General features: G+C 39.2%; 2 protein-coding genes across 2 annotated transcripts; both read right to left on the bottom strand.

The window, feature by feature from the left end:
- Window positions 1-3,213: 3,213 nt before the first annotated feature.
- GCSAM (germinal center associated signaling and motility) lies at window positions 3,214-11,556 on the bottom strand (the record flags this gene model as incomplete). Its single annotated transcript, XM_081088191.1, has 6 exons — window positions 3,214-3,459; window positions 4,327-4,355; window positions 6,018-6,064; window positions 7,060-7,104; window positions 9,544-9,612; window positions 11,528-11,556. 6 exons carry the CDS (start codon window positions 11,554-11,556, stop codon window positions 3,214-3,216), a joined length of 465 nt encoding a protein of 154 aa, XP_080944317.1.
- Window positions 11,557-22,638: 11,082 nt separating this feature from the next.
- On the bottom strand, window positions 22,639-109,561 carry SLC9C1 (solute carrier family 9 member C1; the record flags this gene model as incomplete). Its single annotated transcript, XM_081085990.1, has 27 exons — window positions 109,513-109,561; window positions 108,306-108,406; window positions 102,080-102,208; window positions 96,846-97,011; window positions 93,039-93,164; window positions 91,618-91,779; window positions 87,574-87,673; window positions 81,695-81,838; window positions 80,082-80,256; window positions 78,888-78,969; window positions 76,877-77,043; window positions 76,107-76,232; window positions 71,687-71,781; window positions 67,741-67,860; window positions 61,164-61,359; window positions 57,546-57,731; window positions 53,872-54,021; window positions 52,463-52,514; window positions 51,124-51,272; window positions 49,649-49,774; window positions 41,695-41,793; window positions 40,990-41,163; window positions 33,423-33,554; window positions 33,101-33,286; window positions 31,173-31,299; window positions 25,730-25,782; window positions 22,639-22,701 (listed from the first exon to the last, which is right to left on the bottom strand). Exons 3-27 carry the CDS (start codon window positions 102,176-102,178, stop codon window positions 22,639-22,641), a joined length of 3,255 nt encoding a protein of 1,084 aa, XP_080942116.1. The 5' UTR covers window positions 102,179-102,208; window positions 108,306-108,406; window positions 109,513-109,561.
- Between the last annotated feature and the right edge of the window lie 7,225 nt (window positions 109,562-116,786).

Genomic DNA, 116,786 nt, shown 5'->3' with positions numbered 1-116,786 from the left:
AAAAATGGGAGCTATCTCTCTAAATCTTCCTCCTCTGCTCCCATTACTGTAAAATAAGGTAATTCACACTATTACTGCATTGCTGGCAGCTGCATGCAGACACAGCCTTTAATATTTTTCTTTATGATTAGAAAAATATCCTCTTCGTGTTAGAAGGCAGTCCCCTCTTTTTATGGTTAAGAAACTAAGGCCTGGACAGGTGGGAGGACAAGCCCAGAGCTCCCCAGTTTCGGGGAGCACAGCTCAGCCCACTAGGCAACCACACAGCATCAAGGAGCATGAGTAGAGAGAGGACAGGGATGAGTTGAGGACTGTGATCATCAGGCTGTAGAAGACTCTGGGATTATGATGATGCTCAATCCTTCCCCAAGTGCCTTGCAAAAGACCTCCTTGTGGGAAATGGGAAGGGACTGAGAGCTGGGGCATGCTCAGATCCAATGACTTTCAAGTTGCTTTTTGAACGCAAGACACTGACTTGGAAGAGAACAGAGTCACAGAAATTTAAACAGAATCTTCTATTTTCTGAAGACTTCTGTGGAGTCCTGGGGCATACCTTTTTCATTCTGCCTATGCCCTTCCACCCCTGAGAATAGCTGTAGCCCTCGTTACCCAAGGTTGTCCTAATAATGTCCACATTTGAATTTATTTGTTGTCAACGGTCGATTTTCCTCACCTATCTTTGCCCTTTTCTTGTACCGCTCTTATGTTCTAAATAAGAATTTGTTCACTGACTCAGGGATTATTTATAGGTACTAGTATGAACGTAAAACAGAAACCACAGAGCCCACAGTAGCTGCATTAAATGTGCCTCTGTGAACTTAGGCTGTGTACAGTTGAGACCAACATGGGGGAGGGGAATTTTCAGATATATTTGTGACTTGAGGATAAAATTTAAATCCTCAGCCTCACTTTTTAAAAAAAAATCAAGAACAGGAATTTTTTAACTAAGGAGTTGCATCCTCAACCCTTTACAACTGTATACAAATATTGTGTGTATGTGTGCATGTTCTGTGATGAGGATATACAACTTTCATCAGAAATTCTGAAATCCATAAAAAGGATCAGCAATATAAACAGACATTGTAGGTATTTCAAAGGACTCTTCTACTCAAAAATAATTTCCTCTCATAATCCCTCAAATTTTATTATAAGAACAACTTTCTTTGGTTAAGCACTTATAATTAGTATGTTCCTGATAAAAGGCATATACTGTTTCAGACAGGTAATACTTTCACAGGATAAGACTCAAACAAATATAACTTATCATGTTAAGTTGAGAAAATTTGAACCCATCAGCTTCCACAACAGTTCAATATCCAAGTGAAAGTTTCCGGCATAAAACGCAGAATTCTGGGTTTCTGCTGCTAGAGGACTGATGGGTACCCTGGATTGGGTACATCAACCAGTGGTTTCTCTGTACATCATGAAGTTTTTTGTTTCCCTTTGCTCCATGTATTCAGGATCTGTGTTAAATGGTTTACATACATTAGATGTAATCTTCCTGTGTCTGGGTGAAAAGTTAAGCCTCCAAGTTCCATGCTCAAGGTCATGGAGAGAGGAAGAGATAGAACCAGGATTTAAATAATTGATTATTTGACTCTGGATTCCACACACTGTCCCCTACATCATGTTAATTTTCTTGTAGAGTGTTGCCTGCCACCACCCATGCCTCCTTTCGAACTTGAGTCAATCTTGGCCGAGTGTCAAAGTTATGGTTCCATGTGAAAGAGTTCTGCTAAAAACAAGAAGTTAACGGAGGATAAGGTACTAGGATGTGATTGGCTTCACAAATCTCTTACTATTTTAAAATCCCTAAAATTAAGACAATGCATGGGTTAAACAGGAAGTTGAAAACACAGGTGCGAATATAGAAATAGTCTAATTTGTTAATTGTTGTTGGGCTCACTCATCTAATTTGTGGTTTAATATTTCCATACCATTGTATTGGTACCTGCTCTTATGAGTTATATCAATACCCAAACACATTTCTGTTTAGTTCATCTCAATTCTGATTGTTTAGGGCAAGGGTCTACAAACTAATCTCCTGTGGTACCTCAGACATTACATAAACAAATGACTATGGCTATATTATTCCAATAAGATTTTATTTACACAAAAAAAGGCAGTTGGCCAGATTTGGCCCATGGGCCACAGGTTGATGACCTCTGTTTTAGGGGCATACATAATTCTAGGAACCCTGAAGAAAAGATGAGGGAAAATAAATAGTCAGAGCATATGAAGAAGTACTCATTTGAGAAGGGATGTGTGTATATGTTATTTTCCCCACATAGACATTTTATGCATATTTTATACAGGACATATTACTTAATACTCATACATACCATAGAGTGTATTGGAAGTACATTGGAAGAACACTAAATTAGAAGCCAGGAAATCAGATTCCAGATAAGGTTACACCTCTAACTTGCAACATTACTTTGGGCTAATAAGCCAAAAAAAGATAGTGGGAGTAGGATCTCCAAAGATCTTTCTATTCTATCATTGTTTGATGCTATGATTTCTTTTACTAAGATTTAAATGCCAAGTTAAAAAAAATATATGGGCTCAAATCATATAAAAATTACATAAAATTTTGGCCTGAGACGTACTGATTCAACACATGTATCCAACTAAGCCACCAGAGCCAGAAAGTGAAAGGACACTATGCAAAGGACCCATTTAGAGTCATGGAGTGAGCAGAACATACAGGCGCCCACCTGGAAGGCTAGGAGTGAGGAGGTGGGCCCACAGACAAGTGTGGAATGAATGAATGAATTCCTTGAGACTTCAAAGGACAACCGTGTGGACATTTTATAAGAACCTGGACAGAGGAGCAAAAATCATTGTGACCAGGGAGCCCCACCTGCCTCTGAGCACAGCAGCCATTCCCAAAGCCATTTGGAGCCAAATATGGTCCTTCCCTTCTCAAAGAGCAGTTTTCAGGATCATTGGTCGGTTTTTGGATGTTGAATACTGAGCAGGATCTAAGAAGCCCTGTGGTTTACAAACCATGCTCTGCAGAAATCCCTGTAGAAAAGGCTTTTGTGTGCAGGTGGCGGTGAGGGTGGAGAGTTAAGCAGAGCTCCCCACCCGCCAGCTGTTACGTGCTGGTATGGAACACATGTTGGTGTACTGCTTCATTATGGATGGGAAAACTCAGCCTCAGAGGGGCGTGTATGTGGACGTGGCTTTTGCAGGGCACGAGAGGAGATTCTACTGGACACTGAGAAGCTCATATTCACCTTCCGGGGCAGGTGGATGCCTAGGGGTGGGAGGCACATGGAGAAGTGAGTACTCAGTCTCGGTTCCTCTCAGCGACTCTCTGGGCCTCCGGACCTGGTGGGGAACGTTCTCATAGTACTCCTCGGCAGAGTTCCCTGATGGCCTCCTGCCAAGGACCCTGTGATCGATGAGGGTGTAGCACAGCTCCTCTGCAGAGTTCTGGTCAGCGTTGTCCTGCTGGTCAGAGAGCCATCATCAAGACTTGGCCTCTTGTCATTTTCTTTGCGCTTCAGTCTCAACATATGCTCGACCCTGGGCAAAGCCTGGCTTCCACAAACCACGTCCCCTCCATCTCTTGGCCTTTTTGCCTGAATGGCTGCCCCTCCCCTCACACCTAGCCCAGGCAGCCAGAATGCTCATAGTGCCTGGAGTATTCAGCCTTCCCGGGCCCATCCTCTCTGTCCCGTTCTGGTGGGACTCCTGGCCATTCCATGTAATTCCCAGTCTCAGGACCCTGAGAACAGTCCCTTCTTACAAAAGAAAACACTCTCATGACACCTAAATATGACTGGGTTATGATATTTAGACACCCAGGCCAGATAACATAAAGGGAGATGATGGAAGAGAAGGTCTCATTCAATGAAGCCTTAGGAGATTAAAAGCAAAATATAAAGGAAAGAGCAGGAATTTGGGGGTGAGGCTTGGTTCTGAATCAGGCCCCTGCCATCTCGAAAGCTGTCTTTTTTGGGGAATTTCACTTAATCTCTCAGTTTTCTCATCTGTAAAAAGGGGAGGGGGGCGTACCAATCTTACAGGGTTGTGGCGACAGTTATGTGAGATGATGCACGCAAAGTGCTCAGCACACTGCCTGGCATGAACTAAGTGCTCAGTAAATGTTAGTTTCTTTCAATAAATAGTACAACAGAGGTGCTGCTGCTTCTGCCATCAGGCCTGCAGACATCCCTGGGCTTAGAAGCATGAGCACCTAATGGTTTTCTTTCATGTCTAGGTCAGAAGGGGTCCTGCAGGCCAACTACTCCTGCCATTTGGAGTGTCTACATTTTTACCATCAACTCAGAAAAGGCTTAGAGATGCTCATATTACCTGCTGGGTAGCAGTGGATGTTCCTCCACCTGAGAAAGAAAATACACTCAATGAATTTCAGGTCATGGGGAGGTTTGAGGAGGGGACTGGGATACAAGCAACCAGAGAGCCAAGGAACAGCTGGGACAGCCCTTATCAGGGCTACAGCTCATCCCTGGGGAATGGCAAGGCCATTGAAACAAGATACGTCCAGAGCTGTGCTCAGGCTGAGATGAGTGGAAGGAGACTTATTCGGTGGGTTTTCAGTTAAGAAATCACACTTCCCTACCGCCTGCCCTCTCATCTCTTCTTTTTTACACAAAATTCATTGAATGCCTGCTCTGCACCAGGCCTTGAGGAGACAAATAACCAGACACTGTCCCTGTACTTAAGGGGCTCACAGGCTAGCACAGGCAAGGGCCTATGAGAGATCTACAACACAGGGGAGGGCTGTAGTTTTTACTGTAGGTGATGGGGGAGGGTGGTAGCATGGAGGCTGGTGCTCAAGGAAAGCTTTGAAGCAGAGAAAACTCTTAAGCTGAACATTCCCACTCTGGAACCTGCTGCAGATAAAAACACAAGCAGGCCAATTTTTCAAAAGCAGTTGGCCCTGGCCATTCAGCCAAGAGGCAAATGGACACACTTGCTACCCCTTGCAAACACACCAGCGCAATAGACAAATCCGAGCTTTCACATAGAAGCCTCATGATACCACCCTGCCAGGGAGGTGGGTGTGCCCATGTTAGCCACCTGATCGTATGTGTTTGGATTTATTCTTCCTCCCTACCGACACTCAGGAGGCTCATCGCTCCATGAGGTCCCATAGCCCTGCTGGGCTCCCCTGGTTATCCCACAGGAAAAGGGTGTGTGAGTTTCAGCAGAACTGGCCCAGTTTCTACCATGTTTTGCTCTGATGCAGATTAGGGTTTCCGAGGAACCACAATTCCCCTGGGTAAAAGGGCCAGGGGTGGGAGGGCTGTATTATTCACTCACACACCTTACAGGGTTCGTTTCTAAGATTCAGAATGAATAAGCTAGGCTCTCCTCTTTAAGCCCAGAAGGCAAAGGCAAACTTTGTGTTTCTTCTTTAGAAATGCAGTGGCCTGTCCTCAGGCCTATACTTTTTTATTTTCTTTCTTACTTGTGATAACCATTCACCACTCTCTCCTTCTCAAATCCTTTTTTCTCCTTAACTTCAGCCATGTTCTGTCGCCAGAGACCATTGCATAAACTCCTAGGTGGTCTTCCAGCACCTGCTTTTGCCATTCCTGACCACAATTTGTGCTCCGCACAGCAACCTGGGTGATGTCTTAAATGCCCCTTGCTCAAAGCCCTGCAGTTCTCAAGACAGGAGCCCCATTCCTAAATGTGAGCACCAGGCCCTGCCCCTCCTCTGTGTCCTCTGTGCCCAAGCTGGCCTCCTTGCTGCTCCTTCTGAGTGCCTCAGACCTCCACCTTTTGCATTTACTGTTCCCAGTTAACTCCTTCAAACCTAGGAACTAACCGAAGCATATGGAGATCAACAAACCAATCCCTGCTTCAATGATCTCACAGTCTAGTGGAGAAACAGAGCCATACAGGTGGACAAATTGCAGCAAAATGTGTAAGTTTTGTACAGAAATATGCCCACAGAGCTCTGGAAACACAGAGAAGGGGCAGTTTGAAAGTGAAAGTCTATCAAAAGTGAAAACGATGTGAAAGCAATAACTTACCTTCCTTTGGGAAATCTTGCCTGGCTTTAAAAATGTGCATCTTTTTCCTGCAAAAGAGAAGGAAAGTAAATTGCTTGTTTCAAAATTCAGAAACTCTCAAAGGAAATTATACCTTCTATAAAAGTTTATTTTTAACTTTTTCATTTGTTAAAGTCATAGGCCTTTTTTATTACCTTCTTCAGCATAGAGAAATAAGAGGACAGAAAAAAAGGGAAAAAGCAAGGAGACCAAGTAGAATCTAATATTTTTGTATAAAATTTCTCTCCTCCTCCCTTTTCTAAGGCTGATATGAAATGGATTTAGAGGTGAAGAATTATGGTGATGTTATAGTAGTAGTTTTGGAGATTTTTTGACAAAATATTAATTTCTTTCATATCATATGAGTTAAGAAGCCATTGATATTTCAAATCCCAGCCTTAATCCCAATCTATGATCTCTAAACAAACAACTGAACAAAACAGATACGTCCAATCTGAGCACAGAGGTAACCACACTATATAGATGACCCCCTGGAAAACACACAATATAAATATAATAGAAGCCCTATTATCTCAGGAATCAAGGATGGCATCTGCTCTAAGGAGAATGGCCATATGTCCTGGTTTGCTATGACAGTCTAGTTAAATGTTGTTACCAATTATTTTTGGCATCCCTGTCACTCTCAAAAGTTTCCCAGTTTGGATAATGAATTATATGATCACTCTGGTTATAAATTTTCTGTGCAAGGGACAGAAATGTGTGCTGTCCACAGAGATGCTGGGATTTGCAGTGTGGGAAAGGGGTCTTTCTCTGCACTGGCAGCCAGTTTCATCCTTGCTTCCGAGGCTTTCCCATTTGAGGAGCACGTACCACCCATGAGACTCTTGTTCCTGTTTTTTAAGCAAACTTGAAACATCACTTTCCTAAGTCAGATGATCGTCAGGGCTAGTGACAGGCTTCCGCTGTGGCCACAGACAGCAGGGAGTTCACAGGTAACTTACAGCAAATACCACACTCAAACCACACATAGGGAAATAACTCCTGAAAACAATACTCCACTCACCATGGGAGGCAGAAACACCCTTCAGCCATGTGGCGGCCCCAGCACCTAAAATACCGGAGAGATGACACAGATCACAAGGTTGGTTTCTACAGCTTTGTCAGGGTCACTCTCTTCCCTGTGACATTTCTGTGAAAATCTTTTTTCTCTCTCCAAGAGAGCATTCATTCTTGGTGACTTGGACACATCTATCATACTAGGATGCCTTGGTCCTTTCAGGACATCAACTGCCCTTTGGAAATATGAAGATGACACTATCCACTCCTAATTAGGGAAGAAGCCTTCTTCTGTGTTCTCAGAAAAGGAAAAAGGCTCTCATTCTCACTTCCAGTGAGTTACTTGGTCTCTGGTGATGATGGACACACAGAGTTAACTCCAGAAAATCAAGGCATAAGTGTGCGTAGATTTTAGAAATTGCTTCCAGGTACGGGCTAGTTAATACTTACACAGGATTCCACTACACTCTGAATTTCCTCTGGACACACTATATTATAATTGCCTGCTCACTTGTCTTTATCCCACACTAGACTGTGAGCTTCATACATGTGGGGACCATGCTTAACATCATGGTATATATCACCAACATATGCCACAGTACCTGGCACACAGAAAATATATTTTCAATAAATATTTGATAAATGAATAAGGAGCTAAGAACAGAGCAACGCTAACTGGCTCAGGAGATCATCAAATCTGCCTCGTTATATTCTTTACAGTAGAAAGGCCAGATCTCCCTGCAGGCAGACATCTAGGCTGAAGTCTAAAGTGTCCTCTGGGCATCTTTCTGAAGATGAGGTGCAGTCAAAGCCCACATTAACATTGTGTATTCCAGGAACACTATGAAAAGACTTTTGGAAAACACCACCCACCAGTATCTTCCCAGTGAGCTTTCCCAGGAAGTTCACCAGAAAGGGAAGTGGAGGTGAGGCTGCTGCATGTGACCTTGGCTGTGGGCACTAAGGTGGCTGAGTATTCGAGGGTCAGTGTACCATCAGAGCCTTTGGGACTGAGAATCATGGCTATAGTGTTTCCTTCTCTTTAGGCTATATTCAGAGTACTGTAAGACATTTGTTTATATCTCCTGTTTCTGTGGCTAAAGACACACCAGAAGAAAACCATCAAATCATACCAAAGCTAAGAAATCAGATCCACGGGAATGGGATGAAAGGAGTCTATTGATTTTGAGTTACTGGCTCAATATCTCTGGCCTTCTTGAACCACAGTTTCTTAATCTATAACAATGATGGCGAACTTTTTGTGCTTGGCATGTCAGCATTTTGAAAAACCCTAACTTAACTCTGGTGCCGTGTCACATATAGAAATTTTTTGATATTTGAAACCATAGTAAAACAAAGACTTATATTTTTGATATTTATTTTATATATTTAAATGCCATTTAACAAAGAAAAATCAACCAAAAAAATGAGTTCACGTGTCACCTCTGACATGCGTGTCATAGGTTCGCCAGCACTGATATATAACATGAGGATACTTACACTGCTTACCTCATGGAGGTCAAGTAAAGTTAAATATAAGCTAAAGCTACTTTTAAACCAGCTATTTCCCCCACTCAATGTTTCGGCAATATGTTCCTGCATTTTAATTCAGATGTTTTGGTTTGGGGTGGGTTCAGATAACCCCTGTGAAGGAGGCCAGACAAATGTCTATGACACAAGGCTATGGGCCAGCAGTTCCAGGTTCCCATCTCTTGCACAAAACTTGCCTGGCTCGCCAGTCTACCTGATATCTCCCTTGTTATAATGTCCATGGCCCTCTGTCCTGTTACATCATTTGGAGTGCATGAATTAACATATGTCCTTAGCTTACAGTGAAGAAATGCATACTATTGGGGGGAATCTCTGGGACCCTAATTCTTAACCCAAGATTTGGCTTAGTGGTTGTTTTTTAATTGATATTCTTTTAAAACCTTGTCTTGAAATCATGGGGAAAGTGCAGAACACTACAGGCCACAGAACAACTGGCGTTGGCACCTTTTGGAATTCTTGGGTTCAGGGACACTATTTCCATTCATTAGTGATTCCTGGCATTCAGAGGACCTGGTTAGAGACGACTGATGAGGACGTCTTGGTTTAACAGCATCCACGTAATCACACACATTTTGCTCCACAAACCTTCCAACAATTGTAGTGATGAGGGGGATATGGCCATTTCAGAAATAGAACCTTAGAGCTTAAAAATGAAATGTCTGGGATGGAACTTGAACACAAAGGTACTTGAGGTAGACAAGCAAAGAGACGATAGAAAATAGTTGTTAGCAGTTACACTAAGCTTCTAGCAAAATGGCACATCTCTTGTCCAAAGGTTCACAATGATGTTGTCTTATCTTGTCTCCTCATTTACTATCATTACAACTGTGGTTGGGTCTAAGCAGGGTCCTCTATGGTGGGGTAAGTGATGTCCAGGATCTGACCGACTTCACTCTTCATGGGCAAAGGTTGGGAGAGGTTCTGCTGGGTTTGCTCTGACCTGGATGTTCTCTGCTTGAGGTTTTGGTTTCTCAGATCCCAGGGTATCTCTTGAGTGTTCTGTTGCCACCTAAAATTCAACATACCAGGACTGAGTTAAGTATTTCCAAGCTTCCCACATCTCTTCATAATTTTTCCAACTTTCCTTATTTCTGCTATTTGTGTTGTAACCCCAGACCACCTCAGCTTCCCCTTTTTGCCTTCACTTATGCCTTCCTAAAGCATACACCATGATCTTTGATCTGACCTTCTCTGCATTACCATAACAAGAGCCTGTCAATGTTTTCTATGCACAACCAAGCCCAAATAATTTGTTCCCAAATGTCTGGAATTCTCATGATAACCCTGAGACTACAGTATTTAGAAAAGCTTATTTGCTTGATGTAGTTTTACATCAAGTTTGATTATACACAGGAATGGGGGAGGACACTGGTTTTGTTTCATGTAAATTGCCTTCTTTCACAGAAAGCACCAAGACAGAGAGAATGGGATAAAATGGGGGGGGAAAGGTAAATTAAGAAAGCAAAAACAAAACAATAAAAAACCCCACACACTAGCCAATTTGGCTCAGTAGATAGAGTGCTGGCCTGCAGACTGAAGGGTCATGGGTTTGATTCTGGTCAAGGGCATGCATTTCGGTTGCAGGCTCAATCCTTGGCCCAAGTTGGGGTCCCTGTCCCTTCCACTCTCTTTATAAATTAATGGAGAAATAGCCTCAGATGAGGGTTAACAAAAACAACAAGAAAAAAACCCCACCAATAAATTGTTTTATTGTTTGGATTGGGTTTTTGTACAACCATCTTTTCATTTGCTGGAGATATAGATAAAAAGAAACTAATAATTAGACATTACTTACTATATGTTAGCTACTTACTATATGCTTTATACATATATACCTATACACATTATAAATACTAGTTATTATACTATACATACTTGCTAGATATACTATACATACTATGTATACTACTAATAAAGGTATATAATGTATATGACATATACACTTTCTATTTAATCCCAGAATAAATTTATGATATATACATATATTATGATTATTTTTTTACTAATGAGGAAACTGAGGCCAAAAGTTTGGCAACCTGTCTGAAGACCCCCCAACCAGTAAGTGGAAAGGATGAATTTGCTTTTGGCTAATTCCTGTTTTGATTTTAATGAAGATGATGGTCAAGAAAACTACCTTCTAATTATTGAACCCTCCTATGTATCAGGAACTATGCCAGCATCACCCACATTAGAACCCTCCATGGTAGATATTGTATTACTTTTGCCATTTGAAATGAGGAAACTGAGGCCCAGAAAAGTTAAGGTAAGTTCTCTACCAATGCCAATGACCCCTGTTTACCTGTTGCAGGAAGTGTGGCAGACATGACCTCATAACGGCAGGAAGCTTGCTATTTATTTTGAATTTAAATAGTGATTAAAATGGTGACAGTGTTGCCTGACAGTAGTTGATTGTGGACCTATGAACCAGAAGGTCATGGGTCAAACTCCAGTCGGGCACATGCCCAGGTTGTGGGCTCAACCTTCAGTGTGAGGTGTGCAGGAGGCAGCTGATGGATGATTCTCTCTCATCATTGTTGTTTCTATCTCTCTCACCCTCTCTCTTCCTCTCTGAAGTCAAAAATATATTAAAAAAAGAAAAAGGTGGTAGTGTCTTAAGCTTCTTGTGGTGCATTAAGGGCTCAGGAGAGCATCCCTGCCCGGGCCTTGGAAAGTTGTTCTCCTGCAGAGACCTCCCTTGATAAAGTCCTCTCCTTTCAGCGGTTTTTGCCAGTTGCTTCTCCTTCAGGAGAAGGCCAAATCTATAAGGAATTGAAATTGGTGTCTGGTGCATAGCAGGCACTTCACGCTTCTCAGTTCTTATTCAGTTCCCTTCCTCCCTCTTCTAAGAACAGACCTCTTTTTCTATTTCTGACTACATTGCCCTGACCATCTCCTCTGGTCTTTCGTAGGGAGTCTGCACTCACCTGTTTTCCCTCAGCAGAGAGTTGCCCATTCTCTCAGTCCTCCGGTGCCTTCCCCTCAGCCTGCCTTGCTCTCTGAGAGGGCAGCTCCTGAAAGAGATAGGCTGCGTTGTTCTGGCCACCAGTGCAGAGTGAGCTAAAAGGAGAAGACTATCTCTCTGCAGAGGGGAGGAGCCCCAAGAGAAAGTCAGAGGTGCACACGTGCACAACTTCCTAAAATGTCAGAGCCTGAAAGAACCAGCCTATTGTTCTTAACAGAAGTGTTGGTCAATGAGAGCTCGGAGCCCCTGGGGAAGCCCCATTTGCAATTACAGACCAGCCATGCAGTTTTCCCATCAGACACCTAAATTTATTAAACCGTTTTGTAGCCTTCAAAAAATGAGAAGGGGGGATTTGATTTTAAGACAAGAGAAGTTTAAAGCAAATTAAAGTGAAGCTACAGACCAGTAGAAAATAATAGCAAGACATACATCAGATAAAAAAAATATTTTTATTCAGAATATATAAAGGCTTTCAAAACAAAGAAGAAAACAGACACCCAATAAGAAAATGGGAAAAAAATATTTGAACAGACTCTTCATCAAAGGAAATATACTGATAGCAAATAAATACATGAAAAGACGCTTAACACTATGGTCATTAGGAGAGGTAAATCAAAACCACAGTGCAGTACATTACATGCCAATAGAATGGCTAACAGTGAAAACAAAAACAAAAGCCGATAATACCAAGTGTTAGCAAGGAATGTAGGGCATCTGGAAGTCTCATGCATTGCCCATGGCAAAACAATGTGGCAGTTTCTTAAGAAGTTAAGCATAGCCTTGCCATACAATTTAGCAATCCCACTCCTAGATGTCTATCCAAGTGAAATCTACACTAATAAGAGACAAAGATGCTAATTGACTATACCTTTGCTATGCCCTAAGCCACGCCCACCAGCCAATCAGAGCGACTATATTCAAATTAACCTAACGAAGATGGCGGCAGCAGCCAAGGAGCTGGAGCAAGCAGGAGGCTTGGTTGCCCCGGCGATGGAGGAAGCCAAGCTTCCTGCCTGTCCTGAGCTGGCTGTGACCTCCCCTCATGGCAACAAAGTTTCAATTATAGAAGACAAATAAATCCCAGATACCTGTTTCTAGCCAGCCTCCACTGGGAGCTTGGGTGGCTGGGGGTTGTGGCCAGCCTGCAAACAGCCATCATCCCCTACCCAGGCTGGTCACACCCTCATGGGGTGAGGGTCCCCGCTGGGGGGCTTAGCCAGCCTGAAAACAGCCCTCAGCCCCTCACCCAGACAGGCCAGGCACCCCAGCAGGACCCCCAACCCTGAAGGGGCTGTGGCCAGCCTGCAAACAGCCATCAGCCACTCATCCAGGCTGGCCACACCCTCATGGGGTGAGGGTCCCTGATGGGGGGTTTGGCCAGCCTACAAACAACCATCAGCCCCTCACCCAGGCTGGCCAGGCACCCCAGGGAGGACCCCCACCCAAAAGGGACTGTGTCCAGCCTACAAACAGCCATCAGCCCCTCACCTAGGCTGGCCAGGCACTCCTATATAATAAAAGGGCAATATGCAAATTAACCATAACAGCAGAATGACTGGGAATGACTGGTTACTATGACACACTCTGACCACCAGGGGGCAGAAGCTCAATGCATGAGCTGCCCCCTGGTGGTCAGTTTTCTCCAACAGGGGGAACTCTGCTCAACCACAAGCCAGGCTTATGGCTGCCAGTACAGTGGTGGTGGTGGGAGCATCTCCTACCTCCTTAGCAGCGCTAAGGCTGTCTGACTGCAGCTTAGGCCTGCTTCCCGCTAGCAAGTGGACATCCCCCAAGGGCTCCCAGGCTGCCAGAGGGATGTCTGACTGCCAGTTTAGGCCCAATCACCCAGGGAGCGGGCCTAAGCCAGCAGGTGGTCATCCCCGGAGGGGTCTCAGACTGCGAGAGGGCACAGGCGGGGCTGAGGGACCCCCCAAGTGCACAAATTTTTGTGCACCAGGCCTCTAATAAAATATAAAGACCTCCAGGGAACCTGCATGCAATGTTAATAGCTGCGTTACTTTAATTCAATGGTTCTCAACCTGTGGGTCATGACCCCTTTGGGGGTCGAGTGATCCTTTCACAGGGGTCACCTAAGACCATCGGAAAACAATAATTACATATTGTTTTTGTGATTAATCACTATGCTTTAATTATGTTCAATTTGTAACAATGAATATACATCCTGCATATCAGATATTTACATTATGATTCATAACAGTAGTAAAATTACAGTTATGAAGTAGCAAGGAAAATAATTTTATGCTTGGGGGTCACCACAACAGGAGGAAATGTATTAAAGGGTCTCGGCATTAGGAAGGTTGAGAACCACTGCTTTAATTACTTCACAAAAAGTGATGGCTCAAGTGTTGCACCCACACAAAGGAATACTGCCCAGCAATAAAAAGGATTGGACTACTGATGTATGAAGCAACATGGCTGAATCTCAAATTATGCTAAGTGATGCTAAGTGAAGGAAGCCAGACTTAAAGTCTACTTTTTGTGATATTCAGGTCAGGACAAGGCCAAACTGTAGGGACAGAAAACATATCAGTGGTGGCCAGGAGAAGGGGTGGGGGAGGGGTAGACTGTCAAGAGGCAGGAAGAAATTTGTTTTTGTTGTTCTTCTGTAATTTGTGGTAGTAGTTACATGACTTCATGCATTTCTTATAATTCAGAGAGCTGTATACCAAAAAGGTTGCATTTTTACTGTATATGTCTCAATAGAAAAATGAGGTTAAAAAAAGAAATAAACTAGGAGACAAGAATCATATACTTTTTTATTATCTTTACTAGAAGCCCTGTGCACAAAAATTTGTGCACTGGCAGGGGAGGGGGGTCCCTCAGCCCAACCTGTTCCCTCTCACAGTCTGGGACCCCTCGGGAGATAACCACCTGCTGGCTTAGGCCCGCTCCCCGGGTGGCAGATGGCACGCTCAATCCTGCAGTGTCTGCCCCTTCACCCCCGGTCGCAGATGGCAGGCCCAGATCCCACGCAGGGGTGGGCGGCAGCTGGGGATCTCGCTGCTGCCTGCCCCGCCGACCCTGCTCACCCTGCCCAAGACCCTGGATCCCACGCTGGGTCAGGTGGCAGCTCAGATCATGCTGCCACCCGCCCCGCCCACCTCACCCTCCCCTCCCTGCACATAGCAGGCCAGGATCTAGTGCTGGGGAGGCACAGCAGGATATGCCTGCAGTATGCAAATTAGCCATCATCTTTGTTGGCTGTTAATTTGCATATTGCACTGATTAGCCAATGGGAGGCATAGCAAAGGTACGGTCAATTACCATGTTTGTCTGTTATTAGATTAGATATTTGATAGCTGGTTCCAGTTTGGTCACTCACTTGTTTTTCTATTCCTTCAACAAATCAATTTTGAGCACGTACTGTATTCTGGGCATCGTGGGTTCAATGGTGAACAGAGCAGATACCAGCCTGCCCTCATGGAACTCCTTGAAATAAAATACAAGGAAACACAAAATGCTTTATTGCTTGTCCTGGAGTAATGTAGAGGGCATACCTATAACAGTCAGGAGCAGCATGGGGAGGGAGCTTATCAAAAATACTGTTGGAGAAACTGGGGTACTAGTTGTGCCATACCAGACTCATCATGCATCACTCTTGCCCCCATAGCTGCTGTCTTTGTGGGGGATTTCCTCAGTTTCCTTCTGCACTACCTGGAGGTCAGCAGCAGGGAACAGACTTTCTCAGCATCATGGAGGAAAGATAAAATGGACATGGAAGCTTAGCCAGTGAGTAGGACTGTTGTCAACTCCTCACCAGTGAGAATTAGTCTGTCCCAATCCCTGGGTATGGCAGCTTGAGCAAACAGCATATACCCTGCCCCATAAGTAGTTCAATTAGTTCCAGGATTGAGCAAAGGTTTTTTGTTTTTGTTGTGTGTGTGTGTGTGTGTGTGTGTGTTTTGAAGGTTTCAAATGTACTTTATTTCTCCAATCATGCCATATTTTTTTAAAATACATTTTATTGATTTTTTACAGAGAGGAAGGGAGAGAGATAGTTAGAAACATCGATGAGAGAGAAACATCGATCAGCTGTCTCCTGCACATCTCCTACTGGGGATGTGCCCGCAACCAAGGTACATGACCTTGACCGGAATCGAACCTGGGACCTTTCAGTCCGCAGGCTGACGCTCTATCCACTGAGCCAAACCGGTTTCGGCAGTCATGCCATATTTTAATGGGTACACAGTGCTTTCACTTGCCATCACTTTTGAGTTGGTTTTGAAACAATTCACTATCACACCAACTGGGGTGATTACTAGTCTCTCTCTATTCCTTTGGGTTGACTCTGCCAACAGGGGACAGGTCCCATTCTGTTCCAATTTGTGTTGCTGTCGGGTGCAGCTTGATCCCAGGCCCTGGTTGGGGCGCATGCAGGAAGCAACCAATCAATGTCTCTCTCACATCGTTGCTTCTCTCTGTGTCTCTCCCCCTCCTTTCCAGTCTCTATATGTCCATGTAGCAACACAGACAGTGGCTCCACTAGCTAAAATAGCATTGCTATACTTGTCATGGAAATCAGGTGTCCTTTTCTGGTGGATCCGCCTTGCCTTTGTTTGTTGAATGCTAGGAGAGGAACTAGGAGAAGACTTAGTGCGTTTTTGGCCAACGGAAACATCGGAAACATCGAGAAGCTGAAGACAACACTGCGGCAATTGCAGCTGCTGGTTGTTGGAACTTGGAATAAAATACCCTTGTGGAGACACCTCTAAGCAAAGGTTTTTGTTTGTTTGTTTGTTTGTTTTGGGGGGTCCAGAGAGTCAAGCCATAGGGGTAAGTTGTCTGAAATTAATCTGCTTTACAATGTAAGGATAGGCTAGGAATTGCTCTCTAATTTTCAAACTTCAGTTCTACTCAGGCCACTAGGTGGAGAAGCTGAGCTATGGAAGTATTAGCTACTAATCATGAAAATTTCCTATGATTGTGTAAGTTGGCAGGAAAGAGCAGGACATTTATATTATACATATTGATCACTGAGAAACTGACTCTGGACTAGATAACCTACCTCCTCTCCACAAATAAAAGTATAGTAACACATACATCCCACACAAAGAAGCCAAAATAACAAATCTTTGAATATTACAGTCTCTCTTTATTCTCCTCAGTGCATAAGTATACCCCAGTGCCTAACACTTAGGAGAAACTATATAAATTGAATTAGAAATAAAAGCCCGGATATTTTCAAGCAGATGATGGTGAAATTAGAGGAAGGTTGAGCTGGAATTTGTAAATTTACTTAAATTTAAAAATGTTAAATTTCCTTCCCTCCAGAAAGTACATTGAGACTGGAAGCCTGCGGGGTGGATAATGTTGAGAGATCTCCTGAGTGTATTTTTCTGTTTATTCCTGGTGCAGAGTATGAGCTGATGAGGAGTCTTGGCTCATTTCAGAGAGTCCTGCGTCTGAAAACAGTGACTATTAATTGCTGATATTCCTCATTCAGGAACATTTGGTTGTAAAGAGGAGGAAACAGCAGAGTTCCAGTATCTCTCTGTCAGCGGTTCTCAACCTGTGGGTCGCGACCCCTTTGGGGGTCCAACGACCATTTCACAGGGGTTGCCTAATGCCATCGGAAAACACATATATAATTACATATTGTTTTTGTGATTAATCACTATGCTTTAATTATGTTCAATTTGTAACAATGAAATTGGGGGTCACCACAACATGAGGAACTGTATTAAAGGGTCGCGGTATTAGGAAGGTTGAGAACCACTGCCCTAAGTGAACTCTTGGGCTGGGATTTTGTTTCCTGATGGGGAAATGTTAGCATATAGCTCCACTGACTTGCCAGGAGCAGGAATGACATTGAGGGCTACTTTATGGCAAGGGAACTTTTTGGAAACAAAATGGGACTTTGTTTAGCTCACTGACAGGGCTACTCCAGATGGAACTGGCAGATGGATGCTCCAGCACTTCCCTGTCATTGTTTGGGCCATGAGCAACCTTTGGAAAGAATGTCTCTTCCTTTGTAAAGTTTCCTGTTTCTTATCAGTAAGATTAACAGGATATAGAAGATTAAATATCTGGAGGAAAATGAAAACCAGGTTTAATCACTGTAAAAGTTAAAAGCTAAATTATATTTAAAAAATCTCAAGGACTAAAGGACTAAGGAAAATCTTTTATCTAAAAATTTAAAGGCAGATAGTGCTCTGGGCTTTGTGATGGAGTAAGTTTCCTCAGAAGAGTCAATGGAAGTGATATCAGTGCCCTCCTCAGGCCAAAGTCTGTGCATCACATTCTTTCAGATGAAGGAGAACCCAGGGCACAAAGGTATCCTCTGACAAGAGCGGGTACACACCAGGTCTGCTGCTGATTACCTTGCATCTCTGCCTTGTTCAGGGGTCTTTCCCCACATGAAAATGTTTACATTCTAGGACCTGAACCTAGTCAGGCACTGACTGGGTGATGATCATTTGTAGTGTGCAGCCTGCTCCTCTCCAGTGGCTTACATTACCAAAATAAAATCCGGAGAACTTAAAAAGCATTGCAAATTGCATGGAATGTGCTTAGAGGATTTGAGTCCCAGTGTCATCACATCTGAACTCCCTAAGCTCCATGGCTTTCTCTGGGGAATGGGGCAATGACAGCACTCACCTCCTGAAAGGTCATGGGGTGACTGGCCCAGTTAAGGAAAGCCAAACCCTCAGGAGAGAGTCGGTGCATGCTGAGCTCTGTGAGTGGCAGCTCCCACAGTGGAAAGGACTGCTCCCTCCTGGTGTCTTGCTCCGGATTCAGGGCTCCACTCTCCATGGCCCTAACCCTCCTGGCCTGACACCACCTCCTCCTCCATTCTGCTGAGTGGAGTGGCTGACCAGGTTGATGAATTTGGAAGCAGAATTCTTTGTCCAACCTTTCTTCCCAGTTTCTTTTTGAAGAGAAACTGCCCTTGGAAGTTTTGTATTTTCTGCTTTTCTCAGCTATGTAGTAAGTTTAATGATAAATGCCTACTGTGGTCAACGTGTCTGATTCTGGAGGTCAGAAGGCAACCACATTCTCTCTGTCAGCTCAGCCACTAATAAAGGTGTCTCTGTGTGTGTGTCTTTGTATGTGTGTGTGTGTGTGTGTGTGTGTGTGTGTGTGTGTGTGTGGTGAGAGGGAGGGTTGGGTGCACGGGTGTGTGTTTTAGTCTCCAGCTGTCTTCATCCTGTGTCTTAATTTTCAGTTGGTTCAGAATTCAGGAGAGGAAGAGTGCTCATCGAGGGGATCCCTCACACCGAAAGAACTGCTAGCTGCTGTGTAATTATCTCTGGGGAAAAAATGGTTGAGGTTAGTTTTGGAGAGAAGTGATAGCAGTTTGATTTGGCTTTCCCAAAAGAACAAACCAAATTATCTACTCCACAAGGACATCTCATGAATGGAGTCTCCACACTGGGCTCCGAAAATGTGCCTCCCACTTGTTGCAGCAAGAACAAAGTTTGGAATAACATTCAGATTTCCCAAACTGCATGCAGGGATGATCCTGAAGATATCTATTAATTCTTTAGTTACTTATGTAGTACTTACCACATTGGGAGGATATATGATATAACAGCTAATCACAAGCTTGTTGACAAATCCATGCTCTGCCTCTGTGTTTGTGGCAAATTTCACTCCTTGCTCTTTCAGTTTGCTCTTTTGTCAGTTGGGAATAATATACCTACTATATGTGGTTGCTATGAAGATTATTTAAGCTCATAACTGTATAGTATTTGTCCTATATCTAACATATGGGAAGCACATAATAATTCTTAACTATTAAGAGTTTTTGTTATTGTTGTTTATCTTCACTCAAGGATATTTTTTGCCATTGATTTTTTTAGAGAGGTGGGGGAAGGGAGAAAGAGAGAGAGAGAAATAATGATTGGTTCTGCTCACACGCACCACAGCTGGGAATCAAACTTGCAATGCAGGTCTGTACCCTTATGGGAAATCAAACCCGGGACCCTTTGGTTTGAGGGCCAATGCTTTAACCACTGAGTAAAATGGTCCGGGGTTGTTAAGACTATTCTAAAAATTATGTACCAGTTATTGTGCTCATTGTTGTAACTATAATGATGAACACTGGAAGTTTCATTAAGGTCTGAGTCCTATGGTTTGGTCTAAATAAGTTTACATTCTTTGTTATTTCATCTCACTGAACACTCCCAAGATAGGTGAAGTACAATGAATGACAAAGCTCAAAACTTGGTTCATGAGCAACATTTCAACTACATTTTAATAAATAATATTTTATTTTTCATAAAGTGAGTTAATACATTTTTGCTCTAAGAGCAATGGCCAAACTAAGTGGCATAAACTTGTTTCCTGGCTCTAAAATTAAAGCTAACTCTAAATTTTCTGAGGTGTTTTAGATATTTAAAGTAACAGACATTTTAAATTGAGGAGATTTTGCAAAAAATATATGTATATTTAAAGGAATGGTTGCAAGGTCCAAAGTTCCTTCCACGTGGCACCAAAAACATCCACACAGGGTCCAACTTGAAGCTGCTCACTCCTGATGTAGGGACTTGTGTTTCAGAAACAGGAAGCATCTCTTGACAGCAGTGAAAGCTAGCATCAGTCTTCAAAACATTCTTGTCAACCATTCCTAACAGAAGTGGGAAAAAATCAAATAAACCCCAAAGACATTGGAATCTACCAACATTGACCTACAACCCAGAACAGGATGTAACAGAGGTTCAGTTTCATTCCCACATAAACATCTCCTAGTCATTATGCTGACACCAAGAAAAGAAGTTGAGCAAATCATTCACAAACCAGAAGTAGGGCAGGATGATTTAAACTGGGAGTCAGGGTCAGAGAAGCCATTGGGGCCTGTGGAACTAGACAGGGAGGAGGGTTTTCCATGTGGGAGACACTGGCCAAAGTCATTCTCACTCATTGAGCTTTACTCTGGCTAATTCCATTCATAGCACTGTGATTGCTAAGCGTAAAGGGTGGTAGAATGGAAGAGACCATAGCACTGTGATTGCTGAGTGTAAACAGGCAGGATGGAAGACAACTTTCAAGTAATTTATATTTGAACTAGAGGCCTGGTGCATAAAAATTTGTGCACTCGGGCGGGGGGGGGGGGGGGGGGGGCGAAGGTCCTCAGCCCGGCCTATGCCTTCTTGCAGTCTGGGATCCCTCAGAGGATGTTCACCTGCTGGCTTAGGCCCACTCCCTGGGGGATCGGGCCCAAGCTGGCAGTCAGACATCCCTCTGGCAGCCTGGCAGCACTCGGGGGGATGTCCACTTGCCAGCGGGGAGCAGACCTAAGCTGCAGTCAGACATCCTTAGCTCTGCTGAGGAGGCAGGAGAGGCTCCCGCCACCACCGCTGTGCTGGCAGCCATCAACCTGGCTTGTGGCTGAGCAGAGCTCCCCCTGTGGGAGCACACTGACCACCAGGGGACAGCTCCTGCATTGAGCATTTGCCCCCTGGTGGTCAGTGTGTGTCATAGTGACCAGTCATTCCCAGTCTTTCTGCTGTTATGGTCAATTTGCATATTACCCTTTTATTATATAGGATAATGCTTAATCATTTTAAAATCATTTTTTTTTACTAAAAGGGTAATATAACGACATAAAATAAGAGAAGTGAACAAAACCATGTGTACTCTCACCTTTCTAAACACCTAATTAAATCATTGAGTCATTTAGATTTATCTTTTCTGGTCTTTTTTATGTTAAAAATACATATCTGTTTTGTCTTCTCTTTTTATATTTTACATTGGACGGCACAACCAATCTTTGTAATGGTTGTATGATATTTCCTTATATAGATGATATTCTGTAGTGAAATTCTATACTTTCTTATTGTTGGACACTGAGCTCTTTTTATTTTATTTTTTTTTTGCCATTAAAAATAGTGGTGCACTGGACATTTCGTACAGATGTCTAATGTAGTACTTTGGATTATCCCTTTGGATTGATTCCTAGATGCAAAATCACTGAGTCAATTGTGTGAGCATTTTTATGATTTTTGTTACAAATTTCTTTTACTCAGAAAATGTGAGAAAACAGCATCACTCTATTTTCATTGATTTCAAATAAAATGATGTTAGCATTGAATGAAAATTGTTAATTAAAAAAGCAAATGTTAATATGCTATTGTTATTTAATTTTGCATTTCTAATTTTCTCCATATTTTGGGTATTGTCTCTTCCCTGATTGGCTGTCATAACTTTGCCTACCAGAATCATAGTGTTTTCCTTATCATTTTTTTTACAGTTTTTCCATGTAAAAGATATTGACCATATTACAAATAACTCTTGCAAATACCTTTTCATAGTGCATTGCTAGTCTTTAAATCTATTTTTAAGTATGGTCTTTGTCATAGAAAGTGGCATTCAAGAGTTAACCTTTTTTTAAAATGAAGATAAAACTATTTATCTGAAGGTTATTTTTTAACCCAGTGATATGTTCTTTGTAACATAAGTCATAGAAAGCACTCATATATGCAAATATTTCCCCAACAGATGCCACATTTGAACAATCAGCAGCCAGACTGGTCTATTCATTGTTCCCCCGAAGTCCTGTGTCCTCTATTCTGAACATCCTTTTCCTTTCTCCACAAAGACTTTGCTCATACTCAATAGGCAGCTATTTCTTTTTTGAATTCCTATAACTTCAGTTGGCACTATCTATAGTGTATCTTGTATTGTTTTGTAATTGTCTTCTAATATGTTTTGTCTCCTCAAAGTCATAATTATTGCCTGTTTATATCTTCCACAGTACATGACAGCTTGGAAAATGAGCTGCTGAATTGGTAGCAGCCAATGTGAGATTTAGTAGAATATAGAGAGGAAACTGTGAGTCTATAAAGTTTTCAGAAATCTAGATTAAGAAATCTTATTTAAGAGTTAATTTTCCAAATGGGGATTTAGAAATTGTGTCATTAGAAGAAGCAACTGGCTAGTGGAATGGATATATTGCAAATAATGACTAGTGGAAAGTGGTATACAATTCACACTACCACACAAAGCACAAAGGAACTTCTAGCTTCAATCGGTATCTGTCTCCAGGAACAGGGGTGCTCCTGATCATGCCGAGGAAACTGGCAGCTTACCAGATTTTCATCCAGGCTTATTCTACGTGTTCTTAATGGTTTCCTCCTCCTTGGATTCATCAGGTATTTCTGTAGGCTGCTGAGTCTAGAAATTAAGACAGGAGATAACAGTCACATTAAGAGTCAGATCTATAAAGCAGTGCTGGTTGATGTTGTGACAGGCCTTTTTATTATGTAAAGGTAAAGACACAATGGGGGGGGGGGTAGGGTAAGGGTTTAAGGAAGTGGTTCTCAACCTTCCTAATACCGCGACCCTTTAATACAGTTCCTCATGTTGTGGTGACCCCCAATTTCATTGTTACAAATTGAACATAATTAAAGCATAGTGATTAATCACAAAAACAATATGTAATTATATATGTGTTTTCCGATGGTCTTAGGTGACCCCTGTGAAAGGGCCATTTGACCCCCAAAGGGGTCGCAACCCACAGGTTGAGAACCGCTGGTTTAAGGGGAAGTGGGAAGGGAGCTGTCCCAGAAACATAGCCAGGATCCAACATCAGGGAGAAAAAGCATCCTATAAAATAAAGGCTAATATGCAGATTGTCCCCTCCAAAGTTTGACTATTTGCTATGACATGTGCTGCCACCAGGGGGTGGCGCAGAATGAAGGAAGTCTCTGGCCAGCAGCCAGCAGCTGGGGAAGGAAAGTCCTAATTGGCCCTGATTGTGGGCCAGGCCTAGGGACCCTACCCATGCACGAATTTCATGCACCAGGCCTTTAGTCTACTAAATCACCCAATTTGATGATTTCTATATGTCTCACTAACTGATGCTTCTAATATTTAATGGACTGTCTCTCTCTTTCACACTACTTCCTCTGTATCAATAACCATTGTGCAATCAATTTTTTTAATTATGAAAAAGCAGCACAATAGGGGCATATGTACAGGAAGATCATTAGCATCCCTGATTCTCTCTTCCATTCCACAAAATATGCTGTTAAGCTAATCCTACAAACCTGGCAACTGGCCAGAACTAAGGAGAAAGAAGGCCTAATCAGTGGGCTCTAGAAGCCATAATATTTTATTTTAATTCTCCTCCTCCTCACTTTAAAAAAAAATGTAATTTCCCTTTGTTATATTCTTGTCTTCAGCAGCAACTGTGTTGGAAAAATTAGAGGAGGTTACTGTACCCATATTTTTAAGAAACATAATATGAGGAGAACAAAAGAAGTTTGAAGAAGTAGTTTACAAAGTTAAGAAGGGATTTACAGAGAATAGTGGAAATGTTTGGATTGTTTGCTATGCATCAGACACTTTCCATTTACTCTCCACAGCAGCACTATGAGATAGGTATTGCTATTATCTTATTCTTATAGATGGGGAAAGTGATGCTTAGGCAGGTTAAGAAATTTGTCCAAGGTCACATGTCTAATAAGTGATGGAACCAGGAGACAAACTCAGGAATTTCATGCCAGTATCCACATTCTTAGTCCCTAGGCTACTGGGTTAGGAGATCCAGGTAATAAGCAACATCCAGGAGGAGTTTTGAGGAAAAGCTTCCCCAGGAAGACTACAAAATACTTCAGGAGTGAACCTCCTTCTATTTTGCAGGATGGGAACTTGGTATTAAAGAAGAGCATTGGACTCTTGAAGGCCAGGGAACTTGGATACATTTGAATCAAAGACACCTTCACTGTCCCCATAGAACTATTAGGATAGTATAACCACCTTTCATTCAACACACACTTGTGAGGATGTTGGAAGCCATCCACCTTGGCTGCTTGAGGCAGTCCCTGCAGGGATGTTTCAAGGGACCTGGCATATATGGCATATTGTTCTTAATATGTTTGCTCCCCTCTTAACAGCTATGTGTTTTAAACAGGACCACCTCCCTGAGAAAGGTTGTTTCCCCAGAGGGGTGGTTGGTCGCTTTGATCTTTGCTTGGAGTGACCTCCTTCAGTTACTTCCTCGTAGCTTAGTGGAACAATAGAGTAAGTAACCTTTGAATGGAGATGGGATGCCCCCTGGCCTTTTGTATAGAATGGATAGGATTGGGACCAAATAGTATAAATACAGATGCTAGATGACAATAAAAAAAGAAGAACCTGGCTATAATGATCACCTAAACACTGACTTCGTGTCCCTCATTCTTTGCCGACTCCGTCCACACCTTGGGGAACCCCTGGACCCGCTGGGGCTGGACCGCAGCATGAGGAGAGATTGGGGCGAGGGGGAGATGAGCATGCATTTTCAGAATTTTATGCCTAGTACTAATCAAGCAAGTGGACTTCATTGATGTACAATGTATTTTTAAACAACCAAATACATAATTTTTTGGCTTGTGTATTTGTAGCAAACACTCCTCAGACTCTGGGTATTATAATTTGCATCTCCTGGAGTAATACAACTAGCTTGACAGAGACTGGAATTGAAAGTAAGCTACCTAAGATCCAGCCTACTTGTAGGAGGTTACTGTACCCATATTTTTAAGAAACATAATATGAGGAGAACAAATAGATATTGTGAGGGACTTCCACTCTACTTCTTTTTGCCCCAATTTCATTTCCGGGGCCTATAGTGTTTATTAAGTTGGGATCTTTGTACAAAGTAGTGGAGAGTTTTGAAAATCCCAAGATCTCCAAGTAACCTATTCAATTTCATCATGGACCTTGAAATTAACCAGTCTTTGTCAGCCTTTCTGAATAACTTAGGTTAACCTAGTTATAGTACAGCATTTATTATTGAGCTTCTGCTTTGTGACAGGCACTGTGAAAACAGGGGCAAGCTGCCTTCAGGTTGGAAGATCCCCAGTGCACAGCTGAGGGGAATTTAAGCCTTCAGTCAGAGTTTCAGCGCAAGGTGGAGGAGTGGGAGGGCCATGCACACTACAACTGCTGCCATTCGGTAGTGCCTGGTTGCTTATGTGATTCAAGAGGAATATATTGGCATCTCCTGAACTTTGTTTTTCATTTCTGTAGTATTTACTTCAAAATAGAAATACAATTTCCATTGTACCTTGTGCTAAGAGGAAGTGCTCATCTCAAAGTCTACAAAACTATTAGCAGGTGAAATCATTCAGAATAAAAGAAACACATTGGTAGTTTCAATAAATGCAAAATTCTTTTTTATCCAAAATACAACTTTAAAAAAATAATACTTTAAATTTACCTTGGTAGGTTTTTCAAACTGAAGGTCTTCTTCATATAGTGTGACTGAAGCTGCTTCAAAAAAAAACACAACACTATGTTAGTTCAAGCACTGAAACAAAGGATTGTTGAATCTCTTACAGTGAGGGCCTGTGATCTGAAATTGGTGGTAATTCCAATTGGTGGGAAGAAGAGTCACTTTTTAAAAATAGGATTAGCAGTGTTTTATTATAAAGATTATGTAACAAGTATGCAGAAAGTTTAGAAAATAGAGAAACAGAATCATCTATTGTCCCACCATCATCAAACACACACACACACACACACACACACACACACACACACACACACACACATATATATATATATATATATATATATATATATATATATATATATGAAAGTATTACATATGTCCCCCAGGTATTCACCACACTATTGTCTGTGACCATGGGTTTTGCATGTATGCATACAAGTCCTTTGGTTGATCTCTTCCCAATCACCCGCACCTTCCCTTTGAAATTCAACAGTCTGTTCTATGTATTGAAAACACCAGGTCCATTGGTAAGCAGCAGGATACATAAGAAAGTAAATAAGTTACATTCCATGCTTTCTTGTGGTTTATATTCTAATGGAGTAGACAGACTATCAAATGTACAAATAAAAAATACAATATGAAAAAATAGTACTGCATGCAATAATGGGCTATAGGAGCACATGGGAGAATGCAATTTTGTGAATTTGAGATGTTATCAGTGATGGCTCCATGAAGAAGCTGAAATTTAAAGGCTAAGAAGAGATTAGCTTCAGGGAATGGGGAGATGTGAGGAGGGGTCCAAACAGAAGTATGCTAAGGTATAGGAATGAGAGACTACCAGCTCTCATTACCATGTTTATGTGGCTCAGTTTTAGAATGAGAAGGGGAGATGCCTGATAAATGGGCAGATGGTGAAGGTTCTAATATCACGTCCTGCTTATACTTAATCTAAAACCCTTCAAATGATAACAGTATTGTGTGTCCATATGGATTCGGTTTTATAACTGTAACATAAAAAAATAAAATGTATTTAAAATAAGCAACATAATATTACATACATCATTGCTATTTTTACTTGGCATATGTCATTGGCCTTTTTCAAATTACAATGTGGGAAATCAATTGTTGATTGATATGATAATTTAATCAATCGTATTTATCATTAGACATTTGATTACTTCTAATATTTGTTTTTATAAATAATGCTCAAATTACCATTTTTTACTGGTTTTGCTTTATTTTTTCAGAGTAAATGTCTAGGAATTACATTATTATTAATTTAGCTTTTTATTGAAGTATAATGACATAAATAGAAATTATATTACTTAAACAAAAGATGTAAATGCATTTCATAGCTTTGGGAATCTTGTGATAAGTTTATCAATTTAACTGATGTCAAGAAAGTAACAATATATATTAGATTCACTACATTTTTTTTGGTCAATAGGCTTTATAATTATTTTTTTAAATCTCACTAATTAAATAAATGAAACAAATTCTATTTCTTTAAATATTAGCAGTTTTAAAAACACTCAAAACATTTAAACACATGAAGGCTAAATAAAATGTTATTAAACAATGAATGGATTACCAATGATATCAAGAAAGAAATAAAAAAAAAACTTTCTGGAAACAAATGAAAATGAACACACAACAATCTAAAATCTATGGGTTACAGCAAAAGCTGTCCTGAGAGAGAAGTTCTGCATAACAGGCCTACCTCAAAAAACAAGAAAAACTTTTCATAAGTTATCTAACCCTACAACTTAAAGAATTAGAAAGAGAACAACAAGAAAAGCCTTGAGTAAGTAGAAGGAAGGGAATAATAAAGATTAGAGGAGCAATAAATGACATGGAGGCTAAAAAACAAACAAACAAACAAAAAACAGTACAAAAAATCAATGAAACCAGGAGCTGGTTCTTTGAAAAGATAAACAAGATCGATGAACCATTAGCCAGACTCATCAAGAAACAGAGAGAACACAAATAAATAAAATCAGAAACAAAAGTAGTGAAGTAACAGCTGACCCTACAGAAATACAAAGGATTGTAAGAAAAGACTTTAAACAACTACATGCCAACAAGCTGGACAACCTGGGTGAAATGGACAAATTCCTAAAAAAATATAATCTTCCAAAACTGATTCAGGAGGAATCAGAAAACCTGAGTAGGCCAATAGCAATGATGAAATTGAAGCAGTAATAATAATAAAATAAATTCTCAGCAAACAAAAGCCCTGGTCCAGATGGTTTCAGAGGGCAGTTTCACCAAACCTTCAAAGAAGAGCTAACACCTATCCTCCTCAAACTATTCAAAAAAATCCAAGAGGAAAGAATACTTCCAAGCTCTATTTATGAGGTTAGCATTAGCATAATTCCAAAACCAGATAAAGACACTACAAAGAAAGAGAATTACAGGCCAATATTCCTGAAGAATATAGATGCTAAAATCCTCAATAAAATGTTAGCAAATCAGATCCAGCAATTTATTAAAAAGATCATACATCATGACTAAGTGGGATTTATTCTAGGGATGCAAGGCTGGTACAATATTTGCAAATTAATAAATGTATTACGTCACCTAAACAAATTGGAAGACAAAAATCCCATGATCATATCAATTGACACAAAAAACATTTGATAAAATCCAACACACTTTTTTGATAAAAACTCTCAATAAAGTGGGAATAGAGGATTCATATCTCAAAATAATCTGATAAACCTACAGCAAACATCATACTCAATGGGCAAAAAACTAAAACCATTTCCCCTAAGAACAGGAACCAGATAGGGATTTAACTTTCACCACTATTATTCAACATAGTAATGGAAGCTCTAGCTTCAGTGATCAGACAAGAAGTAAAAATAAAAGGCATCGAAATTGGATAGAAGGAAGTTAAACTCTCATTATTTGCAGATGACATGATATTGTACATAGAAAACCAGAAAGACTCCATCAACAAAACTACTAGATTTAATAAATGAATTTGACAACGTTGCAGGATACAAAATTAACACCCAGAAATCGATAGCATTTTTATACCATCTACCATTGCAACAACAAAAAAAATTAACATACTTAGGAGTAAACTTAACTAAAGAGGTAACAGACTTACACTCTGAAAACTACAGGATGTTGAAAAAAAGAGAGGGAGAAAGATATAAACAAGTGTAAGAATATAGAGTGTTCGTGGCTTGGTAAAATTAAAAATGTCCACTTTGCCCAAAGCAACTACAGATTCAATGCAATCCTTGTTAAAATATAAATGGCATATTTCACAGATATAGAACAAATACTCCAAAAATTTATACGGAATTAAAAATGACCTCGAATAACTGCAGCAATCTTGAAAAAGAAGAACACAGTAGGAGGAATCACAATACCAGATATCAAGTTATACTATAAAGCCACTCTAATCAAAGCAGCCTGGCACTAGCACAAGAACAGTCATATAGATCAATGGAACAAAATAAACAGCCCAGAAACCAACCCAAGCCATTACATTCAAATAATCTTTGTCAAAGGAGACAAAAACATACAATAGTGTCAAGACAGCCTTTTCAATAAATAGCGTTGGAAAATTGAATAGGTACATGCAGAAAAACAAAAATAGACCACTAACTTAGAGCATACACAAGAATAAACTCAAAATGGATAAGGCTTAAATGTAAGTCATGAAACCATAAATATCCTAGAAGAAACCATAGGCAGCAAAATGTCAGACATCTCTCCTAGCAGTACCTTTGCGGATATATCTCCTAGGGTACAGGAAACTAAGGAGGCATAAAGAAATAGGACGGCATCAAAATGAAAAAGCTTCTGCACAGCAAAAGAAACCGTCAACCAAACAAAAAGGGAGATGACTGTAGGGGGGAACATATTTGGCAATGATACATCTGATAAAGATTTAGTATCCCAAACATATAAGGAACTGATACAACTTAACAAAAGAAAAACAAACAATCCAATTAAAAAATGAGCAAAGACCCAAATAGGCACTTCTCCAACGTGGACACACAGAAGGTCAAGAGATATATGAACAAATGCTCAAAGTCGCTGATCATCGGAGAGATGCAAATTAAAACGACAGTGAGGTATCACTTCACACCTGTCAGGTTGGCTCCCGTCAACAAATCAACAAATGACAAGTGCTGGCGAGGATGTGGAGAAAAGGGAATCCTAGTACATTACTGGTGGGAATGCAGGTTGGTGCAGTCATTATGGAAAACAGTATGGAGTTTCCTCAAAAAATTAAATACGGAACTGCCATTTGACCCAGTGATCCCACTTCTATGAATATATCCTAAGAGATCCGAAACACCAATCAGAAAGAAGGTCTGCATCCCTATGTTCACAGCAGCACAATTTACAATAACTAATATCTGGAAACCGCCCAAGTGCCCATCAGTAAATGAGTGGATAAAAAAGCTGTGGTACTTTTACACCATGAAATATTATGCAGTAGCAAAAAAATATTTTGAGACAGCATGGAGGGACCTGGAGAGTATTATGCTAAACAAAATAAGCCAGTCAGAGAAAGACAAGTATCACATAATCTCACTCATATGTAGAATCTAATGAACAAAATAAACGGATGAACAAAATAGATCCAGAGACATAGAAGCATGGAACAGACTGTGGAATCTCAGAGGAAAGACAGAGGTGGGTTGGTAGGAGGGAAGAGATTAAGCAAATAACTTGTATGCATATATATGACCCATAGACATAGATAATAGGGTGGTGAAGGCCTGGGGCAGGTTGTGTAGGCAGGTTACAAAAGATCAATGGCGGGGGGGGGGGGGGGGGGAGGGGGACGCATGTAATACTTTCAACAATAAAGTTTTAAATATATATATATATATATATATATATATATATATATATATTAGCAGTGTTAAATATTTTTCACATTTTATTTTCAATGTAAATTTCCTCTGAGTTATCTTTTACTGATCTACCTAAAACTTATTTTCACAGTTTTAATCAATGGCATAATAGCAGATATTAAATAATAATTTAATGTTTATCATGAGAAATTTGTATGAAGTTTATTAAATAGGTACCCATTCAGTTCCAGTGATTTATATCTCTGTTGCTCAGACAGTATAACACTATTATTAGTATTATTATTATATAATATATTCTAATTTTTGGGAAGAGCTACAAGTTTCCTCACTGATAATTTTTTCATATTATATTTATAATTGTACATGTTTAATTCTTATAGATGAAATATAGAATAATTTATACCTATAACATAGACATTTTTAGTGCCACAAATATTTTAATGTATCCATTAAAAATGTAATATGGCAGTTCAAAGGATTCCTCAGTACTCTAGACAGGATGAATACAATTTCCAAATATGTATATAGCTATTTTATAAATGGAAAGTAAGTTCTCAATTGCTCAAGGAAACCTAACTCACATTCTCGTGCTCCTGAAACAGATGATTTAAGTGAAGGTTCAAACTTTTTAGTGTTCCATCTGAATTTTTTCGTATCAATCGAAGTCTGAACAATCATCACCTTTGTGAAATTTTCAGTGCCTTGTATCTGAAAGTTGACAGACTATAAGTTAATTTCTGAATAAATATCATACCATTAAATGTTCCTCTTGTAAGCTCCTATCCCAAGCCCTCTCTAAATATCTGTGCCTGAAAATTGAAAACATCATTAGATATTAGAAGATATCTTAAAATCTCTGGACATGCTGATTTTATGAAAGTCAGTATTCCATATACTTTCACTGATTTTTAAATATTTTGCTCATTTCTCTTAAAGTAAGAAAAATGATCAAGAGTTAATTATCAATGGTCCCTTAAAATATCACCCAAAGAGTTTTTTGGGAGGATTGTTTTTTATTTTTCACATGGCAGAAACCAAGTTTAAAATACCATGGCATTTCAGGCATGTAATTCAGCATAGAGAATATAGTCAATAATATTGTAATAACTATGTGCCAGTGGGTACTTGAATTATCAGGGTGGAGGGGATCACTTCATAAATTACATAATTGTCTAAACACTATGCTATACACCTGAAACTAATAGTGAATGTCAACAGTAATTAAAAAATTACGGAAGTTCCAGAAATCCAACTGTGTGTTGTGGCTGTTTTCAGTGTGCTCTGAATAACATCGGTCCCCAGATCCACAGTGAGCAGGGCTTTATCCCTAGGGGAGTAGACAGAGTTGGGCAGGCTTTGGGCTGCCATGAGATTCTCCTGTTAGGCCTTCTACATTCCCAGCTAGCACCCACACCAATGTTCTGTTATTATGTGTTCAAGACTAGAGGTTGAGAGCACCATAGTGAAGAATAACATTTAGCTTCCTGTCAGTGGACATCACATTGGTGTTGGTGGGGCTCTACTTAGAAAATTTTCTTGTAACCATTTCTCACCTCAGGATTTCTCTTAGCCCCACCTCGTGTTTCTTTTGGGTTCCAGATTTAGCCTGTAAGTACTTTTTATCAAAGCTGTAAATGTTTTATTTAGTGTATTTTATGTTTCTTTCCACTTGGCTGAAAGCTTTTTTGAGGGAAAGTTGCAAGTTTCATTTGTCTTCATCACTTTAGCATCTAGCACTATTTCTGAACACACAATGGAGTATACACATGATGTGTTGTGGAATTGTACATCTGAACCTGTATAATTTTGTTAACCAGTGTCACTCCAAAAATTCAATAAAATGAATAAAAATTTAAAAATTTAAATATATACCTAATTTAATTGGCTCTAGGCTCCCTTTCCATTTACTTTCTGTAGCTGTATTTTATATGTCCACTGATTTCTCCTGACACATGCCCACTTATTCTACCCCAACATACATACACGCACATATGATGCGTGTGTGTGTGCACACAGTCTTCTTTCTTTCCTTCTTCACATGGCATAGCTTCTCGTTTTTATTGGAAGAAAACTTGGCAGCTTGAAAATGAGATGTTATTCACTTTTACATCCATTGCAGTGTAGCTGGGGAAGTACCACTGGTACTCAGTTCAGCATGGGCCCAGAAGAACGTTTTTAGGGTAGTATTGATACAGCCCAGAGAGTGTGGTCCTTTTGCAATGTCTAAATGAGCTTAATAGGCCTTCTTTTGCTATTTACCATTGAAAAATTTAACTGTGGCCAAAATGTACAGCTTTGCCTGCTTCATTGACATTGAGCAGGCATTGCTTGGTGTTTGGGCCACTCAGTGCCAAAGCAATCAATGAACTTGGGATAGGTGTGTGTGTTTATGAAATGAGATGGGAAAGGAAGAGAATAGGAAAGGGGAAAGGTGACAATTTTTCTAACATTAATACATTGTTGGACATATAGCATACAAACCTTGAAACATGAATCAATATTTCTTTACCTGATGGCATGTTAAAGGAATTAAGGAAGGTGCTTTATAAGCTTTTCGTAAATGACAATCTTCTACAGCTCCATGTATAAGGATGACATAAATAACATGTTCATCATAGATGTCACATTTGGTGCTCTTTGGTATATCTTTTACATAAACATTACAGAGCTTTAATTGCATCTTGTAGGTCCAATCCTGGAGGGAAAAATTTTTTTGTAGTCCACTTTTTGTTTATAAAGTTTAATATAAATTCCTTAATAGTTAATTTCTAACAGTACTTGAATGCAATTTCACTCAGAGAAAAGGATATATTTACATAAACACCTCTTACCTCATAGGATAAATGTTCCCTGATTTTTTGGGCAGTAATAGAAAGTCCAAGTTTTAGCCACATTTTATATTCAATGTCAGGAGACAAGTATTCAAAAGCATCATACAAGTGACTTTTGGGAATAAAACATGTCTGGAAAAAGTGAGATATAAATTTAATATTTTATTCTGTTCACTTATAGTTTAAGGAAATGAGCTTTACTCATTTATCTATAATATTAAACCTAAAAAAGCTAATCTAATAAAGGAGAAACATGCAAATTGACCACACCTCTGCTATGCTCCAAGCCATGCACACCAGCCAATCAGAGCTACTATATGAAAATTAACCCAGCCACGGAGCTGGAGCAAGCAGGAAGCTTGGTTGCCCCAGCAATGGAGGAAACCAAGCTTCCCGCCTGCCCTGGCCGGCTGTGGCCTCCACTCAAGGCAACAAAGTTTCAATTATAGAAGACAAATAAATCCCAGATACTTGCTTCCAGCCAGCCTCCACTGGGAGCTTGGGTGGCTGGGGGTTGTGGCCAGCCTGCAAACAGCCATCAGCCCCTCACCCAGGCTGGCCAGGCACCCCAGGGGGGACCCCCACCCTGAAGGGGCTGTGGCCAGCCTACAAACAGCCATTCAGCCCCTCACCTAGGCTGGCCAGGCATCCCAGGGTGAAAATTTTTGTGCACCGGGCCTCTAGGTAAATTATATAAGATTCATGTTACTGCCTGGAAACCTAATAAAATGTTTGTATTAGTAAATATTCGTGTGATCTTGTTATGCTCTAAGTAGTAAAAGACTACATGATCCAATGAAAGGTTCTTTATTAGTTTTACAGATTCTGAAAAAATAAAGAAAACAAGGTGTCCAGAATCATTTAACTTTTTAAACTAAAGATGTAAATATTTCCATAAATACATTATTTGAGGGGAACAGCATTTTATGCAACAATAAAATGCTGATGCTAATAACAAAATAAAACTATTCTTAAAAAAAAGACTATTCTTGCCGAAACCGGTTTGGCTCAGTGGACAGAGCGTCGGTTTGCGAACTGAAAGGTCCCAAGTTCGATTCCGGTCAAGGGCATGTTCCTGGGTTGCGGGCACATCCCCAGGAGGAGATGTGCAGGAGGCAGCTGATCGATGTTTCTCTCTCATCGATGTTTCTAGCTATCTATCTCTCTCCCTTCCTCTCTGTAAAAAATCAATAAAATATATATATATATATATATATATATATATATATATATATATATATAAGACTATTCTTATTCCATTAGGAATAAGATATTATGAATGTACAAGACATTGTGTATATTGGTTTTTATTTCTCTTATGTATCTGTAAGTGAGATTATTGGTTTTTATTTCTCTTATGTATCTATAAGTGAGATTGCTGGATAAGATGAAGTGAGATTTCTAACTTCATAAGAAACTGCCAAACTATTTTCATAAGGAGTTGTAACATTTTACACTCTTTTCAGCCATGTCTGCGAATTTCAGTGTCTTCGTATCCTCGCCAGTACTTGGTATTCAGTCTTTTAAAAATTTTTAATCATTATAGTTGGTATAACCTCATCATACTTTTAATTTGAATTTCTCTGAGAGCTAATGATATTGAGCATCTTCTTCATGTGTTTATTGGCCACTTGTACATTCCTTTGTGAAGTGTCTGTTCAAATCCTTTGTCCAATTTTTAATTTGGTAACTTGTCTTATTTCTGAGTTATAAGAATTCTTTAAAGGTTCCTTTGTCCTTTGTCAAGGCCTTTTTTAGATAAAGGTGTTGTGAAAAGCAGCCACTCCCCCTCAGTCCATTGCCCTTTTCATATTTTTTATGGTGTCTTTTTAAAGAGCAGAAGATTTTTAATTTTAGTGACATCAAGTTTATCAATATTTCCTTATGTGGTTGGTGCTGTTTGTGTCCTGGCTAAGAAATTGTTGCCTATTTCAAGATCTCCTGTGTTTTCTTCTGGATTGTTTTATGGTTTTAGTTTTTATTTGTAGGCCCATGGTCATTCCCAATTAATTTCTGTGCATAGTCTACCATTGCTTCCACAGAGACATCTAGTTTGTCAGGATCATTTGTTGAAAATGTTGAAAATCAATTGACTATGCGTATGTGGACTTATTTCTTAATTCTCTCTTCTGTTTCATTCATCTATATTGCCTTAACCTTAGGCCAATACCATACCATCAATCAATACCATCTTGGTTATTATATATTTACAATGTCACCTTATATGATTCTTTATCAAATTTGTTTTATCTATTCTAGGTCCTTTGAATTTTCATATGCATTTTACAAGTAGCTTGTACATTTCTATAAGATTTCACTGAGCTTGCATTAAATCTATAAATCAATTTTGGAAGAATGAATATCTATATCCTAATATATATAAAGAGCAAGGTGCCCATCACAACTGAACGGGCGACCAGTCACCATGAAGTGCACGGAGCACCTCTCGGTCCTCCCCTCCCCTGGCCCCGGAGCAGCTCACTATGAGGGGGGTTTGATGTTGGGGTGGGACTGGGGACTGTTGAGCGGTGGTGGCGGGCTGCTTCGCGGGGTGGCTGTGAGTTTAGCTGAGCAGTCACCCAGGCAACAGTGAGTTTCGTAAAGCAGTCCGGGGCGGGGGAGTTTTGCGGAGCAGTCACAGGGTAGGGGGAGGGGGAGTTTCACAGAGCGTCCAGTGGCGAGCTTCGTGGGGTGGCAGCAAGCTCTGTGGAGCAGTCGAGGGACAGGGGGAGCCTTGGGGAGAGTCCTGGGCGGGGAGCTTCACATAGTGTTGCAGGGCAGCAGAGGCCATGCGACAGAGGCCATGCTAGGCCTAGGGACCCTAACCACATACTGGGCCTCTAGTCTATATATATAAAGAGCCAAGCGCCATCACATCTGAAACAACAGAGTGGATGACCAAACAGGCTGAGTGGGGTGACAAGGCCAGAATGGGAGTTAGTGAGGGACAACCAAGCGACTGAGCAGCAGGCTGTGTGGGGCTACCAGGCTAGCAGGGGGGGCAGTGAGGGGCAATTGGGCCAGCAGAGGGGGCCAGTGAGAGGCAACCAGGGTGGTGGGGGGGCAGTTGGGGGCAACCAGGCTGGCAGGGGAGCAGTTAGGGGCAACCACGCTGGCAGAGGGAGGGATGTTGGGGGCCACCAGGCCAGTAGGGGGGTAGTAAGGGGTGACCATGCTGGTGGGGGATGCAGTTAGGAGTGATCAGGTCAGCAAGCAGAGGTGATTAGGGGTGATCAGGCTGGCAGGCAGGTGAGCAGTTGGAAGCCAGTGGTCCTGGATTGTGAGAGGGATGTCTGACTGCCGGTTTAGGCCCGATCCTGTCCAGTCAGACATCCCCTGAGGGATCCCGGATTGGAGAGGGTGCAGGTTGGGCTAGGGGACCTGCCCCCCGGGCACAAATTTCATGCACTGGGCCTCTGGTGTATATATAAAAGCCTAAGCAACCAAACAACTGAATGACCACATGACTAGTCGCTAGGACGCGCACTGACTACTAGGGGGCAGAGGCTAAACACAGGAGCTACCCTCTGGTGGTCAGTGTGCTCCCACAATGGGAACCTCTTCTGCCTTCACAGCAGCGCTAACGAGCAGCAGCAGTGGCAGGTGCAGTGGGGCCAGAATGAGCAGGAGCAGTGAAGCACCTAGCCCGGGCTCGGGCTACTTCCTGGCCACCTGCCACTTTTCACACTACTCCATCCCTCAGGAGATGTCAGACTGTTGGTTTTGGTACACAGGATTGGGCCGAAACCGGCAGTCCAACATCCCCTGAGGGGTCCCAGATTGTGAGACAGCACAGGCCACGCTGAAGGACCCCACCGGTACAGGAATCCGTGCACCGGGCCTCTAGTCTTAAATGAAATTATGGCTTTCAATCTATGAAGATGCTCTACCTCTTTATTTACTTAGAGCTTCTATAAATTCTCAAGAAAATATTTTTTATTTTTCATTGTACAAAAGGGCTTGCACATCTTATGTTAACTTATTCTTATCCACTTATCTAGTACAATAGGGTTAGAAAAAGAAATAACTGACATAAGAATTATAAAGAAAACATTAAAATTGTCTCTGTAGATGACATGATATCTACATTTCAAAAATCCTAAAGAATCTACCAAAACTAACTACGATTTATAGCAAATTTAGCAATGTAGCAAGATACAACTTCAAATTCCAAACAACTGGAAAAAAATTTAGTTTTGTCTCATCTTGTGCATGTGCAGCTCACCCCTCAACTAGTGACTTACAGAGAACCATCACACATACTCCTCAGCCCCTTCCAGGTAACTCCTTGTAGGCCTGGCTCTGCAGATTCCTGCCAGGTTAGCTGCCCCAACTTCGAATCTTCTCCTTCTTAGATCACCTTCCATTTTGGTTATTGTTGCTTGTGGTTGGAAACGGTCCTATGCAGATGGTCAAGACGGATGTGGAGCTTATATTGTGAGTGTCTCTTCTCTCAAGGTTTCTAGACAGACACTGCCTATTTTCCAATGGCTGAAAACATTTGCCTCATATATTTTGTTAAGTTCTATGGTTGTTTCTGATGTGCACTAATATGCTACCAATAGCTTCATTATAGCCAGAAGTTGAAGGATAGGGTATTTTTATGCAATCCCAAGTGTATAATTCTACTTGTATATATTTTAATATGTACTGCTGAATGATAGAGACATTTTAAAGTTTTCCTTTGCCTTCTTCCTCTTCCCCACCCACTTTTAAGGCAATTAGGTCATTTGGCCTGAAGGGCCTCCCACATTCTAGATTTATCTAACTATTTTCTCCTGGTGTTAATTAATTTGTTTCTGTCCTTCCTGCATTTTCTGTAAACCCAGTAGATCTAGAGGCTTCAGGTTTTGTCTTTCATTGTATAAGAAGACTTTCTGGATGGTACCAGTACTTCTACTACATCGTATCATGAGGTACATGATATTAAGTTGTCCCACTTTTAATGATGTTAAGATTGTCCTTAAGGTGGTGTCAACCTGGTACTTGCATCATAAACTTTTCCATTAAAATATTCCATATCAATTGATGGTTGAAGCTTAGATCCATTATTTCATAGAGATGGCAAGATGGAGATATTCTAATTCTCTCATTCTATATTTGTTAGCTGGAATTCTTTACAGAAAAAATTTTCCTCATCATTTTTTGTTGTTGTTGTTGTTACCTTGGAAGAATTCATAGTGAATAGGCAGGATAAATGTTTAGTTCTTTTTATTGATATCTCAGAAACCTTATCCTATCTAATAAAAGAGTAATATTCAAATTAACCATCACTCCCTAACTCTGTCACTCCCTCACTCCATCACAAAGATGGCGGCAGCCATGGAGCTGGAACAAGCAGGAGGCTTGGGTTGCCCTAGCGATGGAGGAAGCCAAGCTTCCTGCCTTCCCTGGCCAGCCCTGAGCTCCACTCAAGGCTAAAAAGTTTCAATTATAGAAGATAAATACATCCCAGATACCTGCTTCCAGCTGGCGTGGCCTCCGCTCAAGGAGGGGCTGGGAACATGGGTTGCCAGGGGCAACCAAGGCTTTGAGCTGGACCAAGGCAACAAAGTTTCAATTATAGAAGTTAAATAAATCCAAGATATCTGCTTCCAGCCAGCCTCCACTGGGAGCTTGGGTGGCTGGGGGTTGTGGCCAGCCTGCAAACAGCCATCAGCCCCTCACCCAGACTAGCCAGGAACCCCAGTGGGGACCCCTACCCTCAAGGGGGTGTGTCCAGCCTGAAAACAGCCCTCAGCCCCTCACCCAGGATGGCCAGGCACCCCAGTAGGGACCCCCACCCTTAAGGGAGTGTGACCAGCCTGAAAACAGCCTCAGCCCCTCAACCAGGCCGACCTCATCCCCATGGGGTGAGGGTCCACACTGGGGGGCTTGACCAGCCTGAAAACAGTCATCAGCTTCTCACCCAGGCTGGCCAGGCACCCCAGTGAGGACCCCTGCCCTGAAGAGGGTGTGGCCAGCTTGAAAACTGCCCTCAGCCCCTCACCCAGGCTGGCCAAGCACCCCAGCAGGACACCCACCCTGATCTGGGACACCTTCAGGGCAAACCAGCCAGCCCCCACCAGTGCACCAGGCCTCTATCCTATATAATAAAAGGCTAATATGCAAATTGACCCTAACAGCACAAAGACTGGGAATGACTGGTCACTATGATACACACTGACCACCAGGGGGCAGACGCTCAATGCAGGAGATGCCCCCTAGTGGTCAGTGCGCTCCCACAGGGGGAGCTGTGATCAGCCACAAGCCCGTTGAAGGCTGCCAGCACAGCAGTGGTGGCAGGAGTCTCTCCTGCCTCCTCAGCAGCACTAAGGATGTCTGACTGCAGCTTAGGCCTGCTCCCTGCTGGCAAGTTGACATCCTCTAATGGTTCCCAGGCTGCCAGAGGGATGTCTGACTGCCAGCTTAGGCCCGTTCCCCCAGGGAGCGGGCCTAAGCCAGCAGGTGGACATCCCCCAAGGGTTCCCAAACTGCGAGAGGGCACAGGCTGGGCTGAGGACCCCCCCACCCCGAGTGCACAAATTTTTGTGCACCGGGCCTCTAGTTGAAAATAAAAAATTAGTGTCATTATGACTTATATTCTTTTATGTATTTGTGGGGTTCAATTTTTGCTGCTATTGTTCTTTGTGTGTTCAAATTAGGCCAGTGGGAGCCTCTGTTGCTTTGAGGATTTTGTCTTCAATCTTGTCTAGGGAAACTCCCATCCACTTTACTCAATTTTTCTATTAGCAGATATTAGCTGTCTCAGTTTTCCCCCTTTTTACCCTCCGGATTTTGTATTCATAGTTAACACATCCCGCCTAATTTCCTCATGGGAGATCTCATATGATTGGTTTTTCTGATTAAATGCTTCTTTCAATAGTGTAGCTTTACTTTTATTTATTTATTTTTAGCCCTCACCTGAGGATATTTTTCCAATTGCTTTTCAGAAAGGAGGGAGAGAGAGAGACAAAGAAAGAGACAGAGACAGAGACATCTGACTGGTTGCCTCCCGCATGCACCCGGACTAGGGGCCAGGAGCAAACACGCAACCCAGGTACCTGCTCTTGACCAAGAATTGAAAGCGCAATCCTTCTGTGCCCAGGTGGACACTCGAATCACAGAGCAACACTGGCCAGGGCATTGTAGGTTAACTTTTGCAAGGTATTTTGTCAGGATGTTATACTGGATAAGTACAATTATGTTAACAAGTTCTGTTCCTTTGCCACTTCTTTTTTTTTTTTTTTTTTTTTAATTCCCACTATCAGGGGTGGGCGAACTTTTTGACTCGAGGGCCACAATGGGTTCTTAAACTGGACCCGAGGGCCAGAACAAAAGCATGGATGGAGTATTTGTGTGAACTAATATAAATTCAAAGTAAACATCATTACATAAAAGGGTATGGTCTTTTTTTTTCAATAGTTTTATTCATTTCAAACAGGCCGGATCCGGCCCGTGGGCCGTAGTTTGCCCACGGCTGCACTAGTTGGTAAGCATATACAGTACTAAGTACAAAGATAATTTTAAATTTGATACTAGATATTTAACAAGATACAACAGTAAGACATAGGTGATGTTTTCTGACCTCCACTACAGTTTTGCAGACGGCAGAATATTTCATGGGTTCATTAGTTAAACAGTTCAGCTCTCCTATTGTTTCCCCACTGATCACATAGTCTGTGAAAATTATCTGATGATCTTTTCCCTCTGATTCAGAGAGTAATTGGTCAGCTATCAAACCTGATTTTGATCTTTGAAGCTGTTCAGGAACAAAAAAAGAGAAAAATATATATGCCAGATAATATACCAAAACTATCTAATTTATGGTTTTCTTTACTGTTGGTTTTAATAATTTTAATATGTGCATATTATTTTGAAAATATTTATTACTTGTATTTTTAAGCATATTTATTAAATTAGTAATGACTTAGAAACAAAGCAATCTTAAATACTTCAATCTTTCTGATTCCTCCTACTCAGTCAACCTATACCTGCCTTAAATGGCTTAATGCCCAACTCAGACAAATGCAAGATGAATAACAATTTATATTATAATTTTTTAATCTTAAATATGATTCTTTTATTTTTTTTGTTATCTATGGGAAAGTACAGCTTCAAAGGTGGTGGGTGGTGTTATCCATTGTGTTTGAACAAGAATTGCTGTTCAGATGGTAGCTGCTAACTTAAAAAAGAAACAGTGTAGTCCTTAACAGAGAAAACTACTAATTCTCAATTTTATAAAGTTTTTAACTAATGCTCACAAGTGAATTTATAAATAACTCTTCCTTACCTTTATCATACCTGAAATAATTACATAAATTCCTAAGGTCTCATCACCTTCTTCAAATATAGTATTTCCACAATCAAAAGTTATAAGTTTGGCTTTTTCCTAGAATATAATCACCAAATACATGCTATAAACAATATTTTAGCAGTGGTTGGGGATGTTGAAGTTTACACTTTAACACTGTTTTTACAAGTTTAAAGTAAATATCACTCAGTAAGATTTGAGGCATTGCATTAGAAATAAATTTGTAAGAGAAAATAGAAATTATGAATAGCAATGAGGAAAAGGTGAACATTCATACATATATCTGATGGGGAATTTATACATGGGTTAAGAAGAAATAATCTAATCTAGGAATAAGAATGTAATGGAAGAATGAAAATATTTTGTCTGGATGAAAAATAATAACAGATGCAGGCTAATGGCAAATATATGTTTCATATATACTTATGCTCTTAAACATCAGATGAATAAAAATGTATTTATTCTAAATATTTTAATCAGGTGGACAAATATAACTGGTCTTTTGGCACCATGTAGATGTAGAGAAAGAAGCTATATATATAAAAGCCTAAGTGATCGGCTGACTGGCTGACCAGCCAACCAACCAGTAGGTAGCTATGATGGACACTGACGACCAGGGGGCAGAAGCTCAACACAGGAGCTGCTGAGCTACATTCACTGGCAGCTGTGGTTCTTGGGTGACACACTGGAACCAGAGAGGAGGGAGTCCGATTCCCAGGGTGTGTCACCGAGAACTGCCTTCTCACAATCTGAGACCCCTCAGGGGATGTCAGAGAGCCAGTTTCAGCCTGATTCCCGTAGGCTAGGCCGAGGGACCTCACCGGTGCATGAATCTGTGCATCAGGCCTCTAGTGTTATTAGAACAAGATAGGCCCATTTATTTGTTTATTCCATAAACACTTACTGAGCAACCCTATTCAATAAGCAAAAGTGTCAGGGGATGAATAGTCAGAAAACAAATGAGTTAAAAAATATAGTTCACGGAGAAAAAATGGTGACTGGCAGGAAGGTAGGGAGGGAGAGAGTGTGAGAGCTCAAGGAAGTGATAGAGGAGTGTGTGGACATGTGTGGTGTGTGTGTGTATGAACTAGGGACAGTTAGATTCTGCAGGTCGTCTAAGGGGCTGCTAAACCGGGCAGTCTTAGGAGGCAGAGCCCCGCTGCTTGCGCAGACACTCTTGGGTGGCCAGCACGGGCACAGAGACCACGCCATCTTGGGAAACAGAGCTGCTTGAGACTAGGATCCTAGCCTCAGCACCACCCAGTCTGATCTCAGACCCATACCAGGACCCTGCAGCCACTGGGAACAGAGACCTGTGACCACAGCTACAGACCTGCGGACACCAAAAGTTCAGAAATCCCCTCAGCAGATCCCTGAGTAACAGAGCCCATCCCCCTCCCTGCAGGCGCGTGGGCGGTGCCACAGTAACTGATAGGCCCACCCCTTGCCCGGCCTCAATGCTGCCACAGGAACTTTAGCCTGGAAGTGCCCGAGCACCTTGGAACTGGTCCCGCGTAGTGCCTGCTTCAGGAGTCCTGGGCTGGGAGCAATCGCGCAAACACCGAAAACGTAGCGCGGGGTCCAGGGACCCCAATTCTCTGGGCAAGAGGCAGCACCAAGCACCAGTGACTTGACTGTGTTTCTTATCACCTGCGCCTGAGATCCCTGACTCCCTGTTCATTCATACTAAGAGTCAGTGACTCCAATTCTTGGTGCAAGGGCACACAGGGACCCTGATTCTCAACGCAAGGTCGAGCGAAGCAACAGAGACTCTGAGACTGGATTCTTGGGGAACTCTGACTCTTGGCACATGCTAGGGGGGGCTGACTTTCAACACGCTCCAGAGGGGTCTCTGTTTCAGCATGGTGCAGGCAGGGTCCCTGATTCTAAGGGCATGCACGAGGCCACATTGAGTGCTGGCAACACTGACTCTGAGCGAGCCTGGTTCCCACCAACCCACAACAACAACACATCTTAGTGTCAGAGCTCTTCAGTGACACTAGGGTGGTGTAAGGATCCCACTGCAAACGGCCCAGGCCCACACAACTCGACGTTTGAACCATCTGGAGATAATCAGAATAAAGAGACGACACAACACCCAGAGGAAAGACAGTGAGGAGTCGCCAAGCAAGGAAATTAATGAAGTTGAAGCATGCAACATGACAGAAAAAGAATTCAGAATAATGGTTGTACAATTCATTCACCAGATGGATGAGAAAATCAACAACCTATGCAAGAATCAGGAAGAAATGAAAAGTGATATAGCTACAATCAAAAACACCATGGAAAGTTTCAACAGCAGACTAGAAGAAGCAGAAGACCGAATTAGTGAGTTAGACGATAAGGCAGGGAAACAAGCTCAATCTGAACAGCAACTGGAGAAAAAAATTAAAAAGCAGGAGGAGAGCTTACAGGAGCTTTGGGACAACATGAAACGAAGTAACACATGCATAATAGGGCTGCAAGAGGGACAAGAAGAGCAGCAAGGATTAGAAAATCTATTTGAAGAAATAATGACAGAAAACTTCCCAGATATGGGGAAGAAAAAAGTTACACAAGTACAGAGAGTCCCAAACAAGATGAACCCCAAAAGATCCACTCCAAGACACGTCATAATAACGATGGCAAATGTACAAGACAAAGAGAGAATCTTAAAGGCTGCAAGAGAGAAACAGAGAGTTACCTACAAAGAATCCCCCATCAGATTATCAAATGATTTCTCAACAGAAACACATCAAGCTAGAAGGGAATGGAAGGAGTTATACAAAGTGTTGCAAAGCAAAGGTCTGAATCCAAGAATACTATATCCAGCAAGACTATCAATCAGAATTGAAGGGGAAATCAGGAGCTTTGCAGACAAAAAAAGGCTAAGGGAGTTTATCACTACCAAGCCAGCACTGCAAGAAATGCTAAAAGGAATGCTGTAAAAAGAAGAAATATAAAGGTAAGAAAGAACACAGGCACGAAAATAGAAATGAATCCAAGCACGTACCTTTCAATAATAACTTTAAATGTAAACGGACTAAACGCTCCAATCAAAAGACATCGAGTGGCTGAATAGATAAAAAGACATGACCCATATATATACTGTCTACAGGAGACCCACCTCAGAAAAAGGGACTCACACAGACTGAAAGTGAAGGGATAGAAAAATATCTTTCAGGCAAATGGAAATGAAAAAAAAAAAGCTGGGGTAGCAATACTTATATCAGACAAAATAGACCTCAAAGTGAAGGCCATAACAAGAGATAAGTAAGGCCACTTCATAATATTAAAGGGATCGCTACAACAAGAGGATATAACGCTTATAAACATATATGCACCCAATGCAGGAGAACCCAAATACATAAAAAACCTCCTGGAAAATAACAAGGGAGAGATCAACAACAACACAATCATAGTAGGGGACTTAAACACACCACTGACATCACTGTATAAATCCTTTAGACAAAAAATCAGCAAAGAAACAGCAATCCTAAATGACTCACTAGATCAGATGGACTTAATTGACATCTTCAGAACATTTCACCCCAAAGCCACAGAATATGCGTTCTTCTCAGGTGCACATGGAACATCTTCAAAAATAGACCACATATTGGGTCACAAGCAAAGTCTCCCCAAATACAACAAGACTGAAATCATACCAAGCATCTTCTCAGATCACAAGGGCATAATATTAGAAATAAACCACAATAAAAACAATCCAAAAAACTCAAACACTTGGAAGCTGAATAGCATGTTAGTAAATAATGATTGGGTTACCAGTGATATCAAAGTAGAAATTAAAAACACCCTGGAAACTAATGACAATAACAGTACAACAACCTAAAATCTATGGGACACAATGAAAGCAGTCCTGGGAGGGAAGTTTAATGCACTACAGGCCTACCTCAAAAAACAAGAAAAAATGATAGTAAATCATTTAACTCTACAACTCAAAGAATTAGAAAGAGAACAACAAAAAAATCCCAGAGTGAGCAGAAGAAAGGAGATAATAAAGAACAGAGCAGAAATAAATGATATAGAGACCAAAAAATAAATACAAAAGATCAATGAAACCAAGAGCTGGTTGTTTGAAAGGATAAACAAGATTGATGAGCCTCTAGCCAGGCTCACCAAGAAGCAAAGAGAGAGGACTCAAATAAACAAAATCAGAAATGAAAGAGGCGAAATAACAACAGATCCCTCAGAAATTCAAAGAATTGTTAAAAAATACTATGAACAACTCTACTCTAACAAACTAGACAACCTGGAGGAAATGGACATATCCCTAAAAAATACAATCTTCCAAAACTCAACCCATAGGATTCTAAAAATCTCAACAGGCCAATAACTATGGAAGAAATTGAAGCAGTCATCAAAAAACTCCCAGCAAACAAAAGCCCGGGGCCAGACGGCTTCACAGGGGAGTTTTACCAAACATTCAAGGAAGAAATAAAACATATCCTCCTCAGACTATTCCAAAAAATTCAAGAAGAAGGAATACTTCCCAGCTCATTCTATGAAGCCAGCATCACCCTAATACCAAAACCCGATAGAGACAACACAATGAAAGAGAATTATAGGCCAATATCCCTCATGAACATAGACGCCAAAATACTCAACAAAATTCTAGCAAATCGGATCCAGCAATACATCAGAAAGATCATACACCATGACCAAGTAGGATTCATCCCAGGGATGCAAGGATGGTACAATATCCACAAATCAATAAACGTGATTCATCACATAAACAAATTGAGAGATAAAAACCACATAGTCATATCAATTGATGCAGAAAAAGCTTTCAACAAAATTCAACACCCTTTCTTGATAAAAACTCTCAGCAAGGTAGGAATAGAAGGATCATACCTCAACATAATAAAATCCATATATGACAAACCCACAGCCAACATCATAATCAATAGGCAAAAACTAAAACCATTTCCCCTGAGAACAGGAACAAGACAGGGATGCCCCCTCTCACTACTCCTGTTCAACATAGTACTGGAAGTACTAGCCATTGCGATCAGACAAGAAGAATAAATAAAAGGCATCCAAGTTGGAAAACAAGAAGTAAAACTGTCCTTATTTGCAGATGACATGATACTGTACATAGAAAACGCTAAAGACTCCATCCAAAAATTATTAGAGTTAATAAATGAACTCGGCAATGTAGCAGGATACAAAATTAATGCTAAGAAATCCATGGCATTTCTTTACACCAATAGTGAACTTACAGAAAGGGAGACTAAAAAAGCAATCCCATTTACCATAGCACCAAAAAAATTAAGATACCTAAGAATAAACTTAACTAAGGAGGTAAAAAAACTTATATGCGAAAAACTACAGGACACTGAAAAAAGAGATAGAGGAAGACATAAACAGATGGAAGAACATACCGTGTTCATGGATTGGAAAAATCAACATCATCAAAATGTCCATACTACCCAAAGCAACCTATAGATACAATGCAATCCCCATTAAATTACCAACGGCACATTTCACAAATCTAGAACGAACGTTCCAAAAATTCATCTGGAATAAAAAAAGACCTTCAATAGCTGCAGCAATCCTGAGAAAGAAGAACAAAGTACGTGGGATCTCAATACCAGATATCAAACTGTATTACAAAGCCACTGTTCTTAAAACAGCTTGGTACTGGCACAAGAACAGACATATAGATCAATGGAATAGAATAGAGAACCCAGAAATTGACCCAAAGCACTATGCCCAATTAATATTCAACAAAGGAGGCAAGAGCATACAATGGAGTCAAGACAGTCTCTTCAATAAATGGTGTTGGGAAAATTGGACAGATACATGCAAAAAGATGAAACTAGACCACAAACTCACACCATACACAAAAATAAACTCAAAATGGATAAAAGACTTAAACGTAAGATGGGAAACCATAAAAATACTAGAGGAATCCGTAGGCAGTGAAATAGCAAACATATGCCGAAGGAATTTCTTCCCTGATAATGCTCCTAGGGCAATGAAAACTAAAGAGAAAATAAACAAATGGGACTACATTAAAATAAAAAGCTTTTGCACAGCAAAGGAAACCATCAACAAAACAACAAGAAGACCCAACGCATGGGAGAACATATTTGCCAATGATATCACCGATAAGGGTTTAATCTCCAACATTTACAAAGAACTCATGAAACTTAATAATAGGAAGATAAACAATCCAATCAACAAATGGGCAATGGACCTAGATAGACACTTTTTGAAAGAGGACATACAGAGGGCCGAAAGACATATGAAAACATGCTCAAAGTCACTAATTATATGAGAGATGCAAATCAAAACGACTATGCGGTATCACCTTACACCTGTCAGAATGGCTATCATCAACAAATCAACAAACTACAAGTGTTGGACAGGATGTGGAGAAAAAGGAACCCGTCTGCACTGCTGGTGGGAATGCAGAGTGGTGCCGCCACTGTGGAGAACAGTACGGAGCTACCTCAAAAACCTAAAAATGGAACTCCCATTTGACCCAGTGATCCCACTTCTAGGAATATATCCCAAGAAGCTAGAAACACCAATCAGAAAGGACATATGCACCCCTATGTTCATAGCAGCACAATTCACCATAGCTAAGATTTGGAAACAGCCTAAGTGCCCATCAGCAGATGAGTGGATTAGAAAACTGTGGTACATCTACACAATGGAATACTACGCTCTGGTAAAAAAGAAGGAACTCTTTCCTTTTGCAACAGCTTGGATGGAACTGGAGAGCATTATGCTAAGTGAAATAAGCCAGTCAGTGAAAGAAAAATACCACATGATCTCACTCATTTGTGGACTATAGAGAACAACATAGACTGATGAACAGGGACAGATCCAAAGACAGAGAAACAGTGATCAGACTATCAATCCCCAGAGGGAAAGTAGGGGAGTGTGGGGGTTAGGGGAAGAGATCAACCAAAGACTTGTATGCATGCATATAAGCCAAACCAATGGACACGGACAACAGGGGGATGAGAGCATGAGTGGGGGCGGGGGGAAGATGGGGGTTAATAGGGGGGAATGAGGACACATTTGTAATTCCTTAACTAATAAGAATTTAAAGATAAAAAATATGTAGTTCACGAGGGAGCTATAAAGATGATTGTAATGTATATACTTAATGGTATAATAAAGATATATAATGAGTACAGTGGCGACCCCTTTGGTCTTTCAAACTGGGGATGGACCACAGGATGATCTATTGGTAGGGTGTTTGACCCCAAAGCCTACTTTTTTGTGTACCCTCTGCAGGAATGTTTTCAAAGAATCAATAATCAGGGAAAGTTTGGGAAAAAAAGGTGAGTAAAAGGGCATTTCAAGAAAAGTAAATAATACCCACAGAGGAATAGAATTAGAAAACAGTATAAAATGTTTGAAGCACCATGAATGGTTCAGTATAGAATATAGAGTATAAGTTGAATGAGCAACAGAAGATGAAGATGGAAAGATAGGCAGGAAGCAGTCTGTAGAAGACTTTGCATGCCATTCAAAGGGATTTTGATTTTATCCTATAGGCAATAAAGGACATTTAAGGAATTTTAACCTGGCCCTAGTTGATTTGGCTCAGTGGATAGAGCATCAGCTTTCAGACTAAAGGGTCCTGGGTTTGATTCCAGTCAAGGACACATACCTTGGTTGCAGTCTCCTCCTTAACCCCGGCCCTGGTTGGGTTCTTGCAGGAGGCAACCAATTGACGTGTTTCTCTCACATTGATTCTCTCTTCCACTCTCCCTTAAAATCAAGGAAAAATATCCTCAGGTGAGGATTAACAACAACAACAAAACAAAAACAAAAAACAAAAAAAAAGAAAGAAAAAGAATTTTAACCTGGAGAATATCATGGTTAAATCATTATTTTTTTAAAAGATCATTTGTTGGTACATTAAAGATGATATTTCATTAAAGAAGACATTAGTAGGAAATAAAAATATTACCTGAATAAAGTTTATATGGTCACTGTTTTTATCTAACCATGGAATATGGTATAGTGCTTCAGTAAGAGTAAGTGACTTGACAATGGGTTCAAAATCAAGCAATTCTCTTTTTTTGTCCATTATTAACTAAAATAAAAAGATTTAAGAAAGAAGATGAACAAAACTAGTGTTCACAGAATGTTTACAACAATTATGGGTTTGCACCATTTCTTTTTTTCTCTTTTCTTTTCTTTTTTTCTTTTCTTTTTTTTTTTTTTTTTTTTTTGCTTTTCTGAGACTTTGGTTTTTCCATGGAAACTTCAAACCTTTCTCTTCTTTCAGCATTTTTCTGCTATCATATTCTAAAGTCATAGATTAAGCTTTTCAAAGTAAACCTTTTTACTAAAGTGCAGCAGATAGGCCAAAAAAGCACAGACCATACAAGTTCATTCAAAGAACATCTACAATGTGAAAACATCTGGGTAGCTAGAATCCAGATTAAGAAATAAAACATTTTCTGTATCCTACAATCCTTCCTTATGTTATCTACTTGTCATTGCTCCTATACAAAGATAATCATTCTTCTATCACCCAAATCTAGCTTTGTCTGGGTTTCAGCTTTATTTGCATAAAATCAGAGATTGTGTACTTGTTTTTGTCTGCTTTCATTTGCTCAACATTATGTTTCTGAGATTCATCTACAATGTGCAGGGAGCAAAAATGCACTCATGTTATTTTCATTGTTGTATATGCTTATGTTGTATAATAATACCACAGCTTTGTCTACTATTGATCAATACTTTAGGTGCTCCAGTTTGGGGCTTTGTAATGCTTCTATGAGTGTTTTCTATACATATGTACATATTTCTGTTGAATATATAGTTATATCATCTTATTGTTGTGTCATAAGATATATGGTTAAATTTACTAGATTTTGCCAAATGATTTTCTAAAGTGATTATATCAAGTTACACTCCCACTCTAATGTTCCAGTTGTTCCATTATTTGCCTACACTATGTATTGTCAGTTTAAAAAAAATTAAGAATTCTGGTAGTTGTGTATTGGTCATTAATTTTAGTTTTCATTTGTATTAAGCTTATGAAATGGTATTTGGCACCTTTTGTTATCTTTATTGGCTGTTTGAATACCTTCTGTTGTGGAATGCCTATTCAAATCTTTTGCCCATTTTTTGAAAAATGGGTTTTCTGTCTTATTCTTATTGATTTGTAAGAGATTTTTACATATGGTGTTAGGGAAGGGTCCAATCCTAGAAAGAAGTGATCCCTCACTATGGCAAGAGAGGAAAGAGAAATTGAACACCGGAGCTGCAGGAAGAAAATGCTCTGTGGTGTGTGCTTTGTTCTAGAGAACTATTTTAAGTTAGACATTCATATGTCAGGGATGACCTATATTGGAAAGAGCCAAAAGTAGGTTTGAAGATCATAAATGACTATATAACAAATAAGTATAATTGCTTGAAGATATTCTAGCTTACCTTGTTAATCTCATTAGCTTCAATTTTATGAAGAATTCCTTTTAACCTGAAAACCCTAACAATTTCTCTAGCCAAACTGAGCATGACATTAATCTCCTCCTTTGTTTTCATTGTGACAGCAATTTCTGGGTGATCATACTCTAAGTAACCTGAAAAATAACAAAAACTAAATGTTTAAATATTTCATTTGGACAAGAAACTAATATTTCTGCTCTAAATACATGGAATACAACCCTCAAAACAGGAAGATGTCTCTCTTCCTAAGGAGGCCTCTGCAATCAACCACTATTGGCCAGTACTTGCAGAGCTCTGCCTGCCATTTTTTTTTTTTTTTTTTTGTCTTCAGCTCATTCTTGTGCTGTGAAGGACGACAGATAGCCTCAGTCTCAGGACTAATGATTCTATTAATACAACTGGACACTTGAACGGCTCTTCTAAGCTCTAAGTCTGAGGTTCATAACTTAACTTTCTTATTCTGTTGACTACAGACTGGAGGCTTAGATATGGCTTTTGATTAAGTCTTTCCACTCACCCTGTCTGTGCATGGACATGCTGCATCCATCTACACTCTCTGCCTGTCTAGTCTGGCAGAGACTAGACAGAGATCCATGAGAATTTCATCCCCCCTAGACTGTACATTTGGGCTTTTCCTCGGTCATGACTTTTTGTGTGGCTTGACAAGTATCTGCCATGTAAGTTCTCTCAAGCATGGCCTCATTCCCAGGCTTGCTGTGTCCTTTTGCTACCCACCATCTGGTACCCAAATCCCTTCTCCTCACACAGGAATGTTATGCTATAGGAGTGTGTCTGTCTTACTCCTGGGATTTGTTCAGCAGCAGGAGTATGACCGGGCATGATTCAGAGAATAGGCCGTTGCCACGTTTGGGCACTGAGCCACAACAGAGGTCTGTGAGGCTCTGTTCTGATTTTAATTCTTTCTGAAGCCTAAGTCCTCATATGGCAGCTCTGTGGCAAGTGGGAGAAAAATATAACTTCTTCCTTTGATTGTTCAGGAAGGCATGCACATGTCTGGTTTGAGAAAAAAAGGAATTTATAAGGTGATACTAACGTGTAATCATGCCATGCAGATGCGTTTTCTTTAAACAGAAGTTAAAAGGCCTGCATTGTGGCATAAGGCAGAGAGAAAAAGTTTGGAGAGCTAATACACAATTTGCTCCAGCCCAAAATGTGATCATATAGATTGTTGAGGTTATCCACTTTATTAGTAGTAGTCAGTAGTAATTTATTATCAAAGATCAAGTTACTTATCAAAACCATTGCCTCTCTGCAGTAGTGATGATAAGAGATGATCATGAATCCTTAGGTGAGAGGTACCTACCTAGCTCTTTCAGAGCATGCACCGTGTTCCTCGTTATTCTCTTTAATAACACCTACGAAACAAACGAAACGTCCCCATTGGAAAACAAACTATAACAACATGTCTTAATATTTGCAACTGATAGATTTTTAACCTAAATTAATAACTAGAGGAAAATATGAAAAGCTTTTTCAGGGATTGGACTTGAATTTTGTGCACTGGACTCTATTTTGTTCCAGCAAGCGTGATGGAGAGGATAGGAAGTGGCATCATCAAGGTTGGTTTTGAGAAGTCTGAAGGTGAGTCATACATTTTTCTTTCAAGCAACTCGTTTTAGGATCCTACTGATCCAGAAAAGTGTGGGCATGGTGATACTTTCCATTCAACTTTATGACAGCCTGCAAATGTGGGACATAGAGGCGGCTTTCAACCTTAAGTGAGTTAGAAAGTTTGGCCAAGATGTGTGAGAGCAAAAATGAGGCTTAAAAGTGGACAGCACCCTAGAGAGGCAAGTCCTTTTCTATTTTCTATTGTCTATCATCAAATCGCAGTGCTAAATATGAGTGGTTAGGAAACAAAACAAAATTGAGGGAAATAGTTTTAAAGTGATAGGTGTTGAAGGGAGGAAAGACACCGCTTTTTGTGTTCTACTAACAGTATTTAATATTTAATTTTCTCAAGTACAAAGTTTTGGCATATAACACATAGCATTCAAATGTTCTAAATTGCCTCAGGAAGTAAATATTTAATTTCTGATGTAGCTGATAAACTTCGGTGCCCTTGTCAGTGTGAATCTGCCTCAATTGAGAAAATAAAATATAAAAGCTAAAATTTAGGCCCTAGAATTCTCTTTGCTGCTTATGTGTTTGGGGGGGCATAAACTCTCTTGGCTTCATTTTTCTCCTCTGCATAAGGAGGGAACTAGACAAGGTTTCCCTTTAGATGAGTTATTTTTACTTCTTTCCATTTGCCAGATCCCCATCCTTTAATTCTTTTACTATTTACTGTGGGAAAATAGGGGATAGAGAGAAACAGAAGGAACCTTTGTGAATGACGAAGAAGCTTTATTTGCCCCACACTGCCACCACTTCCCATCCTCCAGTGTTTCCTGTTTAATGAATCTGTAGCCTGATCTATCCTGGAACTTGCATTGGGAGGAAATGGACCACTGCGCATGGGGGTCATGATTGCGTCTGCAAGGACTGCGAGGTATGTTCCAAGAGCTTTGTGACTTGATAATATGGCACAGACATTTTAGTAAGATTGCTTTTCAGTAATAAAATGTACACTAGTTTAAGTTTTTACAAAAATTACCTAGCAAACCAGGGATCTAAGAACACATTTACATATATAGATAGAGAACATGATGGGTGAGGGCAACTGAACGGTAGGGAAAATAAACCCTTCTCTTAGTCTTTAGTTTTTCTCACCTGTTTAACCTTCTTAGAACTTGCAATCTGATCAATTATAGTCATTATGTCTGCTTCACCTTGGACATATCCTTTTAGGATAGCATATTTATAGGACAGCTGATGACTCATCCTCTTATCTATAAATTGCAGCAACTTTGGTGTTATGAGCTGAAAAAGGAGGACTACTATTTAATATACATTGTAAAAATTTTAGTTGATTATACATTGATTTGTTTAACTAAAATAGATCATATTAAGAAATGACATGTTCTTAACAGTAATGATAGTAACTTGTCAAGGCTCTTATTATTGTACTCATGATACCTTTATAACTTCATGGGTAGAGCTATTTCCCTGTAACTAATAATGTTGGCCACCTGTGTAAAATGATGGCTTTATTTTTTCCTTATTTTCCTTATAGAGAATTGTATGCTATTTTCAACTGGTTTAAGTTCTTGGAAAACAATGCAATCAATCTTTTCTGGGCTTAGTAGAAAATGACTGTCTATAAAATACTGCCACTTTTACCTGCTAAATCTTCTGCTAAACCAGTGGTTCTCAACCTTGGCTGCACATTAGAATCACCTGGGAATATTTTTAAAATCCTGATTTCTGGGCCTCATCCTCCGGAAATTCTGTTTCTTTGTTACCAATGTTGTGGCCCCACCCCATACAAAAGAAACAGAATTTCTGGGGGAAGAGGCCCAGAAATCAGGATTTTAAAAAGATTCCCAGGTGATTCTAATGTGCAGCCAAGGTTGAGAACCACTGTGCTAAACTTTTTGTTAGTTGGTCCATTTGGGTTAGAACAGACCACAACTACACTGAGTGGCCAGATTATTATGACATTTGTAGGCAAATTAGCCGTACACTGCATCGTATGGGATATAGAAGCCAAAGGCCTGTTTGAACACCTTTGCTGTCTGCAGTTACCAAGATAAAACCTCTCCAATTCGCACAGGAACACAAGCTGAGCGTTGGAAAAAAGTCATGTGGTCCGATGAAACACGTTTCCAGTTGCATCATGCAGATGGCAGAGTGAGAATTTGGCAGAAACAGCGTGAAAGCATGCACCCCACATGCATGAGTACAACCCTTCAAGCTGGTGGGGGCAGTATTATGGTTTGGGGCATGTTTTCCTGGCATGATTTTGGCCCTTTAATTCGTGTGGAACAACGTCTGAATAGCACAACATACCTAAGTATCGTTGCTGATCAGGTTCATCCTATCATGTTGATGGCGTATCCCAATGGAGGTGGCTTCTTCCAACAAGACAATGCGCCATGCCACGGTGCTCGTATTGTGCGGGAGTGGTTTCAAGAACATGAGGGAGACTTTACCTTGCTTATGTGGCCTCCACAATCACCAGATCTCAATCCAAAAGAGCCATCAGGCAGTTGGTTCTACAACCATCAAATCTCACAGAACTGCAACAGTGCTATTCATCAGGCATGGTGTCAGAGTCCTCTCATCACCTTTCAACATCTCGTGGAGTCAATGCCAAGAAGAATTGCCACAGTATTGAAGGCAAAAGGTGGCCCAAGGAAGTACTGATGGGGTGGTCATAATAATCTGGCCACTCACTTTCAAATATATCCCATGTTCAAAGGCTGTTAAATTGTGTTGTTTACCATATCTTCAGAAAAAAATCATTTCTACTGTCGTCGTAAACAAACTGCTTCCCTATTTATAATGGTCTGGCCCTCTAGCAACTTCAGCGTGAAATTATAGCTAATTTGCCTACAAACGTCAGGTGGTCATAATAATCTGGCCACTCAGTGTATACTCGCTCTTGGACCCCACAATTAACTTTTCACTGTCTTGTTGCTGAGGGTGTAAATCTCCAGGTTATCTGTCACCATTGTGCAGTCCTCTAACTTCAGTGGAGTTGGCTGCTCCCTGTTTTCCTGCCTGTGCTCCATTATCTTCATACTCTGCCTTCCAGTCACCTGCCATTAATCCTCAAGGAGCTCATATGCATGCATCCTTCAAGATTCAGTTCAAGTGTCAACTAGTAAAGAAAGTCTTTTATGTCTCACTAGTATTCTGTGCATACTACTGTTTTGTACTTACCCAACTCTTCTTCAATAAGCTGTCTGGGGGCAGAGACTATATCTAATTTGTCTTCATATTTCAAGGGCCCACTATTTGACATAAGATAATGGTTAATAATTTTCTGGATAAATAAAAAAGCTTTTCTTATGTGGCTTATCAATTTCTTCACTTAAAGTATTTGGTTAACTTTGTATATCTTCTATCAAAAAGAATTAACTAGTCACTGGAATGCACAAGCCCTGCCTTCCTCATGTCAAAATGCAAATTAGTGTAACTTATGGTCTCATATAATACTAAAAAGGAAAAGGCTACTAGTTGCATACTTTTATACCTGGATGGCTTATGCCTCTCAATAGCAAAAGTATTTTTAAACGTGTATGAAAGCTTTAAATATAAAGATTCTAATCTGTTAGCTTTATATCTAGATGAAATATATCTTATTTAGCTTTGTATCTCCCACAGTGCTTATATGTGTATGTGTCTTGTTTGTGTATGAATAGAGAAAAAGGCAGAAAGAGAGAGAGAGAAGAGAATATCTGTGTATATATATTTATTTATATATCTGTGTATATAAAAATGTATATATTTCTAGAGCTTTGTGATAGAGGGAGTGTTATATAAGTGAAATAATCATACAGAAAATAACTACCCATCATACTTGTTACAGAGAGATATATTTGACAATCAAAAGTAATTTTTGATGCTGTGATTCTATAATACTATACATTTATATAACACAAAATGTATATTTTTTGGTGTCTTGATTTTTATTTGTTTTGTCACCATAAATGATTTGCATGGTTATATTTTGTTGTTGTTGTCATAAAATATGGGAATCTTTTATTCCAGCCATCTATAATAATAAACATTACTTGGGAGTTAATTTGTACTTATATTAATACTAGTGACCCAGTGCATGGATTTGTGCACATTGAAAGGAAATTAAGTAGAAGGTGGCCAGTGGGGCAGGACTGGGCAAGACGAGCTGGACAGGCTCTGGAGTCAACCACTTACAGTCCCTTCCTGGCTGGCCACACCTGGGGCGGCACCACAGCTCAAAGGTCGTCTGTGGAGTGAGTGGGGTCCCTCTGGCAGGTGGGATCCCTTGGCCTGGCCTGCGGGGATCGGGCTGAAACCAGCTCTCCAACATCCCCTGAGGGGGTCCCGGATTGTGAGAGGGTGGTTCTTGGGTGATGCACCCCAGAATCAGGCTCCCTCCTCTTTGGTTCTGGGTGCATCACTCTAGAACCTCCACTGCCACGTTTCTGCAGCTTGACAGCTCCTTCATTGAGCATCTGCCCCCTGGTGGTCAGTACACATCATAGCTACCTGTTGGACAGTTGAACAGTCAGATGGTCACTTAGGCTTTTATATATAGAGATGGAATTTTTCATGTACTCTCTATTCAAAGAAAAAGCTATGTTGAGTATTTCTATACTTCCATGCACTAATGAATTTCTAATATAATTTGAATATTTATGTTATAAAACTTAATTTGTCAAAGGAATCTAAAATTTGAAACATAGACATCAGCCCAACAGAAGTGGAAGCCATACAACTCATCAACTTGTTTTAGTTTACATTATATAAGACCTATGAGAAGAAATTTGAAATTGCATAATTTAATAATTCTTTACCTTCAAAATGCGTAGTACGCGAAGAAGTCGAATAGCTTTAAAAAACACCACTATTTCATCCAAATCAAAAATGTCATAAATGGTCTCTGCCTCAACAATCATTACATCTATGATGCCAACTAATGCAATTACTAATTCAAATAGGTTCCAGGCATGCAAAAAATATTCTTTCCTCATTGCTGCTATCTGTTGATTTTAAAAGGAATTATATTATTTATTTGTGATTTCACTATATCATTTCTCTACAATAGCTGAAACATCACTAGTTATGTTTTTCTCTGATCTACCTTAAGACTCTACTTTTCTAAAATACTAATACACTATCATATTTTAAAATAACAATTTGAAATTAAATGTTTCAAATGTCAAAGTCTATTCCAAAGGAGTAAATATTCAAAATAACTACTATTTTATGATAGCTTATCAATTCATTTCTTCTTTATTAAAAAAAACCCTTTTATTGAAAATTACTATATCTAAGAGACTGGGAGGTGTCAAAAATATTGTGTACTTCAGCCGGGGAAATTAGATTTCATGTGGAATTTTAAAGAAAGAGTAAGTTTGCAGAAAATATATCTGTTTTGAATATGCTGTTTGCAATGTCTACGCAGTATTTTGCTGGAGAGATCCAGTCAGCTATTGTCTGTATCATATGAGGCTCTAGATAAACCTGAGCTGAAGGCATAAATATAGGAGTAATTAGACTATGGATGGTAGTAAATGCCAGGGAAGTGAAGAGATAGCATGGCCTATGAGGCCCTTTACTGTTAATTCATGGCTGTGTCTCCTGTCTCAATTTCTATATCCTCTACACAAAGTTAGCATCTCTCCAATGTCCACCTTGACCATCCCACCCCTAAGCTCCAGTCATGGGGAATGATGCCTCTTGTTGTGTCACAATGTTGCCTCTAAGTTCTACCTTGTTCTTGTCCATTATGCTGTGTGCTCATGGTACTCGTTTCCTACTTTGGCTCTTATTCATTATTCAAACTCCAGCTCAAGTATCTACTACCCTTGAAGGTCTTTCTTTTCTGACCCTTTTATTCTGAATAAGAAAATCCTGTTGTTGTTTTCCCCCCATAGCTCCTGTGTAGTCCTTTATTATAATACTTAAGATACTGATTTGTAATTTGGATGAATTTGTTTTCTTTTAGCAGCCTTATGCCCCTACTCACCATGATTCAAAGGAAGTGTAAGAGGCAGACATATCATGTCTCAGGGAAAGCATATGCTTTATTACCAATTAAGAAATTGCTATGCTATTTACAAACAGATTCCTGTGTGTTTGGTGGTAGAGTCATTTCCCTTGATTCTGCTCACATTCAGCCAGGCTGAGGAAATTCAGTGTCTGAATCTATAAAGCAGAAGACCAGATTCTGGTCTTATGAGGTCCTGCCCACATCACCATGTAGCCTCCATAGATGTCTCATTTCCTTCTTATTGAGACAGGTATAAGTTGGATCATTCTCTCAGGAACTTGAAAAAATTAGTATAAAGACTGTATCCAAATTCCAAGTATTCCGAAATGTGAAGAAGTTATCTCCAGGTCACTGGAACACAGCCACAGGAGAGGAAGAGCCTGGTGTGGAAGGTAGGTATGGACTTCAAAGGAATAGGGGTTTGTTGAATGTAAGTCTGTCAAAGAATGTTTAGAAGTTCAGGTGATGTTCGCAGATGAAGAAAAGAGATTACTACCCTTCCTTTAAGAAAGATTCTAGAGGTCATTCCTCTAACAGGTTGAAGAGTGTTTGGGAAAATGTTGAAAATATAGGAAGGAAAAATTTTAAGGCAGCATTGTTTATTAAAAAGAACAATACCTATGAAGGGTTGGATCCCAATTCTACTATTAATTAGCTATATGATTCCAGATTAGTAACACAAGTTATCAGACACTCAGGTCCCTCATCTGTAAAATTCACATGGTATATATACGAGTACAGGGTGTCCCCATAAATGTAAACACACTTTAACAGCTGATAGCTCAATTGATGTTTCTTTCTTTTCAGATTTAACCCGTTGGAATTAATAATTATTCAGTGTTTATACATTTTTTGGGACTGTGTGTGTGTGTGTGTGTGTGTGTGTGTGTGTTAAAATGTTAATTTAAGGATTTGAAATGTTATAATAAAAAATGACTGGTACTTTATAGGTGATCATTTGTTATTATTGTTAATAGAATAATGGATATTTTAAAAAGGCATAGTATAAAGGAGGATAACTGAATTAAACAGAAAAGGGGGTAGAGGAAATGTTAGATGAAGGCAAGTTTGAAAACTGGGCAGTGAGGACACATTTTGTGTGAAGTAGATGGGAGACAAGAACAGGGTTGCACAGGGTTGGGAGTATCATCTCAGCTATGATGGCTGACCATATAGTCCAGTGCTGCTGTCGTAAGTGCAGCGGTTCTCAACCTGTGGGTAGCGACCCCTTTGGCGGTCAAATGACCCTTTCACAGGTGTTGCCTAAGACCATCCTGCATATCAGACGTTTACATTACGATTCATAACAGTAGCAACATTACAGTTATGAAGTAGCAATGAAAATAATCATGGTTGGGTCACAACATGAGGAACTGTATTTAAAGGGCCAGAAGGTTGAGAGCCACTGCCTAAGTGGACCTGATTGGATGAAGCTATGGCTATTCATGGCTCTGACAGCAGATTCAATGTGGCAGAGTACAAAGAATAACAGAGTTAGAGGAATCTTCATCGATTATTTAGACCAACCCTGACTTTTACAGAAAAAAAGAAATTGAAATTGGGAGAAATTCAGTGACCTTGTGAACAGTTTGTCATAGAAAACCAAAATCAGAGCCATTTTACTAAATTCCAGCTCTGGGCCCTTTCCACTATAGTACATGTTACCGTAAAAGATATTACATATTTTAGGAAACTCTTCATTCTCACCCTCACCCTGTAACTAACCCTAACATTAATTGCTTTATTTTTTAAAAAATATATGAACTGTCCTACGGTCATTCCAACTAGCTTGGAATTTATCACATGTAATGTGATGGGTTGTGAGTCTATCCCCTCTCCAATAGCATCACTCTGCAGTAGCATTTTAATTTCTCATTAAAAATTTGAGACTCATTAATTTTGTCCAAAATAAGTATCAGATATACTTATTTTATTTAAACTTTCTAGCTAAAATATATTACAACTTGTTGATCCATATGGCACAATATTGTTATCAATTTGTGGGTGTATATTTCCATTATTTGACAACTATCTTTATATTGGATTTAAAAATCAAATTATGATATCATTTTGTATAAATGAGTATCTATCCATCTATTTATCCATTTATTTATCTAGTTAGTGTAAAAATAGTAAAACCAACATCCATGTGTTTACTACCTTGCTAAGTTTAAGAACATTTCTAATACCTGTGAAACTCATTCTGGGTCCCTTTGACACACACTAATCCTTAAATATGGATATGTTATATTGAGTCACCCTAAAATTATCTTTAAGAACTAAAGTTTATTTGTTTGAGAAGTGGAAGAGAATTTTATACACTCTTAGAAAACTGTAGCTAGTGTTGAAAAATGAAGTTAGGAAATCTCCCTCTTGAATATTACACACACACACACACACACACACACACTTTGATTACCTTAACTAGGCACTCCAGGATGTAAAATCCCATAAATACGTAGTTAGATTGTCTTAATTCATCCTCATAGATGTCATCTATTGTGGGTATCCAAGAAATTATAATAGGGAACGTATTCATTAATATCACAAGGTATCCGACATATTCAAATTCATCAGTAAATACTATCTTATGGAATACATTAAGAAAGCAATATCTGTAAAAAAAAAAAAAAAAGGAGGAAGTTTTATCTGATAAAAGAATCGCATGGAATTATTTTCATTATATGTCCAGCTCTATTCTAATCATCAATAACTATGGCGTCCAGCTTAGTTCTGGGAGGTGGCCATCAGGACTAACAGCTTCTGGCATCCTACTTCCGATAGTGTCCTTTTAATTTCCTCTTCTGGAAATGACTGATGCTGGTTTTCCCTCTTTTTTTCTCACCTTCCTCACCTCTCACTCATTTTTACTGTACTTTTTAAAAATCCTCATCTGATTTTATGTTGTTTTTTAGGTTATTTTTAGAGAGAGAAGGAAGAGGAAGAGAAATATCGATGTGGGAGAGAAATATTGATAGGTTGCTTCCCGTATAGGCCCTGACCAGGACCTAACTCGAAACCTAGGTATGTGCCTCAACTGGAATCTAACTGCATTTTTTTTTTCTTTTTGGTGAATGGAATTACGCTCCAACCAACTGAGCCACCCCTCCAGACTTCACTGTACTTTTAATAGAAATACTTTTGTTTATAAGACAGGGACAATTTTTTAAAAATATATTTTATTGATTTTTTTTTACAGAGAGGAAATGAGGGGGATAGAGAATTAGAAACATTGATGAGAGAGAAACATAGATCAGCTGCCTCCTTCACACCTCCCACTGGGGATGTGCCTGCAACCACGGTACATGCACCTGACTGGAATTGAACCTGAGACCTTCCAGTCTGCAGGCCAACGCTCTATCCATTGAGCAAAACTGGTTAGAGCAAGTCAGGGACAATTTAAACTGGAAATATTTTTTTAAAAAAAACAAAGGAAATCCTTTCCACCTTCCAATAATTCCACTTCTCAGAGATAACTACTATTAACAATTTAAATATTTTTCTGATCCTTTTGTTTATATAATCACTGTCTATAAACACAAAAGGAATATCACACATACTGTCCTGTAACCTGATTTTTTTCTCTCTTAATAATAAATTATGAGCATCTTCTTTCTTTGTCAAAGCATAAACTCAAGACCAAATCCCAGGATGTGTGTGGTGGAACAGTTTGGGTCCACATTTTAATAAAAAAAAAAATTTAAAGTTATGTGTATGCTGTGGAAAATATTTTCCATACTAAGTATGCTAGAAGGTGGAATTAGGGATGAGGATTTACTTTATGTATTTTTAATTTTATTTTTTAATTATTCAAATGGTATAATAATGCATTTTTATTGTTTAAACTCTTATTGATTAATTAATTACTGATTGAAAAGTGGTTAAAGTACTGGATCACTTCCCTATTTGCAGAGGTCAATCTGTGTTACACAGGACTTGAAACTTTTACAATTTGAGGTTCTATTTAAGAAAAGAACATAAAACATGAACACAAATATAATCCTGGCATTAAATTGGTAGGGCCCTCCAGGCCTTCAGGCAGTGATTCTGATTTAATTTTTTTTAATTTCTTCCAGCAATAAAATAATATCTGGTAAAGTATTGCACTTGAGGTTACCTTTTGCCTGTTTATAATGACTTGTTTATGCCACAAAGATGAATTGAAAAAATATGATGCTAATTCATAGTACCTTTAAATCTTTCATGTTCATGTTAACTTCTTAATACTGAAATGCTATATTGCTTCTTATTACTATTTTGGCCATGGGTTCCACTTGATTACCTGGTCCTTCCTGCCATAATGAGCCTTGATCGGTGTGTCAGTTAGATAATATGAGTGTTGGGCTAGATACTAAGTCTGTTTGTCTCAATTATACACTCAAAGCCTTGGGGAAATAACCACATAGTGGACCTGCTGGACTTCTATGAGACAGACTCAGCCAGAAACTTCATTAGCCTAAAAGCTCCCAGTTTAACTTGAGGACTATGATAGGATTTTAAGCTTTTTGTATCAGTATTATTTTAAACTAGAGGCTCGGTACACAAAAATGTGTGCACTCGGTGTGTGTGTGGGGGGGGGTCCCTCAGCCCAGCCTGTGCCCTCTTGCAGTCTGGGACCCCTCAGGGGATGACCACTTGCTGGCTTAGGCCTGCTCCCCAGGGGATTGGGCCTAAGATGGCAATCAGACCTCCCTCTGGCAGCCTGGCAGCCCTCCGGGGATGTCCACTTGCCAGCGGGGAGCAGGCCTAAACTGCAGTCGGACATCCTTAGCGCTGCTGAGAAGGCAGGAGAGGCTCCCGCCACCACGGCTGTACTGGCAGCCATCAGCCTGGCTTGTGGCTGAGCAGAGCTCCTCCATGTGGGAGCCCACTGACCACCAGAGGGCAGCTCCTGCATTGAGCATCTGCCCCCTGGTGGTCAGTGTGTGTCATAGTGACCAGTCATTCCCAGTCTTTCTGCTGTTAGGGTCAGTTTGCATATTACCCTTTTACTATATAGGATAGAGGCCTGGTGCACGGGCGGGGACCAGCTGGTTTGCCCTGAAGGGTGATCTGGATCAGGGTGGGGGTCCCGCTGGGGTGCCTGGCCAGCCTGGGTGAGGGGCTGAGGGCCGTTTTCAGGCTGGCGGGTGACTGAAGCTCCCAGCCTCTCTCTTTTTTCTTTTTCTTTTTATTCTGGGATTTATTTACCTTCTATAGCTGTCACTGGAGCTGAGAGCTGGCTCCAGTTCTGAGGCCGTGGCTGCTGAAAGCAGGTATCTGGAGTTTGTTTGGCTTCTATAATTGAAACATTGTTGCTTTCCTGCTCACTCAAGCTCTGAGGCTGCGGCTGGCTGAAAGCAGGTATCTGGGGTTTGTTTAACTTCTATAATTGAAACATTGTTGCTTTTGGAGCTGTTGCTTCAGGAGCTCAGAGCCAGGCTGCGGCAGGCGGGGAACCTTGGCTTCCTCCATCACTGGAGCAAGCAAGCCTCATGTTCGCTTCAGTTGAGTGGCTGCCAGCCGCCATCTTGGTTGGCAGTTAATTTGCATATCTCCCTGATTAGCCAATGGGAAGCATAGCAGAGGTATGGTTAATTACCCTATTTGTCTATTATTAGATAGGATGCCATATCCTCAAAGTACAAAAATCCAGGTATTTTCCTTTTCCCAATGCATAGTAACTCTGGTAAAGTGCCTAAAGGTCCATTTGGAAAAAATGTATATTGAGAGAATATTTCTCCTGTATACTTGTGGTATTGTTGCCATCCTTTCTCAAGAGCTCTGGATCTGAGAACTGACTTATGTCTGGAAGAAAGGTGAGGGATCATGATTTTCCATTGCAGTATGTGATCTCATCCCTTTGCCCACCAGCTCTCTATCTTTTGAAATCAAGTAATAGTGAGTTAACTGTCAATATTTCCCTTTGACTTATGTTATTTGTTAGCCATTCTCTGATTTGCTGCTCACAAAATAAAGTATGCTCATCCTTTCTCTGACATTTAAGTGCTGACATTTGTCTTCTGCCATTCATTCTGCCAAGGAATGGCAGGAGACAAAGAATTGAAGCACCAATTCTATTGTTTCAACTATTGTTAACCATGTCCTGCAGAAGACATCTATCATTGAGTTTATCACTGTTGCCTTGGTGAAGGGAAATGTTCTGCAGTCTTCCCAGAGGTCATGTGGTTGGTTCTTCATTCCCATATAATTAATATAGTTAAATATTATAATTTTTTATCATCTGCACCTCATTTACTGTAGATTTTTGGCCTTGTCAAACTTCAAAACCCATTTCAGGCATGTAATAATACCAATTCCAAGTCTTGTTGACTACATGTTGAACCTTGGCTCATCATGGATAAGACCATCATGCCAAGAAATTCTTCATAATCTGGCCTCATATTGCAATCTTCTCAAGATCCATTCTCTCGTATGTTCTACTAGTGTTCTCTGATATTGATTAGGTCTTGTAAGTCCCTCAGTTGATAAGTTGTAGAATCCTCTAGCTGTGTTAAGATCTGACCTCGGTAATTACCTTGGAAGTAATAAAAGGTGGTAGAGACTAACCCTGAAACAATGACAAGCTTTATCTTGTGATGTGTCTGTAACCTGTGAAGGTGCTGGGAGGCTATCATCCTCCAGCAAGGCAGAGGCAGCTGCTTCTGTCAGGCCAGAGTGTTCATGAGGATATGGGGGTTTAGCCTCTTCAAATTTGTCCGCCCAAGTGTTAGCACTTCAAATCTCAGGGTCCTGACATTTTTCTATTTATTCTTATTTGCTCAACTCTAGTTGTATCTCTCCAAATTAGATATATCATGTTGATTTTGTATTCAATTCTGAATAATTCAAGTTGAATTTTTAATTTTAAGAATTATAGGTATTTTTCCATTTTTCTGTTCAGTTTCTTTTGGTGATTGACTTGTTTATGTTTGTGAGTCCATCACTTATTAATTTTAACATTTCAGTTATGAAGTCATAGGGATATAAGTCTGCTGGTTCTTTTCCATGGTTATTTGTTTCCTTTCATGTTTTTTGCTCTTTTTTAAATGCCATATCCCCATATTTATGACTTTATCCATTAGCTAAAGAACTCAATTTTCAATGAAATGTTACTGAGCACTTAGTAATAAACATTAATATTTGTTAAATGACTACCCAGTGCTAATCCCTGGACTTCTACACACACTATATAATCTTTACAATGATCCCATCAAGCAGAGGAGAACCCAACTATTATATTTTAGCATCTGCTATTTGCCAGATGCTTTACATAAATCAGTTAGCTTCTAGAATATAACAAAAATATTATTATACCTATTTTTCAAATAAGGAAACTGAGACCTGAAAAACTCATTTAGCTAATAAATGATGGAGAAGGGGATTCTAAATATAGCATGTAACTCCAGAATCTGTATTACCTACTGAGATGAATGGCATTTTGGAGATAGTTTAACAGATAAATTGACTATCAATTATAGTTTTCAAATTTCTCTTTCTTTCTTACAGCAACAAAAATAATTACTCAGAAGGTTGTAGCTTAATTTAGTATTAAAGGCTTTAAAATAACTATAGCACAGATATGTCCTTTTGTTGTTTATTGAGTGTGGTGGATTAGACACTCAATCTTTGATACTCCTATTGAGTTGAAGAAAAGACATAAGAGCCATCCAAGTTGAAAAGGAAGAAGTAAAATTACCTCTATTCATAGATGACAGGATCTTATATGCAGAAAATCCTAGAGAATTCCCCCAAACTGAGAGCTAATAAGTGAATTCAGCAAAGCTTCAGGATATAGAATCAATAAATAAAAACAAGCTGACCTGCCTTAACTGGTTTGGCTCAGTGGATAGAGCATCAGCCTGCAGACTCAAGGGTGCCAGGTTCAATTTGGGTCAAGGGCATATACCTTGGTTGCGGGCACATCCCCAGTGGGGAGTGTGCAGGAGGCAGCTGATCGATGTTTCTCTCTCATCGATGTTTCTAACTCTCTATCCCTCTCCCTTCCTCTCTGTAAAAAAATCAATAAAATATGCTAAAAAAAAAAATCAGCTGACCAGTGTGGTTCACTGTTTGAGCATTGACCCATGAACCAGGAAGTCACAGGGCAAATGCTGGATTTTGGGATCCATCCCAGTGTGTGTGTGCAGGAGGCAGCCGATCAATGATTCTCTCTGATCACTGATGTTTCTACCTCATTATCCTTCTCCCTTCCTGTCTGAAATCAATTAAAAAAACATATTAAAGGAAACCTTTAAAATATATATTAAAAATCAGTTGTATTTCTATATACTAGGAATAAATAATACAAAAATTAAATTAAGAAAAAATTAATTATGAAGGCATTAAAAAAGGAAAAAAATACTTAAGATTATATTTAACTGAAGAAAAGGTGAAAAAATAAATTTGATGAAAACTTGTACAATGAAAATGGTAAGACATATCTGAGAGAAATTAGAAATCTTAGTAAATGAAAAGTCATTCCATATTCACAAATTGGAAAGCTTAATGTTGCTAAGAGGGCAATTCTACCCAAAGCTGTCAACATATTCTTTGCAATTCCTATGAATATCTTAATGGGCATTTTTTCCCCAGATATAAACAAGCTAATTAAAAATATTTGTATATGTCCCTGGCCGGTGTGGATATATACAAATATTTTATATTTGTTGATGGGAGCATCGTCCCATACACCAAAAGGTTGAGGATTCGATTCCTTATCAGGGCACATACCCAGGTTTCAGGGAGATTGGAGCACATATGGGAAGCAACCAATTGATGTTTTTTTCTCTCCTTCTCCCTCTGTCAAAAATTAGTAGAAATATCCTCAGGTGAGGATTTTAAAAATTCATATACAATTGCAAGTAACCCTAAATAGCTGCACCAATCTTGAAAAAGAAAAGTTGATGGACTCATACTTCCTGATTTCAAAATTGTCTACAAGCTGTGAAAAACAATTTTTTATGTTAAAGAAATTAAACATAAAATTATCATTATGATTCAGAAATTTCACTTACCTTGATGGGACCCCTTTTTCCTTTTTAGTATTATATACCCAATTGAGCAATACTTTTCTAACAAAGGTAAGAATTGTTTTGCTTTCAGAATAATTCTTTATTGTTTCAAGACTCATATACCTAAAAAAAGAGAAATCTTTAAATATGCTTTTAAATTTTGGGATAAGTTGAATGCAGTATTGACAGAAAGAAAAAATACTATTTTGCCCAGTGATGACTGGAAATGAGACATTTTCAGGGGCATAGTTTCAAGTCTCAAAGTTATAGATACAACAGACATACAATTATGAATTTTAATATGTGGGGCTCACTTATTAAACAGAGAGTATAAAAATCTGGAGATACATGGTTTAAAATGGTAGAGAGGTCAAGGTTCAGGAATAGAAAGCATACCTTAGTTCAAATATTTGGGATTCAACTACATATGGGTTTTCATGTTGTGAACCCCATTATCTGGTTTGGCAATGAACAAATTACCTCATTAACCTGTTTGCTCTGTAAAATGGAGGTAAAAATACCTATGTTAGCCTGGGATAATTAAATGAGAAAGTATTATGAAACATCCAGCCAATCTTACATATCCTCTCATCTCCTTTCTTTCACCTTTTGGGCAAGTAGCCAAGGAATTTATGGGGAAAATACAAGTGGTAGATTAAGAGTTAAAATGGTTTCTTGGAGAATTCAGTGGTAATAACCCCCCAAAAGACACTTTGGTGGCACTTGTCTGTAGTTTTCTTCTGACTTTTCTATTGAGACAGCTTAGATCTGTGTGCTATGATTTGGTCTTGTTTGGTTTTATGAGGAACTTACCTGTTGCTGTCCAGATACTTTTATTGTCTTCCATAGAAGGAGGATAGAGTTTTGTCCTTGGGTCTGAGGTCCTACATTAAAAAATGGCTTAATGGAAGGTCATTGGTGACTTAAGTTCAAAGGCGGACCTTGTCCTTCCTATCTATATATATAAAAGCCTAAGCGATCGGTCAACGACTTGACCAGCCAGCCGGTCGGCTGGTAGCTATGATGTGCACTGACTACTAGGGGGAAGATGCTCAATGTAGGAGCTGCCCCCTGGTGGTCAGTGCACTCCAACAGCGGAGCACCGTTCAGCCAGAAGCTGGGCTCATGGCTGGTGAGCGTAGCTGTGTTGGCCTGAGCCTCTCCTGCCTCCGTGGCAGTGCTACCAGGCAGCAGTAGCAGGTGCAGTGGGGCCAGAATGACCAGGAATGGCATGGTGCCCGGCCCCTGCTCAGGCTCCTCCCTGGCCATCTGCCGCTTTGCGCACTACTACATCCTTCGGGGGATGTCAGCCTGGCCTGTGGGGATCTGGCCGAAACCAGCAGTTCAACATCCCCTGAGGGGTCCTGGATTGCAAGAGGATGCAGGCCAGCCTGAGGGACCCCACAAGTGCATGAATCCATGCACCAGGCCTCTAGTTGATTATAATGTTCACACTCTGAAAATTGGGCAATTTATCTGCTATAGGAAAACTGATGTAATTGAGAAAAAAATAAAATCACTCAATTCTCTATGATTCAATATAATAACATGGGAATTACATTTAAAAAATCACTAATGTGTATATGACTTGATTCATTCCTAATTTTTAAATTATTTATTGGACACCTATTATGGTTGCTACATTCTGGGGAATAAACCATAAGCCACACACAAATACTGGTTTCTGTCCTCAAGGATTTAGCAGAGTAGTGAAGTAAAACATGCAAAAACAATTGCAGTAAAGTGTAGTAAATGTTGATATGGAGATAATCTATAAGAGGACAAGCCAGACCCACAAAGGGGGCACATTTATTTTCTTTTGTGGGGAGGCACATTGAATAAAGTCATGGGGAATCAGGAAACCTTCCTGAAGGAATTAATATCTAAGGTATGATAATTTTAAAAGTTCTAATGAATCCTAAAATTCTGTAATATCAGTAAGTACATGACATTTTACAGCCCAAATTAAGTAATTCAGGCTCCTGCAGTCCTATTTTTATATCAACTGTTCACTGTTTGACCCATATTAGGAAAAGAGTATGATCTTTTTAACTGCATAGTAAGACAATTTAGCTTCAAATCTAAGCTCTGTAATTTCTTAGACAAATAACATTGGGTAATTTATTTAATCTCACTGGGGCTCACTTTCCTCATCTGCAAAATGAAGATTATAACAATGGCATTCACCTCATAGGATTTTAGACATAAAATTGGTAATACATGTTAAATGTTTAAGACTGTATCTGAAACAAAACTTAATAAAAGCTCTTTATTCAATATATTATTTCTTAGGTAATTACACAGGCACTTAGCACAGGTCTTGGTACTCCTTTTTAAACCTGATACTCTTTCTCTCCTTAGATTTTTTTTTCTTGCCACAAGACACCCCAAAACATGGGGTTACTGGTAAGAATCATCAGCAAATGGCAAAATCAACTCCAAGACAGCCAAGCAAATGAGCAAGTACTCAATTACAAGTGTAATTAATAGAAAGTCTCTGGAGATTGGAACGCCATTTCACTAATCTTGATATATCCCACAGTGCCTGGCATATAATTCTGTGTATATTAGTATTCAATATTTACTAGTATCTCTTACATGTGTGAATAAAAATGTAATATATTCCAAAATTTGCCTTAATTGTCTACTATGAATTTTTGCACCTCTTTAACCCCCTTCTCCCACTGTTGACATCTTCTTTGTGTCCATTTATTCATAGACTTATGCTGCTTCTACCTTCTTGGAGGATTTTAAAGAGGAAAAATCAAGGCAGTGGGCTGAACTGCTCTGTATTGTTTGTTTTGTTTTGTTTTGTTTTGTTTTAATTAACCTTTCATAGACAATGAAGTGATAATGCTTTCAGCATGTCATTTATTCACTCTTTGAAAAGTATACATCATACTGTTTTAAATTGACTACGTTTGCCCAGCCCTCTTCCTGAACTACCCTACCACCACTCAGGTCTCCTAAGCATTTGAAGGGCTTGGAGCAATAGGGCAAATGGAGAGCCTTGCACTATATGTGAAATATTTAAACATTATTAACCAAGAAACCAAAATTTTAAATAAGATATTTTATCTTTCTATCTTGACATATGATTTGCATGGCTAGGCTTGAATTAAAACTCATAGACTCTGAAAATTTGTACTTGAACTCTAGCAAGAACATGCTCCAGTGTCTGGCTGCTTCTCATCCCACATTGTCTTTCTCTCTCATGGTACCACAAACCAGTGGTACTGTGAGTGGACACCAGGCTACCACACCTCTTAGGTTTATACACTAAAGGCCCAGTTTGCTTTTAAGGTGATGGCTCATGGGAAAAGGTCCAAGAATACAACCCCATAAATAAACGTAGATTCATTTGAGCAGGGAATTTTGGTGTCCTTAGTACCAGGAGTATAGACCAAAACAAAGGTGTATCTAGGCTTTGTTGCCTTCATCCTCCCACAGGGGGTAACCTTAGGGTAATCCCTAAGACCCTGACTTTGAGGAACTCACTGCTTACTGTGGAGACTTAATCTAAAGAAATCATTACAGGTGTATGCTGAAAATTCAGAGAGGGTGTGTTGTGGGAAGATGTGCCTATAGGGATCAAGAAAGTTTTTGACTTAGTGAGACATTTGATTAGTGAGAGAAAAAGAGAGAGAGAGAGAGGGAGAGAGAGAGAGAGCAGTTTATTGTAGTTTAGCTTTTTAGGAAGCAAAGGAGAAAGGGCAGAGCATCTTAGTAAGAAGGAGTAGCTTGTTCATATGTGCAGAGGTCTGAACGAGTAGAGCAAGTCAAGAAAACCCAGTGTAGGCTGTCTGGCCTGGTTGTGGGGCATAGAGCAGACACGGGCTTCCACACATAATACTGGATGATCCCAACTTATCAGACAAAAGCAAGAAAAAAATCTTGCACAATTTCTAACATTAGGAGTATGGAAATTTTCTCCTGACAATGTACTTACTCTCCCTTCTCACCAAAGCTTCCTGCTGCGCCCACCAGCATCTGGACCGCACTCTGGGACAGAATTTCATTCCTGTATTGTCTCTGGTAGCTTGCCTGAAAGTCGAGTCACATCATGATACAGCGTGAATAACAATGGCAACTTTTTATTCACTTTAATGGAAAAATAATCTGTGAGAAAGAAGTAAAAATCCCCAAAGAATCTATATCTTTATAAAAAGAAGCTCTCTTACAGAGTACAGACCATGAGATAGGTCTGGATAGCTCATGAGTGTAAAAGTTAGGTCTGAGCAGTGGGTAGAACCCAACTGGTTCTGTAGGAAACGGGGGTCCTTCTAGATGTTAATTACACTTGCCAAAATAAATGGAGTTCTGTGGCCAGATAATTATGGGAACTACTGAAAGCCGCATTCCTATCTTAAAAGTTTGTAATGGACGTTAGATTATTAAAAGCTCTGAGGAATTGTACAGTGAAGGATCCTGATACACATATTTTGACAACAGAACTCTGTGGTGTCCAGTCTATTATTCGCATTAAATGAACTGCTACTGTCTTGCAGGACACATTCATTCATCCTTTCAGTCCATGTATTGAGAGTCCACTCTGCTTCAGGCTTGTGCGGGGGAAACCCCTGTATGACATTGCTGCTGGCCTCAGTGCGTTGAAAATAATTGTGTAGACCAACTTCCAAAATTGGAATCTTTGCTATAACTAAAGATTCCTGGGTTCCATTGAATACATTCTATCTGCCCAATCATTTATGGATATTAAAACATGGTTTTGATTCTAGTGCATGCTAGGAAGAAATAGAACTGGATTTGAAGGTGAGGGAATTCAATAGCATAGCATTTTTCTCCTCAAATTTAATTAAAATACTTACAAAGTAATGTGAGATTTAAATACATTCTGTATTCTCAAAGATTAACACTGTAGCTTATGGAAAAATAAGGAAGATGAAAATGATATGAACTCATGAAAGCAACACAAATGATAAAGCAGTTACTAGAAAAATATTAATTCTTAAAATATAATTCACACCGAAATGTAAGAAGAATTTAGAGAATGGTTGATTCTAAAAGTAACTGCCATTTATTGACCTGTCTACTATACTATTGAATTAACGGATCTCTCTCTCTCTCTCTCTCTCTCTCTCTCTCTCTCTCTCTCTCTCTTTTCAAATTTATCTTTATTGTTAAAAGTATTACAGATGTCCCCTTTGTTTTTTGTTGTTGTTTATCTGTTTTCCCCATTGACCCACCTCCTTCCTGTACCTGCCCCTCCCAAGCCTTTGCCACACTATTGTTTGTGTCCATGGGCTATGCACATGCCCATATAAATTCCCGAGGTAATCTCTCCTCCCCAACCCCCTACCTCCACCTTTCCTCTGAAATTCATCGTCTGTTCATGGTTCTATCTCTCTGGATCTATTTTGTTCATCAGTTTATGTTGTTCATTAGATTCCACATATGAGTGAGTTCATGTGATACCTTTCTCTGACTGGCTTATTTTGTTTAGCATAATAATAAAAAGCTTCTGCAAAGCAAAAGAAACCATCAGCAAAGTGAAAAGAGAGCCCACTGCCTGAAAGGACACATTTGCAAATGATACATCCAGTAAGAAGTTAATATCCAAAATATATAAGGAACTCATACAACTTAACAAAAGAAAGACAAACTATCCAATTAGTAAATGGGCAAAGGACCTAAATAGCCACTTCTCCAAAGGGGACATACAGAAGCTCAAGTGATATGAAAAAAACGCTCAGTCACTAAGCATCAGAAAGATGCAAATGAAAACGAAATGAGGTACCACCTCACACTTGTCTGTCAGAATGGCTACCATCAACAAATCAACAAACCATAAATGTTGGCAAGGATGTAGAGAAAAGGGAATTCTAGTACACTGCTGGTGGTAATGCAGACGAGTGCAGCCACTGTGGAAAACAGTATGGAGTTTCCTCAAAAAATTAAATATGGAATTCCCATTTGACCCAGTGACCCCACTTCTTGCAATATATCCTAAAAACCTTAAAGCATCAATCAGAAAGAATATATGCACCCTTATGTTCATAGCAGTGTGAGTTATAATAGCTAAGGTTTGGAAACAGCCCAAGTGCCCATCAGCAGATGAATGGATAAAAGAAACTGTGGTATATTTACGCAATGGATTACTATGCAGCTGTAAAAGAGAAGGGACTCTTACCATTTGCAACAGCATGGATGGACCTGGAGAGTATTGTGCTACTGATATATGTGTTTTAAACAAACATTTAATTCTTGCAACGGGCTTGTGAGGAAGGTATTCTAATATGTATTTTATAGATGAGAATGCTGAGGCTCAGGGAGTTAAGTAGATTTCCCAAAATCACATTAGCACATCAGTTTTCTCTGAATATAAGCCTGTCTCCTGTTGAGCCCATATGGCATATTGCTCCTCCTATACCAGGCTTTGTCATGCTGTGCTGCTTCTTCTAATGAACAATAGTGGAGAAGATATTGCCTCAGTTAAAAAGGGCTGGCTGAGATTTAAATAGACATTCCCAAAGCTTTGAAAACTTTAATAGACTAATAAATATTATGGTTAAGAGCAGTGAACATTAGAATTGATATTGCAGGAACCAAGTTGACAAACTGAGATAAACATGAAAATATATCTAGAAGGAAGAAGAACTAAAAATATGTGAAGTGAGATGAAAATCTAGAGCAGAGAGATCCAACCTACTTTGGAAAAATAGTATTTCCTGGTTAAAAACCATACATAGCACTAAATCAACAAGATATAATAGTAGAAAACAAGTGTTTAAGGCAAAAAATCAAGAGGGTACATGGAGTGTATCTTGCAAAAACAAAGGATTTCACAAGCAGAAAGAATCCAAGGTTATTTAGTTAGCTTAAGTTTTCTGTTTTACAGATAGGAAGGATAAAGACTGACGTGAGGAAGTCCTGAGTCACACAGCAAATTAACAATGAAAGTGAGATTCAAAATGGAATCTCCTGCATTGCTTTAAGGGTTCCTGAATCCTATATTTTCCTGAAATAAATTAAAAATCTGGAAGAGATTCAAAGACATGATCTCCTAAAACCTGCTGGTGAAACATGGCACCATCCGGGCATAAGTTCACCCTTCATGGTGCCCCCTCACTTCCTTAAAGAAAGTATTTAGGTCCTCGGAAAAGCTGCCTTTCAGACTCAGCTTGTCTCCCGGGGTCACTGCCGGAGAAAGTAGAATGCGTGGAACCCTGTATGACTGGCAGAGCTGAGAGATGCCTGACAGCCCCATGTGCAATGTGGAAGGCCCACCAGGAACATGTCTAGAGGAGGAGGCATGGCAACTGGTCAGTGTTCTGCCCTGAATAGAAAATGGTAACTAGGCTGCTGGCAGTTTCCCACAGAATCCTGCATGCTGCTGTGTTACACAATTTCTCTAAATTTTACTCAAGATTTTATACAAAAACACTAGAGGCCCGGTGCACAAATTCTTGCATGGGTGGGGTCCAGCAGGCCCACTCCAATGGGGGCCAATCGGGCTGGGCTGGCCAGGGGGAGAGGATGCAGGAGGTTGGCTGGCTGGCCCTGCCCCCCATCAGGGGATGGGGAGCTAATTGGAGGCCAGGCCAGCTGGGGGGAGGGACCACAGGAGGTCTGGGGGTGGGGGGTGATCGGGGCCTCGATTGGGCCATTTGGCCACCGCAGTGTGCGTCATAGTGACTGGTCATTCCAGTCGTACCGGTCACTTGGCTTTTATATAAATAGATAGTACCTTATACTTGCAGTTGTTAGTGAATTTGGTGGTATCCTCTCATGAAAAACTGGTTTGGACCCAGAGATAGCTAGTGATTGGAACTGACTGCATAACACATCTGAAGGTTGAGCTCAGCTATGTTTCCTGCCGTTGGGACCTGTGAAACTGCCAGTTTCTCATAATAAAACACCTTTTACTTAAGCCAGTGGTTCTCAACCTTCTGGTCCTTTAAATACAGTTCCTCATGTTGTGACCCAATTATTTTCATTGCTACTTCATAACTGTAATGTTGCTACTGTTATGAATTGTAATGTAAACATCTGATATGCAGGATGGTCTTAGGCAACCCCTGTGAAAGGGTCGTTTGACCGCCAAAGGGTTCATGACCCACAGGTTGAGAACCACTGACTTAAGCTAATTTAAGTGATTATTCTCTCTCTCTCTCTCTCTCTCTCTCTCTCTCTCTCTCTCTCTCTCTCCCTCCCTCCCTCCCTCCCTCCCTCTTATTTTTTTTGCAGTCAAGCAGATTCCTAAGACAATGTCAAATTTCCCTTTGCCTTTGTAAACAATATATTAAGCTATGCAGGTGAGTATAATCAAGATTATCTTCAGCAAGGGAGAAGTTCTCAGTATAATGTTAGGTCTAAAGTACTTGCAGAAGTGTTTAATGAGTACTAACTATTTGTGCTGACAGAATACGCCTGTTGGCCAGCTCCATTGCTTCAATGTTAAGGGTCTCATCTATTTCTGTGTTACAGTTTGGACAGTTCACCTTTTGATGTTCTGTTGTTTCTCCTTGGCTTAACTAAGTAAAACACAAATCAAAACCAAATAAATAATACATGAATATTAACATAGTTTAGCATAAACCTTGAGCAAGTCACACCCCAGTTTGGTTTGAAAAATTATAGAAAATTTTCTAGATACAGAAAAATGTTCAAGATTACTTGCACAGTTATCTAGACATAAAATGATTGCCAGTTTGGGGAGGAAAGAGTTATAGCATATCTTTATCTTTACTTGGCATTGTTGACAGTTTATAAAAGCTACTGCATATATAATCACACTTTAAGCCAGTGGTTCTGAAATTATGTTTCCCCAGTAGCATCTGCATCACTTGGGAATTGTTAGAAATGAACATTTTTAGATTCCTCCACAGACCTACTGAATCTGAACCTCTGGGGAATGCGGCAACACTGCTCCTTGTTTTGAATTTACAACATATATTTGTGTGTAATTAAAGAGGTTGTCACTTCTACTTTGCCCCACAGTGATCACAAAATTCCCTAAGATCCTCTCCTAACTATTATGGTGAATAAGGAGTTACCAATACAACATTTCTGTCAATTGTAAGTATTAAAATTGTGAATTAATATTTGCAACATTTTTTCTACTTAAGGACAATCATACCTACTCTGAAGGGATAAGTTAAAGATATTACTTGCTTACTGCATATGGGTTTTGAAATATAATCGCTTTCTCAACCATGTTCCAATCTGCATTAGCAAGATCTTTATCAAATTTGAGTGCGGAGGCTGCAGATTTGGTTATCTCTTGAAAATGTTGAAATGTATAATAAAGTGACTTATATTTTGTTGATGTGACATCACGCAGACCTTTGATACAAAGAGCACATTTATAAATAGAAGGAACATCACCCTTTTAATCTGAATTATAAAGCTTCCTTTTGTTCTGACTGTATGTACTAAATAGTTTTTTTTAATTAAACACTCAACATAAATTGTTTAATAATAGGAACAATAACAATTTCAAAATTTTCTACTTTCATACTCCCCCTAATAACTAATTTATTGAGTCCTTATCATATGCTCTTTGCACGTATTAAGTTTTGTTTTTATCATCTTGATCACCTTTTGAGGTGAGTCTCTTTTCCCAGTTTAATAGATGAGGAGACAGGGGATTAAATTGGCAGACTGAGTAAAGCAGATTGCCGTTCTCAATGTGGTCCGACCTCTCCAGTTTGTTGGAGGCCTAAATAGAACAAAAGGCTGAACAAAATAAAATTCACTCTCTCTGACTGATGGTCTTTAAGGTGGGAAATTGATCCTCCCCTGCCTTCGGATTTGGACTGCAATTTATATCATTGCCTTTCCTGGTTCTCAGGCCCTTGAACTGCATATTCATCATCTATATCTGTACATGTCATATAGGTATATACATAAATATATGTAAATAATGTACACAGATACATACACATATACAGAGTATGTGTACATATATATCCTACCTATATGTAAAATCATATATATGATATGTATGATATATATTTATCCCCATATATATCTCCAGACCTCATTAAGGTTTGAAGTACTCTTGCTATCAGATATAAATTCCTTTTTTGAGCCATAGAAGCTTGTTTGGAAAGCAATAATGTTTCATGAGCAAATGTTCACTGCTCTCAGTGCAAATAAACAGATGCTCCACACTAAGAATTTTAGGTTTATCTAGCTACTAAGTAGAACATCTAATACTTTTTGAAAAATGTTTACTCTTTAATCTGTTCTTCCCATTTTACTATGCTAAGGTTCACATAATTTAGGGGGGAGGGGAAGAAAGGGAAAACGATTTTGTTCCAAATATGAGGAAGGAAGGGAGATTGGGTAGTATTATCCATAAAGATGAAATTTCATATTGAAAAAAAATATGTCATTAAAGTGAAAACTCCATGTATCATAAAAAGGGTAATAGAACAGTTAAGAATATAATGGATTAAAAGCATCAAGGAAATATGTTTCTAGTTCTTAACTGCCATTACCTAGTAGTATGACCTTGGGCAAGGACTTTCAACTCTCTAAGTCTCATTTTCTCAATTGTTAAAAAAGTAGGGACTTAAAACAGGCACATTATATTATGCAGACATCCTCCTAAAGTTGTTATTTCTACTTCCATTCTCCTTACCACCCACCTCTTCCCAATCAGTTATCCACAGAACTAGAGTGGCCTTTTTAAGACCTTAATCATATATTAATTAAACATATGGCTTCCTCAGTAATTTACTTACCTGTTGTGTTTTTAAATGTATTTACATGTGGTTTGTTTACTTTGATATTACCTTATTTGACTTCTTTACTGACTGTTTACTTATCTCCAATGTAAGCTCTATCAACTCAGAAATCCGGTCAGTCTTCATAATGCATCACTGTCAGTTAAATTGTTCCTGGCATATAGAAGGCTCTCAATATAAGTTTGTCAGATAACTGAATAAACTTACTGTATTATGTTACTTAAACTGGACTAATGTAAGTAAGTAATTTTAAAAAAATAAATAAAAAGGTTGTTGGCCTAAACCTTTCATATGACTTTACATAGAGGACCAATTTCCGCTTCAATAAGACATTGTTGATTTGCATTTATATAGCTTCTTTCTTCATTTTTACCAATTCTTTAGCATATTTAGAATACTTCTCTCTTCATTCAGAATACTAATTAGTAAACTTACCTAGTTTACTAACTACCATTGGCAAAATAATTCTATTGACAATCAGGGTGATTAAGCATACTGACACTCCATGAAATAATACCTAGAATTGAAAAATACAAAGTATTGATGACAATTTCATATAATATCTTTTGTATTTACCAGTGTAAATTAAGCTAGGTTATACTGTGATAATAGATGCTCATGGAGGCGAGAATTTGGCTATCAGATGTGATGAAAGTACTCTGGGGATTCTCTATCTTACCCCATATATTTCATCCATGCTTTTGGAACCAAACTAAAAATCAGGACACATGGTTTGACATAAGTGTATACTTACTTATACAGGCATTAGGAGTAAGTAAAAATAAAAACATTTATTGAGTACATACTTTATATCATATATTATTATTTTTAATATATTCGTATTGATTTCAGAGAGGAAGGGGGAAAGAGAGAGAGATAGAAATATTAATTATGAGAGGGAATCATTGATTGACTGCCTCCTGCACACTCCCTATTGGGGTTCTAGCCTGCAACCTAGTAATGTGCCCTTGACTGGAACTGAACCCGGGACTCTTCAGTCCACAGGCCGATGCTCTATCCACTGAGCCAAACTGACTAGGGCATCCTATATTATTTTTTAGAGAGGAAGGGAGAAGGAAAAAGAGATAGAGACATCAATGATGAGAGAGAATCATTGATTGGCTGCCTCCTGCAAGCCCCCTACTGGGTACCAAGCTCACCACCTGAACATGTGCCCTGACCGGGAATTGAATCATGATCTCCTGATTCATAGATTGATGCTCAACCTCTGATCTACACCAGCCAGGCTCAGATACTATTTTAAATGATTTATATGTTTTTATTCCTTCAACCTTCATAATAAACTATTTTTTAGGAGTGTGAAGAAGGGACTTAGGGATCCCCAAGCTAGAATGGGGAAGAGGGAAGTTTCCAGTTGTTCCTCCTCTGTCCATTCTTGCCATCATAGTTAAATCACTCCCACAGTCCAAGTGGGGTTAAGCTACCTCACTACAAAAGCATAGTTTAGCCTTGGGTGGGGGACAGGGGCAGGCTAGGAGGTGTCAATGGGGAAAATAAAGGGGCATATGTGATACTTTCCACAATACAGTTTTTTTTAAAAGCACATTTTAGTATACAACAACAGTTTTAATTAAGTTTTCAAATAAATAAGGACATATGTTCTTTTACTTGCGATTTTTCCCTCTCAGTTCCAACAGAAAGGTCAGAGTAGGCAAGCAGAAGGGCCATCGTTACATTAGGCAAACCTCTCATTTCACTCCAGACCATTATGAATGCCCAGCGCCAGCTGAACCCATCACCAAGTCTAGACAGAAGAGGGCTCAATAATAGAAAGACCAGAAGTCTAAAAGACAAAACAAATTTTTAAAAGTTATCCTTATAATAGAAAGTTCTTTTCATTTCACCCTACTCTATTCCTTCCCATCTATTCCCTGTGGAATTGCCAACTCTAAGACAAATGGGACATCTTCTATGTACATAGTGTCAAAGGAAGGCCAAAGGACATTCCATAAAATGCCCTTGGGCATGCCAAGAAAATGCCATTCATCTTTGTTTCTTCCTGTAGGGTGAGCAGTAGGAAAATTTCACATCACTTTTAGTGGTGCTTTTTCAAGCAGAAAAGAAAAAGTTTGAGATGTTTTGTAAATTATTTATATACTAGAGACCTGGTGTACAAAATTCATGCACTCGGTGGGTTGTATCCCTTAGCCCAGCCTGTGCCCCTCTTGTAGTCCTGGAGCCCTCGGGAGTGGGCCTAAGTCATCAGTCCCACATCCCCCCTGTGGGAGTGCATTGCCCACCAGGGGGCAGCTCCTGCATTGAGCGTCTGCCCCCTGGTGGTCAGTGCATGTCATAACGACAGGCCGTTCTGCCATTTGGTCAATTTGCATATTAGCCTTTTATTATATAGGATATTCTGTTCTGGGATCCCAAAAGAAATTAAAAGTAAATTAAATGAATAAGAAGTAGGGCCAAAAGTTCTTTTTTTTTTCTTTGTAAACTTAAATCTTACTGAATCTGTACAATATTGGTCAACTCATTTATATTTCTTCTTTCACTTATATATCATTCCTATATTTTATACTAATTGTATCTGATAATTTGGGACTAATTTTCATTTACTTGGCACTAGCCAACTTGATATCAACTCCCAACTGATTTTCCTAAATGGAAGTAGAATGTTAACAGTTTAATGATGGGGCTCTAGTTATACTGGTTTTTTTCTCTCTCTGTCATCTCCTTTTCACCTACATAGGCAGACTTTTTTCCTGCCTCTTCATACTGTAAAAGGGCCAACAAAAATTATTTGAGCAAAAAAGACATTTACAAAGAGAACTTCCTTATGATTTTAAAAACCTCTTTCCAACTATGATTACTAGGAAATTATTTGTTATGAAATATTAAGCAAATAAAGAACATCTTTTTAAAAAAAATTATGATAGGTGTTTAACTTCATGAACCCTCAAAGAAAAAGAAAAACTAGTGGATGAAATGAAACAAATGTTAATAGGGTTGCCTCTAGGTAGCAAAATTATAATTTTTTTTCTTTTTTCTAATCTTAAGAAATCTTACAGAGGTCTTGCATTGCTTTAAAATGAAGTTAAAAACTAAAAACAAAACAAACAGAAAAACACAGCTAAGCACTAATTTGCTGATAATTCTTTGGAAAGTTTATGAATCAAATTTTCATTCTAAGGAATGAAACATTTTTGTTATTTAAAAGAATATCTTCAGGTTTATTCAGTGTTTTATAAACAGAAAACTTTAAATGATGTTCTTACCTTAAAACAATAAGTGTGAAGTAGATATTTAATGAATAGTATATATCAGAAAATGATACATATAAATACGTATGTGCAGGAATTAGAAGTCCAATAAAAGTAAACACCATAAGAAAAGCAACAAATGCTAGACAATTCCAGAATCTGCATTTTCAGAAAAAATTAAATACAGTTAATTATGGTGAAATAACATATTTCTTTCAAGGCTCATATGTGAGTGAGACATTGTGTTAGGCATTATCAAGAAAGTAAAGATAAAGTATTTATAAACACTTAAGGAGCTTATAATTTAACTGGGGAGAAAGTTGCACTAAGGCAAGTAAACAAACAATTCTCAAACAATTTTGATCAGCTTACACTGAATGTAAATAGTGTGTGTGGGTTTTTTTTGGTGTTTTTTGTTTGGGATTGACTTGGGAAGACATGTTTAGGTTGTAATTATGCTCAAAGATACTGTGAAGTCCTTGTATCAAACAGGAAGTACTAAAATCATTGATCTTGAAAGGGAATCCTGACCTGTTAGTCTGATTTACATAGTGAGAGAATGAAACCTTTGCCTAAAATCTAGAAAGCACTTAGAAGATGTGAATGAATCTTTTATAGCCATGAATGCCCTTTGTAGATTTTCCTTTTGAGGTTTGTGAGCATGCGTTTATTCAGCTGCTCCTGAGCCCAGGAGAACTCTGTCATTCCCAAAGCTCCTGTTCTCATCAGCGGCATGCAGAGCAGCTTGGGAAAGCAAACTCAAATCCAGTATGGGTGCTGGGTCCATAGGAAGCTATCTAAACCTGATTTCTTGTTGCCTTTTGACATATTTCATGTCTTTAATGTCAACTATTATAAAAAATGAATGGAAAAGATTAAGAAGGCTCAAGAATGCAATTTTATGAGAAGATTGTAGCTTGATTTTACCCATATGTTGTCAGACTCTGCTCCTGAAACCCTTTAAAGATCATTTTTGCCTCTTCTCCAGGAATACTGTTTTTGCTTAAAAATAAATTCAACACTAAAAGTAAATCTTCTTCTGTTACATTAATAAGAAATCTCTGTTTCTAAGAGGTAAAAGTACCTAGGCATTATCAGAGAAAATTTTAATATAAAACCTTCCAGCCTGGGAAATTTTAAGGCAAATTATTCAAAATACTAGAGGCCTGGTTCCCTCAGCCTGGCCTGTGCCCTTTTGCAGCCTAGAAGCCCTTGGGGAATGTCCAACTGATGGCTTAGGCCCACTGCCTGTGGGCCTAAGCTGGCAGTTGGACATCCTTAGTGCTGCTGCGGAGGAGGGAGAGGCTCCCGCCACCACCGCTGCTCTTGCCAGCTGTGAGCCCGGCTCAGGGCTTCTGGCTGAGTGGAACTCCCCTTGTGGGAGTGCGCTGACCACCAGGGGACAGCTCCTGCATTGAGTGTCTTCCCCTTGGTGGTCAGTGCGCATCATAGTGACCTGTCGTTCCATCATTCGGTTAATTTGCATGTTAGCCTTTTATTACATAGCACTAGTGGCCCAGTGCTCGAAATTCATGTGGGGGGGTGGGCGTCCCTGAGCCCAGACTGCACCCTCTCCAATCTGGGATCCTCGGGGAGTGTCCGACTGCCGGTTTAGGCCCGATCCTACAGGTAGTCGGACATCCCTCTCACAATCCGGGACTGCTGGCTCCTAACCGTTCACCTGCCTGCCTGCCTGATCATCCCTAACCACTTTGCCTGTCAGCCTTATCTTCCCAACTGCCCCCCCTCCAGCCTGCTCACCCCAATAGACCCCTTGCCAGCCTGCTTGCCCCCAACTGCCCCCCTGCTGGCCTGATCGCCCCCAACTGCCTGCCCCACTGGCCTGCTTGCCCTCAACTGCCCCCCCACTGGCCTGATCACCCCCAACTGGCCCCCCACCAGCCTACTCACTCCCAACAGTCACCCCTTCCAGCCTGATTGCCCCCAACTGACCCCACCTGCCGGCCTGCTTGCCCCCAACTCCTCCAACTGCCCCCTCCCTACCTGCCTGCTTTCCCCCAACTTCCCCCTCCCTGCCAGCCTGATCACTCCCAACTACCCCACCCCCCCGGCCTTATTGACCCCAACTGCCCCTCCCTGCTGGCCTGCTCACCCCAACTGCTCCCCGTGCTCCCCCACACTGGCCTGCTCACCCCAACTGCCTTCTTCTCCTGGCCTGATCACCCCTAACCACCTCTGCCTCGGCCTTGCCACCATGGCTTTGTCTGAAAGGCCTCCCAGAAGGTTTCCTGGTCTAATTAGCATATTACCCTTTTATTAGTATAGATTTTTCTATGATGAATTTAGGCTTATTATTCTACTAGAAGCCCGTTGCACGAAGATTTGCTCAATAGGCCTTCCTTCCCCTGGCTGCTCGCACCGGTTTTCCTCCGGCACCCGGGACCCAGGCCTTTGGTCCGGCAGCAGCAGAGAAGCCAGCCTCTTTAGTCTTCAGTCTTCAGTCTTCACTCCGGCCAGAGCCTTCAGTCTTCACTCCACACCTGTGTATGCAAATTAACCGCCATATTTGTTGGGTTAATTTGCATAGTTGCTCTGATCAACTGGTGGGTGTAGTGGAGTGATACCAATTTGCATGTTTCTCTTTTATTAGTGTAGATACAGCGAGTTATCATCTCTTTCTTGTATATGTGTGGCAATATTTTAAATTCCATTACCTTCTGGATTTAAATATTGCATCCACATTAACTTGGAGGAAAACACACTAAGATATATTTTATGACAATTGTGTTTTGACTTCCCTATCAAAAACAAATCCAATTGTTGCACCATAAACATAGTCACTCCCCAAAAGAGTTTCTCAAAGCATTACATCCACCTACCCATACATTTAAGGCAATCATTTGTAAACATTGAGTAGGATAATTCAGTCAAGGAAGTGGTAGATATGAATCAGTCATACTTTACTACTCATTTAATGATTACATAATTTAAAAATTAACCTTAATATTGTATAAAAATGTCATCAAATACCAAAGATTAGTCTTGTTAATTAACATAAAATGTAATAAAATCAATGAAGCTATAAATATTGAGAAGCTGTCAAGACCTTTTATATGTGGTAGAAGTTAATGAAAGAAACCTGACGTGTGTGTGTGTGTGTGTGTGTTTGTGTGTGCGCACGTGTGCAGCGAGTCAGACACATACAAAAAAAGAGCTTCTAAATATTTTTTTCAAGTCCCTTTCTTTCATTTGAGGATCGTGCGTTATGCTAATAAATCTAGATCTTTTATGGTAGCAAAGGGTCACATTTTTATCTGTATGTAACTTTTATCTGGAGAAAGATTTGCTTATTTAAAAATATTTTTATTGATTTCAGAGAGGAAGGGAGAGGGAGAGATATATAGAAACATCAATGATGAGAAACTTTGATCAGCTGCCTCCTGCACACCTCCCCTGGGGATCAAACTCACAACCTGGGCATGTGCCTTGACTGGGAATCAAATCATAACCTCCTGGCTCATAGGTCAATGCTCAAGCACTGAGCCACACTGGTCGGGCTGGAGAGAGGTTTTAAAAATTAGAAGTGCTATGCTCTCACCCTTATATGTTTTGACTCTATAAATCTAGGCATCTGTATTATTTTTATTGCCCAACATTGTACAGCCACTAGCTTAGAAGAATGATAAGAACTTATGGACTGGATATTTTAGGGACATCAATTTGCTTAGAATAAAAGATTATACATGATGGTAAGGAAGTAGCTCTTACTTGGAGAACTTCTTTCTAACAAAGTGATGTATTAACAGAAGCATGAACGAAATGAGGCAGCTACTTCTGCCCCTCTGTAGGGTGAGTATGCAATATGCACATTCCAAGAGCAGACACACAAGGACACAAGCCTGGATAGTAACATATTTGGCATGTCTGAGAAACAGCAAAGTGATCGGTGTGGCTAGAGCAGGGTGGGTGAGGGTGAGAGTGGTAAAAGAATCATAGAGTTAATGAAGGGACATATCATAGGACTTTGTTTGCCATTAAAATAACTTTGACTTATAGCCAAATGAGATGAGAAATTAGATTATTTTAAACAAAAGAAATGATCTGAGAAAGGGGTGAGGTGGGTAAGAATCAGTAAAAGATGATAAAATTAATGCATTATAGTCACAGCATGTTTGCAGAAGTGTTAGAATTGTGGTACTGGGGGCGAACACTGAAAAGATAGGAGATGGTGTGCCTCTGCTCTAAAAGAGTAGTATGCACGTGCTGTAGATTATTATAGGATGTAATAGGATTTAACATTATTATCTTAGGTTTCAACTCTTTTGGAGAGTAGAAATTAGTACATATCATATTTTAGATACTAAGATTCTTGAAATTGAGATTATGAAGTGGTTATTTGTATGACCATATAAGTGGGTGGCTGAAGCAGGATGTGGTGGACATGTTCTTAGGTGGAGAGAGGTTCAAGAACTGAAAGGTGAGGAGGAAAGGATCCATTGTGTGTATACTGACTGACATCACTAGGAATGGTGATGAGCAATGGAGAGAAGTCACAGTGAGTGCGGAGGAGGGAGAATCTTCTCCGGGCTCCAGGGATAACTACAACCAAGAAGGTGGCAGATGGTATAATCTGATGTCATGTGCTTCAAAATTAAGTTGCACTCGGGAAGAAAGAGAAACCATTATACAGAAATGACTGAGGTACAGAGTCTACCTCAACGCTAGGCTCAATAGTACCAGGGAAGCAGGTGAGAAAGATACCATGACTTTTAAGGAATGCAAAGGAACTAATGCCTTCAGGGAAGATCCAGCTTTCTCTTTCATTTAGAGCAAGAAGGTGAAGGGAGCCTTCATAATCACTTCCCATAGATACAGTTGAATATTAGTGTAACATTTTGAATTATTCCTACAACTGTGGCCTAATTAGTTCTGCCTAGCTGCTAGTACAACCAGCTTTCATTGTAATTGATAAAAAAATTTTAGTGAAGTGCTCCAAAATCTTATAAGATCCTATACTTTTCAGCTTCTGACTTCTAAATTTATTCTATCTTCTATAATATTCTTCCAAACTCTAAAACTCATCATGTTCACGGCTTCCTTTAACACATATGTTGCCATTGTGTTTTGTGGGTCCTCTGTACTGGAGCCTTGCAGAATGCACCCGTATTTGAGGCTGACACAAATTCCATACATCCTCAGGTGGGTGCCCTTGAGCACATTGGTATATTTCTACTAAAGTTAAGTCTTGCTTTTAGTTTGGCCATACTTTCTTTTTTTTATAACAAGACTTACGTTTAGTTTGGTCATACTTTCTTTTATGAAACCGTTAACTCTCTTCAAATGCCCTAGCTTGACCTTCTAATTTGCTTTGTGTGGCATCTCTTTATGGTCTTTAAAAATTATGGTCTTTAAAATATTGGTCTTCCACTCTAGTGTCAGTGCCATGCTGAGCCCAACTGGAGCCTGAGGCAAAAGGAACTATCAGTAATATTGATCTTATCTTTATTTAACATTTTAATATTTTCATCATTGATTTTTTTGCATTAGTTTGCCCCAAAATATTGCATTAAACACATTATTTATGTTGATTATTGAGGTTTTTTGGCACCCTCTAAAATTGTGTGCCTGAAATGAGTGTCTCCCTTGCCTTCCCTTATTCCTAACCTTGTCTAGTGGTTTAGATTGGAAATTACTGAGTATATGGTAAAGGAAACATGGGGGAATAGAGCCAATATGAACTTAAGGTGAACTTAAAAGTTTTGCCTAAAGTTAAAAGAGTAGAAGACACAGGCAACAGATTCTATAGGAAGCGTTTTCCATTGGGTAGTTCCAATCAGTATCTTACTTTGACCATGTAGTTGCAGGTGCAGTTATTATTACAATATTATGACTTCTAATGTATGAAACAAAATGAAAATATGCTGGCCACTCACTCAAGTAGTAGTGACTCAACTCCTGGTTTAAGACTTGTAGAATTTAAGAAAAGTCCCATAATGGCCAGTGTAAAGACTCCAGACATTCCAACTAGCTCACCTATTTTTGAAAATAAATAAAAATAAAGTATTAATTTTATCACGGATGAAAATATCTTGATAGTACAGTGACTGTACAGAGAGGCTATCAGACATAGTTTCAATTGCATAATACTAAAAATTGCTACCACCACCCATCATCCTTCTTCCTCCTCAGATGCACACTCACTTGTGTGGTAAAGTCTATACTAGATGTCCTTACACTGTTTTGGCTTCATATCATAGGCAACAATGTGGAGCTCACAAATTCTTCTTGGGCTTTGGTGACGTTAGAGCATCAGCTACAGGTCTAATTTTTTCAGAGGGGCTCTGATAAAGGAAAGGGAAGTGAGCTGATAATTTCTTTATATACTAGCCTACTTCATATGCTTTCTTTTTGGGAGACAGTAGGAAATAGAAATGGTTTGATTTGGTGACAGGTCTAAGGGAGTTGGGTCAGTAGAAACCCAATATGAATCTACTTCCCCAGTTTAATTTTGTTTTGGTGCATTTATGATGGGAGACTAAAAAGCCTAAAGTACTGTAGCATATTCTAAAAATAGCTCTATTAGAGTTATATCCCTCTCCAGCTTATGAGAGTAGTATATTATCACTGTAAAGAATTCAAATAATATGGCACAGTATAAGTTATATTTTTAAAAAACAGAATACCTGAATTCTACTGCCACAACCCTAGTTATAATTCTAAAGTATTTTAAACTGGGATTTCTATTAGTGACAACCCTATATTTGCCTAGAAGAAATAATTTGATAACTAATTGAAAATAGAGGATGAGACCCAAAGGGCAGCTTCAAAAATTAAAGGATGCTTAATGAATTTTTATGCTGGAGACAAGTGGTAAAAATTAAGCAGGAAACATGGAAAAGTTAGAAAATAAAGGTAGCTATTAGATTTCATTGAACTGCGAACTACATAATGTAACTTACCCTGTGAACTTTCCTTGTCCTCATCTTCAGTAAAGTTTACTATAAACCAGAAACTGTGGCATATTTAAGAAGAGGTAGCGGAGATCATAAGAAAGATAACTCCAGAAATTTTTAGAAACCATAAGATCATCTCTGGATTTTTTTTACAAGCTATAGAATTAAGTATTTCATGTAATTGGATCAAGATCTTGGAGAAGAATGGAGTACCCAGTGAACATTCATGGTGACATACATTCTCTCTCTCTCTCTCTCTCTCTATATATATATATATATATATATATATATATATATGACCCCCTGCACCCGGCTTCTGCGGTCACGGTTGCTGTCTGTGTCTGCTTCCTTGCCCCACCCCCCATGCTTCTCCAATCACCTGCTGGTGGCAGGGCAAAGGTGGCCTCCAGGGCCGACCTTTGCCCTGCTCCCTGGCTCTTGTTTGCGCCCAGGTTTCTGATCACTGTCTTCTATCCTTCCCCTTTTGCCTCCCATCATTGTGAGTACACAAATTAACCGCCATCTTTGTTGGCGATTAACTGCCATCTTAGTTGGCAGTTAATTCGCACATCGCCTTGATTAGCCAATGGGAAGCTTGTCGGAGCTATGGTTAATTACCATGTTTGTCTATTATTAGATAGGAGTATATATATATATATATATATATATATATATATATATATATATATTCACATAAAAACTACAATGGGATTTTAAGGTAATGTGGTTCTGTATTTGGGCTTCTTTTTTTAACTTAATGTTTAGCAGACACTGTTCTGGTTAATAAAAAAGAATGATTTTTGTTTTAATATTGAAGAACATTGTGGATATGTCACTTTTATCTTATTGCCATATTTATCCAATTGCTATATGTGTACCTTCTGTTTTTTTTGGTTTACTTTGTATTCCTTTGTTACAACAGTAGTATTTTAATAACTGTAGGCTTATAAAGTGTTTAATCCCTACCTATTAGGGAAAGATCTCCACTTATAATTACGTTTTTCCAACTCTCACTGTTAATATTTCCTGATAGCCTCTTCAAATTGTTTTGTATAATTTCAAAACCAAAAAAGTGAAAATATGCTAGCCACCACATATTTCTGTCATTGTTTGATTCCAATAATTTTAATTCATGAAATCAGTATTAGTCTTACTTTAGAGGTAGAAACTTATAAGTTTTATAATTCTTTATTTTAGTTCTGGCTAGAAATGGTACCTAAGCCATAAAATAACACATCAGTCATTTTTGAATCCTGACAAAAGAGGGATCTGTGGACATAGGTGCTTTACGGCTCTCAAGTCTTGAACTAGTCATTGTAACTTATTATGCAATAGCAAAATTTGGAAAATATTTATGATGGCTACCTTGAAGATACTAAAAATATAAACATTACACCAGGACAGAGTGAAAGTCCTTTTACATTAGATTTATATTCACTCTATCTTGTTTTCATACATTTTTTTCCTAGAATTGCTCTTTCTAAAATGTTTAGTGAGAGACATTTTGACTCAATGTTTATTATTTCCTGGGGGTATAACCCTTAATATTGAGGTTATGCTTGCTTACTAAATGGTGTTAGAGGAAATTATATTTGCTGGGATATATTTTTGCAAGAAATTAGGTATGTAAAATTTAAGTAGTATATGATAAAGGACTTGTACAGATTGATCATATTCTCATAATTAATTTATTAATTTGATCCTGTAACATCAATAGATTATAATTGGCTTTAATTCACTGAGCAATTAGGAAAACTCAAAATCCTACATTCTGCCTTTCTTTCCTCAGACATGAAGATAATAAATCCTGTTACATTAGCACTTCTAAAGTTTTTTCCTGTCTCAATTAATTCAAATTTTATACTCTCAGTAAACTTTTATAGTTTTCTGTTTAGGTCTAAATTTCTTGTAAGTTTATTCCTTGATATTCTATAAATATTTTTCCAATGTAGAGAGAATCAAATTTTCATTATATTTTCTAACTAGTTACTGCTGACTTATAAGGACAGTACTGATTTTTTATATTAGCTTCATACTACCTATTAAAAAGCATCATCGGCTTATTTTCTTTAAATTTCTATATAATATAAAATGTTGCAACTACTATAACCATTTTTCTTTCAAAATATGTATAAATTGTATTCTTTTTTATTTTATTTTATTAGCTAGAGCTTCCAGAATAACTTTTAATCTTGGATATGAGAATAGGCAACACTGTCTTATTCTTAAATGCAATAGAAGTACATAGTATATTAAGTTGTTGTCTAGGTATTGTCACATATGCCAACTTCAAATCATTTGTAGGGCCATCTGAAGAACTGGGTTGAATATGATTCTGAGGCTGTATCGGCAAATAGTGATATAGCTAATTACCAATACCTGCCATACTTCTATGAGAAGAAAGTGGTGATAAATGGATTAATAATTAATTTTATAATATGTAGCCTTACTTGATCTTTTTGATCTTTGAGGTACCAAGAAAAGTATATTTAATGTCAGGCAGTTAGAATGATTAAGATCTTCCTTTTGTAGTTAGTATTTAATTGCATTGTGGATTTAGAATTTTATTGAAATGTTCTGTAGTCTAGTTTATTTCTGTAAATGGTCTACAGGTATATGTAAAGGATATGCATTATGTTTTAGAAAGGAAAACTCTACTTATCTTATGAACCCCACATTTAAGTTTTTATTTAAAATTTTTTATAGCATACTAATTTTTTTCCAATTGGCTATGAAATTATCTGGGAAAGTCATGTTAGAATATCTCATCGTAATTAGGAGTTTTGTCAAATTCTCCTGCTTAATAATGGTATTGCCTTTACATATTTTGGCATATTGTTTTCTGTTGTATAGATACTAACATTTTTATCTCTTTCAATAGATTATTTTAACAAAAAGATTCCTTTTAGATAAGTTAAATTGTTTTAAACTAACTTTTACTTGGCATGCCTATTATGAATTTTTGATATCTTTATTTTTAATTTTTCTATGTGATTTAATTTTAGGGATAGGGTTCTCACTTACAAATAAAAAATATGAGGTACAGATTTGAAAAGTTGAGACTTATATGGTTGATATCATCACCAAAAACAGTAGACATCCACAACTGAACCAGTTTTGCACTTAGAATTCCAAACAAGAAACTTGATAGATAATATGACAATATTGGACTCACGATGCTACGTGCTGCAAGAAAGGGGAGAAAATTAAAAAAATAGTTAATAGAACTTACTTAATTTTGTGTGATGATATGACTGAATTAGCTTTTCTTTTTGTCATTATCTTTAAAATAGCTCATTCATATCATGTAGGGTGTTTTCATATTTCTGCTCTCAAATTCTGAAAGTCACACAAGTTTACAAAAGTCAGTCAGTTTAGTGTAAGAACTTCTTTCAGTCTCCTTTAAGCAATAAACATTTATTCAGTGCCAAACAGTACAATAAATTTTGGAGATGTGGTAATGTACAAGAGGTAGAAAGTCACTAAATTCATGTCATTTATATTCTAGATCCAACATAAGACACTGAGGAAATGCAGAATGAATTTCCTCCATTGTTCTCACCTGCCAACTTATTGGTTCCTTACTGTTGGACATTTAATGTTTTCCAGTTTTCCCCCTCATACATAATGCCGCAGTGTATATTTCTGTACATAATTTAGTTTTACTTTTCTGATTACTTCCTTAGGCCCCAGAAGTGCAGTTATGCACTAAAGGATAGTTACATCTTTAATATTGCTATGTTTTGCCAAAGGGCTTTGTATGGTCATTATGATGCCCTCCCCTGAAAATTAGGAAGCCTAAGACTTTGACCTGCCTATCCCCTGGAGGAGGGGGGAGTGTTTATTTCTATTTTGACTCATCATGCTTTATGTATTCATAATCAATGCCTAAAACTCAGAATTGAAGCTATTTTTCCCCAAGAAGGCCCATTTAGGGGACCATCATCCTCTCATGTCTTCTTCAAGGGGTCGGGTCCACATGGTGGACAATTATCCTACTTGGTCAAATGAAGCACTCACCTTTAGTTTTTCTCTGTATCCAATTAGTTTACCCAGGCCATGGCAGCTTGGAATATCTGTGGTGAACCTAAAACTCCAATTTAGCACAAGAAGGTACACACCCTCTAAGATGCTAAGTGAAATAAGCCAGTCAGATAAAGACAAGTATCACATAATATCACTTATATGTGGAATCTAATGAACAAAATAAACTGACAGAGACATGGAAGCATGCAACAGACTGACAATTCTCAGAAGAAAGGGGTGAGGGGCAGGAAGAGATTAACCAAAGAATTTATATGCATAATCCATGGACACAGACAATAGTGCAGTGAAGGCCTGGGGGTGGGGGGTAGAGAGAAGGGATGAGGGGGTCAATGAGAGAACAAAAAGATACATCTGTAATACTTACAACAATAAAGATAAATTAAAAAATAGGTCTTTACCTAAGGAATGGTTCATACTTTTCTGGTCGGTGTTAAAATCCATGATACTAGTAAACATATTATAAGACATTATAGAGGTTATCAGACTTTCTCCATTAATTAAATTGATGAGGCCTCTAGAAAGACCTATGGAAGGAAAAAATATTTTAGATGAAAAAAACAAAATTTTAGCAAGTAGAAAAATATTCTTAGCTATGGATATATATCAAATACTTTTTCTGCATACTTAAACTTTAGTCATGTTTGAAAACTCTCTTCAAGAAAATGCAATGATATGTTAACTGTAAGTTAAGTCTAGACCATCACAAGTACCAAATTAACTGTGATTATGGTTGATGTAATTGAGATAATCAACCAGAGCTCTCATTCCTTCTTTCAAAGTAGATGGAAATATGAAATTCATTATTTTTTTTAATTCAGTGATTTGGCCTATATAAATACTTATATCAGGTATTTATGGCAACATAAAAATCAATGACAAGATAAAGTAAATTCATAAACCAAGACTTTATAACACTGCACCTAGTGAAGAGTTAAGGCAATTGCCCAGATACTCTCACTTTAACACAAATTGTCTGATTTTCCTATATATCCTTTTTAGTGGTTTTAGAAATCAAACTCCATGAATGGAGAGCACCTTGATATTATCTATTTTGATCCAAATTTTCCTTCATTTATTATTATATTCTAAGTTTAGATAGCCAGTAATTATCATTTTGCTGTGCTATTAAATGTGTCTATGGTGACAAAACTATTACTTGGGGCAACTTTGATGATTTTCCAAATTCCCACAGGAAGGAAACATTACACGGTAAAAGCCCTTCCTGTAGACCAACCACTCTATAGCTGTGATCACAACCTAATACAGTAAGTATGTTGTTGGAAGAGAATAAAAGCAAGGTAGTCTGTTCTTGTGGAAGCTCAATTGCTTTGATGGTTCACTTCTTCACCTATCCCTGCATTGACACCCTTTGCTGTAAGATTTTGCAGTTTCTCTCTTATAATAGACTGAAGAGATCCAGTCTGTTCGGTCATGTAATGATACAAGCAGAGGCTTGAGAAATATTTCTGCTTCCTCTCTTTTGGACTCCGTCACCTTCATGGCCGCGTTTCCTGGCTACACTACTAGGGGGATGTGAGAAATACTTGGAGGAAATGCAGATCACTTAGTGTGCAGATGACCCTCCAGCTGACGGCAGATTTATTATGAGCCTAGCTAAGATCAGCAGAGCCCAGCCCATATCATCAGAACTGCCAGACTCATGAGAAATAATACATAATTATTGTTTTAAGCCATGCTGTTTTGGAGTTGTTTATTACTCAGAAAAACCTGATAGTCTTGTATAATTATTTTATTTTATAGTTTTGAGCCTCTGTGGATCCCATAGGGCTATATTGCTTCTGCTGCAACATGGATGGACCTTGAGAACATTATGCAAAGTGAAATAAGTCAGACAGAAAAAGCTAAGAACTGTATGATTTCACTCATATCCTATAAAATAAAAGCCTAATGTGCTAATCTGGTTGTCTGGTCGTCTGTTTAACCAATCAAAGTGTGATATGCTAATGATATGCTAAGGCCACTCAACTGCTCACCATGACGTGCACTGACCACCAGGGGCCAGATAGTCGACTGATCAACCAGTCGCTATGACATGCACTGACCACCAGGAGGCAGACAGTTGACCAGTCAACCACTTGCTATGACATGCACTGACCACCAAGGGGCAGACACTCTGACTGGTAGGTTAGCTTGCTGCTGGGGTCCAGCCGATTGGGATCGGGACTGAGCAAGATGGGCCAAACATGCCCTAGAACCCTCCCACAGTTCTCCCCTGGCTGGCCAACCTTCTGTGTCCCTCCCTGGCCCTGATCATGCACTGGTAGGGTCCCTTGACCTGGCCTGCACCCTCTCGCAATCTGGGACCGCTCAGAGAATGTCCGAGAGCTGTTTTCTGCCTGATCCACTCAACACAGGAGCTGCCCCTCTGGTGGTCAGTGTGCTCCCACAGGGGGAGTGCCGCTCAGCCACAAGCCAGGTCTAAGCCAGCAGTCCACAAGCCAGGTCTAAGCCAGCAGTCGGACATCCCCTGAGGGCTCCCAGACTGCGAGAGGGAGAAGGCCTGGCTGAGGGACCATGCCAGCCACCCTCCCCCCCTCCCCTGAGTGCACGAATGTCATGCAGGTTACTAGTGTGGAATATAAAACTGAAACTTATGAATACAAATAGCAGAGTTATGGTTGGCAGAGGGAGGAGGGTTGGGGGAGAAAGGGGTCCTAATATGAGGAAACAGGTGATTTGACTTTGAGTGGTGGGCACATGGCCCTATACTATACAGATTTGTAAATTAGTAATCCATACATGAAACCTATATGTCCATGATGACTAATGTCACCCCAATAAAATTTAATTTAAAAAAGAAAATAGAACTATAACAAAATGTGAATATTTGGAAATAAATAAAAGACTTGGGGGCATAAGAGGAGTCAACAGACCAGAAAAAGCTCAAGACAATGTGAATGTACTCATGTGCTCTACTCATAAACCTGGACAGATTTTCTTTTTTTAAAGAATAAAATTTAAAAATGTAAAAGTCTTGCTTTTAAAACTCAGGCAAAAATATTTTCAAGAGAAAAATTATTTCTTTTTAAGAGGTATAATGTGAGGAGAAAAACAAAGTTCCAATAGTAATGGCAAGATGGCTAAAATTTACAAAAATGACCCTGCAAATTAAACCAAAGAAATATTTTAAATTCAACAATGGCAAGCCAGGAAACTAGTGGAATACTAACTAGATTATCAGAAGACAAAGTTAAGGGAAGTATGGAATGCTCTCAGGTAGAAAAGAACTCCCCCAAATCTTTTGAGTAGAAAGGGGCTGGCACTGACAGAGTCACATAGAGGCAACGATAGTTTATAATGCTGGCACTTCCTTAGAGTCTACCTCACACTCTTAATCTCCTTGCTTTGAAGACTTGGCTTCCTTTTATTCATATAGATACACTTGAAGTGTCTCCCCTACTCTATTTCTCCCTGCCTCAGATAGCTCTTTCCCCTTTAACTGGCCATAAAATAAAAGAATAAGTGTGTGTGTGTGTGTGCGTGTGTGCACATGTACAACATATGTGTCTGCATGCACACATGCATGTGTGTGCCACATAAAAATTCTTTTTTAAAACAAATGCTCTAATTCTCATTATTAAAAAGTGGTGGGGGAAAAACAAATTAGGTTTTTGTTTTTCTTGAATAAGGCTCTCAGATTTTCAATGGGTTACATTGATTTGGTATTTTACTTTTAAATATATATGTGTTCTCCAAAATAGTACACACTAAAATACTGTATGATTAGTGATTTTGTTTTGTACTTCTCAGGCTTTTGGTTCAAATGATGACATTGACTCAAAAGGCATTTTTTTTTGTAATTGGCATTATCTTAATGACAGTGTTTTCAAAGGAAAAAAGGTGTTGGGCAATACAAATGTCACCAAAATATATATGCAATATTGTAAAGCCCCCAGAACTGTTCTGTTGGTACAAGGTAGAAGCATGTACAAAGTCAAGGATTCCAAATAATCCCCTGATCTACTCCATAATTGAATATAAGACTTTAAACCATATGTAATAAGTAAGCCTGTCACTTGCATTTTATTCTGTTCTAAGCATCATCATCCAAATTTCTATGCTCAGTCCCAATGCCCCAGTGACACACTTCACATCATGAAAAGCAGTGAACAGATCTTAAAAATAGACAACTTAAATATAGAATATGATATTTTAAATATAGGAAAGGAGAAAAATATACCTACCAAGATCTCTTATAGCAGCTGCAGTCAGCATGGGATCTGAACTCATAAGGATAGATGCAAATAACAACCATGGGGTGGTTCTCAAACGTAATTTATTCACAGATGTCAGATACCAAAGAATTAAGGTATAATTGATACAACATCCAGGAATTGTAATTAAAATGATCTGCAAATAAATTTTACATATAGAAAAATTAGATTGACTTTTAAAAAGCAGACCTGTAGGATTATTAAAGATGTACAATCACATGCAACTCACCAACAGAAAATTTAAGTTATCTTATTTAACAACTATGTGCTTACAACTCTGAAAAAAAAAGGCATATATTGCAATGAGATTCTTAGGACCTAAGAAATACTGTATTATAATTTAAAAAGAAACTTAATTTTCTTGATAAAGCTATTAAACATAGCTATGTATGTGTGAGGTATATACAAACATACCCTAAATACATGCATACATATACATGCATACACATTTGACTATGCATAAAAATTGAAACATAGTCTATAACATAAAAAATGAGCACAAGTTAAAAAAAGGTGTCAAAAAAGAAAAAGAGAGAGAAAATATGATAACAGAAAAAAATGTAGAGAAATAGCAGAGGTCTATAGACTATAGACAATTTGGAAAGAAAAATTCTGTTATTATAGGGCTGAAAAACCTACCTACCTTCTGACTTCCCACCATCATCTTTTACTTTCTTATATTCTACCTGTGATGTCTACTTATCAACTTTATTCCCAAATGGACTTGGGAAAATGTGATTGTCCTGAAATTATGTATAAGAATTTAGAACTGCACCCCATGTTCATTGAAGTATTATTTACAATACCCAAGACATGGAAGCAGCCTTAACAAAAAGAAGGAAATCTTGCCAATTGTGACAATATGGATAGACCTTTAGGACGTTATGCTAAGCAAAATAAGTCAAACAAAGAAACACAAATACTATATGAACTCACTCATATGTGGACTCTAAAAGAAAAAAACAACAACTCATGGATATAGAGAACAGATGGATGGTTGTCAGAGGCTGAGGGAGGGGGGTTGATGAAATGGGTGAAGTGTTCAAAAAGTACAAACTTCCAATTATAAAATAAATAAATCATGGGGATGCAATATACAGTATGGTGGCTATAGTTAATACTGCCACATCGCATATTTATATGCTAATTAGACTTATTTTGATATGAAATCATTATGTTATATACCTGAAACTAATATAATGTTTATAATGTTAATATAATGTTTATAATGTCAATTATTGCACTTAAAAATAATAAAAGAGCAATTATAGTGATTTCATAATAATGTTGTGAAATGCTCTTACTGCCTTCTGATTACTTAGCTCTCTCACTTGTACAGAAACACTCATACAGAATCAATTGGGAAGTGAGCATCGAACTATAGCACAGGAGGCCTGGTGCAGGTGCTAGTGCTGAGTGATTTGGGTTAAGTCGGTTGATCATACGTCTTTAACCCAATTTTAGAAGTGGCAGAACCATAATAGACTGTTTATGCGGCACTCCTGAGAGGAGTCTTCTCTGGATAAAGCTTGATGATAGCATCAGGATAGTGAGAGAAAATAAAGGCCCTGTAGAACAGTTACTTCTAGGGCGGGTAAGTTCTCATTTCCTAGGTTTTAGTGGCCAGAATTGTTATATTACTAACTCCTGTTTGGAGGAATACATTAAAATAGGCTCTGAGACAAGAGGACTGAGGCCAAATCCTTGTCCTTCCACATAGCTGTTGTTGATACCTCAATAAATCACATGGCATGTTGTTTGCTAAAGTGGCAGCAGCAATTCTGCTTCCTGAAGCCATACCCTTGCGTGGTTATCTCTCACCCTGACTTTGAGTCAGTCGTGTGATTCATTTTGGCTAAAAGGAGGAAGAGCACACATGATGCAAGGAGAAACTTGAAAAGCGCTAGCAAATTCCAGCTGTCCCTCTCCTGTTGATTAATGTCTGAGACTCTGCACCCACTGTGAAGAATCTATAATAATAAAAATGTAATATGCCAATTAGACTGGACAGCCAAACAACCTTCCGGACGTCCTTCTGGACATCCTTCCAAATGAAGCCGTGGAGGTGGAGGTGGAGGTGGGGGCTGAGGCAGAGGCAGTTAGGGGTGATCAGGCAGGCAGGTGAGCAGTTAGGGGTAATCAGGCAGGCAGGCAGAATGGTTAGGGGTGATCAGGCAGGCAGGCAAGTGGTTAGGGGCTATAAGCCAGGCAGGTGAGTGGTTAGGAGCAATCAGGCAGGCAGGCAAGCAGTTAGGGGCAATCTGGCAGGCAGGCAGAATGGTTAGAAGTGATCAGGCAGGCAGGCAGAGGTGGTTAGGGGCAATCAGGCAGGCAGGCAAGTGGTTAGGGGCCAGTGGTCCCAGATTGCGAGAGGGATGTCTGATTGCCAGTTTAGGCACGATTGGACATCCTCCAAGGGGTCCTGGATTGGGAGAGGGTGCAGGCTCAGCTGTGGGTACCCCACTACCTGTGTATGAATTTTGTGCCCCGGGCCTCTAGTCCTGAAATAACCTCCTAGATCAGTGATGGCAAACCTTTTGAGCTCGGCATGTCAGCATTTTGAAAAACCCTAACTTTGGTGCTGTGTCACATATAGAAATTTTCTGATATTTTCAACCACAGTAAAACAAAAATTTACATTTTTGATATTTATTTTATATATTTAAATGCCATTTGACAAAGAAAAATCAACAAAAAAAATGAGTTCTCATGTCACCTCTGACACGCATGTCATAGGTTCGCCATCACTGTCCTAGATGATAAGATAATGTGTGGCAGTGACTCCTATTGCCTAAATCCAACACTACTAGTACCAACCAACAGACACATGAGCAGGGCCCTTCAGCCATCTATCTCATCCTCCTGCCTCAGCTGACCTCCAGAGTTGAACAGACTCAGGAGACAGATAGGCAGAAATCACCAGACCAAACTACTTTTATATCTCTACTAGAGGCCAGTGCATGGATTCATGCACTGGTGGGGGGAATGGCCTGTGGGGATCGCCTGTTGTGGGAGTGCCTCTCATCTGGTCAGCCAAGCGGCTGTGGACCCGCCCTCTGAGCAGCTGCTCCCGCTGTGGGAGAACCACTCATCCTAGTCAGCCAAGCAGTACTCCCACTGTGGGAGCGCACTGACCACCAGGGAGCAGCTCCTGCATTGAGCGTCTGCCCCCTGGTGGTCAGTACACATCACAGCGACTGGTTGACCGGTCATTCAGGTCATTCCATGGTTCGGTTGCTGGGCTTTTATATATATATATATATATATATCTGTTAGAGGCCCGTTGCACGAAGATTCCTGCAAGAATAAGGCTTCCAGCAGCTGGAGCGAAGCAGAGAGGGGAGCGAAACCCGCTGAGGCAGGCTTCGCTCCCACTCCAAGCCGCTGTGGCTGGGTTTCCCCTCCCGCTCCCAGCCACTCCCAGCCACTCCCAGGCGCTGCCCCTTCCCCTCCAAGCCGCTGCCCCTCCGGCCTGCAGCCGCTGTGGCTGGGCTTGCCCTCCCACCTCCGCCTCCCACCTCCGCAGCCTTGGCTCCGTTTCTGTCCTCGCCGCCTCTACTTGGCTCCCTTTGGTACCGCTTGGCCTCCTTGTTGTCCTCAGTCTTCCCTCGCAGCTGGTATATGCAAATTAACCGCCGTCTTTTAGCTTCTATCATTGAAACATTGTAGCTTTTGGAGCTGTTGCTTCAGGAGCTCAGAGCCGGGTGGCAGCAGGCAGGAAACCTTGGCTTCCTCTGTCACTGGAGCAAGCAAGCCTCATGTTCGCTTAAGCTGCCTGGCTGCCGGCCGCCATCTTGGCTGGCAGTTAATTTGCATATCTTGCTGATTAGCCAATGGGAAGGGTAGTGAAGTTACAGCTAATTACCATGTTTCTCTATTATTAGGAGATATATATATATATATATATATATATATATATATATATATTAGAGGCCCAGTGCATGAAATTTGTGCACTTGGGGCAGGGGGTCCCTCAGCCAAGCCTGAGCTTTCTTGCAGTCTGGGATCCCTCAGGGGATGTTTGACTGATGGAGCAGGCCTAAGCCACCAGTCAGACATCTTTAGTGCGGCCACGGACGGGAGGGGTTCCCACCACCGCCGCTGCGTTCACCAGCCATGATGCTGGCTTCTGGCTGAGTGGTTCTCCCCCTGTGGGAGCACAGTGACCACCAGGGGGCAGCTCCTGCATTGAGCGTCTACCCCCTGGTGGTCAGTACACGTCATACCACCTGTCATTCTGCCGTTTGGTTGATTTGCATGTTAGCCTTTTATTACATCAGAAGATATTCTTTTTAATTTTATTTTTTTGGGTCATTTGTATAACCTCCATTTTTCTAGACGCTTTCAAGTATACATTGTTTTAATAGTTTTGTTTCTAATATAGTTTAGGTAATGGCCTTATATTTACAAAATTGGTGTTTTTTTTTTTTAATTTTATTGATTTTTTACAGAGAGGAAGGGATAGGGATAGAGAGTTAGAAACATTGATGAGAGAGAAACATTGATCAGCTGCCTCCTGCACACCTCCTACTGGGGATGTGCCCGCAACCAAGGTTCATGCCCTTGACCGGAATCAAACCTGGGACCTTTCAGTCCACAGGCCGATGCTCCATTCACTGAGCCAAACCGGTTAGGGCCAAAAGTGTTTTTGTTAATTTGAAAGAAATGCACCTCTGCTTAAGATCTGTGGTGTTTTACCTCAAGGTCTTTTCTTGATGAGTTCAAAAATCTCACATAATTAGAAAAAAATCACAACAGTTTATAAATTAGAGTTATAGTTGTTTCTGTAAATATTCTTCTTTGTCTTTTTCTTCTCCATGTGGGTGTGGGAAGTTTTAGAAAGAGAGTATTTAAAACATCACTTTTATTAATAAATTTCTTTTACTAGACCTAATAGATTTCACAATAGCTCTCTTATAGCATGACAGAGTTAAAATCATAACTGGTGTTAAGTTCTATCACTCATATTTTCAGGATTATTTTTTCTTCCATAATTTTTTTCCTGAGTCTTCAGTAGACTAGCCATTTGTCAAGATATAGCATAGTCACTAAAATATAAAGTTTATTTTACTTCTTTTACACCTTGCACTTTTCCCCTTTCTTCTTTGTTTCCTAATTTTGAGGAAAATTTTTAAAAATCTAAATATAGATAAAATGTGGTGGCTCATTAGTGAATGATATTATTGGAAAAGAATACTTTTTACCTGCCAAAATAACTTCTGGAACATGTAAACATCCATGTCAAATGCAGCATTAAAGATAATTACTGGTGTAAATAAATAATAAAATAATTGTGAATCCATCCATTGTATGGCATGAGCATATCTTAGGACCTAATAATATAAAAATATGTCATTTTCTTATTTATCTATCCTTCTATTAGCATAGACTACATGTTAGATACTCTTATCTCCAACAAAAAAGGAAAACATACATCATAATGTAATAAGTGCTAATGTCTTAACTCTGTCAGATTTTTATAATTTTCCATCAGATTATTATCAATTACAGTGGAAAGTTACTGCACATACCTATGTACATTTTATTTTTTTAACTAGGAAGTACATTACATGGCCACTAGAAATATCTAGGAGATTTTCAGGCATACAAGAGGAAGGAAGACATTTCAGACAGATGGATTATCATACATAAAACCCACAAAGGAGTAAGCAATCATGTCAAATTCTAGAAACTGCAAATAACTAGCCATGGCTTAAACAGAAAGTTGTGTGTGGAAGAATAGCAGTGTGTGGGAAGTTAATGCAGCTAATGAAATAACTAATTTGTGTTGTTTATCACAAAACATTTAGTTGAGATTTATGAATTTTGTTCTGAGCATCCATTCCACATCCATTCCTTAAGGAAATACTGAGCACCTACTGAGTTGGGTGAGATCTATGCATGTGGGAGCTGATTCTCGTTGTTTCTTGTGCTTCTTGGGTCTTATGAGTGGAGGCATTGGTTGCTTTTCATCCAGACTATCTTTTCCAGAATGTTTGAGTGAATAAAAAGTTTGGAAGATAGAGCAAGGTTTCTCTCCAGAGCAAGGGCCAGATTTACTATATTGTTCAGTGCACTAAAGATAATAACTCTTTAGGACAGGTGAGCTAACTGCGCATCATAAACTATTCAAGTTCTCGAAGCGCAGGTTTCTCCTCCTGTAATTCAACCCATTGTGTGTGCAGGTTTTGTCTGGCCCTCTTCTTTCTCTCTCTGGGAGCTGGGACTCATGGAACAGGCACAAGAAAATGCTGACAGTATGGCTTCTGCTGTTGCCCTGAGTGATAAGAGTTCTTTTTAGCTGGTCCAGGAGTCGTATGGTTTTTACCAGGATCATGAAACTGTGGCAGGCTAACGTATTAGCTTGCAAGAAGAGTAAAGAATTATTGTCAAATAGTAAAGTTTATAGAAGTACTTAAGATTGAGTTTGATCAGTAGTGGGGATGGAGAATGGACCCCGGAGAGCCCCGTGCAGCCCTGCTAGCTTAGTTACCATCACATCAGTAGAAGAGCAGCAGCTGCCCAGCTATACAGCTGGCCCAGTTCACCATCACAGCAACCAAGAGCAGAGGAGTCGGGACCCAGCAGCCGCCCACTGCCCCCACCCCCTCAGCACTGCTGACACCAAGTCTGACACCACAGGGCAGTGGGGCAGGGAGCCCTGACCTGCACAGCCTCACATCAGTGGTGACTGCGGGTGGGGACAAGAAGGTCTTCACAGGGAAGATTTGGGAACAGTGAAATGGTTCAATGTAAAAAATGAATATGGTTTCATCAACAGTAATGACCTCAAGGAAGACGTATTTGTACATCAGACTGCCATAAAGAAGAATAACCCCAGGAAGTACCTTTGCAGTACAGGAGATGGAAAGATTGTGGAGTATGATTTTGTTGAAGGAGAAAAGGATATGGGGTGGCAAATGCTACAGGCCCTGGTGGAGGAGTTCCAGTGCAAGGCCGTAAATATGCAGCAGACTGGAACCATTACAGATGCTACCCACGTGGCAGGGGTCCTCCGCATAATTATCAGCAGAATTACCAGAAAAGTAAGAGTGGGGAAAAGAATGAGGGATGAGCCAAGCTGGCGAGGCTCAGTGGTTGAGCATCAACCTATAAACCAGGAGGTCACGGTTCAATTCCTGGTCAGGCATATGCCTGGGTTTCTGGCTCCATCCCCAGTGTGGGGCATGTAGGAGTCAGCTAATCAATGATTCTCTCCCATCGTTGACCTTTCTCTCTCTCCTTTTTTCTTTGAAATCAATACAAATATATTTTTTAAAAAAGAATGTGGGATCAGAGAGTGATCCTGAAGGCCAGGCCCAATAGTGCCCGCCCTCCCACTGGCCAGGGTCCCCACCTTACTCCCTGAGGAGACTCTATGGGTGTTGACTACAGTATTCTAACCCTCCTGTGCAGTGAGAAGTGACGGAGGGTGCTGATAACCAGGGTGTAGGGGAACAAGATAGACCAGTGAGACAGAATATGTATTGGGGCTATAGACCATGATTCCACAGGGACCCTCCTCACCAAAGACAGCCAAGAGAGGACGGCAATGAAGAAGATAAGGAAAATCAAGGAGATGAGACCCAAGGTCAACAGCCACCTGAATGCCTCAATGTCGGTACTGACACAACTTCAATTACTGATACAGAGGCACAGAAAACCCTAAACTACAAGATGGCAAAGAGACAAAAGCAGCTGATCCACCAGCTGAGAATTTGTCCCCTCTGGAGGCTGAGCAGGACCAGACTGAGTAAATGCAGGCTTATCATCTCTTCCAGACTATTTTTTCCAGAATATTTGAGTGAAATATTATAAGGTTTAGTCATCCAACAAGAAGAAATGAATATGAAATTCCAGCAGTAAGAAATGAACAAAAGGTTGGAGCTGAAGACCTTAAGTGCTTGCCTTTTGCCATTGAACAGATAACTAGAGCTATTGCATTATCTATGCAGCATGGGGTTTTTATTATTTTTTTCCTAAAGATGTCTCTTTTTGATGATGACAACATGTGATTTTTGTTGTTGTTGTTTTTAAGCCTGTTTTTTCTCTTTAAATGTTTTAAAATTGTTTCATATCTGGTCAGGTTGAGTTTTAAGAATCTCATTTTTAATTTGTAATAAAGGTTTACAACTTGATCTTTTCAAAAAAGTCAACAAACTTCCATAAAGGTCATAAATAATTGCACTTAAAATTGCTTTTGTATCAAAATCATATGGTTATAAAACCTATTCATGACAAATAAAGTAGTGATCTGCTTTTGTTCTTCCATGAATATATGTTTTCCATAATTTTTTATTTTACATCGCTGGTTAAATTTGTTTGGGAAAGACAATCATTTTCACACACATTCTCATTCATATTCTGACTGACTGAAGTAGGTGTTGGCAAAATATTGTCCCTAAGTCAAAATTTCTCAATGCCTGTTTTGTAAATAAAATCTTATAGGAACACAGTCATGCCAATTCACTTATACATTGTCTCCTGGGAGTATAGCTGCCTTTGAACTACAATGACAGATTTGAGTAGTTGTGACAGAGATTATATGGCCTGCATAATCTAAAATATTTACTATAGAAGAAATGAAATTGTAATTATTCGCAGATGACATGATATTGTACATAGAAAACCCTAAAGACTCCATCAAAAAACTAATAAACTTAATAAATAAATTTGGCAATGTAGCAGGATACAAAGTTAACACCCAGAAGTCTATGGCGTTTTTATACACCAACAATGAACTCATAGAAAGAGGAACTAAAAACACAATCCCATTTACCATTGCAACAAAAAATTTAAGATACCTAGGAATAAATTTAACCAAGGAGATAAAGGACCTGTACTCAGAAAACTATAGGATGCTGAAAAAAAGAGATAGAGGAAGACATAAACAAATGGAAGAATGTACCGTGTTCATGTATTGATAGAATTAAAATGTTCATACTACCCAAAGCAATCTATAAATTCAATGCAATTTCCATTAAAATACCAATGGCATACTTCAAAGACCTAGAACAAACTCTCCAAAAATTCATCTGGAATAAAAAAAGATCCTGAATAGCTGCAGCAATCTTGAGAAAGAAGAACAAAGTTGGAGGGATGACAATACCAGATATCAAGCTATACTGAAAATCCACTGTTCTCAAAACTGCCTGGTACTGGCACAAGAACAGACACAGAGACTAATGGAACTGAACAGAGAACCCAGAAATCAACCCAAGCCATTACGCTCAATTAATATTTGACAAAGGAGGCAAGAGCATACAATGAAGTCAAGACAGTCTCTTCAATAATGGTGTTGGGAAAATTGGACAGATACATGCAAAAAAATGAAACTAGACCACCAACTTGCACCATACGCAAAAATAAACTCAAAATGGACAGAGGACTTAAACATAAGATGGGAAACCATAAAAATCTTAGAACAAGCCATAGTCAGCAAAATAGCAGACATTTGTCATAGCAATATATTTACCAACACAACTCCTAAGGCAATGGAATCTAAGGAGAAAATAAACAAATGGGACTACATCAAAATAAAAAGCTTCGGCACAGCAAAAGAAACCATCAACAAAACAACAAGAAAGCCTACTGCATGGGAGAACATATTTGGCAATGTTATTTCTGATAAGCATTTAATCTCTAAAATTTATAGGGAACTCATACAACTTAACAAAAGGAAGATAAACAACCCAATCAAAAAATGGGCAAAGGACCTAAATAGACACTTTTTCCAAAGAGGACATACAGAAGGCCAAGAGACATGAAAACATACTCAAAGTCACTAATAATCCGAGAGATGCAAATCAATACAACAATGAGATACCACCTCACACCTGCCAGAATGGCTATCATCAACAAATCAACAAACGACAAGTGCTAGAGAGGATGCAGAAAAAAAGGAACCCTCTTGCAGTGCTCGTGGAAATGCAGACTGGTGTAGCCACTGTGGAAAACAGTATGGTGTTTCCTCAAAAAACTAAAAATGGAACTTCCATTTGACCCAGTGATCCCACTTCTAGGAATATATCCGAAGAAAACAGAAACACCAGTCAGAAAGGATATATGCACCCTTATGTTCATAGCAGCACAATTTACAATAGCTAAGATTTGGAAACAGCCTAAATGCCGATCAGCAGATGAGTGGATTAAAAAATTGGTACATCGGTGCTGTAAGAAAGAAGGAATTCTTACGATTTGCCACAGCATGGATGGAACTGAAGAGCATTATGCAAAGTGAAATAAGCCAGTCAGAGAAAGGTAAATATCACATGATCTCACTCATTTTTGGAATATATGAACATCATAAACTGATAAGCAAAAATAGATACAGAGACAAAGAAGCATCAAACAGACTTTCAAACTATAGCTGAAAGGCAGGGGAGAGTTGGGGGTGGAGTATAAGAGATCAATTGAAAGACTTGTATGCTTGCATATATGCATAACCAATGGACACAGACACTAGGGGGGTGAGGGCATGTGCTGGGGTTAGGGGAGGCGGGGAGGTCAATGGGGATAAAAGGAGACATATGTACTACGATTTGTAATACTTTAAACAATAAAAAAATAAAATAAATGAAAAAGCTCAAAAAATAAAATATTTACTATATATATTTTTACAGAAAAAGATTGCCACCAACCCTTGGGTTAGATGACTATTGTGTTAATAATGCATTCTATATCCTTTTAAAAATATATATATATATATATTTCTTTATTGATTTCAGAGAGGAAGGAAGAGGGAGCGAGAGAGAGAAGCATCAATGATGAGAGAGAATCATTGATCGGCTGCCTCCTGCACTCCCCACACTGGGGATCGAGCCCGCAACCCAGGCATGTGCCCTTAGCCAGAATCGAACCTGGGACTCTTCAGTCTGCAGACCGATGCTCTATCCACTGAGCCAAACTGGCTAGGGCAACATTCTATATCCTTTACAGTAAGTATATTCTCTCTCCTCTGACTCCAGCTCTTCCCAACTATGTGGTAATACTAGAGTTGTCTGGACTATATCTATGGTTTGCCTTGCTCCTCACTTCCAATGTCAGATACAAGGTTCTGTGTATTTCTTAATATATTCCAAGCCAGGCACATTTAGAGACTAGCCTCTATTCTAATGGAAATGCGATTGAAACATTCCTAATTGAGGCAATACATTGGTTTGTTTTTTGTCAGAATTCTCTTGCTATGAGAGTTCTATAACAGCAGCTCTAAGTCACTCTAGGCTTCTATCTTGTTAACCAATTCTCGTCTAAGCTTTGCTTTTTCACACCCAGTTTCTTTTCCTACACATCTGATGTTATCCACATCCTAAGCATCTATCAAATGGCAGAACAATGAAGAGACAAGTATTTTAATAATCCTCTTAAGCCATCTTTGTATTTATATGAATCTTAGGTATAGTAAAAAATACTCATATTTACTATACACACCTGGTCAGATGCAAAACTGAGTATTTCAAAACTGCATCCGATTAAAAATAGTATCACAGGGAGAGGAATTATAAAATCTTTCAAGTGTAGGTTCAAAATTGCTGCAAAAAAGTAATTATTAAAAAGCAGTAAAATATTACATTTTAAAAACTTTAATTTAATGTGATTTCTTAACACTGAGGACAATGAAATATTGATCCACTACTCACTTCCTATATTCCTGTATTTGAAACCCTCCTTCACACTTAAGCACATAGAATCAGTGTAATTACTAATCCATTTCCGCTTGACCTGTTCTATGAAGTATATCATTTCTTTAGAATCATTGGTTCTTGGGTTACTACTAAAATATCTATAGCAGTTTCTCCACACGCTACAAATCAGGTAGCTTCTTTGGCAACCCTGCAATAAGGTTAATAAAAACTAAACTTGAGTGAAATCTGACTGATTCCTAAATAATAATGAGGAACTAACCATAATAATTATGCTGGTGAGAAAATAAAAACTAGCTACTTATTACTAGTTAGCTACTACATAATAGAAAGCATGAATATTTAACATTGTTAATCCTTATTATAAAGTGCAGTAAGCAATATTACAGTATTTTCTTCAGTTTAATGTCTTCTGCATCTTTTAAATACAATTCTTACATCAAAGCATGTAGAAAGGTGCATCCTTTTGATATCTACAGTGTTCTTTTCTTGTCATAAGAGATAGGAATAATTTATCATTTGCACAAAACCAATGGGACACCATACCCAGTGGTTAAAAAGTAACTGAACAATTCAGACCTATCACTTTGAAATTCTTTGTCCAAGTAAAGAAAACAGTGGAACAGCTAATTTTAAAATATGAATGAAACCATAGTTTATGATAACACAGATAAAAAAAATCCCCCAACCCTTGATTTTCTACTTATCTGTTTCAATTCTCCCCATCATTTAAATCTACTCAGAACCTAGTAAACTAAGAAAGTATGAATATTGTTTTAACACTATAGAGATGAAGAATAAAGATTAGATGTTACAGGTTTCTTCTCAGGGGTAGGTTTTTGTTGGATTCATTTAGTTGAAAATCAGGGAACAAATGTATGAATTTAGGACCAAAATTCTGATTTCCTACTGCTGCTACTTTTAAAAAAATTCTATACGGTGGCATTTACAAATCCATCCATAGAATAAACTAAAATAAAAAGAGTTGCACCTACCTCCAATTGTGCAGATCAAAGCCAATATTAGAATGATTTCAGGGAGGTCCTGAGGATAAGTACTGAACTTATTCTTGACAAATTCTACCCAAGTGCCACCAAATCCTTTGTTTTGGAAAGTGTAATTAGTAGTACTGAAATTCATGTTCATCCTGTTGGTTCTCACAGACCATCTGTATCCAACTCTTACGACGCTCTGCAAAACTCACACAGGATCAAAGGAAAGTAAGACTTGCCTTCTTGCTTTTCTTTCATGATAATAATTTAAAAACAACCGTTATTTCTCCTTGATCCTAGTGATATCTTAGGGTCTGCCAAAATTAGGGATGCCTCCCATTCCCATCATGCTTTAAATTTAACTGAGATAAAAAAAGGTACAAACCCAAGTGGTAGAGATTAGCCAGTGTCACCCCATGCTCACTCAGCGTTATTCACCTGGCATCTATCCAACTCTGACAAGATTTTCCGCCTAACTTGCGGCCAGGACCACAAGTTGGTGCATTTCACTTAGCTCTGGGGATGGAGAACTGAGGGGCTTGTCCTCAGCTTCCCTAAGCCTCTGGAAGTATGTTCATGGTAGCTATTCCAAAGTGGGTAGCAGGATGGGAGAAGGGTCTCTTTTGTTTTTCTATTCAGACAGAAATTAATAGATTATGATGATACTCAATCATAGTCTTATATTTACCATTTGGAACACTAATGGGTCAAGTTTCCTCCAACTTCTATATATCCATACAGCAATCAAGAACAAAATAAAAATATTGAAACCAAAAGGATTTAAAACAGGGGGGTTGTTAGATGTTCTGTCTCATTGTTACTTCTTAGATGAGGAACAACAAGGGTTATTTTGTGCCTTGGTTTGAAGGAATAGATAGTAGCTGCAGTCTGCAATCCCACCTGCTTCTGTGGTAAGGAAAGTTTTACATCGGTGCTCTCAAACTTCCTGAGGGATATTCTTCCAATTCTTTCTCTCCTAACAGTGGCTTAACATTTTCTACTGTCCACTATTAGCATCTGATCTGGCTGCCTTGAAAAGTAATCAATTAGTTTTACTAAACTTCTCTTTTTTCAGTTTCAACTATATATATATATATATATATATATATATATATATATATATATATTACTAGTACATTAGTACATGCTCTTTTCTGATCAAAATCAATATTTTAAAGAGAAAATTAAATGAATATGTGCTTATTATAAAAACTTTTGACATAATTATATACACAAACATTTCAAAAACAGAAAACCATCCAGTTATGGCATCTAGTGGCTCTTATACGTTTTATTTACATAGTTGGGTTCATCCTTATATAATCATACTTTATGCTCTTTTCCACTTGGTATCCTATCAGCTGGCTCAAAGAGCCCTGTAAAGAGCATTAACCAAGTTTGTAGCATGTTGACACCAATATAAAAGTGCCTACTCCGGTCAGACGGCCTGCGTGCAAAGGCCTGAGGAGTTGCTGCTTACAGGGTGAAAGAATGAGCAACTTACTTCAATGCTGTCGAACTCAGTTTTCCAACCTGTATAGCTTCTAGTCTGTGTCTTCTATCTCTCTTCCTAGATTTATTATTTTTTATTTGGAATCACCTGGGGAGCTATAATAATAGTGGTGCCTGGGTCTTATCCCTAGGGATTCCTATTGCAATCAGTCTTGAATTTCAGTCTGTGCTCCCCAGGCAATTTTAATAGATAGCCAAGGTTAGGGACCACTGTGATTCACCCAATGAAAAGGCAACACTGCTCAGTTTTTCAATGTTCCTGAGTCAGTTTTTCTGAGAAAGGGTAGCAATGACTTTCAGTTGAAATGACTGGAAACACGTCTGTCATTGACAAGTTTGGGTTATTTATTTATTTTAGTCTCAGTGAGGGAGAATGTTCACCCTGGGGAACTGCGGGCTATTTCAGTGAAAGGATGTAGGAAAGAACTTATTGTGGATATGGGCCGTGTCTGGGTAATTTTGGAGAGGGTTTAAGGAAGTGAGGGGTTACAATAGGTGGGTTTTGTCAGAAAGTAAGGACAATTCTGTGATTGGGCATCTCAAGAAATCTTATCTAGAAGGAGCTGTAATGGGTACAGATGCAGCAGTCATTCATTTTAGCAGGGGCTGAGAATGTTTGATAATTGTACGGGTTGCACAGTGACTTTGTTTTGTCTCACTTTATTACAGTCTCAGAATGACCTCATCGGATGTTGCTATTCTTTGCAATTGTTTATGTCCAACTGGAGAGCGACACGGACTAGCTGTAAGCATCCGACTGACTTGTAGTAACTCTGAATGAGACCTAATTCCACTAGTAAGCATCACACTGGTTTACTGCTGTCAGCAGCTGATTTTTGTTTGTTTGTTTGATTGATTTTTGTTTTACCTGAAAAGAATCTAAGTTTCTTATCCTCACTTTAACATGTCAAGAGCTGGTGGTAGAACAAGCTCAGCTATCCCTCTAAGAGAGAGATTCTTAACCTTGGCTACACACTGGAGTCACTTAGAGAGCTGTAAAACTACAGGTGCCTGGGTGGCATCCCTGGAAGTCAATTTAATTAGTCTGAGCATTGTGAACTTTTAATGTTTCCCAGTGATTTAAGGAGCAGCCATTATTTAGAAGCACTGCTCTAGGAGAAGCCCATGCCATTGTGATATTTGCTCTTGTTTAGCTAACAGTACACTATTTAGGACACTTACTAACTTTTCCACTGTTACTCCAGGACTAAACATCCTGGGCCTGAACAAAAAGAAAAAGCATTTTCTGCATGCTTTCAGAATTTAATACAGTAGTTAAGTAGACTATTGTTTCCTAAACTAAAAGTGGGGATCCACATGCCCATAAGCACTTTCTCATTTCTAAATTTTTTATTTGAAAACTTTGATAAGAGTTTACACAGTCAATCCTAATAAGTCATTTTTAGAAACGAATAAAACTACTTAACTCTTTTCTGTAAATATGTGGCAAATACTCAGTTTGGCTGCTTCAACCTCTACTTCAAATTCTCCTAACAAATCTTTTCCCCAAGAAATGATCTCACCATAAATTAACACATAAATGCCAATGTTACTCTAGTTTAGTAATTTAAAAGACTGATTTTCCATGTAATTAAAACTTCTTCAGCCTAAATTGATTTTTGGCAATTCTGGATAAGTTTATGAAACTCTATCTCATTAAAAAAAAATACTGATTTGTCTTGAAATTACCATGTAGGTTTTCATTAAATTAGATAATGGCTAAATTCTCTTTGTGTGGAGTTAATTAATGACTGCCCTCTCAGAAATGGCATGTAGATTTGTCCTCAACAGTCAGTCTTTTGAAATTCTTTCTCGTGGAGTAGAAGTGATACTAATTCACCCTCTCTGAAAATGGGAGTTCTTTTTTCCTTTAAAAAAATGTTTTTAGCCCTGACCGGTTTGGCTCAGTGGATAGAGCGTCAGCCTGTGGACTCAAGGGTCCCAGGTTCGATTCCAGTCAAGGACATGTACCTTGGTTGCGGGCACATCCCTAGTGGGAAGTGTGCAGGAGGCAGCTGATTGATGTTTCTAACTCTCTATCCCTCTCCCTTCCTCTCCGTAAAAAAACAATAAAATATATTTTTAAAATGTTTTTATTGATTTTAGAGAGGAAGGGAGAGGGAGAGAGAGAAACATCCATGGGCTCCTCATGCATGCCATGCCTCCTGGAGTTGGGGCCGGAAACCATGAATCCAACAATGACCTCTTGGTGAATGGAATAAAGCTCAACCAAGTGAACCACACTGGCCAGAGCTCTTTCTTCCTCTTAATCAGTACATTTTGTGGGATTAAGGTGACAAAGTATCCTACCCAAACATCCCAGTAATCTTCACCAGCTGCCAAGCTCTTGCTTAATGGTTTATGGCAGATAAACTGGGATTAGCTTATCTTCTCAGTAAACTCTCCTACCCCAGAACACAGCAGCGTCTTACTCACAGACTCTGAAGGTGGCTGGTCTGTTGCCCTGCTAATTCGGCTTCACTCATTCCTCCCTCAGCTCCAGCTCAGTTCCTGGCACCTGAGGAGATTCACCGCAGCATCAGTGTGCTTTCCTCCCAGTTCCTCGTTAAAGAGGGAAGGAACAGGAGCCAAGTGAATAATTAGGAAAGTTGATAGAGGAAGTTACTGGAGCATGGGGCAGGGGGTAAGGGACAGACATTCCAACTGAGAGACTGGTTGATCTTTGGGGAAGTCCTTGATCAGCTGCCAAGGGAAAGGTGGGAACTCCAAGCGTTAAGAGATGGCTGAGTCCGTAGCTGGAATACATTTGTTCACCTCAGAGGGAGGCTGAAAAAGAAAGTACCAGAATGGAAGGAAAACTTCCAGAAGGGGAAGCTAGGAATGGCTCACCATTCAAAGCTTCAGGAGGAATATCCTGTGGTATGTAAATGAGAGTAGAGGTGAGCTATTTCGTTCACCCCAAACCAGTCACAACCAACTGCACAACCTCGCTGACAGTTATTTGCCCCAAGCCCCGCCCCCTGCTCTGCACTCATTGGCTTTGAGTTTATAACCCCAGATTTGATTGGATGATGAAATAGAGTCCTCAAAGGTGTTAGCGTTAGTCTCCGCGTACAGCTAAGGCCTTTGAATATTTAAAGTGTGTTGCTATATTTCTTAAATAAACAACAGTGAAAATGGGCCTCCAGAAATTTTGTTGCTGTGTTAATTTAAAGCTTTGGTATAGTGAATTTCTAACAAAAATCCCATGGACACAGTTTTCCCAGAATTCTAGTAGCAGTGAGTTTTCTGAATAAGAAGACAGGATGGTAGAGATTTTGAAATGTGAAAATGCAGGTTACCATTAGGGGAAAAAAAACCCAAAAAAAGAAAAACCATTCTGGGCATGTAGGAAATGTCTGGGTCATTTATTGGGGAAATTTTTTAGTAATAATGATATACTCATTTCTTTTTGTATGTAAAGCATAATATGTAAAGGTTTTTTTTTTTTAATTGAAATGACTAATATTATCAGAGAGCCAAATTACGTATTCCCACACTCATCATAAAATATTATGGGAATTTTTTTTAAAGGTAGTAATACAACATGGGATTTTTTTTTTTTTGTATTGATTTTGAAATCTAGATACTTCTTTGGCTTGTGTGAGACCTTTTTATAATTTTACTCACACAAAGCCTTTGTGAAGCTATTTTGATCCTTATGAGGGAAAAATGTGCAGAGAAGAGAGGTCAAAGAATGGGAAAGTGGAAGGTGAACCCACCAAAGAAGTAAATGCTAAAGAATTGCTGATTAAATCATCTTCCCGGCTCACAAAGAAGCATTCACAGCCTTCATATGTGGCCTTGTGGTGGCCACAAAGCATTAGCTTTTGTTGAAGGAAACTCTCTTCACAATGTTAACAATGTAAATCCATGTGGGGAGTGGTCAGTCAAGGAAACTAGGAAAGATTTTTAAAACTGATAGAGTGCACATGTTTCAATGAAATAAAAGTTGAGATTGCTTATGAGTAACTCATTAGATGAAAATAGAAGGATCACATGCAAGATCTTTTGTTAGATCTAGAATTAGATTAGCAATGAAACAGTCACTATATACACCTGTGAGAAAGACATAAATTTTGGAGGTACACCAACATGTAGTCCCTAACATGTATCATTTCATTTCAGCCTGAAGGTGTCCTTTTAGTATTTTTGTAAGGCATATCTGCTATTAACACATTCTATCAGGTTTTTTTGTTTTTGTTTTTTTTAAACCTGGGAATGCTTAATTTTTCCTTCATTTTTGGTGAATAGTTTCACCAAATATGAAATCCTTTGTTGATTTATTTTCTATTAGCACTTTCAATACGCCTTCTTACCTCCAAAGTTTCTGGTGAAAAACCAGCATTAATGTTACTAAAAATCTTTTGTGCATATGAGTTGCTCTCTCTTTATGTTTTCAAGATTCTTTCTTCATCTTTTACAGCTAAATTGTGATGTGTCTATCTGTGGACCTCTATGTTTATTCTACATAGTTTGCTGATCTTTTTGGATACATAGGCTAGTATTTTTCATCAAATATGGGAAGTTTCAGCCATCATTTCTCCAAATATTTCTACCCCCCTGTCTGCCTCCCCTCTTCTGGGACTCTCATTATGAGTATGGTGGTATATGGATAGTGTCCCACAGGTCTATGAGGTTCTGCTCATTCTTCTTCAATGTTTTTGCTGTTGTTCCTCAAACTGGATAATCTCAATTGATCTATTTCCAAGTTTACTGATTTGATTTCCTGCCTGCTCAAATTGTTGTTGAGCCCCTCTAGTACACATTTTTTAAAAAAATTATTGTACCTTTCAAGTCCAGAATTTTTTTACATATATTTTTTGTTGCTCTCAGAGAGGAAGGGAATCAAACCGTGACCTCCTGGTTCATAGGTCAATGCTCAACTACTGAGACACACTGGCCAGGCTAGTCCAGGATTTTTATTCATTCCTTTTTATGGTTTCTATTTCTTTATTGATATTTTATATTTGATGAGACATTATTTTCACACTTTCCTTTAATTCTTTAGACATAATTTCCTTTAGAACACTGTGCTGGAATCCCAGTCATTTATTATAGTTATAATGCTGTGTTTACATCTTTATTACTCACAAAAAAAGAATCAAAGACTGAGTCTTGACCCCAATAGACTCTTTTGTTTCCCAACCTAATGGCAGTGCTACTCACTGATTAGGCACCTAATCCCAACACCTCTTTATTCACAATGCACCTTCCTCTCTCTCAGGAATGGCTCCCACCACTAGAGGTAGTAGATTCACAGTTTCCTTTCCCTTTGGGAACTGAGTTTTTTCTACCTCATTAACCAAAACAACAGTTCGCATGTGGGTAGTGAACTTAGAGTGTGTGTTTAGAGACTGAAAGGTTTGTCTTAAGGGAAGGTAGGGAAGAAAGACCTCCAACACCTACTGTCATAGGAATACTGGTGAGGGGTGGGGAATGGGGCTGCAATCATCCATGCCAAGGGAGGAACTTGTTTCTTCTGAGGCAGAAGCAGCGGGAAAAGTTATGAGAGGGGAAGGTAATTTTGTACAGGGATTCGTGAGTGACAAAGGGGAAAAGAGAAGGCTATTACCCCAAATGTGTCCTGTGTATGCTAACATTATTTTGTGTGTGTGCTTGTGAGTATGTGTGTGTGTGGTGGTGTGGGGGGAACGGGGAGGGCAGGGGTATTATGGATATATGATTGTGAAATGAAGGCTGTTTAATGATCTTACTCCAGAGAAGGGAAGCCCAACCTTGCTTCTCTGAAGACAGTATTTGCT

The sequence above is a fragment of the Myotis nattereri genome (genome assembly GCF_964212035.1).
Source record: "Myotis nattereri genome assembly, chromosome: 3".
NCBI classification, from domain to species: Eukaryota; Metazoa; Chordata; class Mammalia; order Chiroptera; family Vespertilionidae; genus Myotis; species Myotis nattereri.
The sequence above is the reverse complement of the archived record's forward strand: the minus strand, read 5'-3'. Positions and strand labels throughout refer to the sequence as shown.